The 125,954-nt window shown below is 43.1% G+C and overlaps 1 protein-coding gene across 1 annotated transcript; it reads left to right on the top strand.

The window, feature by feature from the left end:
• The first annotated feature begins 17,941 nt into the window (after positions 1-17,941).
• On the top strand, positions 17,942-71,766 carry LOC132385055 (zinc finger protein 385B-like). The gene is made up of 4 exons (XM_059956756.1): positions 17,942-17,996; positions 54,190-54,323; positions 59,764-59,874; positions 71,587-71,766. Exons 2-4 carry the CDS (start codon positions 54,255-54,257, stop codon positions 71,764-71,766), a joined length of 360 nt encoding a protein of 119 aa, XP_059812739.1. The 5' UTR covers positions 17,942-17,996; positions 54,190-54,254.
• The last annotated feature ends 54,188 nt before the right edge of the window (positions 71,767-125,954 follow it).

The following is a 125,954-nucleotide window of genomic DNA, read 5'->3' as shown; positions in this document are numbered from 1 at the left end:
AGGTTGATGTTGGCACCTCTTTGAAATTGGTTACATTGATGAACAGAACAGTTATAAAAAATGCAGAGAAGATGAAGGCTGCAACAATGACCTCAAAGTTATCATCAATGAAGGTGACTCATTCAAGGAGCTATTTGCTTGAAAAAAAAATGGAAAATAGACTAAGTATATGGGTGGATGACCAAACACAATGAAACATGCCCCTATTCCATCTGATAATATTGGGAAAAGGCAAGAAGCCTCTTAAATCATATTCTTGAAGAAGAAGATACGTCAGTAACACTCACAGCCAGCAGAGGTTGGTTTGATAGATTTAAACAGCATAGTAACTTCCATAGTATATGTATCTGTGGTGAAGTGGCTAGTGCAAACAGCAAGCAGCCCAGGATTTTCCTGCAGCTCTGAAGGCTTTAATCAAAAATGATGATTATCCTCCCGACGTCTTCAATGTGGATGAAATGGGCCTATTTTGAACTAGCCGCAGTTCTATACTGCAGTCATTGAGTCTGTCCTGTGCACCTCCATCACTGTATGGTTTGGAGCCGCCACCAAGCAGGATAGAACCAGACTACAGCACACAGTGAGGACTGCCGAGCGCATCATTGGAGCCTCCCTGCCCTCTATTGTGGACCTGTACTCTTCCAGGTTGAAGAAGAGGGCGGGAAACATCATAAAGGACTCCTCCCATCTTGTTTGAACTGCTTCCGTCTGGTAGGCGCTTCAGATCCCTCCAGACTAAGACTAATAGGCACTGGAGAAGTTCTTTCCTTACTGCGGTCACTTTGCTGAACAGTTAACTGCCGGTTAACTGTCGGCTAACTATTACTTGGATTGCACTACCTGTATGTATAATCTATATTTTCATTTATATTTATCATCTGTTATGAGCAGAGAGACAACATCTGCCGGAAGTAAATTCCTTGTATGTGTACAGGTACTTGGCGATTAAAGTCTGATTCTGATTCTGATAAAAACACAAAATGCTGGCAGAACTCAGCAGGCCAGACAGCATCTAAGGGAGGAGGTAGTGACGACATTTCGGGCCGAAACCCTTCATCAGGAGTGAAGTAACATGGGATGGTCGAGGGGGGATAAGAAGTGGGGGGAGGGATAAAGTAGAGAGCTAGGAAGTGATAGGCTGGAGGGAAATGGGCTGGGGGATGGTGGAGAATTATGGGAAATAAAAGAGAAAGAAAGGTAGGGATGGGGGTAGGCAGGGGTATCAACGGAAGTCTGTGAGTTGGATGTTCATGCCGGCAGGTAGGAGGCTACCTAGGCAGGAGATAAGGTATTACTCCATTGACCTGCGTGTGGCCTCATTTTGACGGTAGAGGAGGCCATGGACAGACATATTGGAGTGGGAGTGGTCTGTGGAATTGAAGTGTGTGATCACAGGGAGATCCCGCCACTGCTGGAGGACTGAGCGCCGGTGTTCAGTAAAACGGTCTCCCAGTCTGCGAAAGGTCTCCTCAATGTATAAATGGCCACATCGCGAGCACCGGATACAGTATATCACCCCAGTTGATTTGCAGGTGAAGTGGTGCCTCACCTGAAAGGACTGTCTCGGGCCTGGGATGGTGGTGAGGGAAGAAGTGTGGAGGCAGGTGTGGCACTTCTTCCGTTTACAGGGATGAGTGCCCAAAGGGAGGTTGGTGGGGAGGGATGGGGGGGATGAATGGACAAGGGAGTCGCATAGGGAGCGATCCCTGCGGAAAGCTGAGAGTGGGGGGGGGGGGGGAAGATGTGGCTGGTGGTGGGATCATGTAGGAGGTGGCAGAAGTTATGGAGGATTATACGTTGGATCTGTAGGCTGGTAGGGTGATAGGTGAGGACCAGGCGGTCTCTATCCCTGGTGGGCTGGCGGGGGGATGGGGTGAGGGCAGAGGTGTGTGAAATACGGGAGATGCGATGGAGGGCAGAGTTGATAGTGGACAAAGGGAAGTCCCTTTCTTTAAAAAAGGAAAACATATCCTTTGTCCTGGAATGAAAGGCCTCATCCTGAGAGCAGATGCGGCGGAGGAATTGAGAGAAAGGGATAGCATTTTTGCAGGAGACAGGGTGGGAGGAGGAATAGTCTAGGTAGCTGTGGGTGTAGTATACGTCGGTGGATAGGCTGTCTCCAGAGATAGAAACAGAAAGATCTAGAAAGGGGAGGGAGGTGTCGGAAATAGACCAGGTGAATTTGAGGGCAGGGTGAAAGTTGGAGGCGAAGTTAATGAAGTCGACGAGCTCAGCATGTGTGCAGGAAGCAGCGCCGATGCAGTCATCGATGTAACGCAAGAAAAGAGGAGGGCAGATACCGGTGTAAAAATGTCAAAATGAGGCCACATGCAGGTCGATGGAGCAATACCTTATCTCCCACCTAGGTAGCCTCCTACCTGCCGGCATGAACATCCAACTCACAGACCTCCATTGATACCCCTGCCTACCCCCATCCCTATCTATTATTTTAGTCTGGTTCTCTTTCTCTCTTTTTTCCTCCCTCACTATAATCTCCCCCCAGCCCTACCTTTCTTTCTCTTTTATTTCCCATAATTTTCCGCCTTCCCCCTAGCCCATTTCCCTCCAGCCTATCACTTCCTAGCTCTCTACTTCATCCCTCCCCCCACTTCTTATTCCCCCCGCGACCATCCCATGTTACTTCACTCCTGATGAAGGGTTTCAGCCCGAAACAATGTCACTCCCTCCTCCCATAGATGCTGTCTGGCCTGCTGAGTTCTGCCAGCATTTTGTGTTTTTATTTATTTCCAGCATCTGAAGATTCACTCGTGTTGCCTATTTTGTACTTTCATCTCCTGAGTAGAGAAGCACTCATCTGGGTTCAAGGCTCAACGAACGGAACGATTAACACCCTTGCTAGGAGGCAATGCTAAAGGTGACTTTAAGTTAAAGCCTATGATTGTGGATCACTCTGAAACACCATGAGCAATGAAAGGCATTTTAAAGTCAAGTCCACCAGAGATTTGGAAATCAAACAAGAAAGCCTGGGTGATGATTAAAGTTTTCCAAAATTGGTTTGTTTCCCATTTTTGTCCAGCAGTGAAGTGGTATTGTGAGAAGTATGACCTTGAACCTAAAGCATTCTTGATGCTTGATAATGCCCCATGCCACCCTGAGAATTTTGACACGCTTCGGATCTGCATTCCTTTGGAAGTGGTTTGCCTTCCACCCAACACCAATTAATTACTCCAACCAATGGATCAAGAAGTGACATTGAATTTTAAAGAGCAAACACAAGGAAATCTGCAGATGTTGGAAATTCAACACATACACAAAATGCCGGTGGAACACAGCAGGCCGGGCAGCATCTATAAGGAGAAGCACTGTCGATGTTTCAGGCTGAGACCCTTCGATGAAGCATACAATGATGTCCTAGGATTTCAGGCAGAATCAGTCATCCAAAACATCACTGAACTTGCGAATGAAGTGGGATTAGAGGATGTTAATGATGACGATATTGAAGAATTGCAGCGCTCTCAGGGTGAGAGCCTTAATAACAAAGAGCTTCAAGAATTGGCAGTGCAATGCATCCTGGTGAATCTGAGGACACGGATGGAGAAGAGGAAACACCAGCAAGAAACCACACCAACACTAGCATCACCAAGATCACACAAATGGACCAGTTCATCGATAATGACCCTGACTGGGAGCAAAGCAATAAGGAAGGCAAAGAGAGGTGTTCTCGACGTGATTTCCTGCTAAGAGGAAGACCCACAGCCTGGTTCCTCCTCTAAAATGTAACCACCACCCGCGAGGGATGAGAGAGGGACAAGACTAGATGCTTAATGTTTCAGAGCTTTGATATTTTAGAAAAAAATAGGGAAGTAAAAGATTGTGGGGAGTTGCAATATTAATCAGGGGCAATATCACAGCTGCTCTCGGGAAGTGAGTCTATATGGGTAGAACTCGATGACTTGCCTAAAAACAGCTGCTCCTAATTAACTCTCCCTAGTTCTTGCCCCGTACTCCTGTTATTTCCCCTCCTCCAATTTAATACTCTCCCACAAGGTCCATATTTACCTATAGCTAAAAACTTAACTTGTGATTACTGTTTCCTCAATGAGCTCTCACTGAAAGTTTAGTTACCTGGCCAGGCTTATCACCCAGCACAGGTCCAGTGTGACTCTTTTTCTCTTTGGAATATGTACATACTGATTTCAGAAACCCTCCTAGATGCATCTAACTTATTCTGCCTTATTTAAACCTCTTGTATTAGGAGGTCCCAGTCTACGTTAGGGAAGTTGAAGTCACCCACGACAACAACCCTGTTGGCTTTTACAGCTTTCCCTAATCTGTCTGTTACTCAATGTGCCAGTGGCTTTTGGGAAGACTGTTGTAGTACAATCTCATCAGTGGCTGCATTTTTCTTACTTTTGAGAAGATTGGAATGAAGGTGCAATAGTGCAGACAGGAGAAAGTTCTTCACATGGAGATTTGTGACTGTAAACTTCACTCCCAGGACTAGTAGCTGAAACAAAAAGCATGCAGCATAACTGATTATATTGGTTGCTTTGATGAAGGAAAACAAGATCGGGGAGTGCATGGGTGAGTGTAAATGAAAATGGCAGGGTAGACAGCATTGGAGTAGCAAGCAGAATGCCCTGCCTTTTGGTTGTACTTAGAACTGTGTAGAACAGGCATACATGTACTGTACAACTAGAGATTTTACTCTTCCACGACAGAGAAGCAATTGCCTATTTGAGAATAACCAGACTGTTTCTTTGGAATTTGATTTTAAAAAAATTGAACCAGAGTGTTTTTTTGTTGTTTCAAATAAACCTAATATTTTTAGTGTTGAATGCTGGCATATCGTTTAAACATAAACACACAGAGAAAGAAACCATAAAGCATATTTATGTTGGCACTTGGAAAAGTTAACCAATTAACCTGGATGCTGCACATTCTCTTCACTGCAGATAAAATTTGGTTTTCCTTCAGGCACTAAATCTGAATCCAGTTTCCACATTGATTTCCAAGTCAGGATGGTGTGTGACTTAGATGGAAACATGACGCCCTTGCCCTTCATTGTGGTAAAGGCCACAGGTTCAACCATTACTGTTGGAGTAGTGTGCTTCTTGACCTGGAATCATGTCAAGTGAATACTGGAGTTGTAGTCAAGTGGGGAATATTGTTGCTTGTAGTTGACTGAGATTGTGGGCTCCCTTTTACCATGGGATTCCCCAGTCTCCAACCTGCTCTTGTAACAGCTGGATTTACCATTTCCACTTGAGATGCTTTCAATGAAAGTTAGGTAGTTAGATCTTTATAAACTTGGAGCTTGCCAGTACCTCGCACTTGTACACAAACATATCTTTCTAATTAGCACATGTAAATGTTGTTTGGGTCTTGGTGCAAGCAGGCAATGGCCACTTCGTTTCATAGTGTCATCATGTTATACAGCACAGAAGCAGGCCCTTTAGCTCAAATCATCCGTACTAACCAATGTGCCTGTATCCCATTTAGCCCATTTCTCTTTAAATGTCTCCTATCTATGTAACTGTCCAAATGTTTTTTAAACATTATAATTTTACCTGCTGAATTTGTATTTGCTGAGGAGTTGCTGAATGAGCATTGTGCAATTATCTGCAGCAAGCCTGCCTCTAATCTAATAAAGGATGGAAAGCCATAGAGGAAGCAACTAAAAGTGGAGCTTTAGGCACAACCTTGAAGAAGCACCAGTGTCATCAAAGTGGAGCACCAGCAATCACAATGATCTCTTATAATTTGCTCACGTGGTTGAGTTTCTCAAGGACACATACCTGCAGATCTAATTTCATCATTTTCCACGTGTGGAACAAAGAGTTGAGTCCCAGAGTTGAGATGAAAGTAATGCTTAATCTCAAGGCATCAATTAACCAAGTATAAACCATAAGACCATAAGATATAGGAGTAGAATTGAGCTATTTGGCCCATTGAATCTGCTCCAACATTTGATCATGGCTGATCCTCTCAGCCCCATTTTCCTGCCTTCTTCCTGTAACCTTTCATGCCCTGACTTACTAAGAATCTATCACCCTCCACCTTAAATACACTTCATGATGTGTTCTCCACAACTGCCCATAGCGATGACTTCCACAAATTCCCCACCCTCTGGCTAAAGAATTTTCTCCTCATCCCTGTTCTAAATGGATGTCCCTCCACTCTGAGGTTGTGCCCTCTGGTCCTAGACTCCCTCACTACAGGAAACATTTTCTCCACATCCACTCTGTCTAAGCCTTTCAACATTTTTGAGTCCTGACGAAGGGTCTCGGCCTGAAACATCAACTGTACTTCTTCCTATCAATGCTGCCTGGCCTGTTGCGTTCCACCAGCATTTTGTGTGTGTTGCTTGAATTTCCAGCATCTGTAGATTTCCTCATGTTTGCCTTTCAACGTTTGATAGTTTTCAATGAGATCACTCCTCATTCTTTTAAGTAGCAGCAAGTACAGGCCCAGAGCCATCAAACATTCCTCATATGATAATCCTTTCAATTTCAGAATCATTTTCATAAACCTCCTTTGAACTTCCCCAATGTCAGCACATTCTTTCTTAGATAAGAGGCCCAAAACTGTTCACAATGCTCCATAAGTGAGGCCTCACCAGAGCTTTATAAAGCCTCAGCATTACATCCTTATGTTTATATTCTAGTCCTCTTGGTTCAATGTCTGATCCAATGATAATATAGCCCCAAAGCCTCCCTTATCTTTGCTAATATTCCATTGTATGGCTTGGTGTCAAATATTGTTTGATGATGCTGCGGCAACTGCATTTGTACCATTTTCTACATTCTAGGTGCTACATAAATGCAATTTATTGTTGTGACTGAATATAGACTGTTGGTTTCCCAGTCTCTACACCAAGGCAGAAAGGATGTAGAATAAATGTATTAAAATGGTTTCTGGGGTAAAGTATCCAAGCTAGGCTTCATTGCTGGTAGGATTTAGCAGGTTAGGCACATTTGTAGGAAGAGGAATACAGACCAGCCCAGTCTTGCTGAGTATTTCCAGCATTTTCTGTTTTTGTTTTAGATTTCCAGCATCTGCAGCTACTAAAAAGAAAGTCAAACATAAGGAAAATCACTATACAAGTAGGATTTAAATGAAGTACCAAAATATAGTGCAGTTTTCAAACCACATGTAACCATTCACTGATGGAATGTAGTTGTCTCATGTCACTTAGGTTTACTTAAATTGGTTGGAAGACGGTGCATTAAATAGTGAGAAACTGGAAAATGTTTTCAAAGTGACCTGGATAACCTCATACCCATATTAATAAAAGTTAATATAAGTTAAAGAAGCAGTTCAAAAATCAAACAGCATGCAGATCGTTTTAGTTACAGCATATGAGTAGAAGAAATGCCTTTTTCTGTGGTAGAGGGCCCTGATGAGAGCATTCTTGGAATATTGAGCATGTCTGTTCTCTCAACCTAAAGACTTATGTCATTATCAGAGTATGATGTTTGGAACAGTTAGTTTGTCAAAGAGTCAATCAGCATGGAAACAGGCACTTTGGTCCAACTTGGCCATGCCGACCAAGGTGCCCACCTAAGCTAATCTCATCTGCCAATATTTTGCTCATATCCCTCTAACTCTGTAGAGTATCCAGGTTGGTTGCATCACAACCGTGTATGGAAACACCAATGCCCAAGAATGGAAAAGCATTCCAAAAAACAGTGGATGCAGCCCAATCATTACAGGAAAAGCCCTCCCCACCATTAGAGTCTTAGAAAAGTACAGCACAAAGTTCTAGTATGGCCCATCTAGTCCATACTAGAACCATTTAAACTGCTTACTTTCATCGACCTGCATTGGGATCATAGCTTTCCATTACCCCTACAAGCACATAAACAAGAAGCACACCCACAGGAAAGCAGCATCCATCATCGAGAACTCCCACCATTCAGGCCGTGCTCTCCTCTCACTACTAGCATCAGGAAGTGGGTATAGGAGCCTTGGGTTCCACGCCACCAGTTTCAGGAACAGTAATTACCCTTCAAACATCAGGCTCTTGAACCAGAGTGAATAACTTCACTCACCTCAACACTAAACTGATTACAAAACTTTCAAGGACTCTAGAAATCATGTTCTCGGTATTATTTATTTATTTTGTGTAGTTGTTAGTTGGTCTTTTACACATTGGTTGTCTGAATATGTGTAGTTTTTCTATTACTGTATTTCTTGTTCTACTGTGAATGCCTGCAAGGAAACATCTCAAAGTAGTATATGGTGATATATACATACAAATGTTTGTACCTTGATAATACATTTACTTTGAACACTTTAATCTTTTCCTATCCATGTACCTGTCCATGATTTATTTATATAGACAAGAGATTCTGCAGATGCTGGAAATTCAGAACAACACACAAAATGCTGGAGTAAATCAGCGGGTCAAGCAGCATCTACAGAAATGAATAAACAGTTGACATTTATGGCCAAAGCTATTCATCAGGATTGGAAAGGAAGTGGGAAGACACCATAATAAAAAGGTGGGGGAGGGGAAGGAGGACAAGCTGGATGGGTGGGAGAGGTAAAGGGGTGGAGCATAAGGAATCTGATAAGAGAGGAGAGTCAATCATAGAAGAAAGAAAAGAAAGAGGCACCAGGGTGAGATGATAGGCAGGTGAGGTAAGAGGCCAGAGTGGGGAGTTACTGCCGTGTACTGTTCAGCTAGGTCTTCTAATAGATAGAAACAAACTACAACAAATTCAGAGCGGACCAAGTTATAGGCGTATTTTATTCATTTGCTAGGGAAGCTCTCTATCGTTGGAGAATAACTTCAATCTTATTGCTCAAATAAACCACTTTCATATGTTTCACAGAAAATAGTAGGCTGTTCCATATCATAACATTCCTCCATTATCTGCATCTGACTCTAGTTTCTGACATCTATTCTTTGATTTGTCTTTAGAAGTTGTGTCCTGTTTTTCTCTCTTATCACAACATTGCTCCCTGCTGTCTAAAACACGTGCATTCCCTGTCAAAACACACATCTTCCTAGAAGCCTCCATCCAAGCCAGCAAAGCACTCTGGTATCTCACAGGTTCCATTTTGTCACATTACATTTTACAAAAATTATAAGTTCATATCAACTTTGAGTTACAGATATATTTCCACATTCCCTCCTTTTTGTCATTTCATGACAACACCATTATCTTCAAAGCATAATTGTTAAGGTATGAGTACAGTAATCAAAATGATTTCGAACATTCATATAATGATAAAAGAACTTTAGATAAGCAAAATCCCCTTTTGCTAGTCTGGATTGACAGGTACCCATTTTCAATATCCTCTTCTTCTTAGTCCTACTATACCACATATAAATCGCAAAAGAATAACAGTTATTGTTATAGCAATGGTTATACCTTAATGTAGGATAGTCGCCCACCATCCTCTTCCTGGAGTGTTATAATTGTGAAACTGATCTTCCATTTTCTTAATCTTTTTGGTGGCTTCTTGGATATGATCCAAAAAATGAGTTAGGATTCATCTGGTATGTAAATGCAGTATTTTTGTCCAGTCAGGATACATATGCCTCTCCTTTCTTGGATAAGACAAAGTCCCCAACTATTCAGGTTTACAATCCTACTATACAGACCACCAACAACTTTGCCAACAATTTAGATACTGCTTGTTGGGTTTGATCAAAAATGTATGCTGTTTCATTGGCTAAATTTCCAGTGCTGATGCCATGTTAATCAGTTCCTGTGGTCACCAGTTCCATAGGCCAGTGTTACCTTCCCTGGGGACAACACTCAGTCCTTTTACTCTGGGGTTAGCGTTGTCTTACGGAAGTACAGTATATAGCAACTTCTAAAAAGCTTGTTGTTTCCAAATTTTTATCCCCATCTCCCCCCCAGTGACATTCTGATTGTACTGATAGGGGAGGAAGGGGGTTTATGTTTCTGAGTCCCATCACCTTTGTACCAACATCTCCAGGGCAAAGGGCTTGGACCAATTAAAGAAGCAGTTCATCTCTGTTTCATTGAAAGGCACAGGTAAAAGTTCAAAGAACATTTATGATTAAAGTATGTATAAATTATACATGATTTGTCAGTTTACAGGCAGCCACAAACCAAGAAACCCAAAAGAACCCAATTTAAAATAAAAGACCAACACTCAATGCATAGAGAGAGAGAAATCAAATCAAATCACATCATGCAAACAATAAAGCAAAGATCAGCATTCAGAATTAAATTGAGTCCATAAACCCAAAGCTGAGAGCAGCTGGATTAGGCCCATAACCTCAGTCTACCACAAATCACCATGAAGCTTGCAGACCCTGAGCCTAGAGTATGACACAGCCTCAGTCTCAGTGCTGCAGAGAGCACAGTAAAACATTGTGGAGCAGAACCGGCCCCAAACTTAGCCTCTGGTTCTGGCACCCTGCCTTTTCAGTCCATCTGGTCTGGCATTTAAATTGTCCAAGTATGGGCCTCCCTGTACTCACCCTTTCCCAATCAGCCTGGTGCTTAGATCAATCCAACCTCGCTCCCGGTTTAGGTGGAAGTGCTCTGAAACAACTGCTGTCCAACCAATCTTACAGAGGTTTTCAAGGAAGTTACCAGGAATGTGGATGAAGGCAAAGCTATGTGGACTTAAGTAAAGCATTTGACAAGATCCCACATGGGAGGCTGGTCAAGGATGTTCAGTCGCTCGGCATTCTATCTACCTGTGACACCAATTTCAATGAATTATGTACCTGTGTTCCCAGAGCCCTCAGTGCCCAACCGTTCACTGTGTAAGACCTATCCAGGTTGGTCTGACTGAAGTGAAACACCTGGCACTTGTCTGCATTAAATTCCATCTGCCATTTTTCCATCTGATGCAGATCCCTCTGCAAGCCGTGATAGCCTTCCTCACTGTCCACTATACCCCTAATCTCAGTGTCATCCACAGATTTGCTGATCCAGTTAACCACATTATCATCCAGATCATTGATATGGATAACAAACAGCAATTTATTACAGTGCAGTCATTGAACAGTCCTACAGTATACCCAGGCACTGCACTCTCCACCATACACTTGGACACTGGACAGCTTTTACCCAGCTGTTATAAGACCATTAAGTGGTTTCCTAGTATAAGATTGACTCTTGGCCTGACAATCTACCTTGTTATAATCTTAAAATTTATTGTATGCCTGCATTGCACTTGCTCTGTACCTACTGAATTGTTACTGTTTTTCTTTGCTCCACCTCTGTGCACCGTGTAATGATCTGATCCATATGAACAATGTGCAAGACAAACTTTTCACTGGATCTTGGTACATGTGACAATAATGAACCAATTCCAGTACCAGTACACCTGGAAACTGAAGACCCCCACAGTACACCCAGACAGTGCACTCTCCACATTACGTCCACATGCTGCACATCTAGTAACTGGACTGTTCAATGTTACACAACAGACACTGGTTACAGCCTCACTGTAAATCTATAGATGACCTACTACACAGTCAATCCCCAGTTGCTGTAGTACCCCAGCCAAACATGATATTGCTTCCCATCAATCTACAGATGGAGATCCACAATACACAAGACATTACGTGCTCTGCCAAACATATGACCTGCAGGATCTCCACCAATATGCCCACAATCCCAACTTGGAAGTAAATTGCCAGTCATTCGTTGTTGCTGGGTCTGAATCTAGGAACTCTCTCTGCAGCACCACAGTGGGAGTATCTTCACCGAAGGGCTGCAGTAGTTCAAGAAGATGGCTTCACACTGCTGTCTGTGATGGGCAATGTCTGTCAGTCACAGCAACAATGGCAGCAAAATGGGAATAAATAAAATATGGTGCACATTGACACATTGTTTTAACCATATAACAATTACAGCACGGAAACGGGCCATCTCGGCCCTTCTAGTCCATGCCGAACGCTTACTGTCACCTAGTCCCACTGACCCGCACTCAGCCCATAACCCTCCATTCCTTTCCTGTCCATATACCTATCCAATTTTGTGCATTCATATGAAGAGCTTTCAATTTTGTCTTTAATATTTTTGCTGATTGACTCTAATTGGAGGTGTACTTTGATGCCCTGTTCCTTTCTGGGTATTGTCCATCCTTCCATTACCCTGTGTTATTAGAGAGTCATTCAGCACAGAAGTGGCCTTTCTCCCACCCTGTTAGTGCCCATCACTGGGTACTTTTTTGTACCAAATTATTGCGTGCAGGGATGCAGCGGCTTCTCTGACGCCCAGTAATAGTAATAGTTTTAAATTCTTAGGTAGTGTTTCAAAGCTTCTTGTTAGGGATTTCAGTCAACCAAAGCTCTGTGAATACCACTGGTCTCAGACACAATTACTTTTAATCCACTGGCAGCAGAGTTAATAGCAATGCTCGGCAGACTAGTGATTCTATGGACACCAGGCCCAGCAACAGTGACTCAGCGAAGGAAGCAACAGACACGAGCAGTGTGAGAGGAAGCAGAAACACATCAAGAGAGTTGGGATACTAGCTAGGCTGAGAGCTAGCTTGACTAGTTGGGTGGTACCATCACTTTTCCTGACCAACATCTGCTTGCCAGATAATAAAATAGACTTACTGAGACTGATAATAAAATGAGGAACTACTACATGCTGATTTTCACAAAAATGTGGCTAAACAACATGCCTGACTTGGTGTTTTAACTCAACGGGATGACTGTTCTACATGGTAGGAACCCTTGCTGGAGAAATCCAAAGGAGGTGGACTCTGTGTGCACATTAACAAAGGTTGGTGTACAATCTCATCTGTAGATAGCAGTCACTGTTTTGTGGCAATTGAATATCTTGTAATTAAATTCTGATCACATTACCAGTGCAGAGAGTTTACTGTTTTGTTCATAACTGCTATCTACACGCCATCCCCCCCCCCCCCAAATGTAAATGCCAAAGACACACTGGGAGAGCTTTACAGTATAATCAGCTCTCTATAAAACAAAGTCTGGATGGTCTTTTCATAATTGTAGGAGACTTCAATCATGTTAACCTGCAGGACATTTTACCCAAATTTCATCAACATGTCACATGGCCACTAGGATTATGTTTATGCAAACAGACATGATACTTACAAAGTTACCCCATGCTCTCTTCTTGGCCTCTCTGATCACCCAAAAGGACTATCGCTATATGGCCTAATGATGCAACCTCTGCTTCAGGACTGTTTTAAACAGACTAACTGGAAGATATTCAAGGATGTCACCACAAACAGAGAAGGCACAGGCCTTGAAAAATATGCTTCATCTGTAAGATGTCATAGATAAGTACAGCGCAGAAACAGGCCCTTCAGCCCATCTAGTCCATGTTGAACCATTTAAACAGCCTACTCCCATCAACTTGCACCCAGACCATAGTCCTTTGTACCTCTGCCATCCATGTACCTATCCAAACTTCTCTTAAATGTTGAAATCAAGCTGCCATGCACCACTTCAACTGGCAGCTCATGCCACACTGTCACAACCCCTGAGTGAAGAGGTTTCCCCCCATGTTCCCCTTAAGCTTTTCACCTTTCACCCTTAACCCATGACCTCTAGTTGTAGTCCCACCCAACCTCAATGTAAATGCCTGCCTCTCAATCTTCTACTTTCTCAGAAATAAAGATCTAACCTGTTCAATCTTTCCATGTAACTCAGATCCTCCAGACCCAGCGATATCTTTGTAAATTTTCTCTGTACTCTTTCAACCTTATTTACATCTTTCCTGTCAGTAGGTGACCAAAACTGCACACAGTACTCCAAATTAGGCCTCACCGCTGTCTTATACAAATTCAACATAATATAACAAGTGTGTAGACGACATTGGTACCTCAAGAATTTTCATCACATGGCTGAGCCAGAAGCCCCAGCAGAACACAGAGGTGCACTCCCAACTAAAAGCCTGGGATGCTGCCTTCAGCTCTGGTGATAGAACAGCTCTCAGAGCAGCCAGGAGAAACCTCATCTAAGGTATCAAGAGGCCAAAGACCGCCTACGCACAAAAAATCCAGTAACATCTGTCGGATGATGATCCCTGCTGTATGTCGCTGGGCATCTAGGACATTACTGACTACTTAAGGAAAAAGAGCATCAACTGTACCAGCGATGCCTCCCTCCCTGATGGTTTTAAAACTTTTATACACACTTGGATGCATGCAATGTAATGGTGGCTATGAAAGCAACCCCCTCTCCCAGTTGAGCAGCCACTGTCTGTAACAGCAGCAGATGTGAAAAGGACTCTGCAGAGAGTCAACCCCCGTAAGGCAGCCGGGCCAAGCAACATCTCAGGCCCAGTACTCAGGGAGTGTGCACACCAGCTCATCTCATGTCTTCATGGACATCTTAAAGACTTCACACTTCCAGGCTACTGTCCGCATGTGCTTCAAATCAGCCACCATCATCCCTGTACCAAAGAGCTCTACACTTTTGGACTAAACAACTTAAACCCAGTGCCACTGACACCAATTATCATGAAGTGCTTTGAACAACAGGTAATGACACACATCAAAAACTCCATTCCTGCCACACTGGACACTCACCAATATGCTTATCGATAGAACTGCTCTCCGACAGAATCCATAACACCTGGCCTGACACATGTAGAAAACAAGGACACTTATGTCAGAATGCTTTTTCTGGGTTTCAGTTCGGCATTCAATACTATTGTCCCACAAACTCCTTGGGGAACAAACTCCTACTCCTCGGTCTAAGTACACTACTGGCAACAGTCCAACAGGGTTGGACTTCCTAACCAACAGACCTCAGATAGTCAGGTTGCACAACTGCTCCTCCTTCCCATCATCATCAACATGGGTGACCCCTCCATCTGTAAAAAAAACTTGTCTTATAAGCCTTCTTTAAAATTTCTCTCTCTCCTTTGCCCTCTAGTGTTTGACATTGACATTGCCACTCTAGGGAAAAATACTCTGCTGTATCTATGTCTCTCTTTATTTGATAAACTTTTATCGGGTTGCCCTTCAGCCCCCAGAGAAAACAACCCAAGATTGTCTAACTCCGTCTTGTAACTAAAACTCTAGTCTACTCTGGTGAATCTGTTTTACAACCTCTCCAAAGCCTCTACACCTTTCCTGTAATGGGATAACCAGAATTAAACACAATACTCCAAATGTGGCATATCAGCATTTTATACAGATGCAACATGACTTCCAGACTTTTATGCTCAACACCCCACCCAAAGAAGGCCACCTTCTCTACCACCCTATCTGCTTGTGTCTCCACAGTCAGAGAGCTATGAACTTGTACCTCAAGATCCCTCTGTACGTTGGTAGAGAGTCCTGCCATTTACTGTATATATTTCTCTTTGATTCGACCATCCAAAGTGCAACACCTCACACTTGTAGGGAAGCTTTTGGAAAATCATTCTATGTGAAAAGATGTTCTTCAGCCCATGAATTCACCATGGCTGGCAAGCAGCTGGCTACACTAATAGCCTTCCTATTGTCCTGATAGTCTTGACAACTGTTATTCTTAAGGATCTCGACCCAAAATGTCAACTGCATTTTGTGTGTGTGTTGCTCAATGTCTCCAGCATCTACAGTATCTCTTGTGCCCCCTAGATTCTATCACTCATTCCACATTAAGGACAATGTATAGTGGCCAATTAACCTGTCGAGTCAGGCAGCATTGGGCCAGGGGTGGAAACTGAAACACCCAGAGGAAGCAGGCACAATAACGTAGAATATTCTGAGCTCAGTGTGCAACCACCAGCACCAGCAGCTTGCTTTGTCAGACGGTGATCCTGTCTGTCTAATTTGCTTGGGTGTTTTGAAGAAGTAGCAATATAGTGATGAGGGTAGTGAGTTTGGTAGCTACAGAGACGTCAGTGAAACCTTTGATAAGGTCTTTCCAAAAGGTGAGAGGACCTGGGATTCAAGACAGTTTGGCAAATTGGATCTTAAATTGTCTCGGCAATAGGAGAGAGGGTGGAGAGTTGTTTTAGTGATCAGAAGCTGTGACCAGGTATCAGTGTTGGTGTGGTGAGCTACATATACCTGTCTGGACATGCCCCCCCCCCCTGCTGACTGCTCCTGTGGCTCTTCCCACAGACCCCGGTATAAAGGCGATGGAGGTCTGAGCCCAGCCCTCATTCTCCAGGATGTAGTATGGTGGTCAACCACTGCTTGTTCCTTCTTCCAGTCAATAAAAGCCGATATCTCGCCTTCACGTCTCAGAGAGAGTTATTGATGGTGCATCAATTTTATTGACTGGAAGTCTTAAAACATGGAAAGCGTTTTACGTCCGGAAAGATTGGATTTGGACCCCCAAGACCCTGAAGCAGTTCTTGCCTTTGAACTCTGGCTTGCATGCTTCCAATCATACTTGGAGGAGGTTCGTGCCAACTGAAGGCCACATTTCCCTATCTGGATAACATCACCATCTGTGGTTACGACTGGCCGGATCACAATGCCATCCTCCAATGATTTTTCCAAGTGGCCGAAGGCCTGAACCTTACTTATAACAGGGACAAATGTGTGTTCAGAACCACCCGACTCACTATCCTTGGATATGTCGTGGAAAACGGGGTCATTGGCCCTGATCCTGACCGTATGTTAGAACTCCCTCTTCCCACCACTCTCAAAGCCCTCAGACGGTGCCTGGGCTTCTTTTCCTATTACGCCCAATGGGTCCCCCATTACGCAGACAAGGCCCGCCCCCTGGTCAAGTCTACCACTTTTCCCCTCTCTGCTGAGGCCTGTGCAGCCTTCAGCTGCATTAAAGGGGACATTATCAAAGCAACGATGCATGTGGTGGACGAGACCATTCCCTTCCAAGTAGAGAGTGATGCCTCCGATTTCGCGCTTGCTGCTACCCTCAATCAGGCAGGCAGGCCAGTAGCATTCTTTTCTCGTATCCTTCAAGGCTCTGAAATTTGGCACTCCGCGGTGGAGAAAGAAGCCCAGGCCATAGTGGAAGCTATTAGGCACTGGAGGCACTATCTCGCTGGCAAAAGGTTCACCTTGCTGACCGACCAGCGCTCGGTTGCGTTCATGTTCAGCAACCAACAGCGGGACAAAATCACAAATGATAAAATTTTGCGGTGGAGAATAGAACTCCACCTACAACTATGATACCCTGTACCGGCCTGGAAGGCTCAATGAGCCCCCTGATGCCCTATCCCGGGGAGCGTGTGCTAGCGCACAGCTGGACCAGCTATACACCCTCCATGCACAACTTTGCCTTCCGGGGGTCACCCGATTTTACCATTTTGTGAAAGCCCGGAACCTGCCGTACTCCCTGGAGGACATCAGGACGATGACCAGGGACTGCCAAGTCTGCGCTGAGTGCAAACTGCACTTCTACCGTCCTGAAATGGCGCAACTTATCAAGGCCACCCGCCCCTTTGAGCGACTGAGTGTTGACTTTAAGGCCCCCCTTCCCTCCACTGACCACAATGTCTACTTTCTCAATATTATTGACGAGTACTCGCGGTTCCCCTTTGCCATCCCTTGCCCCGACACCACTACCACGTCCGTCATAAAAGCCCTGCGCCAGCTCTTCACTCTGTTTGGATATCCCTGCTATATCCACAGTGATAGAGGGTCCTCCTTTATGAGTGATGAGCTGCACCAGTACCTGCTGGCTAGGGGCATTGCTACTAGTCGGACCACGAGTTATAATCCCCGGGGAAATGGACAGGTGGAGAGGGAGAATGCCACAGTGTGGAAGGCCACACTTTTAGCCCTTAAGTCAAAAGGGTTGCCGGTCTCTCGATGGCAGTAGGTCCTCCCTGAGGCACTCCACTCTATCCCTGTTATGTACGTCCACCAATGCCACCCCTCACGAACGCCTATTCTCTTTTCCCAGGAAGTCTGCCACTGGGACCACCCTACCAGCTTGGCTGACATCCCCAGGGCCAGTGCTGCTCCGGAAACATGTGAGGAGCAATAAATACTCCCCGCTGGTCGAGAGGGTTCACCTTCTACATGCGAACCCCCAGTATGGCTACGTGGTCTTACCTGATGGGCGGGAGGACACGGTCTCCGTCCGCGACCTGGCGCCCGCAGGAGCAGCAGATCACTACCCCGAACACTTCACGGTAACTATGAACCCTGTACCCGAGATGACACCGCACACACCAAGCCCTACACAGACTCCTCATGACACTCCTATTCCGGGCGTCTCGTACGCGTATATACCAGGCGCCTCGCACACGCGTGAGGGATCACTGACGACTAGTGGGCTGACATCTCCAGTCAGGCCGGAACCAGCACAACCTCCGTCTCTGATGCGATCACCACTGGCACCTGTGCAATCACAGCCGGTGCTACGTAGATCGCAATGACAGATTCGACCACCTGATAGACTTAACCTGTAAATATACTTGTAAGAAATTTTGCCACATGGGGACTCTCCTTTAAAACAAAGTGGGGGGGGGGGTGAATGTGGTGAACTACATATTCCTGTCTGGACACGCCCCCCCCACCCCCGCTGACTGCTCCTGTGGCTCCTCCCACTGACCCCGGTATAAAGGCGATTGAGGCCTGAGCCTGGCCTCTCAGTCTCCAGGATGTAGTATGGTGGTCAACCACTGCTTGTTCCTTCTTCCAGTCAATAAAAGCCGATATCTCGCCTTTACGTCTCAGAGAGATGGTGCATCAGCTGGGACTTTTTTACTTCTTATATACAGTGTATTAATGACTTGGGTGTGAATATATGAGGTGTGATAAATGCAGTACGTTTTCAATGACTCAAAAATCAGAGGTGTTGTTGATAGAATAGTCTTAAAACTACAGAACAGCACTGTTCACCTGGGAATTTGAAATAGCAAAATCTAAATTGTAAACTGAGTGGAAAATGGAGATGGAACTTAATCCTGATTAAGTGTGTTACATGATATACTTTGCAAGGACTAATGAAGGCAGGGCATGCATTATGAATGGTTAGGGTCCTGTGAGAATGGGAGAACAGAGAGACTTAGTGTATAATTCCATACATTCCAAAAGGTGGCAGCAGAAGTAGATACAGTTGTGAGGAAGATACCTGAGGTGCTTATTTTCTTTAGCTAAGACATGTCATGGAGATCATGGTGCAGGTTGTTTAAACTTTGGCTAGGCAGCAGTTGGAATATTTCATAGTCGCAGAACAGTACATCACAGAAACAGGCCCTTTATCCCCCACCTGACTATTTTCCCATCCATATCAATCAAATTTTCCCAGAGTAGTTCTGTATCTTTATTTAATATCGAGCATAGAATATAGAGTATTGCAACCTTTTAGCCTAAGATTAATTTAGCCCTTCCCTCCCATATAGCCATTGAGCCATCAAGCATTAAAACACAGGAACAGGCCCCTTTGTCCATAACTCTGTAAGTTCTATCCAGTGTTGTCCTCCCAAAGTGCAACACCTCACAATTATCTGCATTAAATTCCATCTGCCATTTTCGGCACATTTTTCCAGCTGCTCCAGATTCCTCGCAAGCATTGATAGCCTTCCTTGCTATCCCTTATGCCCTCAATCTCGGTGTCATCTGCAAAATTGCTTAACAACGGCCAAGGATGTTTTATATATCTCTGTCAGGTACCCTGCAATTTCTGAACTAGCCTGCTACAAGGTCTGAGGGGACACCTTGTCAGGCCTTGGGGATTTAGCTACCCTAACTTGCCTCAAAACAGCAAGAACCTCCACTTCTGTAATCTGTATATGGCTAATAACCTCACAGCTATTTTGTCTCAGTTTTATAGACTATACATCTGTCTCCTGAGTAAATACAGATACAAAATATTCCATTTAAGAATTTCCCCATCTCTTTCCGCTCCACATATGGAATTAACATTCTGATCTTCCAGAGGACCAAGTTTGAACCTTGCAATCCTTTTTCTCTTAACATATCTGTAGAATTCTTTGGGATTCTTCTTCACCTGGCCTGCTCGAGCCACCTCATGCCTTCTTTTAGCTCTCATGGTACCTTCTTTAATGGTCATTTGCATTTCTTATACTGCTGAAGTGCCTCATTAGTTCCTACCTACCCATACCTGCCATGCACCTCCTTCTTCTTAACCAGTGCCTCAATATCCCTGGAAAACCAAGATTCCCTAATCTTATTATCCTTGCCTTTTATTGTGGTACATTAATGTGTCCACACCTCTCTTATTCCTGAGTTTCACCCATATAGCCTCACTGATGAGCTCTTCAGTCTGTCCTGTCTCAGCATTGCCATGACATTTTCCCTGACTATTAATGTCACATCTTCCCTTTAATCTTTCCCACTCTATCATGTCTAAAACAATGAAGCTTTGGAACACTGAGCTGCCAGTCCTGCCCCTCCTGCAACCAAGTCTCACTAATGACCACAATGTCATAATTCCACATGTTTATCCATGTCCTAAGCACATCCGCCTTTCCTACAATACTCTTGCATTGAAATATGAACAACTCAGAACATTATTCGCACTATGCTCAACCCTTTGATTGCTGACTTTGTATGCAGGCTTAACAACAACTTCTCCCACACCCACTCTACTATCTGCTCTGCTGTTCTGGTTCCCATCCCCCTGCAACTCTAATTTAACCCCCCCCCCCCAACCACCACCCCTGCAGCACTAGCAAACCTTCCTACAAGGATATTAGCTCCCCCCTCTCCCCACTCCCCAGTTCAGGTGTAAACCATCCCGTCTGTACAGGTCCAACCTTCCCTGAAAAAGTGCCCAATGATCCAAAAATCCGAAGCCCTCCCTCATGCACCATCTCCTTAGCCATGTGTAAAATGGTATTATCTTCCTATGTCTGGTCTCACTAGCAGATAGCAAGGATAGCATTCAGGAGATCACAACCCTGGAGGACCTGTCCTTTAACTTAGCCCCCAACTCCCTGACTCACTTTGCAGGACCTTGTAACCCTTTTTGCCTATGTCATTGGTATTGACATGAACCACAACCTCTGGCTACTCACCCTCCCACGTAAGAATGCTATGGACTTGATCTGAGGGGTCCCTGACCCTAGCACTTGGAAGGCGACATACCATTCAGGAATCTCGTTCACTTCCACAGAACCTCCCGTCCATTCCCCTAACCCCTCCACTCCCCTAACTGCTCCTCTCCACTCCCCACCTTCCCTGCTGAGTCACAGAGTCAGACTCAGTGCCAGAAATGCTAGGTTGTCCAACTCCCAAAGGCACAGCAATCTCTTCCCTCATTTCTTGTAAAAACAATGCCCCAAGGACAACACAATTTATGAAAAACTATACATAAATAACGACAAACAATGTGCAAAAGAAGACAAATTGGACAAAATAATATATATATAATATTGAGAACATGAGTCATTGAAAGTGAATCTGTAGGATGTGGAATTAGTTCAGAGTTGTGATGAGTGAAGATATCCATGCTGGTTCATGATGATTGTAGGATAATGACTTTTCCTGAAGCTGGCTGTGTGGGACCTAATGCTCCTGTATCTCCTACCTAATTGTAGTAGTGAGAAGGGAGCATGGTCTGGATGGTAGAGGTCTCTGATGATTTAAGTTGTTCTCACAAACATGAAGGTCCCTCTCATTGGTGAATACTGAGGCACAATATTCATTAAGAACCTCACCTACCTCCTCTGACTTCAGGCACATGCTTCCCCTTCTTTTCCTGAATGGCCCTCCTGTTCTTTACATACATGAAGAATCCATTTATGCTTTTCTTAATGTTACTCGCTAAGGCATTCTGGTGATCCCTTCTATCTCACCTCAGTCCATTCTTAAGCTCCTTCATGATACTGTGTAGCTCTGTACAGCCCTGTCTGATCCTTGCTTCCAGAACCTTAAGTATGCTTCTTTCTTCTTCATGACCAGATGTTCCATATTTCTTGTCAATCATGGTTCCTTCACCCTACCATCCTTTCCCTGCCTCAACGGGACAAACCTATCTAGAACTCTGTGCAAATACTCCCTAAATAGTCTGCACATTTCTGTCGTGCATTTCCCTGAGTGCATCTATTCCCAATTTACGCTGCCAAGTTCTTGCCTAATGTCATCATAATTTCCTCCTCCCGCAATGAACCACTTTCCCATTTCATCTGCTCCTATCCCTCTCCAAGGCTATGGTAAGGATCAGGGAGTTGTGGCACTGTTTTTCAAATGCTCACCCACCAAGAGATCTGACACCTGACCGGGTTATTGTGAGGACCAAATCCAGAGTGGCCACTTTTCTAGCCTGCCTGTCTACATATTGTATCAGGAATTCTTACAAATTCCGCTCCACCTAAACCTTTTCCACTAAGTAGGTGCCAATGAATATTTGGGAAGTTGAAAATCACCCCTGACAACCCTGTTTTATTTGCACCTTTCCAAAATCTGCCTCCCGATCTGTTCCTCTGTGTCTCTGTTGCTATTGATGGATCTATATATTATTCCCAATAGAGTGATTGATCCCTTCCTGTTTCTGACTTCCACCTGCACTCAGTGAACGATTCCTCCAGGAGGTTCTCACTTTCTGCAGCTGTGATACTATCCCTGATTGGCAATGCCACTCCCTTCCTCTTTTACCTCCCTTCCTGTTCCTTTTGAAACATCGAAACCCCGGAACATCCAGTAGCCATTCCTGCCCTTGTGATAGCCAGATCTCTGTAATGGCCCCAATGTCACAGTTCCATGCACTGAATCCATACTCTAAGTTCATTACCATTGTTCCTGATACTTTTGCATTAAAGTAGACACACCTCAACACATCCAACTAACTGTAATTTTGCCCTGTCAACTTCCTATCCTTTCTCACAGTCCCTCTACATGTGGCATGTCTATACATCAACTGTCCGTTTCTCTAACCCATCACTCTGGTTCGCATCCCCTACCAAACTAGTTTAAACACACCCCAACAACTCTAGCAAATCTGCCCACAGGGATATTGGTCCCCCTCATGTACAGGTGCAGCTGTCTTTTTTTTGTACAAGTCATTCCTTCCCCAGAAAAAATCCAAAAGTTCCACAAATCTGAACCCCTGCCTCCTGCACCAGTTCCTCAGCCACACTAATTTATCCTATTCTCACCCTCATTGGCATGTGGAAGAGGCAGCAATCCAGAGAGTACTACCTTTGAAGTCCAGCTTTTCAGCTTCTGAGCTAACTGCCTATATTCTCTCTTTAGGATCTCATCACTTTTCTTACCTATGCCATTGGTACTGTTGAGACTGTGATTGAAGTCACCAAAGAGACACTGATGCTAGTGATATATTAGAGGCCGATGTCAGGCTGTCTTTCAAGAGGGTGATCCTTCGCAAGACGAGGCCCCGATGGAGTACCTGGTAGGGCTCTGAAAACCTGTGCCAACCAGCTGGCGGGGGTTTTCAAAGACATTTTCAATCTCTCATTGCTAAAGCTGGAAATTCCTACCTGCTTTAAAAGGCAACAAAAGTGCCCAGGAAGAGCAAGGTGAGCTGCTTTAATGACTATCATCCAGTAGCACTCACATCTGTGGTGAAGAAGTGCTTTGAGAGGTTGGTTATGGCTAGAATCAACTCTTACCTCAGCAAGAACCTGGACCCACTGCAGTTTGCCTATTGCCACAATAGATCCATGGCAGACGCGATCTCATTGGCTCTCCACGTGGCCTTGGATCACTTGGGCAATATAAAGATCTATGTCAGGATGCTGTTTATTGACTACAGCTCAGTATTTAATACCATCATTTCTACATTCTGATGGAAAAGCTCCAGAATCTGGGCCTCTGTACCTCCCTCTGCAACTGAATCCTCAACTTCTTAACCAGAAGACCACAATCTGTGTGGATTGGTAATAACATCTCCACCTCACTGACAATCACCACTGGTGCACCTCAGGAGTGTGTGCTTAGCCCACTGCTCTACTCTCTCTATACCCATGACTGTGTGGCTAGGCATAGCTCAAATACCATCTATAAACTTGCTGACGATGCAACCATTGTTTTCAGAATCTAAGATGGTGACAAAAGAGCATACAGGAATGAAATACACCAGTTAGTTGAGTGGTGTTGCAGTAACAACCTTGCACTCAACATCAGTAAGACCGAAGAACTGATTGTGGTTAAGATGAGGGAACACACGCCAGTCCTCATAGGGGGATCAGAAGTGGAACGAGTGAACTATTTCAAGTTCCTGGGTGTCAAGATCTCTGAAGTCTTAACCTGGACCCGACATTGATTGCAGCTATAAAGAAGGCACGACAGTGGCTATGTTTCATTAGGAGTTTGAGGACATTTGGTATGTCATCAAAAACACTTGCAAATTTCTTCATACTGTAAACAGCATTCTAGTTGGCTGCACCACCGTCTGGTATGGGGGGAGAGGTGTTACTGCACAGGATCGAAGTACACTGCAGAGAGTTGTAAAATTAGTCACCTGCATCAAGAACACTAGCCTCTGTAGTATCCAGGACATCATTGGAAAATAAGTTCATCTGCCATTTCTTTGTCTCCCTCCTTACCTCACCAGCATTATTTTTCCAGTGATCCAATATTAATTCTCACCTCCCTTTTACTCTTCATATAACTGAAAAAACTTCTGGTATCCTGCTTTATATTATTGGCTCGATTCCCTCATATTTCATCTTCTCCCTTTTTATAGCTTTTTAAGTTGTGTTTTGTTGGATTTTAGCAGCTTCCCACTCACTTTTGCTACCTTATATACCCTTTCCTTTGCTTTTATGCAATCATTAACTTACCTTGTCAGCCATGGTTACCTACCCCTGCCATTTGGGAACAACTTCTGTGGGACATATCTATCCTGCGCCTTGTGAACTGTTCCCAGAAACTTCAGCCATTTCTGCTGTGCCATCATCCCCACCAGTATCCTCCTCCAATTCACCTGGGTGAGCTCCTCTCTCATGCCCCTGTCATTTTGACCATAACTGCTGGTACAGTGCATAGTAAAAATGAGACAATATTTTTCAGGACCATGTTGTTACATGACACAGTACAAAAACTAGACTGAACTACGTAATAAAAAAAACCACAGAGAAAGCTACACTAGACTACAGACCTACACTGGACTGCACAAAGTGCACAAAAACAGTGCAGGCATTACAATAAATAATAAACAGGACAGTAGGGCAAGGTGTCAGTCCAGGCTTCAGGTATTGAGGACTCTGATAAAGAGCCTTTTCCTGAGCAGGCTCAAGCACAAGCAGCTCTAAGAAGCCACCTCACAGGCATTCAACTAACTCCCTCTCTTGCGATCCAACACCAACCTGATTTTCCCAAACCCCCTGCAATTTGAAGTCCCCTATTGCAATTATGATATTACCCTTATTACATGTCTTTTCCAGCTTCCTTCACTCCCACATCTTGACCACTATTTGGAGGCCTATATATGATTCCCATAATAGTTTTTTTTACCTTTGCAGTTTCTGTAACCCCACCCACAAAGAGTGAACATTCTGTGACCTTGTGCTACCTCTTCTCAAGATGTAATTCCATCTCTTACCAATAGAGCCACACCACTGCCTATGCCTTCCTTTCAATACAAAGTAAACTCCAACTATGGCTTTGATGTTAAACTCCAACTATGGCTTTCCTTCAACCACGACTTAGTGATGCCCACAACATACCGACCAATCTCTAATTGTCCCACAAGTTCGGCCACCTTATTCACCCTTTTGAATTTTGCCTCTGTGGTATGTACCCAATCATTGGCTAGTCCTTCCTTACATTCATGTTACATCCATCATCTGCTTTTAAGCCTGCTGGCTCATCCTCAGCTCTATCATACTGGTTCCCATCTCCCTGCCATATTAATTTAAACCATTCCCAACAGCTCTAGTAAACCTGCCCTTAAGAATATAGGTCCCCCTCAGATTCAAGTGTATTCTGTCCCTTTTGACAGTTCCCACCTGCCCCAGAGGAGGCCCCAATTACCAGAAATCTGAATTCCTGTCCCCTACTCCAATTCTTCAGCCATGCATTTATTTGCCACCTCATTCTATTCTTATCCTCACTGTTGTGTGGCACAGGCAGCAATCCTGAGATTACTACCCTTGAGGTCCTGCTTCTCAGCTTCCTTCCTAACTCCCTGTATTCTTTTTTCAGGACCTCCTCCCTTTTTCTATCTATGTCATTGGTACCAACATGTACCACAATTTCTGGCTGCTGACCCTCCCTTTTCTGGATATTGTGGATGTGTTCAGAAATATCACGGACCCTGGCACCTGGGAGGCAAACTACCATCCATGCATCTTTTTCAAGCTCCAATTCCTTAACACAGTCTCTAAGGAGCTGTATCTTGATGCACCTGGTGCAGATGTGGTAATCGGGGAGGCTGGTATTCTGGAAATCCCACATCAGACACCCAAAACAGAACACTGGCCCTGTAGACATACCCCCTATTCTCTCAAGAGTTAAATATAAAAAAGACTCCCATCTGGCATTCTCTTTCACATCCACAGAATCTCCTTTGTTTTTCCTATTTAAGCATCTGCCAAAATGTTCTTTTCATGTAGTGGCTGCAACAGATTCCATCAGCTCTTCTGACAGTGAGTTCCAGATATCAAGTGTATAAAAAACAAGGTTGTCCTCCAATAACCTTTAAATGTTTATGAAAATGATTCTGAGATTGAAAGGTTTGTCATTTGAGGAGCATTTGATGGCTCTGGGCTTCTTCTCACTGGAACTCAGAAGAAGGAGGGGTGATCTCATTGAAAGCTATCGAATGTTGAAACGCCTTGATAGAGTGGCCATGCAGAGGATGTTTCCAATGGTGGGAGAGTCTAAGACCAGAGGACACAGCCTCAGAATAGAGGGATATCCTTTTAGAATGGAAATGAGGAGGAATTTCTTTAGCCAGAGAGTGGTGAATCTGTGGAATTCATTGCCAGAGGTGGCTGTGGAGGTCAAGTCATTGGGTATATTTAAGGCAGAGGTTGATAAGTTCATGATTAGTTAGAGCATGAAGGGATATAAGAAGAAGGCAGGAGATTGAGGCTAAGAGGGAAAATGGATCAATCATAATGAAATGGCAGAGCAGACTCAATGTGCCAAATGGTCAAATTCTGCTCCTAGATCTTACGGTCTTAAATGTCCTCCCTTTCACATTAAACCAATGCCCTCCTGGTTTTAGATACGGATACCATGGAATAAGGATTTGGACTATCTCCTCTATCTCTGTCTCTTATAATTTTACATATTTCTTTGAAATAACCTTACAGACTCCTGTGAAAAAGAGTCCAGTCTCTCCGCGTATCAAAATCCTTCTAATCCAGGTACCGTCCTGATGAACCTCCTCGGCACTCAGTCCAGCACAATCACATTTTATCTCGTCCATGCTGAACTATTCTGCCCAGACCCAGCAATACTGCACTCCTCTGTGTCCTACCGCTCACCATGTTATTCCTAACCCGGTTTGTCCTCCCAAAGTGCAGCACCTCATCTTTGTCTTTATTAAATTCCTTCCGACTCACTTTCAAGGACTCTATGCCACTCATTCTCAGTATCACTTTGTCTTCTTTTGCAAATTGGTTGTTTGTCAGTCTTTGTTTATGTACAGTATTTCATAAATTCTACTGGATTTCTTTATTTTACTGTAAATACCTGAAGGAAAATTAATCTCCAGGCAGTATACATATCTGTACTTTGATAATAAATTTACTTTGAACTTTGAATGACTTCTTTGTCTTAAGGATGTTTTGGGGCATTGTAAACCTTTGTTTCCCCATCCTGCAGGCAAAGTTGTGGGTTGTAGGAAGTGATCTGTCTGTGAGTACCTGTGGGGGAGTATTTGACTTTATGGTAGATGGAATTGAAATCTACTTGTGAAAGTAGGTGTGCAGCTGCTGAAATGAGCGGGTTTAAGTTTCTTCCCATCATCATTACATCCATTAAAACCATGCTCGCTGAGTTTACAATAGGGCTGGATAGCCAATTAGCACATAAACCATTGAACACAACACTGCCTCTGCTGAATTAATAATAGCTGGGATAATTCAATGTGCAATTTGATACAACAGGTGCAAAACAAATAGGTCTGAAGGTCAGATACCAAAATCCCTTGAGAGATCCCACTACACACACATACACACACATCAGTCCCTACAGTACTATTTACTATATTGTCTCTCTTCATTTGACCTGCCAGATGTATCATTTCACCGTTGTTCTGCCATGTGTCTGTCCATTCTGAAGAACAAGCACAGTCTTAATTTTGGCATCAGCTGCAAATTTTCATATTTCATCAGCACATCCATGTTCAGAATGTAAAATAACAAAAAGCAGTGGTCCTAGAGGTGGAACCATTGTCTAGGCTTGTCCTAGTCCAATTATGCAGCCATCACAGCAAAGAAAGCTTACCAATACCTTTAGTTCATCAGGAGGCTAAAGAAATTTGCCATGCGACTATTGACCCTCACCAGCTTTTATCAGTACACCATAGAAATCAACCTATCTGGCCAAAGGTGTAGTAACAGATGATTGGAGGGTGGCAAATGTTATTCCTTTGTCCAAGAATTGGAGTAGGAAAATCCCTGGGAATTATAGGCCAGTGTGGTTTCCTCAGTGGTGGACAAATTATTAGATAAGATTCTTAAAGAAAAGAATTATGAGCATTTGGAGAAGTTTGATTAAGGATAGTCAGCATAGCTTTGTGAGGGTCCGGTTGTGCCTCATGAGCCTGACTGAATTCTTTGAGGGTGTGACAGAACATATGGATGAAGACAGAGAGCGGATGTGCTGTAATTGGATTTTAGTAATGTGTTTGATAAGGTTCCCTATGGTAGGTTCATTCAGAAAGTCAGGAGGCGTGGGATCCAGGGAAACTTAGCTGTGTGGATACAGAGTTGGCATACTCATAGAAGTCGGAGGATAGTTGTAAATGGAGCATATTCTGCCTGGAGGTCAGTAACCAGTGGTGTTCCACAGGGATGTGTTCTGTGACCTTTGCTCTTAGCAACCTTTATAAGTGACTTGGATGAGGGAGGGAAAAGTTTTCAGATGACATGAATGTTAGTGATGTTGTGGATAGTTTAGGAGGTTGTAGTTTACAATGGGACATTGACAGAATGCAGGGCTGAGAAGTGGCAGATGGAGTTCAACTTGGAAAAGTATGAAGCAATTCATTTTGGAAGGTCAAATATGAAGGCACAATATAATGGCAGGATTCTTGGCAGTGCGGAGGAACATAAGGATCTTCAGGGACTTTGTTCATAGATCACTCAAAGTTGCTGCTCAAGTTAATAGGGTTGATAAGAAGATGTATGATGTGTCAGGGGATTGAGTTCAATAGCCATGAGGTAAATTTGCAGCTCTATAAAATCCTGGTTTGACCACATTTGGAATATTGTGTTTAGTTCTGGGAGATTGACCATGACACTGCCTGGACTAGAGAACACACCTTATGAGGATATGCTGGGCATGTTAGGTCTTTTGAGTGAAGAAAGATGAGAGGTGACTTGATAGAGATGTACAAGATGATAGATCAAATGGACAGCCAGAGATTCTTTTCCAGGACGAAAATGGCTAATACCAAGGAGCAATATTTTAAGGTGATTAGAAGAAAGTATAAGGGGGATGTACACAAGACTATAAGACCACAAGACATAGGAGCAGAATTAAGTTTTCCAGAGGTAAATTCTTTACACAGAGAGTGGTAGATGTGTGGAACATCCTGCCAGGGTGATGGCAGAGGCAGATATATTGTGGGCATTTACGAAGCTCTTAGATAAGCATATGGATGATAGAAAAATGGAGGACTATGTGAGAGGAAAGGATTATATTGATCTTAGAGTAGGTTAAACATTGTGGGCCAATAGGCCTGTACTGTACTGTTCTATGTTCTATGTTAAGTTCTCTTCTTAGCATGGCAGATGGGATTAGTTTGCTGAGCGATACAGTCGGCATGGACCAGATGGGCTGAATGCCCTGTTTCCAGGGTTGCACTCATCTAAAGTCACTTGCTATCTCAATTTCTTATTCAGGTAATGGTATTTAACAAATAAACAGATCAAGCTGGCCATTTACCAAGCACCGCCACTGGAAAATAACTTTGTTTACCACTGATGCAGGGTGAAAATGGAACTACAAGTTGAAGAAACTATAACAGCAGCTGTACATTTTGGAATGAGATGACTAATATTAGAAATTCCCTCCTTCCTAAATTGCTCAGCTTTGCACTGAGCAGAAGCTGCTTTTGTGGAAACTCTCCAATGTGTTGTCAGCACCTTCCAGGAGAAGCCATTTATACCCAATGTGAGTCACGCTTCCTGGAAGGCAATGCCTTTCTACCTAATTGTGGCCCATAGCCTCTTTCCTTCGTAGACTCATCCAACTTCCTTTAGAAAGGTTTGATTGTTTCCACTTCCAGCACTTTTGTCCACAGACAGTTCCAGATCAGCACCACTTACTGTGTAAGCAGTTCTGCTTCACACACCCGGTACCTCTAGCCTGTAGCCTCAAACCTGTAACGTAAACTGACAGAAGTTACATTTCTTTGTCTATCTTCTGTCAGAACCACTGACAACTCAATCAAATCTTCCCTTGAAGCGCTTTGCCATTAGGAATATAACTTGCAGGTTGAGTCTGTGGTGAGGAAGGCACATGCAATGTTAGCTTTCATTTTGAGAGGACTAGAATATAAAAGCAAGGATGTAATGTTGAGGCTTTATATGGCACTGGTGAGGCCTCACTTGGAGTACTGTCAGCAGATTTGGGCCCCTTACCTAAGAAAGGATGTGTTGACATTGGAGAGGGTTCAAAAGAGGTTCACAAAAACGATCCCGGGATTGAAAGCCTTGTTATATGAGGAGTGTTAGTTGGCTCTGGGCCCCTACTCACTGGAATTCAGAAGAATGAGAGGGGATCTCATTGATAACTGTCGAATGTTGAAAGGCCTCAAATAGAGTGGATCTGAAGAGGATGTTTTCTATGGTGGGGGAGTCGACGAACAGAGGACACAGCCTCAGCATAAAGACCCGTCCATTTAGAACAGAGATGAGGAGGAATTTCTTTAGCCAGAGAGTGGTGAATCTGTGGATTTTGTTGCAACAGGCAGCTGTGGAGGTCAAGTCACTGGGAATATTTAAGGCAGAGGTTGATAGATTCTTGATTGGTCAGAGCATAAAATGATAAGGGGAGAAGGCAGGAGAATGGGGTTCAGAGGGAAATGGATCAGCCATGATGAATTGACAGAGCAGACTTGATGGGCCAAATGGCTTAATTCTGCTCTTGTATCTTATGGTCTTATAACTCCAGATTCTCAGCCTAATCTTACAGCTAAAATCCCTCATTGCTGGGATCTTTCTCTGCATGCCATCAAGAAATTTTATTCTTGGCCAAACCAGGGCTTAATGAAGGCTCAGCTTCTCTGTTTTTGTACCCGGTATCCCGACATATTAATCCTAAGACTCCACATGCATTCTCTTAGAGTTCCTGCCATTTTCAGTGATGCCTGCATGTGAAATCCCAGGCTGCTCAGACCCTGTAAAATGCCTCTCCCCACCCCGTCAACATGAGTGATACAAGATGACGCTGAGGAATGGCGACTCTTTGCATGCAGCTCTGAAGGGAGTCATTAAATATTCCCATTTAGGACTACTGCAGCTGAAATTCACAGTCACAGCCATGGGTATTTCAGTAAGCAACATTGTTATAAGACTTTTAAAAAATCTATCAACCCTCAAAGACAGTGGATCCCAGACTGCAGACTTAGGTCACAAGTGCAGTTTCCCTTTAAGAAAATGGAATTGTGGAAAATGAACTGGTCCACAGGTACAATTGAAATGCAGAGGTCATAGAACCCTACTCTCGACTATCTTGCTGGTGAACATACCGTCTTTGCAAAATAAAATTGAAGACTTTTGAGCAAGATACTGGAAGAGCATCAGGGACTGCTGTGTATATTGCCTCACGGAAACGTGGCTCACCCCCACCATTTCAGGTGCAATGCCTGATAGCTTCATCATTCTCCGCAAAACAGGACAACTGAGTCTGTTAAAGGTAAAGGAGGTGGAGTATGCTTTATGATTAGCTCATCATGGTGCACAGACATGACGGTTCTGTCTCAGTCCTGCTCATTTGACCTGAACCATCTAGCGTCCATGTTATCTGCTGAGGGAGTTTCTCTCAATGGTCCAATTTAATATATCAGAATGTATACAGTATACAACATGAAATTCTTACTCTTTGCAGACATCCACGAAACAGAGGAAAAACTCCAAGGATGAAAGACAGGAAAACATCAGAACCCCACAAACACTCTCCTCTCTCCCACACACAAAAGCATCACATGCCCCCCCCCCCCCCCCACCATCCATCATCCTGGTAGCAGTGGTGTACATTTCACCTCTGGCCAACTTAATCAGTGGTCACAAAACAGTGCACCCAGATGTCTTCCCTGTCCTTGAGGGAGATTTCAACCAGGCCATTTTAAGGAAGTCTCTGAACAACTATCACTAACATATGGTACCTGTGGAACCCGAGGAGCCAACACACTTGACAACTGTTACAACACCATCAAAAATGCTTACCATGCCATTCCACACCCGCACTTCGGAAGGTCCGCTCACTTGGTTGTACTTCTACTTCCAGCGTACAAACAGAGTCTAGAGAAGGTATGGTCGAGGGAGATCACGGAGCACTGACAGGACTGCTTTGAGTTGGTGGACTGGACAATATTCAGGAATTTATCTTTGAATACGAATGAATACGCCATAGTTGTGACCAACTTCATCAAGACCTGTGTGGATGAGTGTGTACCTTTGAAAACAAGCCATACCTAAGCCAAAAGCTGTGGTTGAACCAGGAGATTCATAGTCTGCTGATGGCTTGTTCTGTGGTAGTCAAGATCAGTGATCCAGAACTATACAAGAAGTCTAGGAAGGCTATCTATGGAAGGCTATTTTAAAAGCAATGAAACAATTCTGATTTAAGTTGGAGACAGAATTAGACGCATATCAACTCTGGCAGGTTTGCAGGCCATTACTTCCTACAAGCCAAAATCTAGCATCGTGAATGGCTGTGATGCTTCACTCCCAGATGAGCACAATGCCTTTCATGCACGTTTTGAATGGGAGAATAAAACCATACCTGTGCAAATCCCTGCTGCATCTGGTGATCCTGTGATCTGTCTCAGAGGCTGATGCCAGAACATCTTTCAAGAGGGTGAACCCTCACAAGGTATCAGGCCCTGATGGTGTACCTCATAGGGCACCTGTGTCAACCAACCGGTGGGAGTGTTCAAGGTCATCATCAATCTCTCAGTGCTGCAGTTGGAGATTCCCAACTGCTTCAGGAGGGCACATTCATACCAGAGCCCAAGAAGAGCAGGGTGAGCTGCCTCAATGACTACTGCCCAATTGCCCAGTTCAATAAAAAACTGCTTTGAGAGGTTGGTCACGGCCAGAATCAGCTCTTGCCTAAGCAAGGACCTGGACCTGCTGTAATCTGCATATCATCACAATAGGTCTACAGTGAATGCAATCTCACTGGTTCTTCACTTGGCCTTGGATGACCTGGACAATAGCAATACCTATGACTGGCTGATATTTATTGATTCCAGCTCACTGTTCAACAGAATCATACCCTCAGTTCTAGTAACAAGCTCAAAAATTTGGGCTTCTGTACCTCCTCATCAGGTGACCACAATCAGTGTGGATTGGAAATAACATCTCTTCCTCGCTGACAATCAACACTGGTGCACCTCAGGGATGTGAGCTTAGCCCACTTTTCTACGCTCTCTAAACACACAACTATGTGGCTAGGCCCAGCCCAAATGCCATCTATAAATTTGCTGATTACAAAACTATTGTTGGTGGATACCTGTTGAGGACTAGTAGTCTAGTGTAGTTTCTTGTGTTGTTTTATGTAGTTCAGTGTAGTTTTTGTTCTGTTTCATGTAGCACCATGGTCCTGAAAAAACGTTGTCTCGTTTTTACTGTGTACTGTACCAGCAAGTTATGGTCGAAATGACAATAAAAAAAAGTGACTTGACTTGAGGTCGTCAATTGTATCTGGTGCTCCCAATATGGTCTCCTCTATTTTGGTGAGACCTGACGTAAATTGGGGTCCGTTTTATCAAGCACCTCCACTCCATCTACCAAAAGTGAAATTTCATCATGGCCAACCATTTTAATTTCTATTCCCATTCCCATTCCGACATTCTGGTCCATGGCCTCTTCCGTTGCCACGATTAAGCCAGTCTCAGGGTAGAGGAGCAACATGGTAGCGTCACGGTAGCAAAGTGGTTAGTACAATGCTTTGCAGTGCAGGCGACCCGGGTTCAATTCCAGCTGCTGCCTGTAAAGAGTTTGTACGTTCTCTCTGTGACCGTGTGAGTTTCCTCCAGGTACTCTGGTTTCCTCCCACAGTCCAAAGACATACCAGTTGCTAGGTTAATTGGTCATTATAAGTTGTTCCATGATCATGCTAGGATTAAATTGGGGGATTGCTCGGCAGCGTGACTCAAAGTGCTGGAAGGGCCTTTTCTGTATCTCAATAAATAAATAAACAAACACCTCATATTCCATTTAGATAGTCTTCAACCTCAACATTGATTACTCCTTCTGGTAATTTTTTTCTCGCTCCCCCTTCAGTCTTCTTCTCTTCCTCACTTTGGTCTTTTTATTCCTCTTGTCACCTGCCTACCACCTCCCCCTGGTGCTCCTTATTTTTCCCTGTCTTCCATGATCCACTCACCTCTCCTATCAGATACCTTCCTCTCCAGCCCTTTACCTTTCCCACCCACCTGGCTTCATCTATCACCTTCCAACTAGCCTCTTTCCCCACCCCTCCCCTTTTTACTTTGGCGTCTTCCTATTTTCCATTCCAGTCCTGAAGAAGGGTCTCATCCCAAAATGTTGACTGTTTATTCATTTCCATAGATGCTGCCTGACCTGCTGAGTTCGTCCAGCATTTTGTATCTGTTGCTTTGAATTTCCAGCACCTGTAGAAACACTTGTGTTTATTGTTGGCAGAATCTCAGATGCTGATGAAGTGGCGTACAGGAATGACATAGATCAGCTGGTTGAGTGGTTTTGCAATAACCTTGCACTCACCAACAGTAAGACCAAGAGATTAATTGTGGACTTCAGGAAGGGTAATTTGAGGGAGCACTCACCAGTCCTCATTGAAGGATCAGCAATGGAAAGGGTGAGCAGTTTCAAATTCTTGGATGTCAACATATCAGAAGATCTATCTTTGGCTCAACATATTGATACAATTACAAAGAACATATGACAATAGCTATATTTCATCAAGACTTTGAGGAAACTTGGTATGTCATCTAAGACTTTTGCAAATTTACACAGATGTACCATCGAGAATATTCTAACTGGTTGCATCGCTATCTGGTATGTGGGGACCACTGCACAGAATCGGAAAAAGCTGCAGGAAGTTGTAGACTCAGTTAGATCCATCGTGGCACTAACCTCACCGGCATTGAGGACAAATTCAAAAGGCCATGCCTTGAAAAGCCGGCATCCATCATTAAGGACCCCCATCTCTCAGGGTGATGAGTGTAGGACATCCCACTTTCAGGGATAAGTGCCAGGTGGGAGATCAGTGGGGAGGCATGACTGGACAAGGGAGTCAGGTAGAGAGTGATCCCTGCAGAAATCTGAGAATGGGGATCGTGGTGGGGGCAAAGATATGCTTAGTGGTATGATCCCATTCTTGATGGCAAAAGTTATGAAGAAAGATTTGCTATACATGGAGGCTCATGGCATAGTAGGTGAGGACAAGGGGAACCCTATCCCTGTTATAGTGGCAGAAAGAGGGGATGAAGGCATTTGTGTAGAAAATAGAGGAGATGAGGGGAGCATCGGTGGTGGAAGGGAAACCCTATTCTTTGAAGAAGGAGGACATCTCTGATATTCTGGAATAGGAAGTTCAAAGTTCAGAGTAAATTTATTATCAAAGTACATATATGTCACTGTATACAGTGTTGGGAAGTGTATTGTCATGCACTTTGGTAGAAGAAGTAAAATGGTAGACTGTTTTCTAAGTGGGGAGAAAATTAAAAAATCTGAGGTGCAAAGGGACTTGTGAGTCCTTGTGCAGGAGTCCCTAAAGGTTAATTTGCAGAATGAGCCTGTGATGAGGAAGGCAAATCCATTCATTTTGAGAGGACTAGAATATAAAAGCAAGGATGTAATGTTGAGTCTTTATAAAGCACTGGTGAGGCCTCACTTTGAGTATTGTGAGCAGTTTTGGGCCCTGTGTCTTCCCTTATCTTAGAAAGGATGTGCTGACATTGGAGAGGGTTCAAAGAAGGTTCATGAAAATGATTCCAGGATTGAATGTCTTGTCACATGAAGAATGTTTGATGGCTCTGGGTCTATACTTCATGAAATTTAGAAGAATGAAGGGTGACCTCACTGAAATTTATCGAATGTTGAAAGACCTTGATAGAGGTGATGTGGAGAGGATGTTTCCTATGGTGGGGAGTCTAAGACCAGAGGACACTGTCTCAGAATAGAGGGGTGTCCTTTTAGAACAGAGATGCGGAGGAATTTCTTTAGAAAAGGAGCGGTGAACCTGTGGAGTTTGTTGCCACAGGTGGCTGTGGGGGTTGTTGTTGGATATATTTAACGCAGAGGTTGATAGATCCTTGATTGGTCAGGGCATAAGGGATATGGGGAGAAGGCAGGAGGTTGGGGCTGAGAAGGAAATAGATCAGCCATGATGAAATTGTGGATCAGACCCAATGGGCCAAATGGCCTAATTCTGCTCCTGTATCTTATGAAAAACCATGTAACGAGAGAAGATAAATCAGATAGGAGAGAGGGTTAACTAGTCATTCTCTATCTTCAACAAAACACCAATTTGAAATTTGTTTTTGGTGTTTCCTTTAAATAATTTTTAAATTGTGATGGGGATCACCTCATCTGGTTATTTGGTTGTTTTGTATTTGCTGACATTGTTCAACACTGCGCAATACGGGTGATATTGTGCACCAGCGAGGAGCAGTCTGGGTGGCCAGACTGCCCTCACTTTCAGAGCTTGTTGGGACACTTGTGCCATAAATGATCAGAGAATCGATTGAAATATGTGTGTGAGAATGTGGAAGGGTTCAGTAACTGAAAAAGCTGTTGGTCGCTGCAGGACTTCGCTGATCTGCTGTCAGTCCTGCTTTTGTTTTGTTCTTTCAAGTACTTTAGCCAATTGCTGCCGCCCGAGGGTGTGACCTATCAGCATTTATGAAGTAGTTTAGATGCAGCTGAATACCACCTGCTTGATATTACTGTATCCTGATCCATTCACACTCTGCCCTGGTGCCCAGCTCACTCAGAGCCCAGCTTTTTCAGCATGTTGATGGGTAAGTTTACACTCTGCAATGCCGTTGTTTCACTTGCTTGATGCCCTTCCTATGGTATTCAGAAGACAGACAGAGTTTTTCTTCTATTAGTTTAAAATAGGAAAAAAATTTTTACTGTCAGCCTGTTTATTGGAAATGTTTTAGTGATCCAAGTGTGGAAGTTCCAAATTGACTTCAGCGATAATCAGTCTCAGGCCACTGTGCTTTGGTGAGGAGTAGAATGGCAGTAAATAGAGAGGAGGCAGGTTCAGTACCAGCCTTAAACTGGAAAAAGTCTTGGAAAATAGAAACCATGGACATGAGCAGGGGGCTAGTCTTTGAAAGTGAGTCCCCTCCTTCTGTGCTTTCAAGATTTTATGATTTCATGAGCAAGTTGTCATCAGTCTTCAAGGTCAGGAAATCAATACTTTAACAAAACAGTACAATTTGTCAAGGAAATATACTTCCATATCATCACAAGATCATTGACTTAAGAAATTTGGAGTCAAGAAAGCTGTAGCTGGAACCACAAGGTCATTGTGTTTGTTTAAGAGTACCATCCCCAAGTGGAGTGATCCAGTGGTCTATAAGTATCTATTTTCGTATTTACTGATCTGGTGCCATGTTTCCAATAATTTGTCATTTCTGGTGACGGTGAATATATTTGTTTATCAACTGCTTGAGTCAGTAGATTTGTGTCTATTTTCTAGTTTAGTTGCTTTTTACTTGCTTTAACATGGTCCTTTATTTGAGTGATTTACAATCAATATGGTGTCAGATATACTGTCTGCTTGCTTGCTCGATGGTGCATTTACATGTACACCCTGCTGAGTACTTGTGTTTCCATCTGTTTTCTGTGAATGAAATTATGCACCTTTTTATCTGTTTATGCATGTGCTTGAGTGTTTTGTATATTCTTCTGTTAGTATGCAGTGTATGTACATCAACTGCTGTATAAAATACAGAAGGGGCAACATACTCTTCGGCTCTGTGTGTAAGATCACTAAGCAATGTATGAGTGTGAATAACGTGTGTGAGCATGTGCGATGTGTCCGTGAGGTAATCGTGTGAACGTGAGCAGTGTACAGGTGAGCGAGTGCATTGTCCATGTTTGTGGTTGTGAGGGTGAGCAGTCTGTTCCACAAGAGTAACACAATGTAAGTGCTGTGTGTAGTCAGAGCGAGCACACGCGCACAAGCAAGGGAGATAGAAAGAGAAGGGGAGAGGGGGAGGGGGGAAATGAGGGAGAGAGAAAACTGTTTGTGCATCTGTGTGCATTGGGTATGTCAGCACTTGTACCTCATTCCCACCAGCCCCAACCTCCTTCATAGGAAATACCTTCAACATTTGGAAGTATCTTGACATAATTAGGGCGAAACGGTAGTGGAGTGGTTAGCGTAACATTATTACAACACCAGCAGGCTGGGTTCAATTACCGCCACTGTCTGAAGCAAGTTTTTACATTCTCCCCATGACCTTGTCCAGTTTCTTCCCATGTTCCAAAGACATACAGGTTAATTGGTCACATGGGTGTAATTGGGCCACACAGGCTCTTTGGGCCAGAAGGGCCTGTTCCTGTGCTGTACCTCTCAATAAAATAAATAGTTCCTGATTATATTTAATGGCTTGGCCTTCACATAAATGCTGTGAATACAGAGCACAGAAACAGCACAGGAACAGGCCCATAATGTTGTACCAAACTAATTAAGGTAATAACACCTAGATCATCAGGCCACAAGACATAGGAGCAGAATTAGGCCACTTGGCCCATCGAGTCTGCTCCGCTGTTCCATCATGGCTGATTTATTATCCGTCTCAATCCCATTCTCCTCCCTTTTCCACGTAGCCTTTGATGCCTTAATTAATCAAGAACCTATCAACCTCTGCCTTAAATACGCCCAGTGACTTGGCCTGCACAGCCATCTGTGCCAGTGAATTACACAGATTCACCACCCTATGGCTAATGAAATTTTCCCTTGTCTCTGTCCTAGGTGGATCCTGAGGCTGTGCCCTCTAGTCCTAGACTCACCCATTATAGGAAATAACCTCTGCAGGTCTACTCAATCCAGGCCTTTTGATTTTCGAGAGGTTTCAATGAGATTCTCCCTCATTCTACTAAGCTCCAGTGAGTACAGGCCCAGAGCCATCAAATGCTCCTCATATATTAACCCTTTCATCCCCGCAAACCTCCTCTGGACTATCTCCAATGCCAGTACATCTTTTCTTTGGTAAGTAGCCAAAAACTGCTCACAATACTTCAAGTGCAGACCAATTCCCAATAAAGCCTCAGCATTACATTATTGTTTTTGTATTCTGGTCTTCTTAATATGAATGCTAATATTGCATTTGCCTTCCTTACAACCAACTCAACCGGTAAATCAACCTTTAGGGATTCCTGCACGAGGACTGCCAAATCCCTTTGATTTTTGAATTTTTCCCCATTTAGTAAATAGTTTATGCCTTATTCCTTCTACCAAAGTGCATGACTATATACTTCCCTAACTATATTCCATCTGATTCTTCTTTCCCCATTCTCCCATTTTGTCATTCAGCAGACACCCTGCTTCCTCAACACTAATTGCACCTCCACCTATCTTCATATTGTCTGACAACCCGGCCACAAAGCCATCAATTCTTTCATCCAAGTCGTTGGCATATAACAAGAAAAGAAGTGGTTCCGATAACAACCTTGGCAGAACACCACTAGTCTCTGGCAGCCAACCAGAATAGGCCCTCTTTATTCTTGCCAGTCAGCCAATCTTCTATCCATACTTGTATCTTTCCTGTAATACTATGGGCTCTTACCTTGTGAAGCAGCCTCATGTGTGGCACCTTGACAAAGGCCTTCTGAAAACCAGAATAAGCAACATCCACTGGCTCTCCTTTGTCAATACTGCCTGTCATTTCTTCAAAGAATTCCAACATATTTGTCAGGCAAGGTTTCCCCTTTAGAAAACTATGCTGACTATTTTATTATGTGCCTCCAAATAACCTGAAACATCATTCTTAATAATAGACTCCAGCTTCTTTCCAACCACTGAAGTCAGCCTTTAATTTCCTTTCTTCTGCCTCCCTCCCTTCTTAAAGAGTGGAGTAATATTTCCAATTTTCCAGTCCTCTAGAACCATTCCAGAGTCTAGTGATTCCTGAAAGATCATTACTAATGCCTCCAGAATCTCTTCAGCCTCCTCTTTCAGAATCCTGGGGTGTCGTCCATCTGGTGCAGGTGACTTATCTACCTTCATGCATTTTAGCTTCCCAAGCACCTTCTCCCTCGTAAAAGCAACTGCTCCCTGACATTTTCGCATTTCTGGCATGCTGCTGGTGTCTTCCACAGTGAAGATTCATATGCAAAATACTTAATAAGTTTGCCTGCCATTTCTTTGTCCCCATTACTACCTCTCCAGCATCAGTTTCCAGTGGTCCAATATCTACTCTCGTCTCTCTTTTACCCTTTAGATATCTGAAAAAAAAGTTAGTATCCTCTTTCATTTTATTGGCTAGCTTACCTTTATATTTCATTTTTTCTCTCTTTATTGCCTTTTTAGTTGCCTTCTGTTGGCTTTTAAAAGCTTCCCAATCCTCTGCCTTCCCACTAATTTTTACTATAATATATCCCCTTTATTTCGCTTTTATGCTTTTTTTGACTTCCCTTGTCAGCTACACTTGCCTCATCCTCACTTTAGAGTACTTTTTCGTCTTTGGAATGTATTGTTCCTGTGCCTTCTGAACTTCCCCCATAAATACCAGCCATTACTACTCTGCTTTCATCCCCACTAATGTCCCTTTCCAATCTACTTTGCCCAGCTCCTCTCTCGTGCCTTTGTAAACCCCTTTACTACACTGTAATACTGATACATTTGATTTTATCTTTTCCTTCTCAAACTACCGGGTGAATTATATCATATGATGACTGTCTCCTGAGGGTTCCTTTACCTTAAGCTTCCTATCAAATATGGTTCATTACACAACACACAAACCAGAATTGCCTTTCCCCTAGTGGACTCACCACAATCTGCTCTAAAATACCCATCTTGTAGACATTCTACATATTTCCTCTATTGGGATCCACCACCAACCTGATTTTTCCGATCTGCCTCCCTGTTGAAATCCCCCATGACTATCGCAACATTGCCTTTACACATGCCTTTCCTATCTCCCATAGTAACCTGCAGCCCACATCCTGTGTACTACTGAAGGTCTGTATATGAAGTAACTCCCATCAGGGTTGATTTACTCTTGCAGTTTCTGAACTCTGTGTACAAGGATTCTACATCTTCTGATCCTAGGTCATTTTATTTCACTTTTTATTTCATTTTTTTACCAACAGAACCACCTCATTCCCTCTCCCTACCTTCCTGTCCTTTTGATCTAATGTGTATCTTTGGGTGTTAAACTCCCAACTATAATCTTCCTTCAGCCACGACTCAGTGATCCCCTCAGTCATACTGCCAATCTCTAACTACGCTACATGATCATCTACCTTATTCCCTATATTGTGGGCATTCAATTACAACAGCATCAGTCCTGTATTCATCACCCTTCTTGATTTTGGTCCCCTTTTTCACTTTAACTCATCCTATTGACTGAAATTTCCCCAATCATCTGCCTGTCCTTCCTCGCTGTCTCTCTACACACTGCAGGAAACTTGTATACTGACTGTCCCATCCTCAGCCCTGTCATTCTGCTTCCCACCCACCTGCCAAGTTAGTTTAAACCCCTGCCCAACAATTTATAGCAAACCTGCCCACAATTATATTGGTCCCCTTGGGTTCAGGTGTAACCTGCACTTTTTGTACAGGTCATATCTTCCCCAGAAGAGACCCCAATGATCCAGCCATCTGCTCGCTGTGCCAATTCTTCAGCCACACATTCATCTGCTAAACCATCCTTTTCTTGCCCTCATTGGCATTGGCAATCAAGAAATTATTATCCTGGAGGTCCTGCTTTTCAGCTTTATACCTAATTCTCTATATTCTCTCTTCAGGATCTCCTCTCTTTACCTACCTATGTTGTTGGTACAAATATGTACCACGACTTCCAGCTGTTCACCCTCCTCTTTCAGAATGTTGTGGACCCAGTCTGAGATGTCCCTTAACTCTAGCACCTGGGAGACGACATACCATGCAGGTGTCTCTTTCTATCACCTAATCCCTTCTATCTGTACATGACATTACATTCCCTGCCTGCTCAAGTGCTTGAGAGGCTGTTAAGCTCCTCTATCATATCTGCCTCCACCACCATCCTAGCAGCACATTCAGGGCATCCCTCACTCTCTGTACAAAAAGCTTGCCCTGCATATCTCCTATCACATTAAATACCTGTCCTTGAGTATTAGACATTAGGAAAGATGTTGCTAAACTAGAAAAAGTGATAAAAAGATTTACTAGGATGTTTCCTGGACTTGAGGACCAGAGTTACAAGGAGTGGATGCATAGACTAGGACTTTTATTCCTTAGAACATTGGAGATTGAGGGGTGACCTGATAGATCATGAGGGGCATAGACTGTGTGAAAGCACGTCGTCTTTTTCTTCCCAGGGAGGTGTTGCTAAAAAAGAGGCCATTGATTTATGACCAAAGGCAAGAGAAGGGGCATCAGGGGCAGCTCCTTCTTCATGCAAAGGGTTGTGCGTATTTTGAATGAGCTGCCAGAAACAGTGGTTTTGGCAGGCACATTATTAAAGTTTCAAAGCTATTCCAGGTAAGTACTATACAGGGATAAAAGGTGTTTATAGGGCTATGGGTCAAATTCAGGCAGGTGGGACTAGCTTGCTGGGTAACAATGTCGGCATGGACACATTGGGTCAAAGGGCCTGTTTCCATGTGGTGTGACTCTATGACACTCACTTACCCATTGAAGACCACCTGCTAGTCTACTTTAATCAGGTTCTGTCACAGAACATAGAACAAGCCTTTCAGCCCACAATGTGCCAAGCAAATCATTAAATGCACAACCAAACTAACCTTTTCTGCCAAGCACAATGTCCATATATCTACATTTCTCCATTCTCTGCACGCTCCTGTACCTATCTAAGAGCCCCCAGATGCCTCTATTGTATCTGCCTCCACCACCTCTAGAGGCAGTGCGCTCCAATTCCCCCGTCATTCTCTGTGTAATAAACGTGACCTGCATATCTCCTTTGAACTTGTCCCCACTTAGTACTAGACATTGCAAACCCAGGAAAAAATACCAGCTGTCTACTCTTTCTATGCCTCTCATCACCTTTTAAACTTGTATCAGGCCCTTTTATTCAGAAGGAAACAGCCTAAGTTTATCCAGCCTAAGTCTCCTTATAGCTCATGCTCGCCAACCCAGGCAGCATCTCAGTGAATGTCTTCAGCACCCTCCCCAGAGCCTCTGCATCCTTCCTGTAATGGGGCAACCAAAACTGAATGTTATACTCCAAATGTGGCCTAACTAGGGTTTTATAAAGCTGCAATGTAACTTGTAGAATCTTGAACTTAATGCCTCAACGATGTTTGGATCTGAAGGTGAATTTGTCCTCAAGGTTCAGATGTCAACCTGAAATCCTTACTCTTCACAGACATCCACAAAACAGAGAGAAAAAACCTCAATGAATGAATGACAGAAAATGTTAGAACCCCAAAGCCCCACTTGCCCCTCCCATGCACAAGCAGCAGCAAAGCATCAACCCTCCATCCACCCCCCACTCGTTCCAGCAAAAAACATCGGCCCCCGCAGCACCCACCGCGCAAGCGATAGCAAGGCCCCAAAGGCTGTGATCCGTAGTCCATCAAAAACTACTGTTCCTCCCAAAACCTTGACATCTCAACAAGGCCTCTCTCTCGCTGATGAGGGAGTGAGAGAGATATGGCTTCTGCAAACGTGAGAGAAGAGGCCAACAGCAAACTGTTCAATGTTACAATCTGCAGCATCACTTATTTTAAGTTCCCCCAACCAGAAACAGCAGACTCTCTCTCACCGTTGGGGGAGGGGGGGAATGACAGATGTGCCTGCTGTCTCGATGTTTCAATCTCTCACAGTGCTTCAGTCGGTGACATTGGCAAGTAATTGCGTCATTCATAGGGCTGCACAAGGCCGCACCCTGAAGGTGCATTTCTTCTAAGCCGTTCCTGGAGATACCGAAATGCGGGCTGCTCGTCGAGTTTTGAAGAGCAAGAGACCAGTTCTGCCTCTTTCCATAACTAATTTAAAACTGGCCCGGTCTTCCCTCACTCCCTGCCATGTCTGTTGCCTGTCTTGTCATTACTGTCACTACATTCTATCTCAACATCCAGCCTCATTGCTTCTCTGGATCCCATCCCCTGCAAATCAAGTTTCAAACCTGCCTAGTAGCAAATCAGCTCTCAGGTGTAACCCATCCCTCTTGTACAGGTCATCTCTGTCCAAGAATCAGAATCAGGTTTAATATTACTGGCATATGTCATGAAACTTGATAACTTTGTGGCAGTAGTACAATGCAATACATAATAAAAACTGAATTACAATAAGTATATATAAATGTATATTAAATAGTTAAATTAAGATAAGTAGTGCAAAAACAGAAATAAAAAGAAGTGGTGAGGTAGTGCTCATGGGTTCAATGTCCATTCAGAAATCAAATAGCAGAGGGAAAGAAGCTGAATCACTGAGTGAGTGCCTTCAGGTTTCTGTACCTCCTTCCTGTTGGTAGCAATGAGAAGAGGACATGTACTGGGTTGTGGGGGTCGTTAATGATGGAAGCCGGCTTTCTGAAGCACTGCTCCATGAAGATGTCTTGAATACTATGGAGGCTAGTGCCAATGATGGAGCTGACTAACTTTACAACTTACTTCAATCCTGTGCAGTAGCCCCTCTCCCATAGCCGACGGTGATGTAGCCAGTCAGAATGCTCTCCATAGTATATCTGTAGAAGCTTTTGAATGTTTCGAGACATCCTAATGGTCCATAAAACCAAATCTCTGCCCATGCACCAACTCTTCAGCCATACATTCATCTGCCATATCTTCCTATTTTTGCTTTCACTAGCTCATGGCACTGGGAATAATCTAGAGATCACTAACCTTGAAATCCTGCCACTTAATCTCTTCTCATACTCCCTATATTCACACTGCAGAATCTGAAACCTTTCTGTTTCTACAGTATGTTATTTGTGCCAATGTTCACCACAACCTCTGGCTGCTTACCCTCGACCTTGGAGGTGTTCTGCAGCCAGTCAGAGATGTCCTTGACCCTGACATCAACTTGGAGTCTCTCCTGTGGCCATGGAACTTGCTTTTTGCCATCATCCCCCCCCCCACCCACAACTGTAGAGTCCCCTATCACTATAGTCCTGTCCGCCTTGATGCCAACTGAGCTTCAAAATTGGTCCAGGTGTCACAGACCTGAATACTTTGGTGCTTACTCCTGAATGAACAGCCCCCAACAGTATCCAAAACAGTATACCTGTCTTTTCGGAGACTAGCTAGCCACCCTTTCTACCATTCCTGATAGTCACCAACTTTTACCTGCAGCCTGCACCTCAGTTGTGACCCCCTCACTGAAATTTTTGTCTTCAATAGCCTCAGCATCTTGAATCAGAATCAGGTTTAATATCACTGGCATATGTCATGAAATGTGTTGTTTGGTGGCAGCATTGTAATACATAATAAAAACAACAATAAGAAATATATAATATATCTAAAATAGAATTAAGTAAGTATTGTAAAAAGATAGCAACAAAACATGTAATTCCACCATGGATGGTCCCAAGCCTGACTGCGAAAGCAGGAGTGTTGGACATGGGGCAAGCAACCCCTCCCATAAAAACCCAGCGCTACAGAAATGTCAACAGAAGCTGGCTGTGTTTGTAACTTTCTGCAGCTTTTTTCAATCTGGTGCAGTGATTCCTGCATAGCAGATGGAGATGTAACCAGTTCTCTGCACTGTACCTCTGTAGAAATTTGCTCAGGTCTTTTGTGACGTACCAAATCTCCTCAAACCCCTAATGAAATATAGCCACTGCCGTGCCTTTTTAGTAATTACATCAATATGCTGGGCCCAAGATAGATATTCAGAGATGTTGACTCTCAGGAACTTGAAATTGTTCACCCTTTCCACCGCTGATGAGGACAGGTGTGTGTTTTCTCGACTTCCCTTTCCTGAAGTCCACAATCAATTATTTGGTCTATCTCATTCCTGTAAGCTTCCTCGTCCCCATTTGAAATTCTCGTGTCACCGGCATATTTATATATGTGATTTGAGCTGTGTCTAGCCACACAGTCATGGGTGTAGAGAGAGTAGAGCAGTGGGTGAAGCACACACCCCTGAGGTGCTCCGGTGTTAATTGTCAGCGAGAAGGAGATGTTATTGCTGATCCACACTGACTGTGGTCTCCTGAAGAGGAAGGTACAGAGGCCCAGTTTTTGGAGCTTGTTGGTTAGTACTGAGGGTATGATTGTGTTGAACGCTGAGCTGTAGTCAATAAACAGCAAATAGATATTGCTATTGTCCAGCTGCTCCAGGCTGAGTGGAGAGCCAGTGAGATTTCATCTGCTCCAGACCTATTGTGGCAATTGGCAAATTGCAGTGGATCCAGGTCCCTGCTTAGGCAGCAGTTGATTCTGGTCGTGACCAGCCTCTCAAGGCACTTCATCACAGTAGATGTGAGTTGGATGACCTGGACTGCTTCCAACTCCATCTGCAGCTCCTTAACAGTGCCATTCCCCTTAGCAGCAATCCTATCCCTTTGGATACTTTTGTGGGGGGCATGTCCTATCAGGGCACAACAGTGATAGCCAGGTCAATGGCACTATGGCTCAGGCATAGCAATGGTAATAGGAAACTTAATAGAATCATGGATCCTCATAGCATGGAAATAGGCCTTTCAGCCCATCAAGTCTGTGCCATCCATCAAGCACCCATTTCCACTAATCCTACACTCATCCCATGTCCAGTTTCAGAGTAGTTTGTCATGTATATCAGCCTGTTAAGAAATAGATTGCTCCTGTGAAGCTTACAGAGTAAACAATAAATACAGTGATAAGCACAAAGCAACAAAATGGTGGAACGATGGCAATGTAATGTGAAGTAGTGGAAAAAGAAGTGCTTAAGTGACAATAGCAGAATAACCAAGAGAGTTGAAGTTAAGAGCCCGGGAATGTGGAAGCACCACAGGGAAAGGGATGTGATTTACATCAAAGGGATATCATTGGTTTCAAAGCCTGAAGTCTGAGCCCCGAAGTGCTTTTGAGTCTGGTACTCCAGACACCAGTATCTTCTGCCGGAAGGTCGTCTTCTCCTCTTCATGTGCCTTGCGCGTTACATGCTTGTGCGATCATGGCTCTCCACATTAAATGATCCCTTGCAGCGTCAATGATATCCCACACATTTAGTTCTTTTAGTTCTTTCACAGTGCCCATATATTTTCTTCTTTGCCTTCCTCTTCCACGTTTCCAGGCATACGGCCTTGTAATGAAAGGCATTCTGTTTCTCCCCTTCTGATGACATCACCCAGGAAATCAAGTTTCCTCTTATTTTATGTTCTCATTAAAGATCTTTTTGTATGGGCACGTTGGAGTACTGTCTCATTAGTTACTATCTCTATATGATATTTTCAGTATCCTTCTAAGAAACCACATTTCCGTTGCTTCTAAGTTTCTTTGGAGTTCTGGTGTTATAGTCCATGTTTCAGAAGCACACAGCAAGATTGACCAGATGTAGCATTTTAGTAGCCTGAGCCTTGTTGTCTGTTGGGAAAAATGGGTTTCATTTTTTGGAAGCTGGTTTTGGCAATGACAATACTTCTTATTTCTACTTTACTTCTAGAATCTTGTGATATAAAGCTACCAAGGTAATTAAAGCTGGTCTTTTGTTCAATCTCTTGGTTATCGATATACATTTGGCAGTTGGAAGTATACTGCTGTTTTGATATTACCGTACATTTGGTTTTTTTACAGTTGATGGTCAGACCAAAATCTGTACTTGTTTGTACTACTTTGTCAAGGAGGATTTGGAGGTCTTCTGCAGCACTTGCTATTAGGGTGCTATCGTCTACATATCTTATATTGTTGATGTTAACACGTCCAATTTTTATCCCATCCAGGTCTTCTATTTCTCTGAAAATCATTTCACTTTAGATATTAAATAATACTGGTGACGCAACACATCCCCTTCTAACTCCTCTTTGAATTTTAGTCCAACTGCTTATATTATCATAAATTTTTACTGCTGCTGCTTGATTCCAATATAAATTTTGAAGCAGTTGTTGGTTCCTTCCATCAATGTTTAGTTTAGTGAGAATTTGAAATAATTTTTCATGATGCACTTTGTCGATGCTTTAGTGAAATCCATAAAACATAAAAAGACATTATCTTGATATTCAATTGCCCTTTCTGAAAGCATTCTTAGTATGAAAATTGCATTCCTAGTTCCTCTATCCTCAATAAACCCATATTGCAGTTTAGAAGTTTCTGGCCTTAATTTGTTTTTAATTCGACTCAGAACAATTTTCAACAAAATCTTTATTATGTGACTCATAAGACTGATTGTTCAATAATTTTCGTAGTCAATAGTTCCAGGAATTTTTGGCAGAGTTATAAACACTGATTTCAAGAGATCGTCAGGCAATACACCAGACTCATAAATGCCATTGAACAGTTCAAAAAGAATATCTATGCCCAGATCTTCTAGGGCTTGTATCATTTCCACTGAAATTTCATAAGGTCCAATGGCTTTACCGTGTTTCATGCTTTTCATTACGTTAGTTATTTATTCTTTGCTAATAGGTGGGCCAGAATTAGGGTGTTTAATATCTGGGATTGATGCACCATCAATAACTCTCGGAGACGTGAGTTAAGGTAGGCTTTTATTGGCTGGAAGAAAGCACAAGCAGCAAGCGACCACCACACAAAATCCTGGAGACTGAGGAAGGAGCAGTGCCTCCAATCGCCTTTATACAGGGGTCTGTGGGAGGAGCCACAGGAGCAGTCAGTGGGGGGGGGGGTGTCCAGACGGGTATATGTAGTTCACCACAGGGGGTTCCCCTCTATTATCTTCAAAAAGCTGCTCTATATCTCTCACATACTTCATCTGGATCCATCTGCTGATCTTATGCATCCTGTAGAGGAGGTTTTCTTAATTCCAGTAATTTCCTTAATTTTCTTGTGCATTTCTTTACTGTTGTTAATATGGCCTTCTACTTCATGGCATTTTTGATTCAGCCATTCTTCCTTTGCAATATTGCACAATTGTCTGGCTCTCTGTATTGCACTTCATTATTCTTCACTAACCTTCTTTGTTCCATCAGATCTAGAATTTCTTGGGTTATCCACCCCTTGTTGGTGTGTTGGATTTCTTGTACTGGGATTATCTCCCATGCTGATTGCTGTATAGCACATTTAAATCTGTCCCAAATAGGTGTTGTTTCATTTTTGTTGAGGTGTTCTTCTACAGCTGTTTTGAATTGTTGCTTAAGTATGCTATCATTTTCAAATTCTCCCAACATATACGTTCTCTTTTTTCCAAGTTTCAGTTTCTTTAATTTTGTTTTGATGGTAGCTATTACTGGATGGTGATCTGAACCACAGTCTGCTCCTGGGTAGGCTTTAGAATTTATGATATTATTTCTAAAGCATTCATTGATGGTAATGAAATCTATTTGATTCCTTGTTCTATCTCCAGGGCTAATCCAAGTACACAATCGACATGGATGGTTTTTATACCAAGTATTGGTGATCACTTGGTTGTTTCTGACACACCAATCAGTAAACCTTTCTCCATTTTCATTTTTCTCCCCTAATCCAAAAGGTCCTGTGATGTTATCAACCCTTTCCTGTCTAGCTTTGGAGTTAAACTTTCCCATGACTAGTTTTATATCCTGAGATTTACATTGCTCATAAGCACTGTCGAGATCTTCATAAAACTTGCTGATATCCTCTTCATCTGCAGCATTTGTTGGTGCATAGGCATGGATTATGCTAATGTTAAAAGGATTATCCCTTAATTTAACTAAAAGCAGCAGGTCAGATATCGCTCAATATCCTATAAGACATTTTGGTACTTATTTGTTTAAAATAATTCCAACTGCATACATATGCTGTTGATCTCCAGAATACAATATCAGAGAACTATTCTTAGTGAATTTGCCACTGTTGGTCCATCTAATTTCTGACAGGCCTAAGATATCAGCTTCTAACCTTTTCATTTCATTTAATGTGTTGTCCAACTTCCCTTTCTGGTAAAGTGTATGGATGTTCCATGTTGCAACCCTGAGCCTTTCCCTATTGCTTACAGTCCCTGGATGACGGTCTGGTGTCACCTGCAGCACATGACTACCCCTACTGAACGAGGTGTTGTTCTGTTGATTAGAATCGACTTCATTCACGCTGTTGTCTGCTTTCCTTCTTTTGTTTCTTTCCACGATTGACTAGGCAGAAATTTCAACAGTCATTCGCTGTTGCCTTCTGTTGCTGCAGTGCTCATCTAACTGGAGCATTTGACCTCTACTGATGTCCCAATTGGGGATCGTGCACTAGACGTCGCCCAACCTTTGCTGTTGTTGTACAAAGACAATCCTCCACCAAAGCTTGGAATCCATCTCCCTGCTGCCGGAGACTTAAGTGATTTTAGGTGACACCACCACCATTAATCTGTTTTTTTTTTGGCACCAAACATTCACCATAGACAGAGCTCCTTTAGCGAGACAGGGCACACCCGGACCTAAGTCCTATGTGAAGGCGGAGTTGTCTTGGGTAGGAGAAGCTATATAATCACTTTTGGCATTTCCTGATATTTAGTCAGGACCAAACCACCCCATACACCCCTGCCGGAAAGTAGAAGAGAGAGAAAGGAATGGCCAGGGAAGCAGACATCCTTGTCTGGAATGCACTGGAAAAACAGGCCAGATGGAAGTAAGTGTCAAGCCTTCAATAGCTGGGCAGTGTTCACCACTCTCTGCACATTCCAATGGTTCAGAGCAGAACAGTTTCCATACCAGACTGAGAGGTAACCCACCAGGGTACTTTCTATTGTGCAGATATAGACATTAGAGAGAATCCTCGTGGAAAAGCTGAATCTGCTTAGATAGCTAAGGAAGAACGCACACTGATGTGCTTTCTTGATCACTCGTCGGTATGGAGGGACTAGGAGAAGTTGTTGGTGACATGGTTACCCAGGTCATTGTCTGACACCAGGACACAAGGTTCTCAATCTCTTTCCTGTTGTTGCTGATCCAGCCCATAACAGTGGTGTCATCGAGTTGGTGCTGCACACGGCAAATGGTCATGAGCATACAGGGAGGAGAGCAGGGGAGCAGGCAAACAAGGATCAGGGTGGATGAAACATTGTGACCAATTTGAGCTGACTGAGGCCTACTGATCAGGAAGTCATGAAGCAGATGGAGGAGACGTCTAAAATTCAAGAGCTTAGCGATGAACTTATTTGGTATTATAGTGTTGAAGGTTGAGTTGTGATCAGGATTCATTTATTATCAAAGAATGTATAAAATTATACAACCTTGAGATTTGCTTGCTTAAAGAGAGGAGTGACCATCGTGGAGAATGGCTCTCGCCTTGGATCCTGCCACCCTGTCTTTTCAGTCTATCTGGGCTGGCATTGAAATTGCCCCAATGACGGAACAGCAAAAGGTTCTGGAGAGCAAGTGAAATCAACTCTTGCCACAGATCTGGTCCAGTGTTTAACTTGTCTAAACAGCGTATTGTACCTCGCACTGGGACCCAGGTACCGGGCCTAGACCACGTCGCCTTGTGACTGGCTCATGGCCCAGATACCATTGCCCAGCCTGAAGCCACTGTCAAGCTCTTCCGATCAGCTCAGCACCCAGAGCGATTCAACCTCATACCCAAGCCAATTGTATGGGCACTGAATCTCCTTTTGATGCACTCAGGCCAGCTATACGGGCATCAGAAACTCCATCTACAACGACTCTGTAGCACACCATCTCGGCACAGCCCCTGAACTCGCCTTGCCATCCTTGTCCCTTCACTGTTTGCGGCGATAATTTAACACAATTTTACCAGAGGAAAGGTATTTTTAGTGATTTTTTAGTTGGATTTCTTATCTTTTTGACTACCAGAAGCTGTCGAACACGTTCTGTTGTGCCATCTTAAACTGATCGGCACCAATAAATAATATCCTGGCATCTTATTGTCAAGGTGATCTGGAGCTGAATGGAATGCAAGTGAGATGGTGTCCTCTGTGAACCTAGACTGATAAAGTGGTTCATTATTGTCACATGTACAGTGTAAAATATTGTTTTGCATGCCATCCATACAGATCTTTCCACATGTCAGTACATCGAGGTAGTACGAGGGAAAAACAACAGAATGAAGAATAAAGCTTTGCAGTTACAGAGAGAGTGTGGTGCAGGCAGACAATGATGTGCACACTCTATAACAAGATAGATTGTAAGTTCAAGAGTCCATCTTTATTGTACTAAGGACAGTTCAAAACTCTTATAACAGCAGGATAGAAGCTGTTCTCGATCCTGGTGGTACATGTTTTCAGGGTTTTGTTTCTTTTGCCCAGTGTGAGGGGGAAGAAGAGAGCACGTCTCGGGTGGTTGGGCCTTTGATTATGCTGGCTACTTCACTGAGGCAGCAAGATGTAGACAGCATTCATGGAGTGGAGGCTGCTTTCTGTGACCTGAGTTGTGCCCACAACTCTCTGCAGTTTCTTACAGTCACAGGGAGAGCAGTTGCCACACCACCCAGTGATGCCTCTGGGTCTAGGACTCTTTCTGAGGTATATCTATAAAATAATTGGTGAGGGTCAATGGGTAACATTGGATTTCTTTAGCATCCTAAGGAAGTAGGTGTGTTGGCCCCTGGTCAAGTGTTGGTCCATCAATGTTGTTGGACCAGGAGAGGGTATTGGTGATGTCAACAGCAGTATGCACAACACCTTCACCCCACTTCCTGAAACTCTTTTGTTTTGCTAACATTGAGGGAACATTTACTGTCATACCGCTATATTACTCAGCTTCTTTCTGTAATCTGACGTCGTTATTTAAGGTATGGCCCACGACAGTGGCATCATCTCTAAACTTGTAGTTTGAGTTAGAGCAGACCTATCTTTCCTGCCTTTATTTTATAGGGTCTCAATGGTCTGGGAAGTAGGTGCTGATGCAGGCCATTACCAATCCCTCAAAGCACTACATTATGGTCAATGTAGGAGCTACTGGTCAGGATACTTTACTATTCTTGTACTGGAAACGATGGAAGTTTCCTTGAAAGATATATGGATAGTAGCCTGTCAAAGTGAGAAGTCAAAGATATCAGTGAAGACAATTGCGAGTTGATTGGGCAGGATTTCAGAACCTGTCCATTTACTCCATCTGGGCCTGCTGCTTTCTGAGAGTCTATCCTCGTGAAAGCAGGTTTTATTTCAATCACTGATGTGTAAGGGACAGAGTCCGTGAGGGAAGTCGGATGCCCCTTGGTGGAAGTTTGCCTGGTCTAAATGGGTGTAGAAGATGTTGAGTGCATTGTGTAGAGGCGTGTCATTGTTATTTTTGGCTTACAGCCTTTGATGGTTTTCAGTCCCTGCCACAACCACTTGGCATTAGCCTGACTGAATTGAGCCTTTAACTTGCTCTCGTATTCTCATTTGGAATCTCTTTATAGAGCTTCATAGAGATCATACTTAGCTTTCTTGCATTGTACAGGGTCATCCCTCTTGAAAGCCTCAGACTGTTTTCCTTGGAATGAAGGAGGCTGATAAGGAGCCTTATAAAATTATGAGTGGCATGGATACGGCAGATGTACACGATCCTTTTCCTACCACAGTGGAGTCTAAATCGAGGGGGGCCGAGATTTCAGGTGAGAGGGCATGGTTTAGCTGAAAGTCCAATTTCTATGTTGTCGCTCCATGACTCCAAACACAAATACAAATATTATCAGATAACCATTGTTGCTGAGGAATAATTGAGGGAAAATGAACAAAAACTTGATAGAAAAAGGTTTACGGCATGTGTCCTAGGAGGAGAGGTGGAGATGGTCAGGGAGAGAGGAGTCCACATGGAGATACCACCATCTTGTTAGTTTTCTGGACTAATGATCACTGCTCTTCAGTAATGGTTTGGATTTTTGTTTGTGTTTGCAGGAACCATTAATCAATACAACATAATCCCAGCAATCCCAGGGCCCCACAGTACTGCAGGACAGCGGATGGTGAAGCCAGTTGTCTCTATCCCATTTGATCTGTGTTCTCACAACAGGGTCATTGACAACCGCACAGTGAGTAAAGTCAAGGCTGAATTACAGAAAATCAACATTCTGCTGTCAATCAGCTAGAGACTGGTGTGATAATTGGGAGTGTGGAGAACAGCAACACAAGGAGCCACAAAACACTGCAACATTTCTCCCCAAATCAAAACTGTAAGATGAATTGAAAAATTTAAAGAGAAGCCGAATATAAACTAGTAAATGTCCTGTAATTTCCTGCAAAGTTGGGTGAATGCAAAATGAAGTGAAGTGGGCAGACAAGTGTACCCCCTGGATCGCTATCACTAACACACATCATCAAAGACATACAGCCTCCAGTCATATCACAGTCCCAGTCCCGATCAGCCTGCACCACACCATTAGGCCTTATTAAAGCCTTGGCTCAAACACAGATAAAAGAGCTGAATTGCAGAGTGTGATAATTCTTGACATCAAGACATCCAATGAAACTGAAGTCAATGGGCTTCAAGGGTAGATGTTCTACTGGTTGGAGGTCAGTCATCCCAGGTGCTGGTGGTGGTGGGGTTGGTTAATTGGTGGAAGTGTTGATCAGCCTGATGAGCTTGGGAGAAGTAACTGTTTTTGAGTCCAATGGTCCTGGCATGGATGCTGCATTGTCTCTTCACTGATCGGAGTGGGACAGACAGTCCATAAGCAGGGTGGGTGGGATTCTTCAGAATATTGCTGGGCTTTTTCCAGCATTTTTCTGAAAATAATGTCCTTGATGGTGGATAGGCTGGCACTGGTGATGCACAGACAGTTTTAAATACCCGTAGTAGAGCCCTTCAGGGATCTGTTCCGGAACTCCTGCTCTTTGTGATTTTTATAAGTTAATAGGTTGAGGAAGTAGAAGTTTGGGTTAGTAAGTTTAACCTGGAAAGGTGTGAGGTTGAATTCAACCTCCAATTCATTTTGGAGGTTGAATTTGGAGGTAGAATACCAGGTTAATGGCAAGAATTTCTACCAGTCTGTTGTTACCAGTATGGGGTGGTGTGCTGGGGCAATGGCATCAACATGGGTGATGCCAACAGGCTCAATAAACTGATTAGAAAGGCTGGCTCTGTTATAGGAGTCAAACTGGGCACACTAGAGGCTGTGGTAGAATGAAGGACCCTACAGAAAATCCTGGCATTATAGCACTTGTGTCCATTCTTAAACTCCTTCCTGGCTACCTTTCAACTCTCTAGAGCCCTGTCTGCTCCTAGCTTTCTAAACCTTAAATAAGCTTCTTTCTTCCTCTTTACTAGATGTATCAACCATGGTTCCTTCACCCTACCACCCTTTCCCTGCCTCAATCCTATCCGGAACCCCATTCAGGTGTTCCATACACAACCTCCACATTTCCATTGTGCATTGACTGACTGACTACATCTCTTATTACAATCTGACACCCGATCAGCTTATTTTCCAATACCAGATGTGGTATGGCCTCTTCTATAATCAGCCTGTACACATATTGTGTCAGTAATCCTTCCTGAATACATCCAACAAATTCCAATCCCTCTAAGCCTTTAGCACTAAGGAGGTGCCAATGAATATTAGGGGAAGTTGAAGTCACTCATGGCAATAACCCAGTTCTTTTTGCATCTTTCCAAAATCTCCCTCCTGATCTGCACCTCAGTGTCTCTGTTGCTATTGGGGATTGGGGGTGGTGCCTATAGGTGCTTATGTCTTAAGGAAAACTAGGGTGGATAAATCCCCAGGACCTAACAAGGTTTCCCCTTAGACTTTGTGGGAGGCTAGTGTTGACATTGCAGGGGACTTGGCAGTAGGACTTAAAATGCTTTTAACCATGTCCTGGAGGACTGGAGGATAGCTAATGTTGTTCTGTTGTTCAAGAAGAGCTGTAAGAATAAGATGGGAAATTATAGGCCGGTGAGCCTGACGTTAATAGTTGTTAATTATTGGAAGGTATTCTAAGGGACAGTATTTGTATAGACAGGACCTAGTCAGGGATAGCCAACATGGCTTTGTCATGCTTAACCAACTTATAGATTTTTTTCAAGGAGGTTACCAGGAAAGTTAATAAAGGAAAGACAGTGGACATTGTCTACATGGACTTGGGCAAGATCCTGCATGGGAGGCTGTCAAGAGGGTTCGGTCGCTTAGCATTCAAGATGAGGTAATAAATTGGATAAGTCATTGACTTCATGGGAGAATCCAGAGAGTGGTAGTAGATGGTTGCCTCTCAGACTGGAGGCCTGTGACTAGTGGAATGCCCCAGGGATCGGTGCTGGGTCCATTGTTGTTTGTCATCTATATCAATGATCTGGTTGATAATGTGGTTAACTGGATCAGCAAATTTGCAGATGACACCAAGATTGGGGGTGTAGTGGACAGCAAGGAAGACCATCAAAGCTTGCAGCAGGATCTGGACCAGCTGGAAAAATGAGCTCAAAGTTCAAAGTAAAATTTATTATCAGAGTACATACGTCACCACAGCAAATCTATAGAATAGTAACTGTAAACAAACTGTGCAAATGCAGGTATAAATCAACAGCAATAAATAATGAGCATGAAATAACAATATAACAGAGTCCTTAAATGACTGTAGCTGTCCCCTTTTGTTCAAGAGCCTGATGGTTGAGGGGTAGTAACTGTTCCTGAACCTGGTGGTCTGAGTCCTGAGTCTCCTGTACCTTCTACCTGATGGCAGCAGCGAGAAAAGAGCCTGGCCTGGGTGGTGAGGATCTCCGATGATGGATGCTGCTTTCCTATGGCAACGTTTCATGTAGATGTGCTCCATGTTTGGGAGGGTTTTACCTTTGATGTACTGAGCCAAATTCACTGCTCCCCGACTCAAAAATAGCAGATGGAATTTAATGCAGAAAAATGTGAGGTATTCCCCTTTGATAGGACAAACTAGGGTAGATCTTAAACTGTGTATGGTAGGGCATTGAGGAGTGGGGTAGAACAGAAGGATCAGGGGATACAGGCACATAATTCATTGAATGTGGCAGCATAAAGATGCCTCTTTCGAGTGGTCATAAAGTGATATTTTGGCACATTAGCATTCCTAAATCGAAATATTGAGTACAGGATTTGGGATGTTATGTTGAAGTTGTATAAGATGTTGGTGAGGCCTAATTTGGAGTATTGTGTGCAGTTTTGGTCACCTAACTACAGGAAAGATGTAAATGAGATTGAAAGAGTGTAGAGAAAACTTACAAGGGTGTGTCTGGGGCTTGAGGATCTGAGTTATAGGGAAAATTCGAATAGTTTCGGACTTTATTCCCTGGAGCGCAGGAGAATGAGGGCAAATTTGATCGAGGTATACATAATTATGAGGGTACAGACTACCAAATCATCCTATTCTTACTCTCACTGGCATGTAGCACAGGCAGTAATCCAGATTACTATCTTTGAGGTCCTGTATTTCAGCTTTTCTCTTCAGGACCTTCTCCCTTTTCCTACATATGTTTTGTCAAAAAGCACCATCCCCTCCTTGCTTAACTGTAGGTCCTGTTTCCTGAAACCCTGAATGGCCAGTCTGCCCTGTTTCTGACTGGTTATGGGCCAAATGCAGACACTAGCTGGAGCGATGCAGTGATTGGCAAGGACCAGTTGGGCTGAATGGCCTGTTTCTATTTTGTATAACTCTACGACTATATGACTGCTCCCCTTCCTCTCTGAGCTTCAGAACTGGTCACAGTGCCAGAGACCTGCCTGCTGCTGGCTCCTGATAGAACATGCCCCTCAACAGTATCCAAGTGTACATATCTGTTGGTGAGGCCAATGGCCACAGGGGAAGCCTGAGCAGTCTTCCTACTTCCCTTACTCTTCCTGAAGGTCACCCTGTAGCCTGCGTCTCAGGTGTGACCACCTCGTTTATGAAGCCCTCAGGTTCCCAGATGGCCCTGAATGCATCCAACTCCATCTCCAGTTCCTCATTCCTCGTCAGAAGCTGCAACCGGGTGCACTTCCCAGGGAGATCTGAGTTTTCTTGCAGGCGGTGCATTCCACTGACCTAACTTCCATGCTGTCTATTCAAAGTGGCCACTCCACTTTGAAGTGGCAGAAGCCTTCCACTTATTGGATATAGTCGTGTCCAATTGGCCATAAAGGCTTGCCTTTTTAAAGTTCTGCACCCCCGAGACCGCTGCACAATATCACTTTCTTCTGCATTACAAACTGAATCCAAATCACAAACTGCATGATTTTTCATGTCTTTGCACAATCCACTGCTGTCCAGAGTGTACAATGTTAATTTCAAGATCATTGAGAAAAATTTAGTGCTTTTGTACTGGTTTCGGGACTTCATCCTGGTGCTGGTGCTGTGAAAGATTCAAAGTTTGAAAGATTCAAATTATATTTATTATCAAAGTATGTATGCAGTATACAATCCTGAGATTTGTCTTCCTCACAGACAGCCACGAAACAAAGAAGCACCATGGAACCCTTTCAAAGAAAACATTAAACACCAAAAGTGCAAAAAAAGAACCTATCGTGCAAATGGCAAACTGTGAGCGAATAGCACACAGAATATTAAACACCAAACTGCAGAGTCCATGAAATAGTCCAGGAATGTTCAGTTTAGTTCAGTCCAGATCCATTTAGTGCTGTTGACTGCAGGCCGCAGAGTTGGTCTGCTACAATCAAAATTGTGCAAAATAGCAATAAGGAAAGAGGAGCCAGAAATCAGAAATGTACATAACATAAACTTTAGAGTCCACTAAAAATGAGTCCAATCCACACACTGCACTGATCAAACCTTGCCCAAGACCCAAGACTCTGGCACTTTGCTCCGACAGCAGGGAGAGGGAAATTGGTCGAATGCAGGCAGATGGCACTGAACGTCCGCTCACCTTCCGCTCTCAGCCTCATTAATTTCAATCATGCTCGGCGCTTTAATCGGCGAGATTGGTGAGAAATGGAGTCGATCATGGGCTTGCATCCCATCTTCTTGGCCTCCAGGCTGCACATTCCTCTCCAAACCTCACTGAACTCCCGCAGAGACAGCAAAGCACTAGATCACTCAATCAGTTGAAAAACACATCATCAAAGTGTAAATCACAAGTTCTAGTCACACACAGCTTAGTAGTAGAGTCATATTTGAAAGAAGTCAAATAAATGGTTTCATGAACTGTCTGAAAGATGCTGCATTGTTTGCTGGTGCCATCTTGCTCACTGTTTGTTCAAACATTTATCTGTGATGATTTTATGTATTTTCTTATTAATTTTTTGGGCCAACTTATTATCACGGGAGGTAAAAGAGAGTGCAGATGCTGGGATCTAAAGCACCCCGTGTCTGCTGGAGGAAGTCAACGGGTCGTGCAGCATATGTAGTAGGAAAGAAACTGTTGACATCTGAAGTCCTAATGTGGTTTTGACCCACACTGTTGACAATTCCCTTCCTCCCACTGATGCTGAGTTCTCCCAGCTCCTGATTACTATTGGAGCTTGTGGGTGACGTCTTGGTTATGATGTTGTTCTGTACTTTGACTCCACCTAGATGGATGCCGTGCAGAGGGTGGTCATCAGTCCTTTGTTCAAGATTCCTCTACCTCCCAGCAGGAAGCATATCATTTCCTGCAACATCTGTCACCGGCGGTTCAACTCTCAGGTAAGCGTCGCACTTTTCCGGTCATTCCTGACCTGACGAGCAGGAGTTGGTGGAGAGCACAAGCAGTAGGAACAGGTTGAAACAGTGAACTTCTGGGGCAGATCAGGCAGCATGTGTGGAAAGTTAACATTTCAGCTTTTGGACATTTCTTCGGCAGGCTTTTGAAGACAGTCCATGATGTTGAACTATTTAAACTAGTAATTAAATTAATTTAATTCTGCCTACATAAGGTCCATATCCTTCCATTCTCTACACATTCATGTGCCTATCATGAATAACTTATATTTTAAATGCCTCTTTCATATTTGCCTCCACTACCACCCCTGGCAGTGTATTCCAGACACCCACCATTCCCCACGTAAAAAAAATTTGCCTGCTCATCACTTCTGATGAGCATCCTTATCACATTAAATGCATGCCCCATAGCATTAGGCATTTCAAACCTGAGAAAAAGATAGCAGCTGTTTACTCTGTCTGTGCCTCTCATAATCTTATAAGGTTGTATCTGGTCTCCCCTCTGTCTCTGCTGCTCCAGAGAAAACAACACAAGTTTGTCCAACTCTCCTTATAGCACACAGTCTCTAATCCAGGCAGCACCCTGAGAGAATCCACAGATATTGTAAATCTGAGCAATACACACAAGGCAGCATCTAGGAAAAGCAAATATGAAAGAGGCATTTAAAATATAAAGTATTTATGATAGGCACATAAATGTGCAAAGAATGGAAGGATATGGACCTTATATATCTCTTTTCCTAGATGCTCCTTGGCCTGCTGAGTTCTTCCAGTATTTTGTGTGTGTTCCTGATAAACCTCTTCTGCACCCTCTTCAAAGCTTCTGCATCCTTCCTATAATGGGGTGACCAGAACTGAACTTGGTTAAACTAGAGATTTATAAATCTGCAACTTCCTGATTCTTGACTCAATACCTTGACTAATAAAGGCAAATACGCTTTACACCTTCTTTACCACCCTATCAACCTGTGCAGCCACTTTTAGTGAGCTATAAACTTGAACCCCAATATTCCTCCATATGTCGATGCTGTTAAGGGCTTGTCATTAACAGTGTGCTGTCCTTCACATTAGATCTCCCGAAATGCAACACCTGACATCTGGCTGGATTAAATCACATCTGTCATTTCTCCATCCATATTTATTTATTTAGTGATACACTAAGTCCCACTGATCTGCGCCTCCAGCAACCCATTGATTTAACCCTCATCTAATGACAGAACAACTGAAAATGACCAATTAACCTAACTAGTACATCTTTGGACTGTGGGAGGAAACTGGAGCATGCAGAGGAAATCCTTGCACACATGGGAAGAACATACTAACGTCCTTACAGAATACGTTGGAATTGAACTCCGAACTCTGACACCCCAAGATGTAGTAGTGACTGTATTTGCAGCTAATCTAAATGCTACTATATTCTTGGACAAAGTTCTACACTATCCAGAACACCACCAAGATATAGACCAGGGGAGCATCCACCAAGTGGTGGGGGGCAGGGTGGATGGATGAGGTGACTGGAGCCAAGGGAGGAGGTGCTCACCGGCTTGAGCTGGAAAACATGGAACACTGGGTGGATCTTCATTGTAGGCGCAATCTATACGAGACCTTGTTGACAGCCTTTTCCACTATGAGTGGTCCCACATAGTGTGGGGCCAAATTGCGGGTCTCGACTTTAATGGGGAGATCCCTTGATGCCAGCCAGACCTTCTCTCGTGGCTTGAGATGTGTCACCTGTCAGCGGAGCTGATCAGCCTGCCAGTCGTGCTGTTTCTGGGTGTGCAGCAGAAAGCCCTCGCTCGTCTCTAAGTGCACTTGAACCAACTGTTCAGCAGCAGGAACTCCCTTATCGATGTCTTGGTCAGGGAAGAGTAGTGGCCGGAATCCCTTCTGGCATTCAAACGGGGTCATGCCAGTGAAGGTCATCTGGAGGTTATTGTGGGCAGTCACTGCCCTAACCAATTGAGAGGTCCGGGACGTGGAGTTGGAAAAGAGGGTTGTCTCCAACTCCTGATTCACTCTCTCAGACTGGTCCATAGAGTGGAGGTGGAAACCTGATGAGAGGCTGGCTGTAGCTCCAACAACAGGACAGACCCCTTCCAAAAACGGGATGGGAACTGTAGTTCTCAATCAGACACAATGACCTGAGGGAAGCTGTGCATCCTAAACACATGTTGAACCACGAGGGTGATGATCTTATGAGCTGATGAGAGCTTAGGGAGGGCAATGAAGTGGGTAGCCTTGGAGAATCGAACCATAATGACCAAAACAGTGGACAGGGTCACTGAGAGGTGGGACCAGGGATGATGAGGCACAGGCAGTGGACATAACAGACCCACAAGTGGGACAGGCAGAGACAAAGTCGTGGATGTCTTGGGACATAGGTGGCTACCAAAATCATCTCCTGATAAACTCTCAAGTCCATTGAATTCCTGGATGGCCAACCAGACGAGAGGAGTGACTCCATTTAAGCACTTTAGGGTGCACTGTGGCAAGGATAAACAGCTGGTTGGGATGTCCCTCACCTGGGTCTGGATCTGACTGTTGGGTGATCCTCAGCTCCACCTCTATTTCCCAAATTACTAGAGCAGCAATGCATGAGCAAGGAAGGATGGGCTCTGGATTAGATGTTCAAACACTGAGGCAAGCAGGAGAAGAGGGTTGCAGTTCTTCATGGTGATATTGATTAGTGGCTGATAATCAATGCAGGGGCGGAGGTTGTCATTCTTCTTGCTCACCAAAAAGAAGCTGGCAAGGTTGACAGATGGATGAACCCAAAGGCCAATGTCTCCTTGATATGCTCTTCATGGCCATTGCTTTTGAACAAGACAGGGAAAAGAGCCAGCTCTAGGGAGGATGAGTACTGGTTAAGAGGTCAATGGTGCAGTCATATGGCTGGTGAGGGGGCAGGGGGATGACCTCCTTTTACTGAATACATTAAGATCAACATATTTAGCCAGAACGCCAGACAGATCCACACTAGTATAGTGCAGACCAGATAGAAAAGTCAAAGTACATTTATTATCAAAATATGTGTAAATTATACAACCTGGATATTTGTCTCCAAACAAGAAATCCAAAAGACCAGCACCAAATGCACAGAGAAAGAAAGGAAAAACACAAATCATGGAAAGAATAAAAGTAAGCAACAGCTTACCAAACCAAATACTGGAGCAGGCCCATAGCCTCAGTCATATAGCAGGACAAATTCCTGCAAAGCTCACAGACACAAAGCGTGTATCAGCCAGAGCCACGGAGAATGAAGGGAACACTGTGGAAGAGCGAGTGGAATTGGCCCAACCCTTGCTTCCGGCCTTGACACCCTGCCTTTCCAGTCTATCTGAGCCGAAATTTAAATCGTCCAAACACCAGATTGTGCTACGCACTATCACCTGGGCCCTGCTGCAACATTATGCTCCAGGCCAAATCTGTTCTTGTGATCTCCAAATCGGCTCAGGGCTGATCTAACCTCGCTCCCAATTTAGGTGGATGGGCACCAAAACTCCTTGGCCATGACACCTCTTGGAATTGCTTGCTGTAACTCCATCTCCATCACCACCCCTGATTAATCTGGTCATCTAGGCTGTCCTGCTCGTCACTGATAGCAATCTTGTGCCAGACCCCTGCACTCAATCTGTGCTGGAAGGCAGTGATGAGGAATCAGTCATTCCATCCTGTCTCCACTGTATGCAGAACTTTATTGTGGAGTCCCTCACTGTCCCTTTACCTTGGTGCAGGTCCAGGAGTCAGTGGGCAGCATCCTGACCCCACAAGGTAAGGTCCAAAACTCTCCTTAACTCGGTAACAAATTGTGAAGTGACAGGACTGTGGGGGAACCTTGCTCCCGTAAAGCATTGAACAGGCTGAGTGGGGGGTCCGCTTAAGAGATTTACCACATGAGCCAGTTTACGTGCCTCATCACTAAACTGACCAGGCTAGGCTTGGAAAGTCACCTCAATGTTGAGTATCTGCCTGGTGGAGGAATACTGGGTTCTGGTGCAGACAGGGAAGTTGGGGCATTAGTTGATGGAGCAGTAGAAAAGGAAGATCTACAAGATGCAGGGAGTTGGACTGACTTGGCCAAAAGTTGCTGAATTGCATTTGCGAGAATGGTAATGGCTGTCAGCTGTAAGCTCCCGGACTGTGGCTGTGAGAGAGAAATCACTGCCACCTGATTCCGATTGTCTGCATTGATCTTCTGAACTGTTGCTGCAAGGGAGGACACCTGTTCCTCTATTTGAACTGAAATTATCTGTCAGATTTCTTCCGTCACTTTTCCCAGCACAGATTCGATGGCCTGAAACTTTTCTCCTACCTGGCCAGTGAATGTTAGGGCCAAGGCCAGCTGTTCTATCTGCTGGGTCCACTTTCATGGTCGAGACATGGCAAAAATGCAGAGAGAGAGAGAGACACACACACACACACTGAAGTGGGTCAACAGTCCACTGACTTTAATGACAACAGTTGCAGTACTTAAAAGAAAGGGACAACAATAAACACTAGGCCAACAGGGCCTTTAACTAAAACTCTCAAACTGAAAGTTAATACCAACATTGCGGCTAGAAGCCAATACCCAAATACTAAATGATTACCACTGCTTACAGCACCAATCGAAATGGTAGTCGTCCTTCCTGGACAAGTACGAGGGTAAGCAGGGAGGGTACACGTTGCCGTGCTTTTGGTCAAGTTTCGACAAGACTGGAACATAAAGAAGGGAGTTAAATACCACCATAATGGAACACAAATGCGATTGCTGAATCTATCCTGTGGCCTGCCTGCATGGGTGTGCAGAACCTGCAATGGAGTCCGTGGTTGTGACACAAGGAAATGTTCCCTCCTTTAACCTTGAGTGGCCCTATCCTCTCTTCAGTTATCCTCTTGCTCTTGATGTATGTATAGAATGTCTTGGGATTCTCCTTAATTCTACTTGCCAAGATTTTTTTCACATCCTCTCCTGGCTCACCTAATCCCATAAGACTAAGACCATAACATAATGCAACATCCCACACTTTTACCTCCCTCTCTCTTCTTTCCAAAACATCAAAACCTTGGAGCATTAAGTTTCTGTCCCTCTTCAGATTCATTAGACCATGAGCCATAAGACATATGAGGAGAATTAGGCCATTTGGCCATTCTGCTCTGCCATTCCATCATGGCTGATTTATTATCCCTCTGAATTCCATTGTCCTGTCTTCTCACATAACATTTGATGCCTTTAATAGACAAGAATCTATTAACCTCTGTTTTAAATATACCCAATAACATGGCCTCCACAGCTGCCTGTAGCAATGAATTCCACAGATACACCACCCGCTTGCCAAAGAAATTCCTCTTTATTTCTTTTCTAAAGGGACATCCTTGTATTCTGAAGCTGTGCCCTCTGGTCCCAGAAACCTCCACTAAAGGAAACATCCTCTCCACGTCTACTCTGGCAACATAGTATCTGTGTGTCTCCTTCATGTCCAGAGGATCTCTTGTCTGCTCCTCTAATTATTGAATTCCCTATTGTTACTGCACTCCTCTTCTCTGTCCTTCCCTTTTGAGCCACAGAGCCAGACTCAGTACCAGAGGCTCGTTACTGCGGTTTTCCCTGGTAGGGTGATCCTCACTAACAGTATTCAAAGTGATATACACTACTGAGGGGACAGTTACAGGGGTCTCTCCACCACCTCCTATTCCCTTACCCTCTCCTGACAGTCACCCAGCTACCTGCCTCCTGCAACTTAGGGGCGACTACTTCCCTGTAACTCCTATTTATCTCCTCATCATTTTCCCAAAGGAGCTGAAGGTCATTCAGCTCCAGTTCCTTAACATGGTTTGTAAGGAGCTGTAGCTGGATTCGCTTTTTACAGAGGCAGTTATCAGGGAGACTGGAGAACTCCAGAATTCCCACATGTCACACAAGAACACACCCCTGGCACTGGAACCATTCTCATTGCACTAGGTATGCACTAATAGTCAAGAAAAAAAAAAGAAAGAAACTTAGCAGAAACTTACCTTAGCTTTAGCCTCCTCTGAGGCCTCTTGAGCTGAAGCCAGAAACTAACATTCTAACACTGTCCCATTCACACAAAGGCCGCTCCAGTTAAACCTAACTTCTTCTTATTGGCCTTTTGTCTATCTCAGTGCTTAAAACGAAACAGTTGACAACAGAGTCTGAGGATGATCTAGATGACTATAACATGCTGTACAACAAATACATGCCAAGTGGTGTCTCATGTGTTCTCGGTGAGGCTAGTGTCAGCTGGTGCCACTACAGGAAGGATGCAGAGGGGATGAGCGATATGCTGATCTAAATGTACCTTAACTGATCTGGTAGAAATTCTAGGAAAACGTTTCCCCCCCACAGTGTAGGTTGGCATAAGACACACAGTATTGAACAAAAGGCAATGATGTTAATAGATATGTAGAAAGCATTCATAATGTTTTCAAAAGTATTCCTATGTAATATGGTGATTAGATATTTGCATTAACAAGCAGGTGTACAAGTGTACCCAATAAAGTGGCCACTGAGTGTCTGTAGACCATCCACTTCAAGGTTCGATATATTGTGCATCTAGAGATGCTCTAATGAACACCACTGTTGTAACACATGGTTATTTGAGTTATTGTTGCCTATTATTAGCTTGAACCAGTCTGGCCATTCTCCTCTGACCTCTCTTATTAACAAGATATTTCACCCACAGAACCGCTGCCCACTAGATGTTTTTTTTTGTTATTTTTCACACCATTCTCTGTAAACTCTATAGTGAGTGCATGAAAATCCCAGGAGATGAGCAGTTTCTGAGGTACTCAAATCACCCCATCTGGCACCAACAATCATTCCACAGTCAAAGTCACATAGGTTATTTATTTATTTATTGAGATATAGCATGAAATAAGCCCTTCCAGCTCCTTGAGACATGTAACCCAGCAACCCCCAACTTTTAACCCTCGCCTAATCATGGTACAATTTACAATGACCAATTAACCTACCAACCGATACGCCTTTGGACTGTGGGAGGAAACCAGGGTGCCTGGAGGAAACCCACACAGTCACAGGAGAATGCACAAACACCTATCAGGCAGTGGTCAGAATTGAACCCAGATCACCTGTATTGTAAAATGCTGTGTTAATCATGCCACCCAAAAGAAATTACATTTCTTCCCCATTCTGATGTTTGGTCTGAACAACAACTGAACTCTTGACCGTATCTGCATACCTTTATGCATTGAGTTGCTGCTACATGATTGGATGATTAGATATTTGCATTAACGAGCAGGCGTACAGATGTACCTAATAAAGTGGCCACCATGTGAACAACTGAAAGGAGTGACCAGAAATGAATACAATTCTAAAGATGTGCTCTAACCAGAGTTTTATAAATCATCCTTTCCATTGGTATTTACTAACGAGAAAGACATGGTGAATAGTGAGATGATTAGTATGATATCTGGAGACTTGACTAAGATCTTTGTGTCCTCTCTAGCCTCTGTTGAGGTCCTGGAGGTCTGGCGAGTAGGGAATGTGGTTCCATTGTTTAAAAGGAGAAATAGGGATATTCCTGGAAACTATAGACCAGAGTGCCACATAAGTTGTGGGGAAGCTACTGCAGAGGATTCTTAGAGATGGGAATTATGAGTATTTAGGACATTTAGGCCAGCTGGTGGTGCCGTGGTATCAGCACTGGAGATCAAGGCAGATGGTCCTCAGTTCAAACCCAGCCAGGTCCCAACCTGGGCAGCAGCAGTATTGCACAGAAGAAAGGCCTGGAAATCTACTTCCATATCTTGCCATGAAAACCCAATGGAACCTATGGTCCATGAGGTACGATGAAGCATCGGACTCGACTTAACGACTGAACAACAACAAAGTAAATTGTGGTCTAAATAGTGACAGTGAGCTTGGCTTTGTGTGGGGCAACTCATGTCTTCCTAACTTGACAGTGGTTTTTGAGGAGGTGATGAAGGTGATTGAAGTAGGTAAAGCTGTGAATATTGTCTGTGAATCTGTATAGATTTTAGTAAGACGTTTGACAAGGTGCCTTATGGTAGATTCATCCAGAAGATTAAGATGCATGGGACACTGTGAATTCTTCCCATGTGATTTCATAGAGGACAGTGGGTGTTCTAAAATCCCTGGGCATTTTTTGGGCAAGAAGGAGATCATGTTGGGTCTTTTGCAGAATATTAAAGTGCCCGGGACCTCATGGGATCTATCCCAGGTTAAGAGAAGCAAGAGATGTGATTGCTGGGCTTTGATGTAAATCTCTGTGTCCTCACTAGCAACAGGTGCAGTTCTGGAGGACTGATGAATAGCAAATAGATATTTGCAAATAGATATTAGAGATAGTATTTATAATTATCTGGATAGACGGGATCTGATTAGAAGTAGCCAGCATTGGATTTGTGCGTGGAAGGTCATGTTTGACAAACCTTATTGAATTTTTTGAAGAAGTTACGAGGAATGTTGACGAGGGTAAGGCAGTGGATGTAGTCTATATGGACTTCAGCAAAGCCTTTGACAAAGTTCCACATGGAAGGTTAGTTAAGAAGGTTCAGTCGTTAGGTATTAATGCTGGAGTAATAAAATGGATTCAACAGTGGCTAGATGGGAGATGCCAGAGAGTAGTGGTGGATAATTGTTTATCGGGATGGAGGCCGGTGACTAGCGGGGTGCCTCAGGGATCTGTTTTGGGCCCAATGTTGTTTGTAATATACATAAATGATCTGGATGATGGGGTGGTAAATTGGATTAGTAAGTATGCCGATGATACTAAGGTAGGAGGTGTTGTGGATAATGAGGTGGATTTTCAAAGCTTGCAGGGAGATTTATGCCGGTTAGAAGAATGGGCTGAACGTTGGCAGATGGAGTTTAATGCTGAGAAGTGTGAGGTTCTACATTTTGGCAGGAATAATCCAAATAGAACATACAGAGTAAATGGTAGGGCATTGAGGAATGCAGAGGAACAGAGAGATCTAGGAATAACTGTGCATAGTTCCATGAAAGTGGAGTCTCATGTAGATAGGGTGGTGAAGAGGGCTTTTGGAACGCTGGCCTTTATAAATCAAAGCATTGTGTACAGAAGTTGGGATGTAATGCTAAAGTTGTACAAGGCATTGGTAAGGCCAAATTTGGAATATTGTGTGCAGTTCTGGTCACCGAATTATAGGAAAGATATCAATAAATTAGAGAGAGTGCAGAGACGATTTACTAGGATGTTACCTGGGTTTCAGCAATTAAGTTACAGAGAAAGGTTGAACAAGTTAGGTCTCTATTCATTGGAGCGTAGAAGGTTGAGGGGGGATTTGATCGAGGTATTTAAAATTTTGAGAGGGATAGATAGAGTTGACGTGAACAGGCTGTTTCCATTGAGAGTAGGGGAGATTCAAACTAGAGGACATGATTTGAGAGTTAGGGGGCAGAAGTTTAAGGGAAACACGAGGGGGTATTTCTTTACTCAAAGAGTGATAGCTGTGTGGAATGAGCTTCCTGTAGAAGTAGTAGAGGCCAGTTCAGTTGTGTCATTTAAGGTAAAATTGGATAGGTATATGGACAGGAAAGGAGTGGAGGGTTATGGGCTGAATGCGGGTAGGTGGGACTAGGTGAGATTAAGGGTTCGGCACGGACTAGGAGGGCCAAGATGGCCTGTTTCCGTGCTGTGATTGTTATATGGTTATATGGTTAAATGTTATGTCTTTGCTTAAGAAAGGAAATATATAAGCTGGGAAATTATAGGCCAGTGAACTTCACATCATTGGTAGAAAAGCTATTGGAGAAGATTCCTAGGGATAAGATTTATGTGTATTTTGAAGAACATGGACTAATAGGCACAGACAGCATGGGTTTGTGTGGGTTAGGTCATATCTTTAAAACTGGGTTTTTTTTTGAGGCGGTATAAAGGTGATTGATGAAGCAGAGAAGCTGGTGCTGTCAACAGAGACCTTCATATATATAAAACAGCATAGAGCAGAGGTACCAGAACAGATCCTTGGTTAGATAGTAAGTTTGCAGGCAACATAAAAATTGGTGAAGTTACAGATAGCACAGAAGATCGTCAAAGGATACCCCAGAATATAAATCAGTTAAGGATGGAGAAGTGGCAGATGGAATTTAATTCAGGCAAGTGTGAGGAGGTCAAATGTAAAGGGAAAGTATACAGTTAATGGCAAGATATTTAACAGCTATGATAAACACAGGAATCTTCAGGACCGAGTGCACAGGTCCCTGAAAGTGGCAAAAAAGTAGACGGTGTGATAAAGAAGGCATGTGGCATGTTTGCCACTAGTAGCATAAAGTAAAAGAGTCAGTAAGTCATGTTGCAGTTGTATAAAACTCTGGTCAGGCCGTACTTGGAGTATTGTGTGTGTTTCTGGTTGCCCAGTTACAGGAAGGTTGTGAAGGATTCAGAAGAGGTTTACATCAATGCTACCTGGATTGGAGAGTAATAACAATAAGGAGAATTTGGACAAACTTCGATCGTTTTCTCTGCAGATTTGGAAAGTTAAGGGGAGACCTGATAGGAGTTTATAAAATAATGAGAAGCATAGGAAGAGTAGGCAGCCAGAACTGTTCCTGCTGGGTAAAAATGTTCAAGGATCAACTATCGTTGCCATATATAGTTACAAGTATTAGGAATTTGCTGTGGTGTATTGGTGCGACAAAAAAACAACAATCTTTAACAATTATAAAGAATAAAGAATTACTGTATATAAAAATAAAGTTAGAGTTTAACATATGAATATGGATTAAACTGTGCATAAATACATAAATACCAGCATGTGTTCACAATGTAAACAGAATTATAAAAAGTGGTTTAAAGTGTTTACAGCGCAGTGGCTAAGGTAATAGATGTTGGGGGAGGGGGCAGTAACTAGAATAGTTCATCAGATTAACTGTCTGGAGGAAGAAACTTTTAAAATGGCATGAAGTTTTTGGTGTAATAGCTCTATAGTGCTTTCCAGCGAGAGCTTTTGGAAAAGGTGGTTTTTCCATATCCCAGGGGACATAGATTTAAGAATCAGGGGTAGCGGGTGCCTGGAATATGCTGTCAGGGGCAGTGGTGGTGGCAGGTGTGATTATGGCATTCAAAAGGCTTTTAAATAGAGAGGTGGGTCATGTGCAGGCAGAAGGGATTAGTTTCATTTGGCAGCATGCTTGACACAGACACCAGGGGCTGGAGAGATTGGGCTTGTACAGGCTGGAATTGAGGAGATTGAGAGGGGATCTGATTGAAACGTTTAAGATAATTAAAGGATTTGATAGGATTGAGGCAGGAAATATGTTCCAGATGTTGGGAGAGTCCAGTACCAGAGGGCATGGATTGAGAATAAGAGGTCAGTTATTTAAAACAGAGTTGAGGAAGAGCTTCTTCTCCCAGAGAGTTGTGGAGGTGTGGAATGCATTGCCTCGGAAGACGGTGGAGGCCAATTCTCTGGATGCTTTCAAGAAGGAGCTGGATAGATATCTGATGGATAGGGGAATCAAGGGATATGGGGACAAGGCAGGGACTGGTATTGATAGTGAATGATCAACCATGATCTCAGAATGGCGGTGCAGACTCGAGGGGCCGAATGGTCTACTTCTGCACCTATTGTCTATTGTCTATTGTCTAAAATCTTGAACCTGTGCTGTACTGTTCCAAGCTTTGTGTTCTATGTTGTATGTTGCACGTTCTATGAATGAGCCTGATTGCAGGATCCATTTGTTTTCCCTTGTAGAGTCAAGCTGAGGCACACTACAAAGGCAACAAGCACGCCAGGATGACCAAGGGACGAGAGGCCATTAGACAGAGCCAGGCAGCGGCTGTAATTAGGGACAACATAGTGTCAACTGCCCCTGTGACTACCTACAGCTCAGCGACAGCTTCCACTGAACCGGCCATTGACACAGGAGGTTAGCTGATCTCTTTTGTGTGTGTGTCATCAGATTTTTCTTTGCTGTTCTAGATGGATCTGAAAAGAGAAATTACAGTGAGAGGGGAAACTGTGGCTGTGGAAGGAAATTTTGGTCACAGGGAGTCAGAAAACACTTGAGGGTGACCAAGGCCAAAGGAGAAGCCTTATTCTGAATGACTGTGCTGAATTAATACCAATGCTCCCATTCAAAACTTTTCAGACTAATGGTAATTACTGTTGCAGCTGGCTCTTCACAACATCCTTCACGGATGCTTCAACTAGTTGTCATCCAGTCTCTGTACATTCTGTGGGTTGTTTCAACTTGAAACAGTGTTGTAAGAAATACCTCTTATAACAATGGTCAGTGAGGCACAGAGAGATCTGTATTTACTGACAAGTACCTTTATTGTTCAAACTAACAAGTCCGTGAATTCATACACTAAATACCTTGTGTGAACACCCACTAAGTATCCCTGACTCTCCCGAATAGTCAAAGAATAGCAAAGATATTACCCGGGCAAAGGAGTTTACACTGGCCAGGCGTTCCTCGTAGTCACGATTCACTCGCCACGTGTTTCACGCAGGGTTGCTCATGCTTGTATCTGAGGTGGTTATTCTTCAAAGTTACTGCTACCAGCACACACATGAAGCATCCACTTTTATATCCATTCCTTATCAATTCAAATATCATATTCCAGTGTAATTGGCCACAGGTCATGTGCCTGCACTTTAACACCTTGTTATTGGCTCTGCTCCAAGCCAGCATCCATTTATTGCCCTCTTCCCATTAAGTGACAGTCAATAATTTATGGCTCTTTGTTCTCAATCAGCAACAACTGCCAACCCCAGCATTCACAAACCTGTATGTTATATCCAACCAAAGAACATCTCACAAATAACTTTGTATTTGGAAATTATCTCCAGTCCAGCAGATTACCTGAAGTATCATTGTGTCTTCTTTAAAGCATTGATCAAGCCCAGCATGTCAAGCTCAGAAAATGGAGAAAAGAGGGTCTTCACAAAATGGCAGCCTTCATCCCCAAGCACGCGGCAAGAACAAAGACAATTGAAAAAGACAAAAGTCTGCTTTCCACTGTCCTTGATTCATTTGAATTCACTGATTTGTAGACTGTCACTCTTCCTGGCCAACAACAAAAATTATCAAAATATCATGACAGAAGGAGGAGCATAGCAGGCATGGGTAGCAAGGAGCTGCTTGAGGAGTATGAGAAATGCAGGTGAACATTTAAGAGGGAAATGAGGGGGACTAAAAGAAGACATTAGGTTGCTCTAGCAGACAATGTGAAGGAGACAAAATTGGTCCTCACGAAAATCAGTGTGGTCATCTGTGCGTGCAGCTGAAAGAGTTGGGGGAGATCTTCAGTGGATCTTTTGCATCTGTATTTAGTCAAGAGATAGACGCAGAATCTATTAAACTGAGGCAAACCATGGGCCGTATACTGATTACAGATGAGGAAGTGCTTGTTGTTTTTAGGAAAATTAGAGTGGATTAATCCACAGATCCTGACAAGGTGTTCCTTCAGACCTTGAGGAAGGCTAATGTGGAAGCTACAGGGGCCCTAGCAGAGGTATTTAATGTGAGGTGCTGGAGGATTGTTCTGTTGTTTAAGTTAGCCTGATGTCAGCAGTTGGCAGGTTGTTGGAGGATATTCTAAGGGACCGGATATACACTCAGTGGCCACTTTATTCCATACCAGACAGCGATGCAGCCTGTCAGAATGCTCTCCACGGTACACCTATAGAGGTTTTTGAGTGTTTTTGTTGACATACCAAATCTCTTCAAACTCCTAATGAAGTATGGTCACTGTCTTACCTTCTTTATAATTACATCGATATGTTGGGACCAGGTTAGGTCCTCAGAGATCTTGAGACCCAGGAACTTGAAACTACTCACTCTCTCCAATTCTGATCCCTCTATGAGGATTGGTATGTGTTCCTTCGTCTTACCCTTCCTGAAGTCCACAATCAGTTCTTTCATCTTGCTGACACTGAGTGCCAGGTTGTTGCTGCGGCACCACTCCACTAGTTGGCATATCTCACTCCTGTATGCCTTACATTCACAAGATCACAAGACAAAGGAGCAGAAGTAGGCCATTCAGCCCATCGAGTCTGCTCCGCCACTCCACCATGAGCTAAAGTATTCTCCCGTCTAGTTCCAATTTCAGTCTTTTTCCCTATATCCCTTGATACCCTGACTAATTAGATACCTATCAATCTCCTCCTTAAAAACCCTCAATGATTGGGCCTCCATAGCTGTATGTGGCAACGAATTCCATGAATCCACGACCCTCTGCCTAAAAAAATTTCTCCTCATCTCTGTTTTAAATGGGTGCCCTCTAATTCTAAGACTGTGACCTCTTGTCCTGGACTCACCCACCAAGGGAAACAGCCTTTCCACATCTACTCTGTCCAACCCTTTCAACATTCAGAATGTTTCTATGAGATCCCCTCTCATTCTTCTATACTATAATGAATACAGCCCAATAGCTGACAAATGCTCCTCATATGTTAGCCCCTGCATTTCAGGAATCATCCTCATGAATCTTCTCTGAACTCTCTCCAACATCAGCACATCCTTTCTAAGATAGGGGGCCCAAAACTGCACACAGTATTCCAAATGAGGTCTCACCAGTGCCCCATAGAGCCTCGTCAACACCTCCTTACTCTTATATACTATTCCTCTTGAAATGAATGCCAACATAGCATTCGCTTTCCTTACTGTTGATTCAACCTGGTGGTTAACCTTTGGGGTATCCTGCACTAGGACCCCCAAGTCCCTTTGCACTTCCGATTATCTCCATCTTCATTGGATATTCTACCCACAATGGTTGTATCATCAGCAAATTTATAGATGGTACTTGAGCTATGCCACAAAGTCATGAGTATAGAGAGAGTAGAGCAGTGTGTTCCTTGAGGTGCACCAGTGTTGATCGTCAGCAAGGAGGAGATGTTATCACCAATCTGCATAGATTGTGGTCTTCTGGTTAGGAAGTTGAGGATCCAATTGCAGAAGGAGGTACAGAGGCCCAGGTTCTGTAACTTCTCAATCAGGATTGTGGGAATGATGGTATTAAATGCTGCGCTGTAGTCGATGAACAGTATCCTGACATAGGTGGTTGTGTTGTCCAGGTGATCTAAAGCCATGTGAAGAGCCATTGAGATTGCATCTGCCGTTGACCTGTTGTGGCGATAGGCAAATTGCAATGGGTCCAGGTCCTTGCTGAGGCAAGAGTTCAGTCTAGTCATGACCAACCTCTCAAAGCATTTCATCACTGTAGATGTGAGTGCTACCGGGCGATAGTCATTAAGGCAGTTCACATTATTCTTCTTCGGCACTGGTATAATTGTGAAACAAGTGGGAACTTCTGCCTGTAGAAGTGAGAGGTTGAAAATGTCCTTGAATACTCCTGCTAGTTGGTTGGCACAAGTTTTCAGAGTTCTCTTCTGTCTTCTCTCATTAACTAGGCATTTTTGCCTGCAGAACTGCTGCTCACTGGACGTTTCTGTTTTTTGCATGTAATTATGCGGGCAGTGGGAAAATTATCCCTCCTGTGTTTCTTGATCTTGTTGCTGGAGATTTAGTATCACTTGACCCTGCCACTTTGGTCTGGCCCAACACTACTTGCCTTTATTAACCTGGTGTGCGCTGCCACACATCATCAGTGTTTCAGGTCTTTCAACATTATCCGGCCCATGTCTTTGTTAACCTGTCGACACCACTGTCATTGGCCGAATCAAAGGTGGTGATGATCAGGACAGAGGAGGGAGATGGAAAATCTGGCTGAGTGGCGCCACAACAACAACCTCTCACCCAATGTCAGCAAGACCAAGGAGCTGATTATTGACTTCAGGAAGAGGAAACTGGAGGTCTATGAGCCAGTCCTCATTGGAGGAGAGCATTAGCAACTTTAAATTTCAAGGTTTGTGGAGATTTGGCATGATATCCAAAACTTTGAAAACTTCTATAGATGTATAGTGGAGAGTATATTGACTGGCTGCATCACAGTCTGGTATAAAAGCCTTCCCAACAATTGACACATCTACATGAAACACTCACGCAGGAAAGCAGCATCCAACATCAGGGAACCCCACCACCAGAAAATGAATCTCAAAGTTGTATAAAGTGACATAAATGTACTTTTGATACTCTGAACGTTCTCTGTAAACCCTAGAGACTGTTTTGCATAAAAATCCCAGGAGATCAGCAGCAACAATCATCCCATGGTCTAAGTAACTTAGATCACATTTCTTCCCCGTTCTGATGTTTGATCTGAAATACAACTGAACCTCTTGACCGTGATTGGCTGATTAAATATTTGCATCAAAGAGCAGGTGTACAGGTGTATCTAATAAAGCCACTGAGTGTGTAAGTATTTGGACGGACAAGGACTAATTAGGGATAGTGACTATGGCTTTGTACATGGCAGGTCATGTCCAACCAATCATAGAGATTTTTGAGGAGGTCACCAGGAAACCTGACAGCAATGGATGTTGTCTACATGAACTTTAGCAAGGCCTTTGACAAGGTCTTGCATGGGAGATTGCTCAAGAAGTTTCAGTCGCTTGACATCCAGGATACGGTATTAATTTGGATTCAATATTGGCTTTGTGTGAGAAGCCAGAGAGGTAATAGATGGTTGTCTCTATGACTGGACCTTTATGACTCGTGCTGTACTGCAGGGATTGGTGCTGGTGCTGTGGTTGGCTGTCATCGATATAAACGATCTGGCTGATCATATGGTAAATTGGATCTGCAAATTTGTGGATGATATCAAGATTGAGAGCATGCTGGACAGCGAGGAAGGCTATCAAAGCTTACAGTGGAATCTGAACCAGCTGAAAAAATGTGCCCAAAAAGTGGCGGATGGAATTTAATGCAGACACGTGAGGTGTTGCACTTTGGCAGGACAAACCAGGATAGAATTAAAGGTGAAAGGTGAAATATTTACGGGGAGCGTGTCAGTCCATGGCCTCCACTTCTGCTTTGGGTGGAGGAGCAACACCTCATATTCTGTCCAGGTAGCATCCAACCTGTTGGGGTGAACATTGCTTTCTCCTGGTAATTTTTTTTTCTATTTATTCTTTTCCTGTCACCCTTCCCTCTTCTATTCACCACTCTGGCCTCTTACCTCTTCTCTCACCTACCTATTACCTCCCTCTGGTGCCCCTCCTTCTTCCCTTTCTCCCATGATCCACTCTCCCCTCTTATCAGGTTCCTTCTTCTCCAGCCCTTTACCTTCCTCACCCACCTTGCTTCACCTTCTAGCTTGTTCTCCGTCCCCTCCCCCACCTTTTTATTCTGGTGTCTTCCCCCTTCCCTTCCAGTCCTGATGAAGGGTCTGAGACCAGAATGTTGGCTGCATATTCATTTCCATTGATGCTGCCTGCACTGTTGGGATCCTTCAACATTTTGTGTGTACGTTGCTCTGGATTTCCAGCATCTGCAGAATCTTGTGTTTAAGCATGCCATATGCCTTCTTTACTAGCATATCAACCTGTGAAGCCACTTTCAGGGAGCCCAAGATCCCTCTATACATTAAAGCTGTTTCTCCACACATATCTGCAACTGACATTTGACAATTTTCAACATCATCTACGACACCACTAATCTTTTCACCATCTGCTAACTTATCAACCAATCCATTTGTATTTTCACCCAAGACATTTATATATCACAGACAGACGAGGTAGCTGTACAAATCCCTGTGGATCACCACTAGTCATCGACCTCCAGCCAGAATAATTGCCAGAGACCACTAACAATGTGCAAGGCAATTCTAAATCAAATCTACCAATTCAGCTATTTATAGTTTTAAACTCCCAGTTATTGGTGGCATCCGTTAGTCTCGTGAGACCATGTATCTGCACCTGGAAAGTCTTGCTTCAGTCTACGTTGGTAGATAGACTGCTGCTCTCCGTGTTGTGCCATCGCAGTGAGGCGACGCTGGAGTGTCCTTGTATGGACAAGGTTGTATGGGAGACCAGCAGTTGCCCATGCAGCAAGTCTCCCCTCTCCACCACTCCACGACACCGATATTGTCCAAGGGAAGGGCAAGGGCCGATATAGCTTGGCACCGGTGTCGTCACAGAAGTTGACAGAACGAGGTTGAAGACAACGTCGGACTGCCTTAAGGACTCCAGCTCCAGATTTGTCCTCAGGGTTTACTCCTGAAGCTTTTCTAAGGCTGACGAGGTCCATCTACCCGAAGCACTGGTTTTAAGGTGTCAGGACCCGCCTTCTCCCCTTCTCCTGTCAGTAGAAACAGTTCCGCCGGGCTTAGTGGCTAAGCCACACGTGAAGGCCGGGAGTTGGACTTGGTTGTCAGAGGCTATTTGAGGCGCAGGCCGTGAGGGGCACTTGTCCCCACTACCAATCCTCGGCTTGACAACCTTGGAAGTATAGGAAGTATATTATTAACCAAGAAGGAGTGCAGAAAAGACTTATCAGGTTGTTGCCAGGATTTGTTGGGGCAGGGGCTGGGATAAAGGAGAGGTTGCAAGGACTAGGATTTGATTCCCTTAAACATTTCGCCTTTCACTCTTAATCCATGACCTTTAGTTCTAGTCTCATCAAATCCCAGTGGAAAAAGCCTGCTTGTATTTACACTATCTATGTCCCTCATATACCTCTAAAAATCTCCCTCCTACAACCAAGTCTCACTGATGGCTACAATGTCATAATACCATGTGTTGATCCATGCCTTAAGCTCATCCACTTTACTTACAATATTCCTTCCATTGAAGTAGATGCAACTCAGAACGTTATTCCCACCATGCCCAAGCTTTCAATTTCTGTCTTTGTATCTAGGCTTAATAACATATTTCCTCCCAAGCACTCTACTATTTGCCCTCTACCATTTGCTACTATTCTGCAAAAATATTCTCTCCAAGAACCATTGTTATATTCTCTTTCATCAAAGTTCAAAGTAAATTTATTATTGAAGCATGTATGTGCTCCCCAGAGATTCATTTCATCAAGAAGGAAACTCCTCCCCTCTCTTCCCTGCACCACTGTCATGCTTGTAGCATCTGCATCCTGGAACGTTGAGCTACCAGTCCTGCTGTTTCCTGTTAGTGCTCTGATATTCCAGTCTTCAGAGCCAATGCGCACAGAGTTCACCCACCTCACCTGTTAAGCCACTTGTATCGAAAGAAATGAAGTTTGAACAAATGGTCTTAGCTCTCCCATTCCTCCTGTGTACCCTGATGACTAAACTCGCTCTCATTGGCTACAGTACTATCTCCTGATATCACACCATCCTCTCCACTGCTCAGGGCCCACATCCTGCCACTCTAGTTTAAATTATCCTGAGTAGCACCAACAAATGTCCCAGCCAGGTTACTGGTTTCCCTCCAGTCTAGGTGCAACCCATCTCTTGTACAGGTCACCCCTTCCCAAGAAGGTGTCTCAATGACCAAAGGGCTTGAATCCCTGGCACCCCCAACTCCTCAGCCACACATTCATCTGAGCAATTTTTCTATTCTACCCTCAGTAACACAGACATCACTACCCTTGAGCCTTGCTGTTTAGGTTCTTTCCTAACTTCCCATGCTCACTGCACAGGACTTCCCTCTTTCTACAGATGTCATTAGTGCCCATGTGCACTATGACCTCTGGCTGCTCACCCTCCATCTTGGGAAAGTTTTGCAGCCGCTCTGAAAAATCCCTGACCCTGGCGTCTCTTTTGTAGCCACAGAATCTCCTGTGCCCTGACCTTGCTGCTGCTGTTGTGCTGCATCCAGAAAGTTACCCCCACATCTTGTTGATAAGAATCATGGCCATTGGGAGGCCCTATACTGCCTTTCTCTTCCCTGTGATCACCAACTCTCCGTTGCCCATACCTTAGGTGTGACCACCTCACTAAACATCTTGCCTATGATGCTCTCAGCATCCCAGGTGTATCTAAGTGCATCCAAGTCCAACACCAATTCCTTAACATGGTCCATCAGAAATGTTATCGCAGTGCACTTCCACCAGGTTAACACCTCAGGACATGGAGTCTCCCTAATCTTCCACAGTCTGCAGGAGGAGCATGCCATAGGTTCAATTTAATGTCAGAGAAATATATACAATATACATCCTGAAATTCTTTTTCTTCACAAACATCCACAAAATCAGAGTGCCCCAAAGAATGAATGATAGTTAAATGTTAGAACCCCAAAGACCCCCCCAATTCTTCCTCTCACATGTAAGCAGCAGCGAGGCAGTGATCCGCCCTCCCACCACCAGCAAAAAAAGCATCGGCACCTCCACCGAGCACTCAAGCGTGCAGCAAAGCATCAGCAAAGACACAGATTTGCAGTACCCCGAAGACTACTCGTTCACCCGGTAATTCGACATACCACAGGCTCTCTCTCTCTCTCTCTCTCTCTCTCTCTCTAATAAGGGATAAAGAGGTGTCCCCATTTCACAGTGAGAGGGGAGACATAACAAACAACTCACTGGTTTACGGTGTTAGAATTTTGTGGCATTGCTTTTTCCGAACTCTGTGCCCAAAGATCTCGGGTCTCTGGGAACACAGCCAGCAGCCAGCTCGCTGCTTTCCATCTTCCGTCTCCCACGACACTCCAGTTTTCTGCAGCGGCACCGGCCTCAAATCTGCCCGCCTCCAGGTGCATAAAAATCCAGCACCCTGAAGGCGTGCTGTGTCCTTATCAAAAAAACAGCCGGTCTCAAGGCCCTGAGAGCAGGTCCCATTCCTGCAAAGAACCAAAGTCAGTGTGTAGCTCCAGGTCAGGGTCTTCAAAAGAACCCGGAAAAGGCAAAAAAGAGATATTAAAGATAGAAAAAGAATTGTTTCTGAAGATGCAAGCAGAGGAGTCGCCGTTAGGCGCCATCGTCCTAAGCTCCGATATCCATATTTTAACATAGCCCTAACTGCATCCCAAATACACTCATTCTAAATAAGGCTAAAAGGTTAAACATGAGAGATTCTGCAGTTGCTGGAGATGTTGAGCAATGCACACAAAATGGTGGAGGAACTCAGCAGGTCAAGTCGCATCTACGGAGGGGAATGAACAGATCTAATCTGTTTCCTTCCTCTGCTCCTCTTCCTCGTGCTGAAACCACACTAGCCAAAGCCCCAGCACCCATTCCTCAAGCACTGCACTTAAGAACTTAAACACTGCAACTCCTGACCACTGGCCATTTTGTTTTACTTTGCCTTTTGTTTGTTGGCTGTCCTCTTTACAAATTAGACAATCAGACTACTTTGCCTCACCTCCTGCATTGAAATCTTCCAGAGTAGCTGTCCTACACAAAGGTTCAAAAGTTCATTTTATTGTCAAAGAATGCATGTACAATACAACTCTGATATTTGTCTTCTCCAGATAGCCACGAAATACAGGAAGCCATGGGAGTTGTTGAAATAAGATATCAACTCCTGTCTCCACCAAACAAAAAAGAAAAAGAAACAAAGCTCATAAACCCAAAACCCCCACCCCTCCCTTGCACAAATAACTAACAGCTCACCACCTTCACGAAAGAATAGTGACAATAGCATCAAGCCCCCATCCTCTCGCACACACAAATCTAACAGATCCCCCGCAGAAAAACACCAACAGGAGTATCAGATCCCAAATCCCCAACCCCTCCCTCACACAAAAAGTAACATATCCCCCATCTGTCACTTGGTAACAAGAAAGAAAATGCAAAAAACTGAAGGAGACGAGTATAAACTACAGTCTGATAAACACATAAGTCTCAGAATTTTGAAAACATCTTCCCGTCAGCATCGAGAAGAGCAACCGTACATACTCGGTCCTTCCATAAAGAGCGATTGCCACATCAGGTCCGAACGCTGCTGACCCAGCTACCAACTGCCATTGACACCATGGCCTCAATGGGGAACGACTCTACATCTACCTCCATGCTTCGAAATGGAGTCATTCATGACCCTGCGCCTTCCTCTGGTCTTCTGCATGAGGCAGCGCGTGCTCTTGGTCCTCTCCAGGACCCTATCTTTGCTTTTTTGCACGAAGCAGCTTAAGTTCGTGCTTTTGGTCCTCTCCGTGGACAGCAGAGTGCTGGATCAATTGATTGAATTCCAGACCGCACGTCACGGGCTCCAACGGTTTCCGAAACACAATCAAGATAAAAAGAACAGGCAGGAGATATAGAGAAAGTGAAATAATTGAGGATATTGGCTACCTGAAAGATGTCACCTGAGGAATCATTGTTGGTTGGTGCCATCGCGACCGGAAGTCTGCTCCTGGAACCGAGGCTGGACAAATCTCTGTTGTTTATTTCTGGGGTGGTGTAGGCTGAGGGGAAAGTTACCTGCAAATATAAACTACTGATTCTCTCTCTGACAATTTCCAGATCAATCTGTTATTTAAAAAATAAACAGTTGGTTGTCTAATTTCCTGTAGCATCTTCACAGAGAATTTGGGGGAACTGTGGAAAATGCCCTTTTATGCCACTTCTCCAAGAGCATCAACAGTATCGGGTGTTTGATCAGAAGTCTGGCAGAAATTCACGAATCTATCCGCCTATGAATCAAGGAGGGGTGGGATGTCTTCCCTTTGTACTTCAACAGTCTAGCATCTTGTTTTTAAAATAACAGACTGTGTGGAGCCAGCAACAACTTTTATTTATTTGAAAATAGCCTTGATCTGCTCCCCCCTCTATTTCAACTCTTCTCCAATCTCCTTTTAACAGCTGACGGTACGGTGGTCATGGAAACCGTGGCTGCAGGACCTCCTGGAGCCACATCCACTGGCACAGAGATGGCTGATAACCAGCCTGATGCGGAGGCAACGAAAAGGCTCTCCTGCCAACTGTGCAAGGTGGATGTCAATTCAGTTTCTCAACTGGAAGCACACAACAGTGGTAAGCCCATTTATAGACTGGTGTTGTTTCTCAGATTATTAAAGTCCTCAGAAATCAATTCTGGATGTTCCAATATAAGGCACCATTGCTGGTAATTGAAGAGAGGCAGGAGTGGTCTCTGAGCCCCTACTTGCCCAGGGTAATAGTTGACCTCTCTCTGCAGTGACCTCACATGCCTCTGATGGCCCTGAAATCAATTCTTCATTGAAACAATCTGTGTGAATGGTGCTCAAATCAGGAGGAGAAGCAAGAGGTTCACACAGTCTCAGCTGGAGCAATAATGGGACTGTGAGTTTCTGTATTAAGTCTGTGTCCATGCGGTGGGTCGGTGAGTCCATGTGATAATGTCATGGGTTGGGACTCCGTGTGGTGGGCCTCTGTCCATCTGATAGATGGATGAGTCTGTGTGGTGCGTCCCATGTCCGTGTTTGTGTTGTGGGGCCATGAGTTTATGTGGTGAGTCCGTATGGTATGTCTGTGCTCGTGTGGTAGGTCCCCCTCCATGTGGTGTGTAAGTGTGTGGGTGGTGGATCCTTGCCTGTCGGGTGGGTCCCTGTCCATGTGATGGGTGCCTCTGTGTGGTGTATCTGTTTCCGTGTGGTGGTTTGCTGAAGGAGATCTCTGTCCGAGTGATGAGGACGGGGGGAGGGCGTGGAAATGATCTCAGTGTGTCTGGTTACTCATCTGAAGTAACGGGACAGTGAAGGTCTTTTTAGCCATTTCAAGGGGACAGTGGGGGCAAATCTTTATGAGCATAATGGAAAGGTCAGGTAGATGACCAGTGTGGATGGAGGCAACAAATGGGACTGGACTGTGAGTCTATTTCAGTTCGTGTGATGGGACATTGAAGCTGACCTCAGGCTGTGCACCATGACAGAGGTGTGTGTGCAGCCTCATGTAGTTGATTTCACACAGTGTGATGGAACAACGTGACACTGATGCTCGGGGGAATGAAGTTAATGTCAAGCAGTATGATCGGAACTAAGGCTAGTATCACTTGCGTGAATGGAGAATGAGGCTGATCTCAGATACTGTAAATACAAGTGAACTTTTCGTTTGGTGATGGGCTGGTTCGACTAATCACAGTCCCTGTGACAGAGCGGGTAGTCCAGTCTCAGTCTGTACACTCAGGCCCAACGTGGCCGTGAGCGTGTGCAGAGCGGACTGATGCTGTGGCTGGACAGTGAGGTGAATCCTTTGGCAGCATGATGTGGAGGTGAGAGAAGTCTGCCAGCAGTTGGTGAGCGAGCCAGGGATACTGATTCCCAGTCAGTGAGATGGGACTGAGAAAATGGTTGCAGTCTGTGTGAAGCACCAATCTCACCGATTACAGAGGAATTAACAATTCTTTTATGCCCAGCTTCACAGACGTGACTATTAGTTATTATTGAGAGTGAGTAGTTTCTGTCTCAGTAAGTGAGATCAACCTGACAGAATATTCTGGAAATACCAGGAAGGACAACAGATATTAACTGCAAGAAATACCTGTTACTGGAACCTCAAACCAATATGAAAATATTAGAAATGCCCAGCAGGTCTAGTGATGCCTGTGGAACACAGAACACAGAACATAGAACACAGAACACAGAACATAGAACAGAGAACATAGAATACAGAATGCAGAACATAGAACACAGAACATAGAACAGAGAACATAGAATACAGAATGTAGAACATAGAACATAGAATCCAGAATGCAGAACATAGAACAGTGAACAGTACAAGCACAGGAACAGACCCTTTGGCCCTCAATGTTACAACAAACTAATTAAGCTAGTGGCATCTAATGCTTTCTGCCTATACAACGTCCATTTCCCTCCATTCTCTGCACATTCATCTGCTGATTTAATACCTTTTAAAATTCCTCTATTATATATCCCTCCGACATCATCACCCCTGGCAGCATATTCTAGGTACCCACCACTCTGTGTTAAAAACCTGTCCCATTTATTGCCTTCAAATTTACCCCCACTCACCTTAAATACATGTCATTTAGTATTAGACATTTGTACCCTGGGAAAAAGTTAGTATGGTTGCCAACTCTCCCTATGTCTTTCAAAATTTTATAATCTTTGATCAGTTTTTTCCTTAGCCTCTGGTGCTTCAGAGAAAGCAAGCCAAGTTTGTCCAAACTCTCCTTATAGCACATACCCTCTAATCCCGGCAGCATCCAGATAACCTCTTCTGCACCTCTCTAAAGTCTCCACATCCTTTCTGTAATGAAGCAACGGAAATTGAATGCAATACATCAGATGCAGCCTAACCAGAGTTTTAAAATGCTGAGACAATCTGCTAACTTTTCAATTAATTGCCTTGACTAATAAACCACCTTATCAACTTGTGTATCCATTTTTAGAGTTATGGATTTGGGCCCCAAAATCCCACTGTATATCAGTGTTGTTAAGGGTCTTGCCATTAACTGTGTAAACTTTCCCATTACATTTGATTTCCCAAAGTGCAACATGTCACATTTGGCCATATTACATTCCATCTACCATTTTCTGTTCATATCTGTAAGTGATCTATATCCCACTGAATCCTCTGGTAATCTTCTGCATTATCCACAACACCACCAATATTTATGTAATTGGCATAATTACCATCCAGCCCTGACACATTTTCATCCGAGTATATATGTCAGAAACAGCTGATGTCCCTGAATGAATCCCTGCAGGTCTTGACTATTCACAGACCTCCAGCCAGAATAAGCCCCATCAAACAGTACTCTTTGTCATCTATGGGCAAGCTTATAATGTATAAATAGCTAATTAACCTTGGATCCCATGCATCTAGATTTTCCGGATGAGCCTTCCATGAGGGATCTTGTCAACATTTCCAGCTCTACCTTCAATCACCTTTGTCACCTCCTCGAAAACCTCATGCTGGCTCTCCCTAATTAGGCCATGGTTTTCCAAATGCTCATAAATCTTATTCCTTTAAAAGAGTTAATGTTACAGCTGGAAAAATTTACAGCAGTATTCGCTAATTCTGATACAACAACAAAGCGTTTACTTTAGATTGTTGAATTTGATACTGAGTATGAAATGTTTGTTGAGCCATTTCTAGAGAGATGAGATATATTTGAAGGGATAGTGTGGTGATCTCAGAAATGGATTATGTTCATTGAGGCTTATAGGAATGCAGATAATTATTATGATTGTTGTGTTACTATGTGGATGTGACAATGTAGGTGATCTCACCTTTAGTGTATTTACAATACGATGATCTAATTTGACGGCCTTAGGTGAATGTAAGTATTGATGGTCAGCTGGAAAACCACCAAGGCAATAATTGACATTGGACCTGATGAAGGATCTCAGCCCAAAACCTCAACTGTTTATTCATTTCCATAGGTGCTGCCTAACCTGCTGAGTTCCTCCAGCATTTTGTGTGAGTTGCTTTGAAATTCCAGCATCTAAGGCTTTCTTGTGTTAATAATTGACATCTATTGATCACACTTGTAAAAGACTAACTGGACAGATGTCAGGTGCAAGAGCACCCCTCTGTGATATGCTAAATGTGAAAATATGAAGGGATGAAGAGGTAATGGTTGTCTATCTGTTTCCAATCCAGGCACCAAACACCAGGCGATGGTGGATGCTCAGAGTGGGCTGGGCCCAATAAAGGCTTACCCAAGACAACCATCCAATTGCCACACACAGAAGAAGACAGATTCTGGATTACAAGAAAAGATATTTCATTGTCATCTGTGTGATGTTTCAGTTAACTCTGAAGTGAAACTTAAACAGGTATGGTATTAAGGTGTTCCTCCACAGCTGAGTGGCTCAGATCAGAAGCTCCTGATTCAGAGATGTAAATTCAGTTGTAATGGCAGCTGATGTTTCCATCTTAACCATGATCTCATAAATCAGAATCAGAACTTGAATCAGGTTTATTGTCATGGAATTTGTTATGCAGCAACAGGACAGTGCAATACATAAAAACTTATTATAAATTACAATAAGAATATATAAAATAGTGCAAAACAACAGCAAAATAGTGATGTAGTGTTCATGGGTTCATAGACTGTTCAGAAATCTGATGGCAGAGGAAAAGGTGCTATTTTTAAAACACCAAGTGTGCGTTTTCAGGCTCCTGTCCTCCTCCCTGATGGTTGCAATGAAATGAGGACATATCCTGGATGGCGAGAGTTCCCAGTGTTGGATACCAGCTTTATCAGGCATTGACTTTTGAAGATGTCCTTGATAGTGTGGAGGCTAGTGCCCATGATTGAGCTGGCTGAGTCTGCAGATTTTTTTCAATCCTGTGCAGTGAAACAAGGTGGTGATTTAACCACTCAGAAAGTTATCCATGGTATATCTGTAGAAATTCGCTAGTTTTTGGTGACCTACCAAATCACTTCAACCTCCTCAAGTCAAATCACTTTTTATTGTCATTTTGACCATAACTGCTGGTACAATACACAGTAAAAATGAGACACCGTTTTTCAGGACCGTGGTGCTGCATGAACAATACAAAAACTACACTGAACTATGTAAACCAACACAAAAACTACACTAGACTACAGACCTACCCAGGACTGCAGAAACTAACACAGAACAGTGCAGGCATTACAATAAATAATAAACAAGACAATAGGCACAGCAGAGGGCAGTAGGTTGGTAGTCTGATGTCTTGGGGGAAAATCTGTTACAGCTGAATGGCGGCATCCGGGATTCCATCCGTTTCTGTACTCCCGTCAAGAATTTTGTTGCCACAGGTGTAGTCCAATTTAATGTCCATTGGACAGCAGAGTGGACGGGAGGGCCGGCCGGCTAGGGCTTGCTTTTCTCCTGGCACGGACTCGTGCCCGCTCGCCTCGCTTATGACATCCCCACCTCCAGCCATCGGCATCAGGCGACTCTGAGGACTGCAGGCCCGATTCCCTCAGCAAGCCGAAGTCGCGCAATCTACCCAGCAGATTTTCATGAAGGTTTGTTTTTGGGCGATCTCTGTATTGTAGCAGTATCTGGCGATGGTAGACAGTCACTCTGTTATCCATTGCCCTGAACACTAATTGTACCTTAAAATTAAATTAAAAAACTAAATTAATGTAGCACCAGATCCAAAAGGCCGCTGCTGCCGTGTGCCGTGTTCCTAATGAAGTATACCTGTTGGCATACCTTTGTCATGATTGCATAAGTATTTTGAGCCCAAGATAGATCTTCAGAGATGTTGACACCTAGGAACTTGAAACTACTCACTCTCTCCACTGAATTGACTTTATTGCTTACATCCTTCATATACATGAGGAGTAAAAATCTTTACATTATGTCTTCACCTAAATGTGCAATGTGCAATTTATAGTAATGTGCAATAAATAGTATGTACAACAGGACAGTCAATATAACATAGAAATACAGTTGTGTCAGTATGAGTTCATCAGTCTGATGGCCTGGTGGAAGAAGCTGTCCTGGAGCCTGTTGGTCCTGGCTTTTATGCTGCAATACTATTTCCCGGATGGTAGCAGCTGGAATAGATTGTGATTGGGGTGACTCCAGTCTCCAATGATCCTTCGGGCCCTTTTTACACACCTGTCTCTGTAAATGTCCTGAATAGTGGGAAGTTCACATCTACAGATGCGCTGGGCTGTCCACACCACTCTCTGCAGAGTCCTGCGATTGAGGGAAGTACAGTTCCCATACTAGTAATTTACCCAGTCACACAGTCATGAGTGTAGAGAGAGTAGAGCAGTGGGCAATCGCACATCAAGGTGTACCTATATTGACACAGTACAAACACAGGACAAGGGACCAGAATTCAGGGTAAGGTGGTGAGAAAATCAAAATCTTTGAGCAGGAGGCAGGAATGATCCCATCCTGTTTTCACCTGCTTTGCCTTCAGTAGTTTCTTCCTTTACGCAACTACCCATAGGTATGGGTTCACAATCAGTATCGCCACAAGCCCACACACTCTCACTGCTTCATTGATGTCAGGTCTCCATTCCAGTCTCCTGGTTCTGTCACCTTCCCCATCCATTTTCCCTACCTCTGCAGTTATCAGGACCTTTCTGCAGTTTTTGTTTCATTTACTGCACCTCTGCTCTTCTCCCCACTCTCCCCACCACAGTTCTGTATTTCCAGACCTTCTATCCCTCCAGTTGTCGTTTAATGAGGCATTCCAGTAAAAATCAGACAGTCACGGAGTGGCTCATCTTTTCTGCCCCTTTCTGCATTCTAAGGTGACCATTTCAACATGACATCCATTGTCAAGCAATAGATACTTCCCTTCTTTATCCATCTTCAACTGCTTCCATACCCTACATCCACCAGCCCCTCAGCCCTGTAGCATGTCCTCTGCTCATCCCTACTCAAATGGCTGTGTTGTAGTGGTTAAGTAGACGTAAATGTCTGATTAAACAGCCAGAGTCAGGAGCCAAGTCCATCATGACCAGCTATGGAGTTTAAATTCAATTAAAATTATGGAACTTATTTTTTTCAAGAAAGTCTGTGGGTGAATCACAGAGTTAGTAGACAGGTCAGTTGCGTAGTTGAGGCCAGCAGAGATCACTTAGGATCACATGGAATTGTGAAGAAGGATGGAGGGGCCAACTGTTTTCTTGTATTCTTAATATTATGAGTTATACAGTATATATTCTCTCACAATGGAGAAAGAGGAGCAGTTTTGTAGAATTGCTTGTTCTTTGAAAAGGTGGAAAAGACAGACATAAAATTTTAATCACGAGGAAGTCCCTCCTAGTCCATTTAATGCTGCAGCTATCTGGTGCTGCACCTAAACTAGGGGAGTTGTCCCAGAGACTAATTAAACAAGTGGGGCGATATGGTAGCGTAGTGGTGAGCACAACAGTATATTATACCTTTCTATTCCCACCACTGCTGTCTGTAAGGGGTTTGTACATTCTCCTTGACCATGTGGGTTTCCCCTGGGTGTTCGGGTTTCCTAACCCACTGTCCAAAGATGTATTGGTTGGTAGGTTGTAATTGTGAATTGTCCTGTGATTAGGCTATAGCAGTAAATTATCGGATTGCTGGGTGGTGAGGCTTGAAGGGTCAGAAAGGCCAGAAAGGCTGGCAGAGGCTCTGCACTCTGCCTCACCAAATAAATCAATAAACTCGCTTCTGGGACAACTTGGGAGGATTTAAACTAGCTTGGCAGGCAGATGGGAGCCTGAGCACCAGGTCAGAAAGTGGAAAGATTCAGAGGAAGGTAGGTGTCACGACCAGTAAGTCTGTATGGTAGGACAGGCAGGAGCAAAGTCTAGCACAGAATCAGGCCCTCCAGCCCATCTAATACATGCCAAGCTATTATTCTGCCTTGTCCCATTCATCTGCATCGAAACCATAGCTTTTCATACCCCTTCCATCCACATACTTATTCAAAATTTTCTAAAATATTGCAACCAAACCAGTATCCGCCACTTCTGCTGGCAGCTCATTCCACACGCTCACCATCCTCTGAGTGGAGAATTTCCCCCTCATGATCCCTTTAAATATTTCACCTTTGACCCTAAACCCAAGACCTCTACTTCTAGTCTTATGCAACCTCAGCTGGAAAAAGCCTGTTTGCACCTACTCTCCCTATACCCAAATAATTTTGTATACCTCTATCAAATCTCTCCTCAATCTTCTACATTCTAGGAAATAAAGTCATAACCTATTCAACCTTTCCCGATAATAACTAAGGTCCTCAAGTCCTAGCAACATCCTTGTAAATTTTCTCTGTACTCTTTCAACCTTATTTACATCTTTCCAGTAGCTAGGTGACCAGTACTGCTGGTCTCATTAGGTCTCATTAACATTTTGTACATTTCAGCTTAACATCCCAAATCCTGTACTCAATACTTGATCTATGAAGGCCGATGTGCCAATAACTCTCTTCATAGAGTCATTAAAAATGTACAGCACAGAAACAGGCCCTTCAGCCCATCTAGTCCATGCCAAAACCATTTCAACTGCTTACTCCCATCAACTTGCATTTGGACCACAGCCCTCCATACCCCTACCATCCATATATCTATCCAAACTTTCCTTAGAGATTGAAACTGAGCTGGCATGCACCACTTGTGCTGGCAGCTCATTCCACACTCTCATGACCCTCTTAGCGAAAAAGTTTCCCCTCAGGTTCCCCTTAATCTTTTCACCTTTCACTCTTAACCCATGACCTAGGTTTGAGTCCCAACCAACCTCAGTGGAAAAGCCTGTTTGCGCGTACCCTACCTCTATCAAATCTCCTCTCAATCTTCTATGTTCTAAGGAATTAAGTCCGAAACTATTCAAACTTTCCTCATATATCAGGTCCTCCAGACCTGGCAACATCCTTGTAAATTTGTTCTGTACTCTTTCAACATTATTTACATCTTTCCTAAATTCCATCTGCCATTTTTCAGCCCATGTTTCCAGCTGGTCCAAATCCTGCTGCAAACCACGATAGCCTTCCTCACTGTCCACTATACCCCCAATCTAGGTGTCATCCGCAAATTTGCTGATCCAGTTGACCACATTATCATCCAGATCATTGATATAGATGACAAACAACAACGGACCCTGGCACTAGTCCCTGCAGCACTCTACTATTCACAGGCCTCCGGTCAGAGAGGTAACCACCTACTACCACTCTCTGGCTTCTCCAATGAAACCAATTTCTAATCTAATTTACTACTTCATCCTGAATGACAAGCAACTGAACTTCTTGGCCAACATCCCATGCATGACCTTGTCAAAGGCCTTACAAAAGTCCATATAGACAGCATCCACTGCCTTTCCTTCATTAAGTTCTTCAAAAAACTATAAGATTGGTTAGGCACAACCTACGATAATCAAAGCCATGATGACTATCTTAATCAAGCCCTATCTATCCAAATACTTATATATTATTATTATTGATACGTCTTAGGAATGTGAGAGGAAACTGGAGCACCTGGAGGAAACCTATGCGGTCATGTACAAATTCCTTACTGGCAGCGGCGGCTATTGAAGCCATGTCACCTGTACTGTACAGCATTGTGCTAACCTCTACATTACTGCCACCTTACTATCTGGTCCCTTTGAATACCCTTCCAACAATTTAAAGTAATTTGGCAGAGGGATGGGAACAGGAATGATAGGGCTGTGGATAGAGTAGATGCTTTACGAACAGAGGCAGTGTGTAACGAGACTGCTTGCAAAGACAGGCTGATGATAGGGCAAAATTATAGTGAGCAGGATGAGCTGCAATGTAACAAGGGGACACAGTCGATAAGGGTGATGAATACAGGTCTGACAGTGTTGTATTTGAATGCATGCAGTATACAGAATAAAGCAGATAAACTTGTACCACATTTAGAGATTGGGAGGTATGAAGTTGTGGGCATCACTGAGTCGTGGCTGAAAGAAGATTATAACTAGGAACTTAACATCCAAGAGTACACATTGTATCAGAAAGACAGGCAGGTAGGCAGAGGGGCTGGGGTGCCTCTGCTGGTAAAAAATAAAATTAAATCCTCAGAAAGAAGTGACTAGGACTGGACAGTGCAGAATCATTGTGGGTCAAGGTAAAAAGACTCTGATGGGAGTCATATACAGTCCTCTGAAAAGTAGCAAAGATGTGGTCTACAAATTATAATGGGAGATGGGAAATGCATACCAAAAGGGCAATGTTACGATGGTCATGGTGGATTTCAATATGCAGTGACAATGCACAAAGGAAAATTAGGTTGATGCTGAATCCCAGAAGGGGGAATTTGTAGAATGTATATGAGATGGCTTTTTAGAACAGCTCATAGTAGAACCCACTAGGGAATCAGCTATTCTGGATTGGGCGTTGTGCAATGAAACAGAATTGATTAGGGAGCCTAAGGTAAAGCAAACCTTAGGCAGCAGTGATAAAATATGATAGAATTCACCCTACAATTTGAGAAGGAGAAACTAAAGTCAGATATATCAGTACCACAGTGGAGTAAAAGGAATTACGGAGGTGTGAGAGAGGAGCTGGCCAAAATTGATTGTGAGAGAACACTAGCCGGGATGACAGCAGAGCAGCAATGGCTGGAATTTCTGGGAACTTGCTGGCCTTTATTATAAGAGAATTTGAGTATAGAGAAAAGATATTTTCCTGCTATGACCTGATCTTCAACCTGGTTCATTGTGCACCACCTCAATTCCCTACACCATACCCACCATGCAGTGACACTGCACAAGGGTGTATTGGAATTAATATGCTCTGACATGTTGTTAGTAATGTGACATTTTGTTCTTTCTGTAGCATATATGTAGTCGGAAGCACAGGGAAAGAATTGCTGGAAAGTTTCCAAAGTCAAAGTTCGACAAGAACCTGCACAACGTCCCAGCACAAGCAGTGAGTCTCAGACATCTTTCTTTTTAAATCTTTTTATTAATTTTCAAACAGAACATAGAAAAAAAGCAAATACAGAGAGCTTGAGAGTACATAATTAATAAGGCTAGAATACAAATGCAAACAGTTGATAACACAGATATGATAACCTCCCGAATTCATACTGTATTTGCCTTAAAAAAAACCCAAAATAAAGCTAACTAACAGCAACTAACCCAACCAACCTGGGCTGCTACATCCTATCAGATATACACAGTAGTGTCAATAACTCCGCACCTCTATCCAAATAACTGAGGGTAGTAAAAAAGAAGGTTCGGGAAAGGTCAATTTAGCTCATGTGAAAATGTTGAATAAATTGTCTTCAGGTTTCTTCAAATTTGACCAAAGGATCAAAGATGACACTTCTAATTTTTTCTAAACTCAGACAAGGTATAGTTTGGGAAAACCATTGAAATGTAATTGGAGGATTAATTTCTTTCCAGTTCAATAGAATAGATCTTCTAGCCATTAATGTGACAAATGCAATCATCCGCCGGGCTGAGGGGGATAAACAAATATTATCCACCATTGGTAAACCGAAAATTGCAGTAATAGGATGCGGTTGCAATTTGATATTAAAAACTGTTGAAATAATGCCAAAAATATCTTTCCAGTATTTCTGCAAGACCAAAATATATGAGTCAAAGAGGCTATTTCAGAGAGTCTCAGAAATCAACTAAACTATAAAAAAATGTGAACAGCTGTGTGTTTCTCTTTGTTGCTCTTTGGAGGCAGCTTCACCATATACAAATAAAAAGCTCCAGACCAAGTACTAGTAAATATGATGAGTATATTAGGTCAGCATGCTGGGCTGAAGGGCCCGTTTCTTGTGCTGTCAGAATCTGTGACTCCATGGATACACAAAAGCTAAAACATCTGAGATTATTCACCCCTGAAATACTTCATACGTTCTGGACTTAAAGTTCTTCTACAGATAAATTATGTGAAAGTAGCTGTGCACAGATGTGAGGACCCTGGGGTGCAATATTCTAGCACATTCAAAATCCGGAGGCCTCATGTGTGACACCGAGGCCTTCCTTCTGAAATGTGCCCATATGGAGATCAGACTGCAGGAGCAGGACTCTGCAGGTGCAAATGCAGCTCCACTCTTTACTACAGGAGGGAGAGGGCAAAAAGGGAACTAGAGACTGTTAGCCTGACAGGATTGGAAGAGCAAACATGGATGGATTTCAAGTCGTAGAGTCAAGTTGTCCAGCACAGACAAGCCCCTTGGCGCACCCCTTGCCTGCACTAGCTCTGTAACATTCTGTGCCTTGCCTATTGAAATTTTCTTTAATGCCCCTTAAACACAGTGATGGTATCAGGTTGTATCCAGTCTTTTCCCAGTGGAGTGTTGTAGGTATCAGCCACTCCATGGTTAAAATAAAACTTTCCCTTTAAATCACTTACCTCTCACCTTAAACCTATGTCCTCTTACTTTGAATATCCCATCATGGGAAAAAATTCTGATTACTACCCTCTTATAATTTTATATACCTCTGTCAGCATCCTTTGCTCTAGAAAAAACAAAACGAACCTGTGCTCTTTTGCCCCATAACTCAACCCTCCAATCCAGGTAACATCCTTGTGGATCTCCTCTGCACTCTCTTCAGCAGAACCACATCCCTCCTATTACATGACCCAAACTACACACAGTATTCTGGGTGCAGCCTAACTAACGTTTTGCCAAGACATACCAATCTTTTTATTGTGTGCCTGAACTATGAGCATAAGAATGAAATTAGGAGAGCCAGAAGGGACCATGAGAAGGCCTTGGTGGACAGGATTAAGGAAAACCCCAAGGCATTCTACAAGTACGAGAAGAGCAAGAGGATAAGATGTGAGAGAATAGGACCAATCAAGTGTGACAGTGGAAAAATGTGTGTGGAACTGGAGGGGATAGCAGAGGTACTTAATGAATACTTTACTTCAGTGTTCACAGTGGAAAAGGTTCTTGGTGATTGTAGGGATGATTTACAGTGGACTGAAAAGCTTGAGCATGTAGATATTAAGAAAGAGGATGTGCTGGAGCTTTTGGAAAGCATCGAGTTAGATAAGTCGCCGGAACCGGATGAGATGTACCCCAGGCTACTGTGGGAGGTGAGGGAGGAGATTGCTGAGCCTCTGGCAGTGATCCTTGCATCATCAATGGGGACGGGAGAGGTTCTGGAGGAGTGGAGAGTTGCAGACATTGTTCCCTCTTTCAAGAAAGGGAGTCGAGATAGCCCAGGAAATTATAGTCCAGTGAGTCTTACTTCAGTGGTTGGTAAGTTGATGGAGAAGATCCTGAGAGGCAGGATTTATGAACATTTGTAGAGGCATAATATGATTAGGAATAGTCAGCATGGCTTTGTGAAAGGCAGGTCATGCCTTACGAGCCTGACATTGGGGTTTCACCTGGCACCTACCAGCTTTCTCCTTCCCACCCTCCCCCCACCTTCCTTATAGGGCTCCTGCCCCCTCCTTCTTCAGTCCTGATGAAGGGTCTCGGCCCGAAACATTGACTGCTCGTTTCCACGGATGCTGCCCGACCTGCTGAGTTCCTCCAGCGTGTTGTACATGTTGACTTTAAAGTTTAACTTGCAGGCTGAGTTGGTGATGAGGAAGGCCATGTTAGCATTCATTTCAAGAGGCCTAGAATACAAGAGCAGGGATGTGATGCTGAGGCTTTATAAGGCACTGGTGAGGTCTCACCTTGATTATTGTGAACAGTTTTGTGCCCCTCATCTTAGAAAAGATATGCTGGCATTGGAGAGGGTCCAGAAGAGGTTCACAAGGATGATTCCAGGAATGAAAGGGTTATCATTTAGGGAACATTTGACGGCTCTGGGTCTGTACTCACTGGAACTCAGAAGGATGAGGGGGGATCTCATTGAAACCTTTTGAATGTTGAAAGGCCTAGACGGAGAAGATGTGGAAAGGATGTTTCCCATGGTGGGAGAGCCTAGGACAAGAGGGCACAGCCTCAGGATAGAAGGGCGTCCATTCAAAACAGAGATGTAGAGAAATTTCTTTAGCCAAGGAGTGGTGAATTTGTGGAATTTGTTGCCACATGCAGCTGTGGAGGCCAGGTTGTTAGGTGTACTTAAAGCAGAGATTGATAGATTTTTGATTTGAGGTCACGAGGAGAAAGTTGGGAACTGAGGTTGAGGAGGAGATTCAAAAAAAGGATCAGTCATGATTGAATGGTGGAGCAGACTGAATTGGCCAGATGGCCTAATTCTGCTCCTATGTCTTATGGTCTTATACCACAAGAGGTTTCAATGATCCAAGAACCTAAATCCATGCCTCCTGTTCTAACTTTCTTTTCCAGCCCTGACTATCATGTGTCACTGGTAGTAATCCAGAGATTACTACTTCCAAGGCCCTGCTTCTCAGCCATTTTCCTAACTCCCTATACATACGGTGCATGATTTCTTACTCCTTCAACTATGTCGGTAGGTAGTTCTGCATGATCTATGGCTCCTTACTCAATCCCTTGAAAGCGTTCTGCAGGTACTCTGAGGCACCCTTGACCCTAGCACCCAGGAGACAACACACCATCTTTGTAAAAGGGCAGACTACTGTTACTGGAAAGACCTTTACAGTTGATATACAGGTGGATCAGGGGTTCACGTCTATAGCTCCCTGAATGTGGCTGCACAGGTTGATAAGGTGGGAAAGAAAGCATGTGCTCTGCTTGCCTTTATTAGCCGAGGTATTGAGTTCAAGACTCGGGAAGTTATGTTGCAGCTTTATAAAATGCTGGTTTGGCTGCATCTGGAGTATAACATTCAGTTGTAGTCACCTCATTACAAGAAGAATGTGGAGGCTTTGGAGAGCATGCAATGTTCACCAGGTTGTTCCCTGAATTAGAGGGTATGTGCTATAAGAAAGGGTTGGAGAAACAAAATGCAATAATAAGGGTTGATGAGAACATGCTAAATTTCTTTATCCTCCTGAGGAAGTAGAGGCGTTGATAAGGTTTCTTGGCATCAACGTAGTTAGACCAGGACAGGCTATTGGTGATGTTCATTTCTACAGCTGGAATCTCTTAACCTTCTCGAGCTCAGCACCATTGATGTAAACAGGTGCATGTGCAGCATGTGTGTGGCATTATCAAACCTGGTTTCCATTTAACATGAGGTTATCAAGCTTAAACCTTCCTGTGCTAATTCACATGGTGTATAGGATGTGTTCCTGAACAAAGTTCCTCCTGGCCTTGATGTGATGCCTGTTTTTTCCACAATTCTGTTAAACCTGGGATGTTTTACCTGACAGAAAATGTAAGGCTTTCCTGAGCTGCCGAGATGATCAGGGACTTTGTTGATGCACCTACTCACATTCACATGTTGAGAGATTGTCAGATTATGATGAAGGGTCTTGGACTGAAATGTCGACTGGTTATTCATTTCCATAGATGCTGCCTGGCCTGCTGAGTTCCTGCAGCATTTTGTGTGTGTTGCTCTGCAAAATTTAGGAAGAATGTTTTCTCTGAGGTTGATGGGACTACAACCAGAGGTCATGGGTTAAGGGTGATGGGTAAGAAGTTTAAGGGAAACATGAGGGGAACCTTCTTCACCCAGAGAGTTGTGAGATTGTGGAATGAGCTGCCAGCACAAGTGGTGTGTGTGAGCTTGATTTCAACGTGTAAGGGAAGTTTGGTTAGGTACAGGGATAGTAGGGGTATGGAGGGCTGTGGTTCTGGTGCAGGTCATTGGGAGTAGGCAATTTAAATGGTTTTGGCAAGGACTAGAAGGGCCAAAGGGCCTGTTTCTGTGCTGTACTTCTCTATGACTCTAAGACTACTTTGAGGGGAACTTGAGACAAAGCAGCTTTGCCCAAGTGTCACTCCAGTAAATGTTTTGTTTGCATTTCCTTCAAGGACTGAATTCTATTTCAAAAACGTGTGGCCCAGTGGGGCTGAACTTGTGTCTGACAGGGTCTGCAAATGTATAATATTGTGTACTGTTTAATATTAACAAGGAATATTTTTATTTCACCAGATGTTGCTGCCAATGCAGAATGAGTTCCTGGTGGAGACCAGATACCTGCCCAATCCCACAGCAGGGAGCATGCAGTTTGCTTCCTCCTTGTCACCTCTGACACCTGCTGCAGTCCCCTCCAGTTATCAGGTCCCACCAATGATTCACTGGTTACATCAACCTCCACTGAGACCAATGCGGATAGGTCGTGGAACCATGTTCTTCACTCCATATTAATCCAGCAACACGGAGAGGCTGTGGCTGTTTGCCAGCAGTGGGAAATTATAATTCTGATCCAGTACATCCAGTTCCTGAGATTGTACTGGGAGGGCAGATCAAGCTGGCAGTGTGGAATATTGAGCCTTCAATGATGGACTCCAAACCAAATAGAAATGCTCTCTTTTCTACAGACGTATTAGTCAGGAATCTGATGGTACTCTTTTCCACCCCGGCGGGACATTTCTCTGGCCCTTGCAGCAGTTCCACCACAGTGACTATTCCATGTATCAAAGACATGCAAATCTCCTCTAGCTCTTAGCTGGCTGTATTTGAAGCTCTGTCCTAATGACTTGTCAATTATTGGTAACTCAAGCTCCGTAAAGCTCAGTAGATCTGATATGGGATTCCCAGTCCATCCTGGATGAGACAAGGGTGGGCACTCACCACTGATCAGAAACCTAATTCCATTAGCTACACTCACTGTCTGCCCCAGCAAGTCAGAGACTTGTGTCAGGTGATCTACTGTCTGGAAAGGTGTATCGTCATTGTCCAGACACAAGTGACAGAATATTCGCCAGATGTCTAGAGAGGTGCAACTCTAACAACATTCAAGAAATTTGACACCATTCAAACCATTTGATTGCTGTCATTAATGAACAACCTTAAAAATCTTTTGTGGTCAAGCATTCTTCAACCTAGAAGCTCAGCAGCCATACAGACGTACACCAGTCACCCAAAGCTGTCCACCAATGCACATGATCAGCTAATTTGAAAGCCCACCACTGTCCCTTCACTGCTGAGAGAAACTGTGATACTCCCTATCAGCAGAAGCAGAAATATTACTGAGACTGCAAAGAGCCGACTGTTTATTCCTCTCCATAGATGCTGTCTGACCTGCTGAGTTCCCCCAGCATTTTGTGTGCATTGCTCAGGATTTCCAACTTCTGCAAAATCTCTTGCTGTTAAGTGCTCCATCCCTCCTAAGGGAGCACTGCAACTGCTCAATTATCGCCAGCCTTGTCGATAATTTAAAACTAAAAGCAATTGAGATCAGTCACAATCCCCCTGGCTTGAGGAGTAAGAAATTAGAAATTATTGATATTTGCTTTGCAGTAATCATTATACTGTAAAAACCAACTAATCTAGCATGCAGTGGACTAGGTAGGACTGGATTAGCAGATTTTCTAGACTCTTGGACCTTATCCATTAATACTACAACCCACTTTTCATTCACTTTATTTTAATATGTTACACAGTGGAAAAATACATTTTCCAGTTAAGTGGTGAGTGTGAAGAGAACACAGGAAGCAGGGCCCCAGGAAGAAACATGGATGGTTTGCCAGTGCACATCATTCATTCTCACCCTCACCCTCATCTCTTTTCTCAACAGTCAAGGTTTACCTTGTTCTGGGTTCAATACAAAAATGCCATTTCCCAAGAACAACCTCAATGCATTTCTGCCTCCAAGGCACATTTGGGATCTGGTTTATCACTCTTGTCAGTCACAAAGTTCACCGCACCAATTGATTTGGTCTCATCAAAACTCCTGAGATGAAACTGGAGGCATTCACTCTGAACATAAGGAGATACTGAGACAAAATAGGTCTTCAAAGGAGAAGGGAGACAGTGAGAAGCAGGTTTGTGGAGTTGGGGTGGGAAGTTGGTACTGGGTGAGGCTGGTAGTGAATGAGGGTGGCTTTCAGAGCATGGATGCCTCTTCCTTTATAAATGTTTCAGATCTCGGTGCATTCTCAGAAAACAGGAGGTGGAGCTGGATGCTGTATAAGTTTTCAAGGTAGAAAAATCTCTGGGGCCAGACCAGGTGTGTCTAAGAACATTGTGGAGGCTACAGAAAAACATTGTGGGGGTCCTAGCTGAGGTGTCTGCATGGTCATTAGCCAGGGTGAGGGGCTAGAAGACTGGTGGGTAATGAATGTTCTGCACTTATTTAAGACAGGCAATGAAGAGAAACTCGGGGACTACAGAGCAGAAAAGTCTATCATTTGTGGTAGCTAAGTTATATGTACATCTAGAAAGGCAGGGATTGATCCTTGGTCAGCACGGTTTTGCTTGTGGGAGATCTTGTCTTGATTGAAGTTTTTGATGATGTGACTGAGAATCATGGAGGGCAGGGTTGTGGACATTGTTTACATAGATTTCTAAAAAGGTTCCACATGGTAGGCTGCTCTACAAGGTTAGATCACATGGAATCTAGAGAGAGCTGGCTACAGGATACACAAAAAACTTGATGGTAGGAAGCAGAGCGTGATGTGAAGGCTGTCTTACATACTGGAGACCCGTGACTACAGCTGTTCACCAGGTGCCAGTGCTGTGACCTTTGTTGTCTGTCATCTATATCAATGATTTGAATAAGAATGTATAAGACAAGGTTAGTAGGTTTGCAGATGACACTAAGCTCTATGGTATACTGGATAATGAAGAAGGTTATCAAAATTGGTCAGCTGAGTAAGAGGGAGTAAATGGCAAATGGAGCTTAATTTTGATTGTGTGAAGTGTTGCATTTTGTGAAGATAAATTAGGGCACAATAAACAGTAAAGCCCTGGAATTTTGTCAGATAGAAAGATGTAGATGATGATTCCTTGCAAGTGGCATCTCAGGTGGAATGAGTGTTGATTGGTACATTGACTTTCATCAGTTAGGACACCGAGTAGCGAGGTTGAGAGGTCATAGTGCAGTTGGTGAGGCCGTACTTAGAGTATTTGGTCACCCTGCTATAGGAAGGACTTATATCAAACTGGAAAGAGTGCAGAAAAGGTTTACAGGGATGATGCCAGGACTTGAAGTTCTGAGTTATAGGAAGAAGTTGGACAAGCTAGGACTTACAGGGATAATGAGGGGCAGAGATAGGGTGAATGCACTCAGTATTTTCTCTAGGGTTGGGAAACCTGGAAGTAGAAGACATAGTTTTACAGTTGGGGGTGGATTTAATAGGAGCCTGAGGGGCAATTTGAAAAATATGCTTGAAAAAAAAAATAAAACACAGAAGTGTGGTATGTATTTGGAGTGAGTTGCTAGAGGAAGTGGCTTGAGGCAGTAACAACTTTTAAAAAGCAGTTTGACAGGCACAATGGACTGGAAAGGTTCTGATGGCTATGGGCCAATTGTTAGTGAATGGAGTTAACTTGGTCAGCATGGACCAGTTTGTCCAAGGGTGCCTTTTCCTGTCTGTATGACTCTGTGAACACCATGAACAGTAAAGTCAGAGAGGCCGAGGGGAATAAAGAGTGACAAAAGCGATGAAACCATGAGAAAAGAAGACAGATTAGGTGAAGTCTCCAATGAGGACCTTCAAAAGGATAAGTGGAAATAAAAGGAATAAATTATAGGCAATGAAAAGGTTTTGGAGTGTCGGCAGTTGGTGACTGTGTAGAGAGGTGAGAATGGCAGGAGAGTGTAAAGAGAACTTCACTGGGGAATAAAAGCCTCTGCAGAAGGATGGTGGCAGGAATAGTGGATGTGGTGACTATTGTTGAGGGGGATATACAAGGAAGGCTGGCTAGGTTAAAGTAAGTCCCATGATCCGAATAGGATGCATCCCAGGTTGTGAGGGAGAGCCAGGAGGAGGCTGCAGCAGGGATATAGAATCATTCCGCACAGAAGCGGCCTCTCTGACTCATCATGTCAATGCTGATCATCAAGTAACCACCAATTGCAATCCCATTTTACAGATATTTGTTTATAGCCTTCTTTACGTTAGTTATTCACATGCTCATATGGAAATTTCTTCGGAGTTATGAGATACGTCCCTCTGCTCTGAGGAAAAAGTTTCCACTGCCTCTGCTCCTCATAGAATTATACACCTCCATTAGGTCCTACCCCTCCTCCTCCACAGAACACATCAGCCTGTCCGGTCCCTCCTCATTACCGAGGCACTTGATCCCACACCTCCATATCGCTAATAATGAACAGCATCGATTTGTGGTGGACAGTTTCCAATCACAAAAATCACTGTCCACCATCCTCTTCTACTGATTGGTCCTAACTCAGATGTGGATCCAGTTTGCCAGTTCCTTGAAAACCGTGGTCCGTGATATTTCTGCTCAGTGTCCCTTTCTAATAACCACAGAGACTACATCAACTACGCTGCTCTTGTGTGGGCACCTCTTCAAAGAATTCAATCAAACTGGTCAGTTAGTATCTCCTTTAATAAAGCCATGCTTCTTTAAAAAATTAATCTCTGCCTTTGTCGATGTTGATTAATCATCACCCCCACCCCCGCCACTTATACCACCAATAAATTCTCTACTTAGGTTTACTGACCTATCATTTCCACCCATCTAGCACCTCATCAGCAGTTAGTGAAGATTTAAAATCTCTGCCAGAGCCTCAGCACTCTCTTCTCAAACAACGTAGGATTCTTCTCTTCAGGCCGCAGGAACTTATACAGCCGTCAGCCCACAGAGACTTAATACCAACTTTTTAATGATCTTCTTGAATGCCAATGCACTCACTTCTCCAGCTAAGAGCTTTCTGTGATCTTCCAGCTTTCCGTGGGTAGGTGCCAGGATGCTGGAAAATGGCAAATAAGCAATTGTTGAAAGCAAGATGCAAAGACATACCAATTACAGAACAGAGATAGCATCACATACCATGAAGACAGGCTCTTTGGCCCAACTGGTGCATGCCAGCCAAGTTTGGCCCATTTGTCAATGTTTGGCCCATAATACAAATGTGATTAGAGTTATAGGAGTTGCACACATTGAAATAGGCCATTTGATCCAATATGTCTATGCTGATCAGTGGGTATCCAACCATATTAATCGCATCTCCTATCACTTGGCCCATTGTATTTTATTCCACACAGATTCAAATGTTCATCCAGATGCCACTTAAATGCTGTTTGTGACCCTTCCTCCACTGCTCTCAACCAGTGTGTTCCATGCACTCACCACTCACTGGGTGAAAAAGATCTGCCCTTGACAAAGTCATGCTGACTATCTCTGATTGGGCTCTGCCTTTATAAATGATCATTAACACTGTTCCTTAGAATGTTTCATTAGTCATCTGATTTTGCTGTTGCTGAAAAACTGACAAAGTTGAGATGAAGGAATAAAATGTGATGCGTAGTGAATATTTTATCATTTGTTATGCATGCTCTTTTGTTTGGATTGATTAATATATTTATATTGATTGATATTCATCATTTTATGAATTAGACTGAGAATATACCCATTCATTAGTGACTTGGTGAAATTTCCCATTCCAAGGCTCACTGTATGCAATTTAATCTTTCTTTGAGTGATTCACATACCAAGGCTAACTTCATTGATGTGTGTGTATGTGTGTGGCAGTGGCTGACTGGCAGGAGGCAGAGTGGGAATAAAGGGAGCCTTTTCTGGTTGGCTGCCGGTGACTAAGGGTGTTCCACAAGGGTCTGTGTTGGGACCGCTTTTTACATTATATATCACTTATTTGGATGACGGAATTAGACAATAGACAGTAGGTGCAGAAGTAGACCATTGGGCCCTTCGAGCCTGCACCACCATTTTGAGATCATGGCTGATCATCTACTATCAATACCCAGTTCCTGCCTTGTCCCCATATCCCTTGATTCCCCTATCCATAAGATACCTATCTAGCTCCTTCTTGAAAGCATCCAGAGAATTGGCCTCCACTGCCTTCCGAGGCAGTGCATTCCAGACCCCCACAACTCTCTGGGAGAAGAAGTTTTTCCTTAACTCTGTCCTAAATGACCTACCCCTTATTCTCAAACCATGCCCTCTGGTACTGGACTCTCCCAGCATCTGGAACATATTTCCTGCCTCTATCTTGTCCTTAATAATCTTATATGTTTCAATCAGATCCCCTCTCAATCTCCTTAATTCCAGCGTGTACAAGACCAGTCTCTCTAACCTCTCTGCGGAAGACAGTCCTGACATCCCAGGAATTAACCTTGTGAATCTACGCTGCACTTCCTCTACAGCCAGAATGTCCTTCCTTAACCCTGGAGGCCAAAACTGTACACAATACTCCAGGTGTGGTCTCACCAGGGCCCTGTACAAATGCAAGAGGATTTCCTTGCTCTTGTACTCGATTCCCTTTGTAATAAAGGCCAACATTCCATTAGCCTTCTTCACTGCCTGCTGCACTTGCTCATTCACCTTCAGTGACTGATGAACAAGGACTCCTAGATCTCTTTGTGTTTCTCCCTTACCTAACTTTACACCATTCAGATAATAATCTGCCTTCCTGTTCTTACTCCCAAAGTGGATAACCTCACACTTATTCACATTAAACGTCATCTGCCAAGTATCTGCCCACTCACCCAGCCTATCCAAGTCACCCTGAATTCTCCTAACTTCCTCATCACATGTCACACTGCCACCCAGCTTAGTATCATCAGCAAACCTGCTGATGTTATTCTCAATGCCCTCATCTAAATCGTTGACGTAAATTGTAAACAGCTGTGGTCCCAATACTGAGCCCTGTGGCACCCCACTAGTCACCACCTGCCATTCCAAGAAACACCCATTCACCATTACCCTTTGCTTTCTATCTGCCAACCAGTTTACTATCCATGTCGATGTCTTCCCCACGATGCCCTGAGCTTTGATTTTACCCACCAATCTCCTATGTGGGACCTTATCAAATGCCTTCTGAAAATCGAGGTACGCTACATCCACTGGATCTCCCCTGTCTAACTTCCTGGTTACATCCTTGAAAAACTCCAATAGAAGACTTTGTTGCAAAGTTTACAGATGACTTGAAGATAGGTGGAGGGGCATGTAGCTTTGAGGAAGTAGAGAGGCTACAGAAGGACTTAGAAAGATTAGGAGAATGGGCAAAGAAGTGGCAGATGGAATACAGTGTTGGGAAGTGTATTGTCATGCACTTCGGTAGAAGAAAAAAAGGGTAGAGTATTTTCAAAATGGAGAGAAAATTCAAAAATCTGAGGTGCAAAGAGGTTTGGGAGTCTTTGTGCAGGATTCCCTAAAGGTTAATTTGCAGGTTGAGATGGTGATGGTGAGGGAGGCAAATGCGATGTTAGCATTCTTGTCAAGAGGACGAGAATACAAAAGCAAGGATGCAATGTTGAGGCTTTATAAAGCACTAGTGAGGCCTCACTTGGAGTATTGTGAGCAGTTTTGGGCCCCTTATCTAAGAAAGATCTATTGACATTGGAATCGGTTCAAAGGAGTTTCACGAAAGTTATTCCAGGATTGAATGGCTTGTCATATAAAGATCATTTGATGGCTCTAGGCTTGTATTCACTGTAATTCAGAAGAATGAGGGATGACCTAATTGAAACCTATCAAATATTGAAAGCCCTATCTCAGTCCCCACGAGAAGGACCATTGTTGCACTATCTCTAGTAGGTTCCTCTATATCTTGATAAAGGAAGCTTTATTGGATACATTTCACAAGCTGCACCAGAATCAGGTTTATTATCACTGCCTTATGATATGAAATTCATTTTTTTAACAACTATACAGTGCAAGACATAAAATTACTATAAACTGCAAAATAAGTAAATAGTGGAAAACAATGGAAAAATTAGGTGCTGTTCATGGAATGTTCAGAAATCTAATTGTAGGAGAGGATTCCTGAATGATTGGGCAGGAGTCTTTAGGCTCCTGTACCTCCTCCTTGATGGTAATGATAGGATGTCCCAGATGATGAGAATCCTTGATGATGAATGGCTCCTTCTTGAGGCACTGCCTCTTGAAGATGTCCTCAACAGTGGGGAGACTTGTGCCTGTATTGGAGCTGGCCAAGGCTATGACCTTCGGCAGCTTCTTTCAGTCCTGCACATTGGACCCTCCATACCTGGCAGTGATCCAACCAATCAGAATGCTCTCCACAGTATATTTGTAGAAATGTGCTTGTCATACCAAATCTCCTCAAAATCTTAATGAAGTACAGCCACCAGCATGCATTCTTCATGATTGCATCAATATGGTGGGCCCAGGAGGGATTCTCTGAGATGTTGGCACCCAGGAATTTGAAACTTCTCACCCATTCCACCTCCGAACATTCAATGAGGATTGATGGGTATTCTCCTAACTTCCCCTTTCTGAAGTCCACAATAAGTTTCTTGATCCTGCTGACATTCAGTGCAAGGTGGTTGTTGTGACACCACTCAATCAGCCCACTTATTTGCTCCTGTATGCCAATTCAGCACCATCTGAGATTCTGCCAACAGCAGCAAGTTTACGTATAAGTGGTGCCTGAACTGTGCCTAGCTGTATACTCATGAGTATAGTGAAAGCAGAGCAGTGGGATAAGCATGCATCCCTGAGGTATTGTTTGAATGAGGAGATGTTATCACCACTCTGACCTAACTATGGTCTCCAAGTTAGGAAGTCAAGGATCCAGTTGCAGATGGCGGTACAGATGACAAGGATATGAAGTTTGTTGATTAGAGCTGAGGGGATAATGGTGTTGAAAGCTGAACTGTGATTGATAAACAGCAGCCTGATGAACACATTGTTGTTGTCCAGTTGGTCCAGCGAAGAACCAGTGAAAATGTATTTGTTGTAGACCTGTTGTGGTCAGCCTCTTTCCCTTGGTAGTTTGGATAATTTTGCCCACTGTAACTATTTTATGTCTGCTCAGGCTCCTCTGGTTACCCTTCATTAATGCCCCCTCTGCAACAAGTTGAATAATTCTTTCTCATTACACAATACTGGGTTTAAACTGACCATTTTCTGAGGTGGTTCCTCAACGTATTGATCTTGAAACCATCTCACAATTTATGAATTTGATGTGAATTTGTCAGAGAGCTGGCAGGAACTTTTGGACTGAAGGAACTGTGAGAACACTTGGGCACCTGACAGTAATCTTCAAGATGTGACTGACAAAATCAATGCCATATCTGCATCCTCCTGCACTGACTGGTTTGGTCAGTCTTCATATTGAGTATACCGTTCTTCACAGGCGATGCTTTGCTGAGTTGCACAGAAAGCCAGGCAAAGCGAAACAACAAAAAATAACTTTGAGAATAATAAATTAAGCTTTTCATCTTTTAACTACAAACAGATGGTCAGCTGCAAATGCTACTACAGACTTAGCACATGTTGATAGGATAAAGGCATGGTCAATCTGATCAATTAAACAAAAAACACATTTTAACTTTTTTCTCCACTTAGAGTGGCATGCACATGCAGGTCAACTCTTTGAGTGATTATACAGAAAGTTTGAAGTTAATAACTCATCTCCTTCTACTTTAGCCCATGAACTTATCAATCACCCGGATGTTATTAACTGATGAGATATTAACTTCAAACTTTTTGCATAATCACTCAGAGTTGACCTGCATGTGCATGTAACAAAAGCTGTAAAACTCATCACCTTCTACCTAAGCCATGAGCTTATTAATCACCCCTGCTGTGGACACTTTCTGGAGGTCCAAGATTTGTATACTCCACGGCCGCTGGACTAAGTGTGTAAATGTAGGAGGGGACTGTGTTGAAAAACAAATGTGCTAAGTTTTCTAAAAATTACTCCTTCTACCTTAGGCCACAAACTTATCAATCACCCCTTGTATGCTTATAATAGATTTGTAGTGGGGAATTATTTAAATCATCTAAAACATTCCTGTAGGCAGACTAAGCATTGGGTCATCCCCTAATAAGGGTTAATGACAAAATTTTACTTGGTAATATTGTTGCTGCAGAGACACTGAAGCTGATAATATAGAAGCTTTTATTCATTACAACAAATTGCATTCTTCTGGAGATCCTCTCGAAAGTACATCATATTCTATGCCCTTAGGATCAAAGGTAACAGTAGGTGATTCAATACAATTTCAATAGTTCCAATAACGTTGTTTACTCCAATACTTTGGATTGACAAATGGTTCCTTTGAACTGCATGTCTACAGTGGGAGATACCTCTGAATGTTCAAATACCTTTGATAAGGCAAACTAATTGACTCAGAGTTGTATAAAAGCTTCTGAATGCATCCAAACGTAATGTTGTTAGGGCAAGCTCCGAGTACACAGCTATACCTGTGACCATGCTTGATATGCTAAAAGATGCAAGTCTGGTCTGCCAGCTTGAACTAAATCACAATGGTGCAAATAACTTACACCCATAATTGTCTGGATATATGAAGGCCAATTAGCACAACCCCATTGTCTTACAGTTTGGCTGATGTCTCATGATCACTATATCTCTTAATCTATGGGCCAACCTCTGCCTTTAACTTCAGTTTACTGCTTGTAATTTACAATGAGAAATGAAGACTTTTTTTGCTTGAATTAATATCTGCTGTATTCACATAAATCTGGAATATTCCCTAGGTATCACGCTTGTGAAGAATTTTGTGCTTTGTTAAAGGTGCCATCTGAACACTGTTGTTGCTGGTACAGGTTATTTGTCAGAGAGCTACCTACTGAACAATCTGCATGGTTCCCTCTATTTATAAATCATTTAAAATCACTGGGCTCAAACCAATTCCTGAGCCTATTATATTGATGACAATGGTTAAGAAGGTGAAACTGCTTGGATTACCTGACACTTTTACAAACTGCAAGCCAATAAGCAAGTACAGCTAACAACAGACTTCTGGATGGATGCCATTTAAATCCTTCTTTTAGCTATACTTTGAAATGAAGAGTAACAAATAAATATGTCTCTCATATGTGATTTCTGTGGGTGCATTACCACCTTTGTGAACTGGTTAAAAATGAATTCCTCCTTCTCTGTAGGCCAAACATAAATGATGACGTGAATGGGATTTCTCATTGAAATCTAAACCTAGCAATATACTGCAGTCCTTTGGTCCCTTTTCCCACCCTCAATAAATGTATCTAAACTGTTCACTTCAATTACACCCTGTGACATTGAATGCCATATCCTCACCAATCTTTTAATTTTCTTGCGAATTCCCCATATTATATTTTTAGCGACACAAGAGACTGCAGATGCTGGAATCTGGAGCAAAAACAGCACTGCTAGAAGAACTCAATGTGTCAGGCTGTATCTGTGGAGAGTGATGGACTGTTGATGGTTTAGATTGAGACCCTTCATTGGATTGATTTCATTGGTGACTATCTCCAGTTATGTTATTCAGCTGAGATTGAAACCATTCTTACTGCATTCACTCTATCAAAACAATTCATCTGCAAAACTTCTTTCAATCTACCCCTCACCAACTTTTACTCAAGAGAAAGGTCATCCCTGTTCATTCATCAGTACCTGATAGGTACACCTTTCTATTTCTGGTAGGAAACATCTCTGCACCCTTACCCATGTTGTTACAAATAGAACATAAAACAGTACAACAGAGGAACAGGCCCTTCAACCCACACTGTTGTGCTGAATCAGCTAAAAAGCAAATCAAAACCACCCAAACACTAACCCCTTCTACCTAGACCATGTCCATATCCCTCCATCTTCCTCACATTCATGTGTCTGTCTAAATGTCTCTTAAAAGCCTCCAGTGTATTTGCCTTTACCACCATACCAGGCAGCACGTTCCGAGTATTCACCACTCTCTGAGTAAAAAGCTGACCCCTCACATTCCCCTTAAACCTACCCCCTCTCACCTTCAATGCATGCTCTCTGGCACTATTCATTTCAACCCTGGGAAACAAATACTCCCTGTCCACTCTATCTAAGCCTTTCCCAATCTCATAGACCGTGATAACATCTCCCTTCATCCTCTGGCGCTTCAGAGAAAGCAAAGTTTATCCCAACTCTCATGATAGCCCACGCCCTCTAAACCAGGCAGCATCCTGGTACATCTCTTCTGCACCCTCTCCAATGCCTCAACATCCTTCCTATTGTGGGTCAACCAGAGCTGTATACAGTACTCCAGATGTTGCCTAACCAGAGTTTTATAAAGTTGCAATATAACCTCATGACTTTTGAACTCAAAGCCTCGACTAATAAAAGCAAACATTCCATAAGCCTTCTTAACCTCCTTACCGAAGGTGACCCACATAGCCACTTTCAAGGAGCTATGAACTTGCACCCCAAGATGTCTCTGCTCAGCAACGCTGTTAGGGGTTTACCCTGAACAGTGTGCTGTCTCCTTGCATTTGCTCTACCGAGGTGCAACACCTCACATTTGTCAGGGTTAAACTCCATCTGTTATTTCTCTGCCCATATCTGCAACTAATATTGTGTTGTATTCTTTGCCAGTCTTCTGCACTATTCACAATTCCACCGATCTTGGTATCATCTGCAAACTTACTAACCCACCCACCTACATTTTCATCCAGGTCATTTATGTACATCATAAACAGCAATGATCCCAGAACAGATCCCTGTGGAATACCACTAGTTAGAGACCTCCAGTTTGAATAAGTCCCTTTAACTATTACAATCTGTCTTCTATGTGCATCTGAATCTGAACAGCCAATTTGCCATGGATCCCATGTATCTTAACCTTCTGGATGAGCCTCCCATGAGGGACTTTGTCAAATGCCTTACTAAAATCCATGTAGACAAAACCCGCTGCCCTACCCTCATCAATCTCTCTCGTTACATTGTCAAAAAACTCAATTAAGTTGGTAAGACACGACCTACCACGCACATGCTGGCTCTCCCTAATTAGGTCATGGGTTTCCAAATGCTCATATTATCGTATCCCTCAGAATTATCTCCAGCAATTTCCCTACAACTGATGTGATACTCACTGGTCTATAGCTCCAAGGATTTTCCCTTGTTCCCTCCTTAAACAGAGGTACAACGTTAGTCACTCGCCAGTCCTCCAGGACCTCACTGTACCTAGAGAGGACACGAAGATACTGGTCAGGGCCCCAGCCAGCTCATCTCTTGCCCGTTCCACAACCTGGGGTAAATCCCATCAGGCTCTGGAGACCTATCCCACCTCAATACTCAATTAAGGGGTCCAACACTATCTCCTCCTTGATCTCTAAACACCCTAATGTATTTATACACTCAGCACTGATCCCCTGGTCCTCCATATCCAGTTCCTTGGTAAATACTGAAACAAAGTAATCACTGAGTACCTCACTCACATTCTGCACATCCAAACAGATGTTCCCCTCTTTATCCCTGAGTGTTCTCACACTCTCCCTAGTTATCCTCTTACTCTTGATGTATGAATAATGTCTTGGGATTCAGTTTAATCCTATTTGCCAAGGAATTTTCATGGCCCCTCCTGGCTTTCCTAATACAACTTCTTTAGATCTTTTCTGGCTTCTTTATACTCCTCCTGTGTACCGTTTGATCATAATTTCCATAGCTTTACATACTTGTCCTTTTTCTTCTTGACTAAATTTATCACCTCTCTGGACATCCAAGGTTCTCTTATCTTTCCATCCCATCCTTCCTTCTAATAGGAACATACCTTTCCTGCACTCTGTGCAATTGATCTTCAAATACTCTCCACATGTCAGATTTGCACTTGCCAGAGAAAAGGTGTTCCAATTAATTCTTCTTAGTTCCTGCCTAATGCCCTGGTAATTTGCCCTACTCCAATTTAGGAGAGAGTTTGAAAGTTTGGCTGAGTGGTGTCATAACAACAACCTCCCACTCAATGTCAGTAAGACCAAGGAACTGATTGTAGACTTCAGGAGAGGGAAACCAGAGGCCCCTGAGCCAGTCCTCATCAGAGGATCAGAGATGGAGAGGGTCAGGAACTTTAAATTCCTGGGTATCACCATCTCAGAGGACCTGTCCTCAACCCATAATATATATGTAACTGCAAAGAAAGCATGGCAGTGCTTCTACTTCCTTAGGAGTCTGTGGAAATTTGGCATAACATCAAAAACTTTGACAAACTCCTGTAGATGTGTAGTGAAGAGTGTATTGACTGGCAGCATCATGACCTGGGATGGGAACACCAATGCATTTGAATGGAAAATCCGACAAAAGGTAGTGGATTCAACCCAGTACATCATGGGTAAAGCCCTCCCAACCACTGAGCACAGCTACATGAAACGTTGCCATAGGAAAGCAGCATCCATCATCAAAGATCCTCACCACCCAGGCCATGCTCTTTTCTCACTGCTGCCATCAGGTAGAAGGTACAGGAGCCTCAGGACTCACAACACCAGGTTCAAGAACAGTTACTACCCCTCAACCATCAGGCTCTTGAACAAAAGACTCATCTATTGAGATGATCCCACAACCAATGATCTCACTTCTCATCTTAGGGACTCTTTATCTTGGTATTTTATGTTGTTGTTATTTATTGCTATTTATTTTATATTTGCAATTGCACAGCTTACTGTCCCCTGCACTCTGGTTGATCTTTCATTGATCCTGTTATAGTTACTATTCCATAGATTTGCTGAGTATGCCCACAGGAAAATGAATCTCAGGGTTTTATGTGGTGACCTTTATGTACTCTAATAATAAAATTTACTTTGAACTTTGAACATTGAGTTTAAAATTCTCCTGCAAGCACCATACCTATCTTCATCTATAACTTTGCTGAAAGTTAATAAGTTATGGTCACTGTTCCCCAACTGCTCACTCATTAAAAGGTCAGTCACCTGGTCAAGCTCATTACCCAGTACAGCCTCTCCTCTTGTTGGTATTATTATTGTTTATTATATTATTTTTATATTATGATCAAAATGAATACAGTTCTAAGTGTGGTCCAATCAACACCTGATTGCCTAATTTTCAGATACACTTTTATGGCTCTGCTTATTAAGTAACAATTTTAGTGGTTTGTATACTTGTACTCCAAGATCCCTTTGTTACTCTAGCCTACCTGGACTTTCACCTTACTTCTTGCATTATCTCACATTCATCAAACGGTAACAAGTAAGTACATTTCTCTATGATTGACCATGGGGCAATGCATTGCCATATTTTTGGACAGATTAAAACACATAAACAGAGTTCTGTCTTCTCTGGAAGCCAAATGGAAAATATAAGGTGAATGGGAGTATTGAACTTCCTTTGCCTATTCTGAAAGATCTTTAATAGCTCCTTAACATGCTGACTTCCTTCTCAGTATTGACCATCTTCCAACATCAGTATCACCAGGAAATTTAGAAATTGTGCTTTCGAACCACCAGTGTAAATTGTGAACAGCAATGGTGCCAGCACGGACCCTTCTACTATTGCAAAGACCAACCCTGCACTCTAATCCTCAGCCCGTTTGCCTATTGACAAAAATCTTCACTGTGAATCTTTAATTGTTTTTCTTTCCACAGATGTTGCCTGACCAACAGAGTTTTTTTTCAGAATTTTCATTTTGTTTGGCTAACTTCACATCCTTTAACATACAGTATATTAGTTTATTACTGGACATGTTATCAAAGGCACTTTGAAAGCCTCGATAAATTACGATCCCTGCAATACCACCTTCTACTTATTCTGTGACTTTTGGTAAGAGAAATGGAATATTGCCACAGCCACTGCCTCAAAAGTGCCCGAGACCCAGGTTCAATTCTGATCTTCGGTGCCGTCTGCACGGAGTTTGCATGCTTTCTCTATATCTAAGATTTTCAGTCTTTCTCCTATATGCTGTGCTTCGCCACACAGTCATAAGTGTAAAGTGAGTAGAGCAGGGGGCAAAGCACACAGCCTTGTGGTGCACCTGTGCTGATGGAGACCGTGGAGGAGATGTTAGAACACAAGACCATAAGACATCGGAACAGCAGGCCATTCAGCCCATTGAGGCTGTTCTGTTTCATCATGGCTGATACATTTCCCCCTCACCTCCCCCTTCTCCCTATAACCTTTTACATATTGACTAATCAAGATCCTATCAACCACTGCTTTAAATGCATCTAGTGATCTGGCACTGTGGCAACAAACTCCACAGATTCACCACCTTCTGGCTAAAGAAATTTCTCCTCATCTCTGTTCTAAGTGGATGTTCCTCTAGTTTGAGGCTGTGCCCTCTGGTCCAAGACACCCTACAAAAGGAAACATCCTCTTCACAGCCACTCTATCTAGGCCTTTCAACATTTGATAGGTTTCAATGAGATTCCCCCTCATTCTTCTGAATTCCAATGAGTACAGGCCCAGAGCCTTCAATTGTTGCTCATATGATAGCCCTTTAATTTCTGGAACCATTCTCTAAACACTCTCTAACGTCAGCACATCCTTTCTTAAATAAGGGGCCCAAAATTGCTCACAATACTCCAAGTGAAGCCTCAGTAGTGCCTTATACAGCCTGAGTATTATGTCCTTGTAATGAAGGCTAACATCGCATTTGCCTTTCTCAACCTGAAAATTAACCTTTAGGGATCCTGAATGAGCGCTCACAAATTCTTTTTGCTACTTGGATTTTTGAATTTTCTCCTCACTTAGAGAATAGACCCTGCTTATATGAGTATACACTTCCTGACACTGCCACCTCTTTACCCATTCTCCTAATATGTTGTTGCGAATCCGAGCTGATTGGGGTGGGGTCTGCAAGTGAGGAAATCGAGGATCCAATTGCACAAGGAGGTATTGAGGTCAAGGTCTTGAAGCTTATTGATTATTGGTTTGTTTTGCACTATATCTCTCTGACTGCATGAAGAAACTTAAATGAGATTGGTCAAGTTTTGAATGCTGAGCTGTAGTCAATAAAGAGCATCCTGATGTATGCATCTTCACTGTCCAGATATTCCACAGTTGAGCAAAGAGCCAGTGAGATAGCATCTGCTGTGGAGAAATTACAGCAGATCCTTGTTTCTCAGGCAGGAGTTGATACATTTCATCACCAACTTCCCAAAACATTTCCTCACTGTGGATGATAGTGAGAAAAGGGCCTGTTTCCACATTGTATCTATGTCTACGTGAAGAAACTTAACTGAGATTAGTCAAGCAAGATCTATTTTGCATCCATGCTGCCATTTCATTATTCTCATTTTCTTCTCTAGATTTTCTTCCATCCTCTGCTTTAAAGTTTTTGAGTGAATGCCTCTATATTCTTGAATCAGCTGTAGGGTTGATTCCTTTCTTCTGAGGAGAGGCAAAGCTTCCATTTCCCATTTGAGGTTGACAAGCTACTTCATCTCCTTGTAGTTCTTATTAAAAGATTTCTGATTCTTCTTTTAGAGAAGAGTCTCTTTTAGCATAGCTGGTCTCCCTTGCCCCTGGATCAGCACCTTGTCACTGGGTGACCTGTGCAGTAGCTGGTGTATAATAACTACCATACATAAAACAAACCCACACATGAACAACTCAATACTCCACAATATGAACTTCTTCGAGGTATCACTCTACAGTGATGGAGTGACCCATGGCCATGTTCTCAGGGGCTATTTTCTCTTATCGATCTGTTGCTGGAGATGTTCATGCAATTAATTACAAATCATGGTTTATACCAGTGAGTCCAAAATCACCATGGCCATACAGGAGTTAGATATGCCAACTAGTGGAGTGGTGTCGCAGCAACAACCTGGCGCTCAACGTCAGTAAGATGAAAGAGCTGATTGTGGACTTCAGGAAGGGTAAGATGAAGGAGTACAAACCAATCCTCATAGAGGGATCAGAAGTGGAGAGAGTGAGCCGTTTCAAGTTCCTGGGTGTCAAGATCTCTGAGGATCTAACTTGGTCCCAACACATCAATGTAGTTATAAAGAAGGCAAAACAGTGGTTATTATTTATTAGGAGTTTGAAGAGATTTAGTATGTCAACAAATACACTCAAAAACTTCTATAGATGTACTATGGAGAGTATTCTGACAGGCTGCATCACTGTCTGGTGTGGAGGGGCTACTGCACAGGACCAAAAGAAGCTGCAGAGCGTTGTAAATTTCTTCGGCTCCATTTTGGGTACTAGCCTACAAATTACCCAGTACATCTTCAGGGAGCGGTGTCTCAGAAAGGCAGCGTCCATTATTAAGGAGCTACAGCACCCAGGGCATGCCCTTTTCTCACTGTTACCATCAGGTAGGAGGTACAGAAGCCTGAAGGCACACACTCAGCAATTCAGGAATGGCTTCTTCCCCTCTGCCATCCAATTCCTAAATGGACATTAAACCCTTGGACACTACCTCACTTTTTAAATATACAGTATTTCTGGGTTTTTTTTGCATGATTTTAACGTATACTGTTATTTATTTATTTATTATTATTATTTTTATTGTATTTATTTTTTCTCTGCTAGATTATGTATTGCATTGAACTGCTGCTGCTAAGTTAACAAATTTCACGTCACATTCCAGTGAAAATAAACCTGATTCTGATTCTGAATCTGATAGCAGTTCTGAGTTGGTTATCCCAGTTTACTTATGATGTCATGAAATCTACAAAGTCTGATGCACGATGGTTTGTGTTTTATAGAATCTGAACTGTATAGTTGGACAAACTGATATTCACATTCTCATTGCAGACATCATGTGTAAACTATAATCAAATGCTGGACTTGAGTACAGAGTTGCACATCACTTCAATATATCTGAATCCATCCCTGTGAAAATGAAGTGTTTTAAGTTGGGCACCTAATGTTTACTCTGCATGATTTCAAAGTCCATTGATGTTGGAATATTTTAAGGTAAAAGACAAATTGGATTATATGAGCCTAAATTAGAATCATAGAGCACTACAGCACACAAGTAGGCTCTTTGGCCCATCTAGTTCATGCTGACCTATTTTCTACTTTGTTCTAACTTGCCATTAGAAACAGAGGAAGGCGTCGCAGAGCAGAATTAGATAAGGTAGTAAGATAGCCCACAGTTATCCATCCCAATCAATGGTGTCTTCTCAAACTAAGGAACCAGGTTAAGTGTGGCTCTTGCACAAAGAGCTGCTGGGACCATGCTTGATGCAGGATCCACATTCTGCCTGCCCCACTCTATGTATGAATGAATGAATGAGGAAAAAAAGAAAAAAAATGGTTTTTTTGGGTGGGATAATGATTTGGGTACTTACTTTTTCAATGAGATATCACATACTGTATATTGTCACAAGGTGAATGCATTGTAAGCTCTGCAAATAAGCTCTCCACTGTAAGAAACATCAATGTTTTCCTGTTGTAGAACTGAATTACTTCTAGTACAATGGCTAATTGTATTCTTTCAGTTTGTCACCCTGATTTCATCCAGATGATTATGGATACTGGATTACTATCGGTGGTACAATGTATTTGAAGATATGATGGATGCAATATAGATGATAAAGTCATAGAGAAGTACAGCACAGAAACAGGTCCTTTGGCCCATCTAGTCTGTGCCATGCTATTTAAACTGCCTACCACTATCTACCTGCAACTGGGACCACAGCTGTCCAAACTACTAATATCCATTTATCTGTCTAAACTTCTCTGAAACGTTGAAATTGAACTCACATGCACCACTTCTCCACACTCTCACTACCCTCTAAGTGAAGAACTTTCCCCTCAAACTTTTCAACTTTCACTCTTAATCCATTACCACTTGTTGTAGTCTCACCCAACCTCAGTAGCAAAAGCCTGCTTGTATTTACACTATCTATTCTCTTCATAATCTTGTACATCTCTATTAAATATCTCTATCTTCTATGTACCAACGTATAAAGTCCTGACCTATTCAATCTTTACAAATAACTTAGCCCTTCAGAACTGGCGACATCCTTGTATATTTCCTCTGCACTCTTTCAACCTTATTTACATTTTTTCGGAGGGGACCAAAACTGCACATAATGCTTTAAATGAGGCCTCTCCAATGTTTTGTTCAATTTCAACAACATCCCATCTCCTGTACTCAGTACTTTGATTTATGAAGGCCAGTGTGCCAAAAGCTTTCTTTACGATCCTATCAACTTGTGATGCCACTTTCAATTAATTATGGACCTGGTTTATTTTTAGCGCCTTTCCTAAACAGTGGAACAACATTGACTATTTTCCAATGCTCTGGTACCTTGGTTGTTACTAAGCATGATTTAAATATCTCTGCTATTGCTCAGAGGACAACATGGGTAGAATTGACGGCATTGGCTTACTCGGAGAACAAATCACCTCTCTCTCTCTCTTCATTTCTTCTCAACTCAATATCACAAACTGAACTGACTTCATACCTATACCATCGTAAGACTGTACCTTTTACCACCTGAACCTGAAGAAGTTTGGGGTTTTATATTTACACACTTATATATGCATAAACTCTGCTAACCTGTTTGATTTATCGGGTTTTATATTACTATATTACGTAGATACAAATAAATAGTGTGATCCATTTCTGCTGGTTCTTTTAACCCATAATGGGGTACGTAACAAGCTCCTGGAAATTTATCCACTCAAATCTACCTCAATACCGCAAACTGTAATCTATATAGAGTCCATGAAGTTGATGCCATTTTGCTTTACTTCTACGGACAGTATTCATCTCTTGAGTAAACATAAATTTAAAAAAAATGCTTTTAAGATCTCCCCCATCTCTTTTGGCTCCATACAGGGATTACCGTTCTGGTCTTCCAGAGGACCAATTCCTTGCAATCCTTTTGCTCAACGTATCTGTAGAAATCTCTTAGGATTCTCCTTCATCTTGTCTGCTAAGGCAACCTCATGCCTTCTTTCTTTCTGATTTCTTTCTTAAGTGTTCTCTTGCATTTCTTATACTCTAGGAGTGCCTCATTTGTTCCTAGCTGCCTATACCTCCAATACATCCCCTTTTTTTCCTTAACCGGGGGCTTCATTATCTCTTGAAAATCAAGGTTTTCTGAACCTGATATCTTCACCTTTTATTCTGATAGGCACATGCAAGCTTTGTACTCTCAAAATTTCACATTTGACGGCCTTCCACTTACCAAGTACATATTTGCCAGAAAACAGTGTCCCAATTCACTTGCCAAATCCTTTCTGATATCATCAAAATTGGCCTTTCTCTAACTTAGAATCGCAACCCGCGGACCATATGGTGCCTATAAAAAGTATTCACCCCCCCCATTGGGAGCTTTCATGTTTTATTGTTTTACAACATTGAATCACAGTGGACTTAATCTGGCTTTTTTGACAGAGATCAATAGAAAAAGACTAGGGGGGGTGAATATTTTTATAAGCACTGTACCGATCTTTTTGCATATTTTCTTTGAAACTAATGACATTGTAATCACTAGATGCCAAGTGTTCCCTTACCCAAACTTCTGTCACCTGTCCTGTCTCATTCCCTAATAGCAGATCCAGTATCGCACTCTCTCTCATTGGGACTTCTATGCACTGATTAAGGAAAATTCTTGAACACACTTGACAAACTCTATCCCATCTTGTCCTGTTATAGTATGTAATACTCAGTCAATGTGTGGAAAGTTAAAATCACTTACTGAAACAACATTATGTTTCTTGTAACAGTCTGCGATCTCTTTACAAATTAGTTCCTCTGAATCCCTAGGGCTGTTGTGTAGTCTGTAATATAGTCCCATTAACATGATCATACCTTTTTTACTCAGTTCCACCCTTAACACCTCACTAGACGAGTTCTCCAGTCTCTCCGGACGGAGCACTGGCGCGACATTTTCTCTGACTCGTAACACCATCCCTCCTCCTTTAATCCCTCCTGCCCTGTCACATCTAAAACAATGGGACACTGAAATATTGAGCTGCCAGTCCTGCCCCCTCCTGCATCCAAGCCTTACTAATGGCTACAATATCGTTATTCCAGGTGTTGATCCATGCCCTGAGCTCATCCACCTTTCTTATGATACTTCTGGCATTGAAACATACACAGCTCAGGACACTAGTCACACCATGCATGACCTTTTGATTCCTGACTTTGTCTGAGGTCTTACCAATATTTCTCTCCTCTTAACTGTTTTGGCACTCTGGTTCCCATCCCCCTGCAATTCTAACTTAAACCACTCATCCACCCCTACCCCGCCCCCATGAAATACCAGCAAACCTTCCTGCTAGGATATTTGTTCCCCCTCCAGTTCAGGTGCAAATTGTCTCTTCTGTACAGGTCACACCTTCTTGGGAAGAGAGCCCAATGATCCAAAAATCATATATCCCCCCTCCTGCACCAACTCATTAGCCACGTGTTAAACTGTATAATCTTCCTATTTCTGGCCTCACTAGCACGTGGCATGGGTAATGTCCTGAGATCTCACCCCTAGAGGTTCTGTCCTTTAACTTAGCACCTAACTCCCTGAACTCCCTTTGCAGAACCTTGTCCCCTCCCTCCCTCCTCGTTGGTGAGAGGGGGAGCCTGTGGCAAGTCGAACTGTAGGGAGGAACAATGGTCTTCAATGGATCATGGTCTCTTTGGCCACTTTGCTATTGCTTGCATGGTGAGTGGTGGGGGAGGGTGTTGATGCTTTTCATGAGGCAGGTGAAGGGAGGATTCATGCTTTGATACTGTTTGTGTGTGGGAGGGGAGGGGAGCTTTAGGGTTCTAATGCTTTCTGTCATTTATACTTTGGGGTTTTCTTTAGTTTCATGGATGTCTGTGAAGAGTAAGAATTTCAAGTTGTATACTGTATACATTCTCTGATATTAAATTGAACCACTGAACAGGCCGATTTAATGTCTGTATTTTCCTTCCTCTCTTACTATAGTGATCCTGATCATCTTGTATGATAAGTAACATACAAAGCCATATGTTAATATATTCTATTATCTAGAGACACTTCAAGTTAGTAACTCTTTAATTTTATACTTATTTGGGTAGAACATCTGCCAATCCTCAGCCCAGTTTTGCATCCTACCAACATCCCACTGTAACCCCTGACAGCCCTCCACACTATCCACAACACCCCCAACCTTTGTGTCATCAGAAAACTTACTAACCCATCCCTCCACTTTCTCATCCAGGTCAGTTATAAAAATCGCAAAGTATAAGGGTCCCAGAACAGATCCCTGAGGCACACCACTGGTGAGCGACCTCCATGCAGAATATGACCCGTCTACAACCACTCTTTGCCTTCTGTGGGCAAGCTATTTCTGGATCCACAAAGAAATTTCCCCTTGGATCCCATGCCTCCTTACTTTCTCAGTAAGCCTTGCATGGGGTACCTTATCAAATGCCTTGCTGAAATCCATACATACTACATCTACTGCTTTACCTTCATCAATGTGTTTAGTCACATCCACAAAAAATTCAATCAGGCTCGTAAGGCACTTTGACAAAGCCATGCTGACTATTCCTAGTCATATTATACTTCTCCAAATGTTCATAAATCCTGCCTCTCAGGATCTTCTCCATCAACTTACCCACCACTGAGGTAAGACACACTGGTCTATAATTTCCTGGGCTATCCCTTCTCCCTTTCTTGAATAAGGGAACAACATCTGCAACCCTTCTATCTTCTGGAACCTCTCCCATCCACATTGATGTTGCAAAGATCATCGCCAGAGGCTCGGCAATCTCCTCCCTTGCCTCCCACAGCAGCTTGGAGTACATCTCGTCTGGTCCCGGAGGCTAATCCAACTTGATGCTTTCCAAAAGGTTCACCACATCCTCTTTCTTAATATCTACATGCTCAAGCTTTTCAGTCTGCTGAAAGTCATCCCTACAATCACCAAAATCCTTTTCTGTACTGAATACTGAAGCACAGTGATGCACCATCAATAACCCTGAGACGTGGGTTAAGGGAGGCTTTTATTGGCTGGAAGAAAGCACAAGCAGCAAGTGACCATCACACAACATCCTGGAGACTGAGGAAGGAGCAGTGCCTCCAATCGCCTTTATACCGGGGTCTGTGAGAGGAGCCACAGGAGCCGTCAGCGGGGGGGGGGGGGAGGTGGGGTGCGTGTCCAGACAGGTATATGTAGTTCACCACATTCACCCCCCCTTTGTTTTAAAAGAGAGTCCCCATGGGGCGAAGTTTCTGACAAGTATATTTACAGGTTAAGTCTATCAGGTGGTCGAATCTGTCGCTGCGATCTACGTAGCAGTGTCTTGCGTAGACGGTGTTCACCGGCCGCAGGTACTGTCTTTTGAGGGCGTCCAGTGCCCCTTGGTAGGTCGGCAGGTCCCTGATAAGGGAGTAAACTTTCGGGGTGACCCTTGAGAGGAGAATTCTGTGCATAACAGCGGGGTCAGTTGCACGAACCTCCTCCAAGTATGATTGGAAGCATGCAAGCCAGAGTTCAAAGGCAAGAGCTGCTTCTGAGTCTTGAGGATCAATGTCCAATTTTTCCGGATGTAAAATACTTTCCATGTTTTAAAACTTCCAGTGAATCAAATTGATGCACCATCAACAACTCTGAGACGTGGGTTAAGGTAGGCTTTTATTGGCTGGAAGAAAGCGCAAGCAGCAAGTGACCATCATACAACATCCTGGAGACTGAGGAAGGAGCAGTGGCTCCAATCGCCTTTATACCTGGGTCCGTGGGAGGAGCCACGGTCAGTGGGAGGAGCCACAGGAGCAGTCCGCGGGGGGGGGGGGGCGTGTCCAGACAGGTATATGCAGTTCACCACACACAGTACTCATTAAATACCTCCGTTACCTCCTCCAGTTCCATATGCACTTTTCCATTGTCACACTTGATTGGTCCTATTCTCTCATGTCTTATTGTCTTGGTCTTCACATACTTGTAGGGTGTTTAGATTAGCATACCATCTGCCTATTGGATGGCTTGTTTTCTGGCTTTGTGGGGGAGAGGGGTGTGGCTAATAGTTTAGGTTTCTTCAACTTGGTAGTTCTGAGAGAGTTTCCTGTCAATCATGCTGTTTTTTTCTCTTTCTGATTGTGGTGAACTACATATACCTGTCTGGACACGCCCCCTGCTGACTGCTCCTGTGGCTCCTCCCACAGACCCCTGTATAAAGGTGATCAGAGCCTGGGCCTGGCCTCTCTGTCTCCAGGATGTATTATGGTGGTCAACCACTGCTTGTTCCTTCTTCCAGTCAATAAAAGCCGATATCTCGCCTTACGTCTCAGAGTGAGTTATTGATGGTGCATCACTGATCAAATCGATAATTTGTTCTTCCTGCGGGTTTGGTTAACTTCAGCGCACTAATTTATTTTGTAAGTCCCTAAGTTAAAGCCTCAGTATGGATGTTAATAAAATTAATATAATTTCCTGGGATCTGAACAACTTGAATCAACCTACTAAGCGTAGAAAGATATTTAAGAAATTGAAAACATTTCAAGCTGATATTATTTTTGCACAGGAGACCCACATCCGTGGGGAGGATGAAAACCGTTATTTTAAATTTTGGAAGGGTTCTCAGTATCACTCTTTGTCAATATCAATAAATAGGGGGTATCTATTTTTATAAATTTTAAAGTTTCTTTTTATAGGGTAGAATGGCCCTATTTATTTCTGGTTTTAGAAAGATTTAATTTTGGTCTTGGTTTTATTTCCTGGATTAAGCTGATTTTCAAGCCCCTATGGCTGCAGTTATAACTAACAATCAAAAATCTTCTTATTTTAGGTTATATAGAGGTACCCGGCAGGGTTGTCCTCTTAGTCTGTTGTTATTCAACCTGGCCCTTGAACCTCTTACTATTGCTCTTCAGGACTCCAACAATGTTCTTGGTATTAAGAGAAGAGATGAAGTGCAAAAGGTTTCGTTGTATGCAGATGACTTGTTAGTTTATATTTCAGATCCTAAGAAATCTATTCCTGCTATGTTATCTATATTTTCTGAATTTAGTAGTTTCTCGGGATATAAATTGAATTTGCACAAAAGTGCAAATTCCTATTAACAATGATTTTGATCAATATGGCCAAATTCCTTTTAGTATTGCTAAAAATAACTTCACTTATCTTGGTATTAAAATTACCAAAGATTTTAATGACCTGTATAAATATAACTTTCTTCCATTAATTGAGTACACGCAACAAGTAATTTCTAAAAGGTCTCTTATGACATTATCATTAATTGGCCGTATTAATGCTATTAAAATGATAGTGTTACCAAAGTTTTTATATGTATTTCAAGCAATCCCCTCCTTTGTTCCGAAACTGTTTTTTGATAGATTAGACTCTAAAATTTTATCTTTTATTTGGAATAATAAAGATCCTAGATTGAGTAAATCTTTTTTGCAGAAATTAAAAAAAATTGGTGGTATGGCCTTGCCAAACTTTAGAATTAATATTCGTTATATTTCTTTTTGGATTTATTTTTCGGATATACATGACTGTCTCTTATGGGTGGATTTGGAGAAAAACTCGGTGAAGGGGTATTCTTTGGCCTCTTTACTGAGAGCTCCTCTTCCTTTTTTGCTTTCTAAGATTGGTAGTCGAGACCTTAATCATATTACTAAACATACATTAAGAATTTGGTTTCAATTTCGTAGATCCTTTGATTTTATTAATTTTGTTCTTTCTAGTAAAATTCTTCTTAACTATATTTTTAAACCTTCAATTTTCGATCAAACCTTTTCAATTTGGAAATCCAAAGGAATAGTAACTTTTTTAGAGCAAACACAAGGAAATCTGCAGATGCTGGAAATTCAAACAACACACACAAAATGCTGGTGGAACACAGCAGGCCAGGCAGCATCTATAGGAAGATGTACAGTCGATGTTTCGGGCCAAGACCCTTCGTCAAGATTGGCCTGGCCTGCTGTGTTCCACCAGCATTTTGTGAGTGTTGTTTGTAACTTTTTTTGATTTGTTCATGGAGAACTGTTTAATGTCTTTTACTCAGTTAGTGGATAAATATGATCTATCTAATGTACACTTTTTTAGATATTTACAAGTTAGGAATTTTCTACGTTGTTTGCTTCCAGATTTTCCCTTGGCTTATTCACCTAATATCATTGATACTCTTTTTCAGGTCAAACCATCTCAAAAAGGACTGATAGCTATAATTTATAACTGGCTATTGAATTTCTGTATGTTAGCTAATGGTAAAATTAAAGCTGTGTGGGAATTGGAGTTTCAGAAGTCTCTTTCAGATAATCAATGGGATAAATTTTTTTTATTTGGTAGATACTTCTCCTATTTGTGCCTGTCATTCCTTGATAAAGTTCAAGGAAGTGTATCGGGCGCATACGTCAAAGGATAAATTAGCCCGTACTTTTTCCAATATTAATCCTATTTGTGATAGGTGTAATATTGAGGTGGCTACTTTAACACATATGTTCTGGTCTTGTATCAAGTTAGATAATTTTTGGAAAGAAGTCTTTAAAACTTTATCCCAAGTCTTGAATTTGGATTTACAACCGAATCTATTAACAGTAATTTTTGGGATTATTCCATTAGAAGCAGGAAATATTCCTGCTTCTGCTCTACGGATGATAGCTTTTACAACTTTATTGGCTAGGAGAGGCATTTTGTTTAAATGGAAGGATTCGAATCCACCTACTGTCCTTTTTTTGGCTTTCCTCCATTATGTCCTGTTGAAGTTTAGAGAAAGTAAGTCAGACATTGGGTACATCCTTTAAATTTGAGGAAACTTGGTGACCCTTTATTCATTATTTTCATATGCTCTGACTTACAGCCCTTCCAGTTACCTTTTCGAAGTTTTGAATTTGATGAGAAAGTTTTTCCTTATTTCCTGCTTTTACTCTCAAGATGAACTGCCCAGTTTTTTTTTCTTTTTCTTTTTTTTGTGTTTTGGGGTTTTGTTTTTGATGTACATTTCAATCATAAAAGTTTCTTTATCTTTTTTCTTCTTGTTATGGATAAGAGGAGAATCCATTACGTTTTTTAATTATATACTATTAAATTAATTCTATGTATGATCGTGATAATTTGTATTTTCTCTTTTAATTGAATTGTTATTGATATAGATTTTTGAGACAACTCTCCTCTTGTTTATATATATATATACATGTACTTTTTTACTTAACTAATAAAAAGATTGATAAAGAAAGAAAGAATGCCTTGGGGTTTTCCTTAATCCTGTCTGCCAAGGCATCCTCATAGCCCCTTCTGGCTCTTCTAATTTCTTTCTTAAGCTCCTCTCTGCTGGCCTTATAATTGTTCTAGATCTCTGTCAGTACCCAGCCTTTTGAACCTTTCGTAAGCTCTTCTTCTGGACACAGCAGAGGAAATCTCTCTCTCAAACAGGATGTTTTTACTTGGGACAAAATACACCTCAAATGTTGTCATTAGCGTCCAATGT

This window comes from Hypanus sabinus, chromosome X2 (genome assembly GCF_030144855.1).
Source record: "Hypanus sabinus isolate sHypSab1 chromosome X2, sHypSab1.hap1, whole genome shotgun sequence".
NCBI lineage: Eukaryota > Metazoa > Chordata > Chondrichthyes > Myliobatiformes > Dasyatidae > Hypanus > Hypanus sabinus.
This window is presented reverse-complemented; position numbering and strand designations above follow the sequence as displayed.

What these genes read in the sequence shown, in the direction of transcription:
- LOC132385055 (XM_059956756.1), top strand. Translation starts at nt 54,255, where the DNA reads ATGGTGAAGCCAGTTGTCTCTATCCCATTTGATCTGTGTTCTCACAAC. An exon ending in GGGTCATTGACAACCGCACA is followed by an intron (nt 54,324 to 59,763) that starts GTGAGTAAAGTC and finishes GACTCCACCTAG; the next exon opens with ATGGATGCCGTGCAGAGGGT. An exon ending in ACCGGCGGTTCAACTCTCAG is followed by an intron (nt 59,875 to 71,586) that starts GTAAGCGTCGCA and finishes TTTCCCTTGTAG; the next exon opens with AGTCAAGCTGAGGCACACTA.